At 43.2% G+C, this 144,179-nt stretch overlaps 2 protein-coding genes and 1 pseudogene across 4 annotated transcripts; 2 read left to right on the top strand and 1 right to left on the bottom strand.

The window, feature by feature from the left end:
• Nucleotides 1-23,559: 23,559 nt before the first annotated feature.
• Nucleotides 23,560-46,637, top strand: TERF1 (telomeric repeat binding factor 1; the record flags this gene model as incomplete). The annotated part of the gene is made up of 11 exons (XM_080938486.1): nucleotides 23,560-23,806; nucleotides 25,719-25,814; nucleotides 28,650-28,771; nucleotides 29,369-29,455; nucleotides 32,230-32,379; nucleotides 32,944-33,056; nucleotides 36,266-36,328; nucleotides 37,443-37,502; nucleotides 40,009-40,079; nucleotides 43,415-43,521; nucleotides 45,783-46,637. 11 exons carry the CDS (start codon nucleotides 23,560-23,562, stop codon nucleotides 45,942-45,944), a joined length of 1,278 nt encoding a protein of 425 aa, XP_080794612.1. The 3' UTR covers nucleotides 45,945-46,637.
• On the top strand, nucleotides 23,848-25,091 carry LOC308437622 (ubiquitin-like-conjugating enzyme ATG3; annotated as a pseudogene). Its single transcript has 2 exons — nucleotides 23,848-23,961; nucleotides 24,452-25,091. The product of its transcript is annotated as a ubiquitin-like-conjugating enzyme ATG3 (transcript).
• A 5,152-nt stretch (nucleotides 46,638-51,789) lies between the features above and the next one.
• SBSPON (somatomedin B and thrombospondin type 1 domain containing) lies at nucleotides 51,790-82,398 on the bottom strand. Of its 2 annotated transcripts, none has more exons than XM_080938626.1 (5): nucleotides 82,143-82,398; nucleotides 70,543-70,737; nucleotides 58,768-58,858; nucleotides 57,674-57,850; nucleotides 51,790-52,495 (listed from the first exon to the last, which is right to left on the bottom strand). In XM_080938626.1, the coding sequence occupies exons 1-5, from the start codon at nucleotides 82,354-82,356 to the stop codon at nucleotides 52,378-52,380; spliced, it is 795 nt and encodes a 264-aa protein (XP_080794752.1). In that variant the 5' UTR covers nucleotides 82,357-82,398; the 3' UTR covers nucleotides 51,790-52,377. The 2 variants fall into 2 exon arrangements, with proteins under 2 accessions (XP_080794752.1, XP_080794753.1); XM_080938627.1 differs by having other exon boundaries at nucleotides 70,690-70,737.
• Between the last annotated feature and the right edge of the window lie 61,781 nt (nucleotides 82,399-144,179).

Below are 144,179 nucleotides of genomic sequence, written 5' to 3'. Positions count from 1 at the left end.
CTCCAGCTCCATCTTGACTCCCCCAGCTCCATCTTGACTCCCCCAATCGCCTTTCCGCCTCCTCCTCCACTTCCGCTCCCCGGAGTGAAACCGCAGGGCCCTGGATTCAGACCCAAGCACCACAGAACAAGCATCTGAGTTAAATAAACACATAATAGAAAGCTCTGGAAGCAACAGGGTTCCATGTGAAACGTATAAATAACGCTGGCACAGAATGAGGTTTTATCTTTCTCCAAAGTAATCTGGGGAATGCCTACGATGCCTTAGTTATGGCTAAGGGACAGCGTCTCCATCTATTTTGGTGGCCCTGCCGCTTTTTCTCCTTAATTAGAGTCTCCATATTGCCTGGCCATCTGTTTCTGGGTCCTTCCAGAGCTTTGGTGATGGAAGGGGTATTTTATGATCTCATCCCTTTAGTGGGAGGAAGATCATACATTTATCTGATCATTTGGACTGGAGGACCCTCATGATGTTTGCTGTGTAACTGCTGAACACTCTCTTCACTGCAGAGGTTCCCAATATTTCTGATTGACCTTTCACAGCTGTCGAGAACGAAGATGCCATTTGCAGGACATATTCTTCCTACTTCTCAGCACTGACCTTAGGGTGTCTTCTGCTGCTTGATTTATTATTTGAAAGAAATATTTGGGTTTTCTCGTATGCATTGATTCTCCCTACACAGAATCATTTGGCTGTTAGTTGCAGTTCTGTTTGCGTGGCCACTAGTCCTGACCAATTCTTTGACACCACCTTCTCAGTTTTTCACCTTTTCTCAAACACTCGGGTACACTGTCTGCAACAATGGCTTTCTATAGTCCTTATGATCTCCGTACATGCACGTTCCTTCTCTTAGCAAGAAACAAAATGTACACTTTCAGCAATATACTCTGAGGTGGCCTCATGTCTTGCTTTGACCCAAGGAGAAGGAAGGAAGTGCTGTTCTGGGCCTAAAGTGAGATCTAAGGAAGACTTCTGCTGTTTATTTGGAACTTGCCTGCCTTGGAAAGAAATCTGGGCTAAATCAAGAGAGGTCATGAAGACAGGTTCTTGGGGAGAAGAACTAAGAAGGAAAGGCCACATGAAAGCAAATCAAGGAGTCTGGCATACACATGAACCTCACCATTCCCACAAGAAAAGAATCCAGAAAGCTGAGAGCCCTTGGAACTGTCTTTTTTAATGTGCCAGAGATGACCATGCGGCTGAGACCATCTTATTTTCTGCTGTGAGCCTGCTGCCCCGATCTGCACCACGTAGAGGAGAGAAGAGCCATTTACATGCTTGAGTCCCTGACCTACAGATATGGAAGTGAATGCACGTTCTATGGCAGTTGTGTAGCTGGCAGAAATAGTTCGATATACCGTCGTAGCAACTGCCTCGAAGATTAATGCTACCCTGCCTATACCTCCTTGTAATGTGACACTGCCATGTGTCCCATCAAAAGGTAGGAAACTGTGGCCACAGGTCAACAGAATACAACAAAAGAAAAGCTGTAGAAGTCCCACAAAAAGCCTGTTAGCAGAAACCTAAACTAAACTATGCAAAAAGAAACTAGGATGCCCTGGCTGACAGCCAACAGAAACTTGAATGAGGCCATCTTGAAGCTCTTCCAGAAAATTCCACAAAATACACAAATCAGCCCAGACAAGTTCATCAACTCTGCTGTCTCTGAAAAACAATTATTGTTTTAAGCCACTAAGCCTAAAGACAGTGTCTGTGCATCAGATTATAATGGATAAAAAATGTTCACCTACATGGCCGAATCCTACTGCAACCCATAAGTCCAAAATGGCTGTACAATTTAGACAGTCATCTATGGGTTGATGTTAAGGTGATATGAATGCTTAGACAGTGGAGAGGTAGGTGAGGAAAAGGCTAAGAAACCGGAAGAGGAGGAGAGAAAGGGAGATTCGAGGAGGAATCAATTTGGAGCTGGAGAAGGAGAATCTAGATCCACTTGGTCTTAATTGGCAATAGGTAGATATGAATATTTTTAGGGGTTTCTACTGGCCTTTTTATCTCATATAGAAGGGTAGTTTGTATTTTTGTCCATTGCATGTAAACTTATTGTGTAGAGGGTTTGTGGATTGAGAATTTAATATATAAACCTGTTTGATAAGCTACCGGGCTTTGAAGTCATGTTTGCACTGGACAGTGGAGGAAAGGAACACACAGGGGTTGGTTGTATCCACCCGGGACAGAAGCAGCAGGGCGGGCAGAGTGAACCACCTGGGAAGGAAACCACGTGAACAGGGTGGCTTGCAGACCATGTGACAGAGTCCCTGTGATCAGCTCCACACTAGAGCGGAGTCCACGGAGTGCCATTCACTTAACATTTTCGGCAACAGTCATCACTGTTAGAGGGCCAGCACAGTGGTCAGATCCGCAGCTCTAGTATTAAACTTCTTGGGTTTATTAGAACTGTACCACTAACAAAGAAAGTGAATACGAGTTTCTTTGTTGGCAAAATAGGGATTGTAATAGTAAATACATCAATGGGGTCTCAACAGGCAATTAGTGAAACATCTACATAATATATATTTAGTAAATGTTAGGCAGACTCACTTTTCAAAGGCACAAGGTAGATTTTTATGGAAAGTCTTTTACAAATCTTCAAGTCACATCCTTTTGGGATCTTTTTATAAAATTGAACTGAGAATGAAAAGCCCACATTCCATAGCCCTCCAAACCTTCTTCAGGGTTGTCATGGCATTTCTGAAAGGATTATAGAGGAAATGATATAGGGCATTTTTATGGGATGGCTCTGTAAGAGGGAATACTTCTACATGATAATTTAAAACAGTTTTGAGCAAAGCCTTAAGCCCTGTTGTTTTTTTTTTTTTAATTGCTACTTTCCATTACTTCTTAAACTAGGATTCTGAAAACTTCAGGTTTCCTGTCACTATGAAGATAAACATCAAAATACTTGTTTATGTTGATGTTATCAGACAGAAACATTCACGAGCTCTTGTATTGTGCTGTTTCATAGATCAGTGAGACTATCCATTCTGTGATATAGCAGAAAAATGTAGAGAAAGGGCTGGCAAGATGGCATAGCCAAGACTGGGGACTCAAGTTCAAGCCCTGGGATTCACACAGTAGAGGAAAAGACTGATTCTCTCAAGTGACCCTTCGGTCAACACATGCACACTTTGGCACAAGGCACCTACATGTACACATAGCAAATATATTCATAAATGTAATTTCAAAGTTTAAACAACAAAACAAATAAATTCAGTCCTTAATCACTGAAAGCAAGATTAAACAGTTGAAAATTGAAAACTTAATTAAATGAAATGGTATTATTATCAATATATCATGAATTTATACACTGGGAATAAGGAACCGGTAAACTGTGGAATCTATTTGATTACAATGCAAATTATTTGTTTGTATTAATTAGATATACTTCAAGAACCTCCTCATGACTGAGACATCAAAGTTGTTAAGGCAACAGAATGAGAATGAACTACGTTCTTAAATTGATAAGTGAGATGAAAATACTCAATAGCCAGAGGCAATGCTATAATTAGGGTACATTTTAAATAACTGTACCCAGAAAATGTACATAGAAAATGCTACCAAAATTTATGTATATTCTTCTTATACCCTTTAGAGTTTTCCTTAACTGAGGTTACTACAACAAAATAGTAATTGCAAAAAAAAAAAAAAAAGACAGAAATATATTTGTTCAGTTTTCCTGGGGGGCTGAGAAGTCTATGGCCAACACACCAAAAGTTTCTGAGGACCCACTTCCCGGCGAGTAGAAAAGTTGTGTTCTTACATGGAAGAGAGACAGAGGCCAAGAAATAGAAACAAGAGATGGAAATCCACAGGCAGTGTGAGCAAGTTCTCTGGTGTGTCTTCTCCTGCCTAACCTTCTATACCTAGTCGCCTTTCAAAGGCTCATCTTCGAATGCCATCATTCTGAGAATTGCTGTTCCACAGGCAAACCTTTAGGACAAACTCCATCCATAATGGTAGTGGAAGGGTTACTGTGACATGCGTATCCCACAGTAATAATTATATTTCTTGTCATGCATGTGTTCTTAGTGGGTTTCTGTAATAGGTTTTCTCCACCAATGAAATAAGCCAATTCAACAAATTAAGTCTAAAAGCAGGATTATTCTGGGACAGCTCTCAGGTGGGTTCGCTGGTCTCAGAGAATGAGGTCAAGGAAGTAATAAGAGACAGGGAGACAAAGAAAGAAAGGGCATTCTGCAGAGAGGAGAATGCAGAGGTGGGGAAGGAGGAGGGACAGAGGGAAGGGGAGGGAGATCGGTTGGCTGGGGAGTTCTTTATCGGTTGGCTGGGGAGTTATAGGCACACACCTGGCCTACCTGACAACGGTAGATGATAATGGAACACATGTCTGTGGCTCCTCGTTCTGCCTTTGACATCCATGTTCTCCTAGTACACAGAGCTCAATAACTTTGTCTACGCATTGCTGCTCACAAAGTCTTGGACTCTGTAGTGACCTCAAGAAAAACCTGCAACACACCTTCTTGCAACTGGAAAAACACAGGGAAAAAAAAATCTTTGAAAGGAGATTTCAGGAACAGTACAGCACAGACTAATTTTTAAGTTAGCTTAATTGGCACGTTTAAGTTATTTTATAATGGTGCTCAGTCTGTGGTGAAGCGCCTGTTTCTTATTTTATCTACAGTTTCTGCAGCTCATGACTAATTTGCAGGTCTGGCCATGTGCCCATATGAGATTCACTACATACAGTTCAATAATACCTGAACTTGTCTAGACCTTTATTTAACAAGACAAATCAACCAGTCCACAATTATATGTCTCAGCAATAATTCATTGCTATAGTCTCTTTAGCTGAGCACAGTGGCACGTATACATATCCCACCACTTAGGGGCGGAGGCAGGAGACTCAGTTTAAAACCCAGTCTCCGCTGTATAATAAGTTAGAGGCCACTTGGGCTCTATGAGTCTCTGTCTTACAAAGTTCCTAGGTATTTCATATTAGCTTCGTTCTTTATTATCCCAAAGCAGTGTTCACAGCCCCAATTGCAGGCTGTACTCTGTGTAGCCCAGCACTGGAAATTCCAATTAGCTAGGCTAGGAGTATAGTTTAGGTGGCAAAGTGCTCACCTAGCACGCCCGAGTTGAATGTCCAGCACCACACAAAACCAGAATGATGGTAGGATAATCAAAAGCTGAAGGTCTTTCTCAACTACATACCAAGTGCACAGTAAGTCTGAACAATATGAGATACAGTCTCAAAAAAATAAAATCAATTGGAGCTGAAAAAATGGCTCAGTGGTTAAGCACACTGCACAGGACCCTGGATCAACTCCCATACACCATCTTCTGAGTGATGTGTAACTACCACCACACACACACACACACACACAACCACCACCACATACACACACAACTACCACACACATACACACACACACACACACACACACACACGCAACCACCTACACACACAAAAATAATATAATAAATCATTTTTTAATCAATTATCCTGAGTGATTCAGAGGATATCAATTAAGAATGTACTAAATGTAGAAAATTTAGAGTCCTCTCTCTGGAAATTTTTATTTGCATAAATTTCATATTCCGAATTGTCATTTTTTGCTAACATTTATAATTTGTGTGTGTGTGTGTGTGTGTGTGTGTGCTCACCACTTGAATGCAGATGGCCTTGAAAGTTAGAGGAGGACACCAAGTTCCCTGTACTAGAGTCACAGGCTATAGTGAACATTATGTGCTCTTCCAAAAGAAGAGCAACTACTCATAACTGAGCCACCTCCCCAGACCCCCAACGAGCTGCTCAAAAAGTAATGAGAATAAGGGTCTGATGTCAGTGCGCACAAGCTCCGGTCTTGGCTGCACAGTTAGTGAATGTGTGGTTTGAGGCAAGTTACTCAGTTTCTTACCCCCAGCTCCCCTCATTTGGAATGTGTGGGTAACACATTACAAAGACTATGGGATTCAGATTAATGATGCTGTGAGGTGTTTACCGAATATCCTACAGGGCAGCTATGAGAACGGCTGCTTGCATCTTGTATGTGTTGGTCAGCGAGGGCTGAGATTTGAACTCAGAAACTACTGCATTCTAAGTAAGTACATGTTGTACATATAGCTTGTGCCCCAGAGCCTATGTTTTAAATTGGGAAAATTGCTGTCAACAATTAAATTTGAAATCCTTAATTTCATTTTACTCAGGCACAACTTTCTTTGGAGAAAAAATGCTCCTCACAGGTCGGGTAAGATAGTTCACATATCTAATGCCCCTGCCCTGTTGGAAGCTGTAAGGAAGACAGACAGTTGGTGGGCGGAAGCACACACTGGTTCCGAAAGCAGATGGCTTGTGGCTGTTAACCTAGCGTAGCATGCAGATTTGAGACTGAGTCCAGGATGAGGTAATTGTACTTCAGGGATCCAGAAAACATAGTAAACAAACAAGCAAACACGTGCTAGGTGACCACTGAAGGCAGACATGTGGAATAAGAAAGCCAACAGTTCTTTTCTTCTAAGGTCTAAGAGCTGAGAGTATTTGTTCCTCCTTCCATGGAAGATAACTGTTCTCATTTCTGTTGCTGTGTAAAATATGTTGTTAAAATAAAATATGAAGACTGGGTAATAGAAAGGCACTTGACTGTATCTCTACCGCTACCCACCCCCTTTTTTCCCCAAATAGTTTTGTTCAATCTAGGCTGCATTTCGACTCACTGTGTAGCTGAGGATAACCTTTGAACTTCTAATCCTCCTGCCTCTGCCTTCCAAGTGCTGGGATTATAGGTGTATCCATGATGACCAGTTTATATAGTTGTAGGGTTAGAACCTTGGGGTTTCAGTCATGGTAGGGAAGTACTTTACCAACTGACCTACATCCCCTGTACACCTACACCACAGACCACCACCACCACCCCACACTATCCCACCAAAGCCACTAATGACATCTAATGCACTCTTGAGTGTGTGTGTGTGTGCGTGTGTCTGTCTGTCTGTCTGTATGGCTTCTATGAAGGAATGGACCTAAAGCCAAAGAGCCCTAAAGGCAGGCAACTTCCACCCTCCATCCCTATAAAAACCCTGAGAGTTTTTTTTCTGTTTTGCAAATGGGGGATCTGAGAGATCAGAATATCTCTACCCCCATTTTCCTCCTTCCTCAAGTCAGACTCAAATTTAAACTGTCCTCTGTGCTAGTCTGTCCCCTTGTTTTCCGGAAAGTGTGCAGTAGCAGGACCTTCAAATTCTGGCAACAAATCAGGCAAAAACTTAAATATAAAATATATCATCAGAAAGATAAAGCATCTAGGAAATACAAGAGCAAGCAGTTTCTACCATGAACAACTCAGAAGAAAAGACTAACTAGGGACTGGCAAAGATGCTCAGTGGTTAGAGCACTTGCTGTTCTTACAGGGGACCTGAGTTAGGTTCTCAGCACCTACAGGGTGATCACAAACATCTCTAACTTCAGTTCCAGGGACCTTACACCCTCTGACCTCAGAAGGTCTCCATACGCCATGCCATGGTACACATAAACTCAGGCAGGTATACATGCAGACATGTAAATAAAAAATACATCTTTTTTAAAAAGCAAGATTTAAGTTAGAAGAACTAAGTATTCTTGTCAAAATATTTAGTTCCGTTTCCGAGAAAAAAAATGATTTTTTTTCCTAACAAACAATTAACCAGAGAACTTTTTATTGACCATTAGAAGCTTCAGAAACAGAGAAGACAGGAAGCCAGGAAATTACTAGAAATAATGCAATTCATTAGGCTCATGAGACAGGACTAAAGACTTTCTAAATTAAAAATAATCACCAAGAAAAGCCATGTTAAACAACATCATGAAGTTTCAGAAAATGGCATAGGGGGGAAATTGTTAAAAAGCTTCCAGACGGGATGAAAATAAAGGGTTTCTAAAAGAAGAATTTAAAACTGTAATCTCATCTCTCAGTGTTTTACTGGAACAGAAAGGACAATGAGGTAAAATCTCTCAGCAATTTTCGTTGTCCATCCAGTCCTCACTCGGGCATTTCAATATGGAAAGTTACTGCATTTCTAGGCAAGAAGAGTCACCCCCCATACGAAGAGGAACAACAGCACCCAGATAGGAATGGGAGGAGGGCAGGGCCTCCTTCACCTCCTTCACCTCAGTTCTCTGTAGAGAAACAAAGGCCCTGCCTTCCCCTTGATTCTCAGTAGCATGTGGTGCAGGATTTTGCAGACCTTTAGGGTTGAAAGGTATCAGTCAGTGCATTGAGTGTTTTGTTTGGTTGGCTAGTTGTTTGTGCTTTGTGTTTTTTGAAACAAGGTGACACTATGCAAACCAAACTATCCTGAAACCGGATATGTAGACCAAGCTAGCCTCAGACTCAGAGATCTACCTGCCTCTGCCTCCTAGACTTGCCAGGCCTGTAGTTCATTTAACTAAGGATATTAATAGGATTGGACTTTTTTTTTAATGTGTAGCTCACTGATACAGCACTTACTTTGGAAGCCCTAGATCTGATCACCAACTGGTGAAGAAAAGGGGAAGGAAAGGGGAAAAAGGAAGGGGGAAGGAAGGAAAGGGGGAAAATTAAGAAAGAAGGTATGTGTCTGAAGTGGGATTTAGTTCCCAGATGGGAATTCATGTGCTAATGAATTGAGACTCCACCAGGAACCCCTCAGACTCTGACACTACCTACAGCAGACAATTCCTCACACCTCAATTAACACAATCAAGATAATCCCGAAAAGCCAAACTGATCTAGACAACTCCTAAGACTCTCTTCCCCACTGATTCTAGATTGTGTCAAACTGGCAGTTAAAAATAACCATCACAGCATAAGCAACAATAAGAGGATGATGTACACAGAAAATGAACAACCCGGGGATCACTGCATTAAGCAAGATAAGCCAGACTTGTAAAGACAAATTTTACATTTCTCTCATGTGCAGTGTATCTTTAAAAGTATACATATACATTATGTATACTCCATTAAAAATGGAGGCAACTCTTATACATAAAACGTTTAATTGGTGCTGGCTGACAGTTTCTGAGATTCAGCTCATCATTGTCATGGTGGGAAGCATGGCAGCATGAAGGCAGACTTGATGCTGACCCAAGAGTTCTGCATCTTGAGCTGGAGGCAACCAGGAGACTATCTTCTCGGCAGACAACCAAAAGGAGACTATCCTGAGCACTGGGCAGGGCCTGAGCATAGGAGTCCTCAAAGCCCACCTACACAACGACACACTTCCTCCAACAAGGCCACACCTCCTCCAATAAGGCCACACCTCCTAATAGTGTCACTCCCTATGGCCAAGCATTGAAACACATGAATCTGGGGGCAAACCTATTCAAACCACAATGAATCTAAGTGGTGAACTCTAGATTCGGTCCCTGTCTCAAAATAAATAGGATAGAGAGAGGAATAGAGGAAAACATTCAATGACCTCCATACCCACAAACTCACATGAACATGTACATAACACACACACACACACACACACACACACACACACAGAAATATGACTATAAGCAGGCATGGCAGTGTGTACCCACAATCCTTGTACTCAGGAAATAGAGGGATGAGGATCTTCTGAAGATCAAGGAAAGCCTGGTGTACATAGCAAATTCAGGGCCCTTCAAGGCTGTATGGTGAGAGAGCTGTGTAGCTGTCAGGGTAGGAATGGCTGCTGGCAGGATGACTCAGCAGGTAAAGGCATTGTTGCCAAGCCTGACAATCAGCTCTGATCCCAAAAGCCTCATGGTGGAAGAAGAAAGCCATTCCCATGAATTTCTCTGATCTCTACATATGTGCCATGGCATGCATGTACCCATATTCACACACATACAAATACACGCATGTAATTTTTAAAAATTTAACAAAGACTGGGAGGGAAGGAGGGAGGAAAGAAAGGAGGGAAGATCGAGGAAGAAACCAGTCTCTGAGACAATAGGAAGAATTCCAAAAGGAGGGGAAGGGAGAGTTTGAAAAATACACACATATCCATTATATACTTTAATGTGTGTGGTAGAAGGAGGAAGGGAGGCAGGAAGGAAGAGAAAACAAAAAACAAGAGGGATTCAGGAAAGAGGATGGTGTAAGAGCAGAGTGTCATATGTGTCATATATGTGTCATATGTGTGTCATATGTGTGTCATGTGTGTGTCATATGTGTGTCATATGTGTGTCATGTGTCATATGTGTCATAGTGTTTGGCAAATTCATAGCAAAACTCATTTACTCAAATGCAAACAAAACTTAATTTTAGAAAAGAGAGAAAGTAGATCCATCGAACGGCACAGAGTGAAGTGGCTGGAACTGCACTGGGGTCCGGAAGCTCAGCTGGAAAGATGCTTACCCAGCATGCACCAAGCCCTGAGCTTGGTCCCTAGTACCACCTAAGCCCAACGTGTGGTGCAGGCCTGTCATTCCTGCACTCGGGCACTGGAGGCAAGAACATCAGAAGCTCAAAGCCATCCTAAGCTGCTGTGCTGGCTAGTTTCACAACACTAGGTCACAAGCTAAAGTCTTCTGAGAGGAGAGGACCTCAGTTAAAAAAATGCTTCCATGAAATTGGGCTATTGGTGATTGATGGAAGGGTGCCATTCTATTGTGTATGGTACTACCTGTGGGCCGATGGTCCTGGTTTCTATAAGAAAGGCTCAGTCAGCCATTGGGGAGTAAGCCTTAGCCTCACTCCTCCATGACTTCTGCTTCACCTCCTGCCTCCAGGTTCCTGCCCTATTTGAATTCCTATCTTGACCACCTGCGGTGGTTTGAGAGAAAATGGCCCCCATGGGCACATAGAGAGTGGTACTATTAGGAGGTGTGGCCTTGTTGGAGTAAGTGGTCACCAGGGCTGGGCTTTGAGGCTTTAGAAGCTCAACACCTGGGCCCGGTGGCTCAATCTTCCTTCCTGCCACCTGAGGATGAAGATATCAAACTCTCTGTCCCTCTCTAGTAAAGTGTCTGCCTACAGTCTTCCATGCTTCACACCATGACGGTAATGTACTAAACCTCTGAATTATGAGCCAGCCCCAATTAAGTGTTTCCCTTTATAACAATCGCCACGGTCATAGTGTCTCTTTACAGCAACAGAAACCCTAAGACACGTGCTTTGATGATAAACTATAACGTAACATGGAAGCCAAATAAACCTTTTCTTTCCCAAGTTGCTTTGGTCATGGTGTTTCATCACAGTAACAATAACCCTGACTAAGACAGCTAGCAAATACATTTCAAGATAGCTTGGGCTACATGAGGTGGTGTGTGTGTGTGTGCATGTATATGTGTGTGTGTATCTCTGTGTGTGTGTGTATAGTGTGTGTCTGTGTGTGTAGTGTGTGTGAATAAGTGTTTTTGTCTGTGTCTGTGTTTGTGACTGTGTGTGTGTGTGTGTGTAGTGTGTGTGTAAATGAAAGATAAATGAAAAAAGAGAACCTGAGGTCATTAATCCTGGTTAAAAGTATGGCTGGGGAAATCATACGCCCTTGGGAGAGCCCACTACATCTTCTAAACAGGTATGTTATTAAGATACCTTCTAAGTATTTTGTTTATACCTATAGGTCTGTGGTACTTTCAGCTTAGGTCAGAGAAGTTTCTTTGTGTGGTACAGGATAGTCGATAGAGACTCATACATGGGCAAAGCACAGAGAATAAGTAATCCCATGCTCAGCAAACCCTACCCACCAGGGCTCAGGACATATCTAAGAGAACAGAAAACAAAACAAAAGCAAATGTAGGAGCCAGGGAAGGGGAGGGAATGCTCTGAAACGACATCTTCTGGACATGACGAGGCCATTACCATAGTCACTTCACAACAGCTCTGGTTACCGGCACGTGATCAATCCAAGTGACATTCTGGTACTGTCTTAGTCAGGGTTTCTATTCCTGCACAAACATCATGACCAAGAAGCAAGTTGGAGAGGAAAGGGTTTACTCAGCTTACACTTCCACATTGCTGTTCATCACCAGAGGAAGTCAGGACTGGAACTCAAGCAGGTCCGGAAGCAGGAGCTGATGCAGAGGCCATGGAGGGATGTTACTTACTGGCTTGCTTCCCCTGGCTTGCTCAGCCTGCTTTCTTATAGAACCCAGGTCTACCAGCCCAGGGATGGCTCCACCCACAATGGGCGGGGCCCTCCCCACTTGATCACTAGTTGAGAAAATGCCTTACAGCTGGATCTCATGGAGGCTTTTCTTCAACTGAGGCTCCTTTCTCTGTGATTAACTCCAGCTTGTGTCAAGTTGACACAAAAACAGCCAGTACAGGTACCAATGAGGAAGGGGCCCATGAGGCTCAACTGGGCTGAGGAGCTTCTGGCAACTGACTGATGGAGTAAAGGGAGTCTTTTTCCCCTGGATATGGCCATTGAGAGGTTAGCCATGCTCATGGAGGAAGCAATAGGAAGCAGAAAGAGGGGAGGGAGGGTGCAGGAGGGAGGGTGCAGGAGGGAGGGTGCAGAAGGGAGGGTGGAGGAGGGAGGGTGGAGAAGGACCGTTTAGGGGTCCTGGGAGTCAGAAAGGAGAGCCGGGGATAGATATGACTGAGATGTGTACAAACAGTCTTAAAGGAATCTGGGTCTTGGGTGATGTTGTCCAGCCGATGACTGTCCCCTGTCCCTCCATACTGACTCACACCCACATTCTTGTCATAGATACGTCATTATCCAAGGAGAGGCAAACCATCTGTGACGGGAAAAGACTTAGGGGGAGGAGAAAGGCAGCCTTAGTGCAAGCGAGCACTCCAAAGATATGTCTAACATAGCAATCCAATCACGGAAGTGCAGGCCGTGCTCACAGGAGCCACCTCTTCTCTGACAAAGCAAAGACACATTCACTAAGTTACTTCTGTTCACAGTAACTTGCAAACCGGCCCTTAAGGTCCCCACATTTACCCTGGCTTCGTTCTTTCCATCTTTGGCTTATAGAAAAACTTTCAAGAAGAAATTTCGCAGATCATGAGGGAAACTGAAAAAAAAATCTTTACGTGGAGGAAATTATAACACACAGTAGTTTAACTGAATATTGCACTGTATGGCGACCTCTACTGGCCAAATAAATGAACCACTAAAACTGAGGGAAAGAAAAAAAAAAACAGATTTGGTTTTGTCAGTGGAGAACTTGAGAAGATAATTTGAGAGAAATGCTACTTAGAATTGTTACGTTCCATGGCATTCTGAGTACTTTTAGTTTTAAAAGAAATCTCTCTATGTTTCAAACTTATGAAGTAGAAAAAAATAATATAATAAACACACACCTGCTACCTTATTATACCTTAACATTTTGGCAGATTTACCAGTCTGTCTGTATATGTATGAGTATATATGTGTGTATGTATGTATGTATGTATGTGTTTGTATGTGTTTATGCATGTGTGTATGTATATTTGTGTGTATGCATGCATGTTTATATGTGTGTGTGTATGTATGTATGTATGTATGTATGTGTTTGTATGTGTTTATGCATGTGTGTATGTATGTTTGTGTGTATGCATGCATGTTTATATGTATGTGTGTATGTATGTGTGTATGCATGTATGTTTGTATGTATGTGGGTATATATGTGTGTATTTATATGTATATGTGTGTATGTATGTATGTATGTACGTATGTATGTACATATGTTTGTATGCATTGGAGGATAGAGAAGCAATGAAGACAGAGCCTCACTTTGCAGTCCAGATGGGCCTGGAACCCCCAGCTGTCATCCTGTGTTAGCCTAAACTTGTGGGATCAAAGGCTTGACCTAAAGGCTTGTTTTGTTTTGGGTTAGAAGCAGTTGGCTAAAGACCTAACCAGAGCACCAGCTCCGGGTCTCCCTGCATACTAGGCTAAGAAGGAGGAAAGAATACAGAGCAAAGAAGGCAGAAGTAATGGGGTAACATCAAGGTGTTTGATCAGCATAACTGTGCAGGAACACTGGAAGTAAGGATTTCTAAGTGCTGACAGAGCTTCAGACTTAAACACAGGGAAGCAAGGGGTGCACTCAGCTAAGCCATCGATGCTGTAAAGCCAAGCAGTCTGGTTGATCTTTATCAGCTGCTGAAGATGGCCCTTACTGCCCTAAGGGATGTGGGAGTGCACAGCCACACAGGCCATGCCTCATCCTTCAACACAGACTCATCACCACCGCACTCCACAATCCCATCTTATGTAGTAACCCTTCCCAGAGACCTCGGAAAGAAGAGCAGAGACACCACTTATGGTTGTAGTCTCTGCCAAAATGTTTCTTCCAGACCTTGCTACATCCCTTCAATAGCTCTCTGCCTCTCCACATCTGGGACATCTTCAGACTCCCACCTCAGATTTTAAAAACAACCAAGGAAATTATAAATTACCGTGAACAAAAATGTTGAGGTTTGGTCTGTTGCTATGTTTTGCAGTGTTTAATACTGGCTCCCAAGGTCTGGTTGCCCCCAGGGACTGGGGGTCCTCACATTCACCAAGCGATGCTGGATAACCTCCCCCCAAGTTATCCCTGATTGGTTAATAATGATGCAGAAGAGAGGCAGGCAGGGCGTCAATCTTTTGAAGGAGGTTTGAGAAGGAGTAAGTCAGAGTAAGAGGCCCAGACAGAACATGGCAAGTTCTATCTCTGGGTTATTGCCAGGAAAGTAGACAAATTAGCATACAGGGTTGATACCCACCCAGCTGTAGTGCTGTTAAGACTTGTTATAAATATAAAGGTTCTGTGTCACTTATCTCGGAACTAAATGACCAAAGGGTAGGGTGAAACTCTCTAATTGTTAACCACAACACAAGAAAGCAAAAAGCAAGTGAAAAACCTGTTTCACAGAACTTGGGGTTAAATTTCCACTTCAGGGACAACCTGTTCCCATCGCAGAGTCCCTCCAGCTTGGAGCCGGTCACATGGGGACCTGTCTATGAGGCTCTGCTAGAGTCCACGATGATGCAGATTTACAACAGACTGGAGGCTTCTGTGCAACTTTTTCTAAGTCTTCAAGAACACGTGATATTTGGTGGCTGGAGTAGAGATGGATCTCAATTGGTAGGATGTTTGCTTAGCATCCCTTCACTCCTAAACTGACCATTAGAGGCCAGCGATCCTTGGAGAACAGAGATAAGAATGTCCTTCTTAATGTGGAGAGCTTTGGGGCCGCTTTCAACACCGGGCCAGGACGAGGAAGTAAAGCTCAGGCAGGAATCTGACTTTAGGCTAGAACAAAGAAGTAGTCTTCAGGCATGAATATGACGTTGGCCTAGGGAAGTGGCCCAGAGATCTTAATCATCCCGATAAGCCCTTATGGCCCTGCTTGTTCCCTGACTATTTGTGTTTACTGTCTTCCTTGTTCCCTTAACCCAGAACTGACCTTATTACTTGCATGTAATTAAAATGGAATAAAAGCAGATTGGGGGAAAATAATAATAAACCCACCTCAGCCTCAGAACTGGCTGGGGTCATGCTACAATTTTGTCTGCTTGTCTTTTTTTTTTTTTTTTTTTTTTTTTTAAATCCTCCTCCTGCCCTGCAGAACCTGTTGACTGACTGAGCTGGCTTTGTCACCTTAACTACACAGAAAGCTTGAGACCAGCCTAGGCTACATAGGATGCTGTGTTAACAAAGGAAACAGAAACACTGACAGCAAGATACCGAAGTTATTCTTAGGTTTGGGCCTTCAGCCCGAGGAGGGGAATGAGATAAATTAGGCATTATCCAGATTTGGGCATGATTAGCATGAAGGAGATAGATGCAAATTAAAGGTCAGGTTTCTAGGCTTCCCAGCTTTTGCTTGCCTGGGGGATCCACATGATGTCAGTGATTATTAGAAAAGTCACTAAACATTGCTATAATAGTTTTATATATTTAAGACTTCCATGTTGCAGTTCCAAAAACAGTGGTCCCTCTCATGAAGGGCTTGTTTTATGTTTTCCCCCCATTAACATTTTCAACTTCCACTTCATAAGAATACGGGGTTTTCATGACAGGCTTTTAGGAGCATAAAATATATGTAATATATATGAAATATATATGTATATATAAATATATGTGAAATGCATACTTTTCTGCCATACGAATTTGAAAGGGGGTTGGTGGATAAGGACGCTTTTATGTTCTATATTTATAAGTCACGTGCTTTATCATGTGCACTTTGTATTGTAGGAAGGGATCAGCACATGATACCCTGTAAGTTGCTCAGCACATAGACTCCATCATTGCTTTGTGTATAGTTAACCTCTAGCCCAGGAAAGAAGCCTCAGCAGCCGAGAGGAGCTACAAGCCCAAATGCACAGACAATAATAAGAGGAAGGAGAAAGGGGTAAGGAGAGACGCTGACCAGCTCACTACAGAGAGCCAAGGCTGAACTGTGGAATAATTAACCTGCCCTGTACAGTGTGTTAGCTGGAGATGCTGAGCTCCTGTCTTCTCACTGATAGCAATCCGAGTTATCATGGAGATTCCATTCCTTTCTCTGCTCACTGGCATTTACGGTTCGAAGCAGCACAGCCTATAGTTACACATTGATTCATTATTGAAATCATGGCCTTTCTCACCCGAGGTGAAGGTGAGAATCCTAGGTTTGTTTTTACGGTTGATGATGTTAGAGATGGAGCCCAAGTCCTTGAGCACCACCATCAAAACCCCGAAGTTTCTATGGATGAGGTAAGCATAGCTCATGATAGCAAAGGTAAGACAATGCTCCCAAAAAAATTCTGTGCAAAATTATATGAAAGCTATAAAAAGGGGGGGTCAGCAGTAGCTACACTGCCGAGTATTTATAACATATCAGGGACTGACCTAAGTGCTTTTTTTGTCCTAAATGTCAATCCTCACAACACTCCTATAAAGGAACTTCTACACTAATCTCATTTTCCAGGTTTCCTTGGACTAGACAGTTAATGAAACACAGAACCTATAGGCAAATGGAACCAGTGCTCCCTTCCTCCAATGCTGGTGCTTCCTTATTCTGATGCCAGTGCTCCCTTTAATGCCAGTGCTCCCTTACTCCAATGCCAGTGCTCCCTTACTCCAATGCCAGTGCTCCCTTACTCCAATGCCAGTGCTCCCTTACTCCAATGCCAGTGCTCCCTTACTCCAATGCCAGTGCTCCCTTACTCCAATGCCAGTGTTCCCTTACTCCAATGCCAGTGCTTCCTTACTCCAATGCTGATGTCATGCCAAGAGTCCTGGGAAGTGCATGGAAATCCTGCTGATCTGGCTTCACCAAGCTCCTCCTACTGTGGTTCTAGGGCTGCTAACCACATTCAAAATGTGCTGACAGTAGCCCTCTTCTGAAACCTAACTGCACAGAACTGAATGTCCCCTTCACAGAAAAATCTCTGCATCCCTTAGCATAAGGAAATTAACATTTGTTACCGACTCTGGTGACTGTGACCTAAGTTGAAGATGAGTTCAGCTAACATGCTGTTGAGACAAAATATTATTCTTTTCTAGCTAAAATAATCTTGTGTTAAGAAAGATTATTAACACCGTTAGTTATTAAATGGGAGGCTCTGGCAGCCCTGCCTCATGATCTCATGACTTATTTGCAAAGGATGCTGCAACATGAATTCTAAGTCAGAGAAAAATAGAATGTGGAGATTGACTGTGTGTGTGTGTGCATTTTAAGATTTGTATATTTATTTCATGTGAGTACACTGTTGCTGTCTTCAGACACACCAAAAGAAGGCATCAGATCCCATTACAGATGGTTGTGAGCCACCATGTGGTTGCTGGGATTTGAACTCAGGACCTCTGGAAGAGCAATTAGTGCTCTTAACCGCTGAGCCATCTTCCCAGACTGGAGATCAACTCTTAAAGAATGGAGCAAGTCAATTCTGGCTTGTAATCACTCTCTGTATCCCCCAGTAATTCATAGAAGAAAAAAAAAAAAAAAAAAAAGAAGTGTGGACTCAGGGTTCTGGGCTCTCATTTTACTAAGGAGAAAACTCACTAGCCTCAGGAGAATAATAATACCTGCTATACAACGGACTTATCCTCAGTGAAACCACAGTTAACGAACGTATCTCCTTATAACACAAGCCTTGAAGAGTAAGTAAGCTAATATGTATAACACACTTAGGAAAGTATCTGACATCTATCAGTCAAACAACTCATGTTGGAAATGTGCTGTGTAGTCAGAATTCTGCTCTTCCCTACCCCCAGTTCATATAAGGGAACCTGATGCTCAATGGAGTATTGCAATGTGAGAACTTTGTGGTACATGGTGGTCCACATGAATAATCCAATTACTCAGAAAGCTGAGGTGGGGAATCTGGATTTCAACCAATGCTGGAATATATATTGGCACAGTCTTATGAACAAAATAAATTGTAAAAGATAGATATGGCCTTCTGGGAAATTATCAAGTGATAAGAGGTTTACAGTCATGGAACTCCTGTCCTTATAAAAGTCACGTTACAAGGAGCTGGTGGCCCACCCACCATGTGAGGACACAGGAAGAGAGTGAGGTCATACCAGACACACACTTGGAGCTTTTCTACCCTTCATAACTATGAGGGACAAATTTATATTGTTCATACTTGATCCAGCCTCTGGTATTTTGTTATAGTTGTTCAAAATGGACTAAAAGGTGCTAGATATGACCATGATAATTACTAATATCTGGCCCAAGGGACTCAGTCTAACCTCCCATAGAGAACGTAGCAAAAACTGCAGTGGGAGAGGGGGCACCTTTGGGATGAGCTAGAAACCTAGGGGAATAGAATCTGTGAGAGTAACCCTAGCTAAGACTCTTAGCAATGGGGAATATGGAGCCTGAACTGGCCACCTCTGGAGGGACTGGGATACCAGCCATAAAAGCTTCAACCTAGGGCTGGAGAGATGGCTCAGTGGTTAGAGCACTGGCTGCTCTTCCAGAGGTCCTGAGTTCAATTCCCAGCAACCACATGGTGGCTCACAGCCATCTGTAATGAGATCTGATGCCCTCTTCTGGTGTGTCTAAAGACAGCTACAGTGTACTTATATATAATAAATAAGTCTTAAAAAAAAAAAAAAAGCTTCAACCTACATTTTGTCCTTTTTTGAAGAGAAAGGGAAGCAGGGTGAGTAGAGAAGGGGGGAGGGGAAACTGAGGTCAGGATATAAAGTATATAAATTAATTAATGAAAAAAAGGGCGGAGTTTGCATTGAAGGTCCTGTTCTCTGTGGGTAAGCACAGAAAAGTCTTGCAGTTGACTTTATTTTTTTGTGGTCCTAGGTCTTGAACTTGCCGTGTACTAACTAGCACTCTGACACTGAGCTATACTCAAGTTTGATTATAGGCAGGCATGCACAGCTATATCAGACCTAGTTACTTCTTAAAGGTGAAGTTTTCCAATTCGGTGAAGGTTTTAACTAATAGGAATGATTTGGGGCTGGGAGATGGCTCACTTGGTAAAATGCTTGCAGCACAAGCCTGGAACCTGAGCAAAATTCCCAACACCCATGTAGAAAAGCCAGGAATGACAGGGAGGCAGAGCCAGGCAGTTCCCTGAGGCTCCCTGCCCAGCCATCACAGGTGAATCAATGAGGCAAAAAACAAAACAAAACAAAACAATAAGGTAAAAGTGGAAAAAAAAAAAAAAAAAAAAAAAAAAAAAGGTCATGGGAAACTAAAGAAGATGAAGTTGACTTCTGGCCCAAGACAGCAACCTCAGAACTTTAAAAACAGAAACAGGAAGACTGCTGCCCAAACATGCTCAAAGAATGGAGTCATGTGAGTAGCTGCCTCAGTATCTGTGAGAAAACCCCAAGAAAACAAGACAAGAGCCTCGTGACCTCAGTTCTTCAAATACATGAAACGGTTCTTGAAATGTTTTTACGACACTGCCAGGTATAGCAGACGGGAGTGAATATACCACAGATTATTCATCACAACTGGCTATGGTCATTTGCTTCTATGTCTGTATGAGAAAACATGTTTTTACCACAACAGCTTGTCTTTGTGATTGTCCACTTTACCCAAGTGACTCTTTCCAAGCCCCGGAGTATAAAGTGTCTGATGCTTGGAATAAAGCTGGTTATTGGTTGGCCTCATTTATTGGCTCATTCTCCAGATCCCACAGTAGCTGCTCAGTCCTCATGGATCAATGTACCAGGTGGCCTTCAATATACACTGGAATCTTGCAGTAGGCTCTAACGTCAGTGAAGGAATGGACTTACTAGCAACATGAAGGGAAGCAGGCAAAGAGTAAACACTTTCTTCTTCAGAGACCTTACATAGGATTCCAACACAACATGTGGCCCAGATTAATGTGTGCCTTCCCCCATCAAGATCAGGAATAAAGGCTTGTATACTCCTTAATACTTAATACTCTTGATACTTAAAGATCTTGCTTAGAAACAGATCTACCTAATTCAATTTAAGCAGAAATCCCCAACAAATGTATCCTCCAGATGTAGTTAGCTGACAACCAAAAATAGCAATCATGTGTGCATAATGTGCCTTCTTTCGTGGATCTTACTTTTTAATGAAAGACTGGCAAAGAAAATATTAATACGTCAGTTTTGATCCCAGTACCTAAATAAACATGTCTATGTTATCCCTCGGTGATAAAAGCAATATAACTAATTCAGTTGGGATCCAAATGGAGTTTTCAAGGGAAGCATCTCTGATCGAAGATGACATCTGAATAAAATAAGTTTGGATAGAAATCCATGATTGAAGAACCATCAAGTTGGAGCAAGTGACAATCATAAAGTTTCTGTCTCAGGAACAATCTTAGACCATGTGAGGAACAGCCAGAAGGCCAGGCGACTCCACTCCTGGACTATAAGGGCTATAGACACCTTTATTAACCAATTAGGGGTGAGGGGCAACGGGTCTTAGTTAGGGTTTTACTGATATGAACAGACACCATGACCAAGGCAACTTTTATAAGGACAACATTTAATTATGACTCGCTTACAGGTTCAGAGGTTCAGTCCATTATCAAGATGGGAACATGGCAGCATCCAGACAGGCATGGTGCAGGAGTTACCAAAAATTCTACATGTTCATTTGAAGGCCACTAGAATCTGACTCCCACATGGTTAGGAGGAGGGTCTCATTGCCTACGCCACAGTGATACACTTCTTCCAATAAGGCCACACTTCCTAATAGTTCCACTCCCTGAGCCAAGCATAAACAAGCCAGCACATAAGGTTTGCACAACAAAAGCTGGTATATGTGAGAAACTGTAGTGGGGCAGAAGAAGAGGTGGTGGGGCTAGAGGTCCTGGACTTGTGGTGTCTAGAGAGGCCAAGAGGAGAGGAGGGAAAGAAGGAAGAAGTCGCCATGCCGTAAGTGGATCTCGAGTGCATGGCCATGAGGGCCAGACTGATGAAGTAGGAACCGCCCCGGCAGAACGTGGGGCTATCGACAGGGCGGCAGACAAAATTACAGAGTTGGTATCTGCACAGCTCTAGTGCTTAAAGGCTTATTATAAAGGTTTTTGTGTTTTTTACTTGGGAACTAAATGATCAAAGGTAGGGTAGAACCCCCAAATAATATTACTGCAACACCAGCCACCAGGTTTGATAACTGAACACGGCATGAAATAATAACAGTAATAATATGTGTTACAAAAAAGATGAAGAAACTTGGGGGGTGGGGGTTGTATGGTCTATGGAGGTGCATCAAGGCATGGAGGCAAGGGGGACTGCCTCTGGAGAACCCATTCCCCCTGAGAGACCAGCCACAGGATGGTATAGTACAGAACAGAGTTTATTCAGGGCATGAGGGTAGTAGGTGTCAGGATTCTGTAAACCCCACCCCTCAGTTAACTGGCAATAGCCAGGTATGCTCCGCCCCAGTGACCTGACACTATAAAAGGGGCTGCTTGCCCCCTCCTCTCTCTGGAGCCTTTTGCTCTCCGCCCTATCCCTCCTCTTTCCCTTCCCCCCTCTCCCTCCACGTGCTCATGGCAGGCCTCTTCTCCTCTACTCTACTTCTCTATTCCTCTCTCTCTCTCTCTCTCTCTCTCTCTCTCTCTCTCTCTCTCTCTCTCTCTCCCTCTCTCTCCCTCTCTCTCTCTCTCCTCTCCCTCTCTCTCTCCTCTCCCTCTCTCTCTCTCTGCCTCTACCACCCTCTTAACTCTCCCATCACCTGAATAAATTCTATTCTGTACTATACTGTGTGGCTGGTCCCTCAGGGGGAAGGGATTCCCAACATGGTCCCCTCAGAGGCATCTCCCTTGCCCCCAGGCCTCGCCACACCTCCATGGGCCAGATGCCCCCCTTCACCGTTCTCTTAACAGTAGGGGCAGAGAGAGGGAGAAAAGGTGAAGAGAAGTAGAGGCCAGCCACAAGCAAGTGGAGAGAGAAGGGGGAAGGGACTGGGGAGGGGAGGGGAGGGGCAAAGAGAGACCCAGAGAGAGAGAGAGAGAGAGAGAGGAGAGAGAGAGAGAGGAGAGAGAGAGAGAGAGAGAGAGAGAGAGAGAGAGAGAGAGAGAGAGAGGAGGGGTCAAGCAGCCCCCTTTACAGTGTCAGGTAACTGGGGCAGAGCGTACACACCTGGCTGTTGCCAGGTAACTGAGGTGTGGTTTACAGAATCCCAACAATATGAAGGACATTCACTTACTATCTAATAAGATGCATGTTAGCTCTAGGGCCTGGTGGAAATACACCCTCGTAGCCAACGTGACGGCGCCTGCACCTCCAGCAGCTATTCCGAATCGGGCGAAGGTCTGAGGGTTTGAAAAAGAAAGACACAACTCGATTATTCGCATTACCAGAAAATGCTGCTTTACTCTCTGAATCCAGCTCCCAAGATATACAACGGAAAGCCGTACGCAAATTCCATAGCTGCTCTGAGGAAGCGACACCCAGTGGGTGTGAATCACTTTGTGACGGCCCACCTAAACTTGAATGGAGGGCGTGTCCTATTCCCAAGGTCTAGGCACACCGGCGGGCAGTTCAGCTAACCCTTGGGGGGGAGATAAACGTCGAAGCAAACGTTGTACAGTAGTAGTGGTCCTGGGACTAACAGTCTCCGCGTCCGTGGAGAACTGACTAGGCTTGCAAATTCCAGGCTCAGCCCCGTCCCACCCCCTCACTCCAGTCAGAACTCTAAAGAAAAAGCAGAGCCTAGCAACTTCCGTTTCAGTAAACCCCAGATTTCAATAAAATGAAAATTCAGGGCAGAAAGACAGTGTGGTTACACTGTAAAAGGGTTAAGTACAAATGTTTATGGCGACAAGTTTTAACTTCATTTGTTGTTGCGGCTGCTGCTAGGCTCAAGTGCCCCAAGCTGAGGATGGTCCTAATTCCTAAACTTCCTGTTTCCACCTCCCGAGCGCTGCTGGAAATACAGACGCGCAGTGCCTTGCAGTCAAAATCTTCAGGCAAAAGCTTCTCAGTCTTAACTACCCTGGTTGTTTCCAGCGCAGATTGCTTTATTTAAAAAAAAAAAAAAAAAAAAAAAAAAAAAAAAAAAAAAAAAAAAAAAAAAAGTATCCTAACCAGAGCTACTCTATTCAAAACCCGCGGGCCTCAGACTGAAGGGGATTGAGCAGGCTCCAGCCAATCAGAAGCCAGGCTCGAGCCACTAGCCCACCCTAGAGACGCGATTGGCTAATTCCCACGCCCATCGCGAGCCAATCGGCGCGCGGCGCCAGCAGAGGCCCGGGACGCGCTTTTGGTTCAACATGGCGGAGCCTTTCTCCTTAGCGGCCCCGACCATTGCGAATTCTCCAGAGAAGGAGGCAACGGGAAACGACACGCTCGAGTGCCAGGGACAGCCGGGGACCCCGAGAGAGGAGAACGCGGAGCTTGTGGCCGAGGCGGAGGCCGTGGCGGCGGGCTGGATACTCGACTTCCTCTGCCTGTCTCTGTGCCGAGCCTTCCTCGATGGCCGCTCCGAAGACTTCTGCCGGATTCGTGACGGCGCCGAAGGTGAGTGCGGGCCGCCGGGGCGGAGACCTGCTCCTCCGCACATGGCCGGGCCGGATCACCGGCGAGAGGCCGCAGCTTTGCCCAGGCCGCGCGAAACCCGGGAGTCCTCGCTCCCGTCCCCACCCCTTCGGTGTCGGGCATCACAGAAGGACGGCGTGGGTTAAAGTGTGTGTGTGTGTGTGTGTGTGTGTGTGTGTGTGTGTGTGTGTGTGTGTGTGTTGTTGTTGTTGTTGTTGTTGTTGTTTTTAAAGGTAGCCAGCCTAGAGGCTACCGCCTCCTTCTAGACCCAAACTAAGTGGATAAATGTCGAAAATTTTAAGAAGGGGCGGGATACGGGTGACAAGGGAGGTGGTACAGCCTGTCAAATGCTTGTAAGCTAGGGAACCTGCATCTGGTCCCCAGAACCTATATATATATATATATATATATATATATATAAAAGCTTAACGCACGTAATACTTACAGTACTGGGTAGAGAGATGGATGGATGGATGGATGGATGGATAGGGTTTGCTGACCCCCTCGCCTGACCTAATTTGGCAAGCTGAAGGCCAAAAATGCTTAGGGAGGAATGTACGCAGAAGAAATGATGATGGCTCAAGAAGTTAAGAGCCAGGTGACATCTGGGCCGGGCCTGTTTATGAGGAAACGGTTGTAATCACCCCAAAAGAATCTGTGGCACCTGGAGATCACTTAGTTCGCCGCTGTCCCACATGGCAGTGGGCTACAAGAATTGAAAGGGAAGTCATGTCTGCCAACAGGGACCAAAATATTCCATGCTACAAACAGCGTAGACAGATGGAGTAGTCGGATGAATTGGAGGCTGTTGAAGAAGATGGGGTGTGGGTAGATGCATACCACAACACAGGTATTACAGGAATTACTGATGCAGTTCAAATTACACTGGAAAGCTAGGACAGTGTAGAACTCCAAGATTGCTCAGTACTGTGTGATAAAGGGGAAAAAAGGGGAAGCTGCAGACATGGAAGAATATGAAGAGAGCAGATTGTTGGAAACAGAGGAGGCTACCTTAGACAGAAGGAAAATATCGGAAGCTGGCAAAGCTGACGCTGGAGGTGAAGATGCTGTTTTGCAAATGAGAACTTAAGACAAATGTTACTGGACACCTACGGCAAGGTTGCTTGGCTATGATGAGCAACGGCAGCCTTTATGGGTTCAGCACATGTATGAGGACATCAGTCAAGATCGTGTGAAGGAAACAGTGACCATTGAAAACCATCTTCATCTCCCACTACCTCCTGTGTGTTCAGTTCACTCATGCTGAAGTAAGTTGCAGAAGGGAGAGCTCGGTGTTCATATGCATCCTTTAATTTTTTTTGGAATTTGTCCAACAATAGAATATGACAACACAAGACACTTCACAGTGTAGTGGAGAGGATTTAGAGTCTATCCTAACTACTACTTCTGATTTTTAAAGAATTAATACATAGATGAGACCATTGGACTTACGTTTATGCACTAAATAAAAACTGTTCTACTACCAGCCTTATTTGTTTAATTAAAAAAAAAAAAAAAGCGCTAGCTGGTCTTCCAGAGAACCGGGGCTTGGTTCTTAGCGATCACATGGCAAAGTCTTACCTCCAGTTGCAGGGATCTAATGCTTTCTTTTGGCCTCAGCAGGCACCGTATACACATGCTACACAGACTGGCATGCAAGCAAAATACCCATATTCATAAAATAAAAGTAAATCAGTCTTTTGTTTGGATGTTTACAAAGTTTGAAGACAAAAGTTTGACAGTGCCTGAAAAATGAGGTTTTAATTAATTCCAGATGTAGTCGAGAACCAAGAATAGCCATCACTAAGTGTTTATAATCTAATATTTAACAGTATATTGTGTCCACACAGGTGTAACAGTTTGTGGTAATATTTTAATTATTTTTTTTTTTTAGCTATCATTCATGGACTACCCTGTCTTACAGCTTACCAACTGAAAACTGTATATATATGTCAGTTTTTGACAAGAATCGCAGCAGGAAAGTCCCTTGGTAAGTATAAATTTTTATCTTATATTTAGAAATCTTTAACTTATTTCTAAATATAACACACATGGGCTGATAATCATATTTTCCTACTTTGGGGGTTGAAAGGAAGTTTGCCTACCTGCATCTGTCATACACATAAGCATATATAAAGCAAGCAAATATAACTTTATCTTTCTGGAACAATGACTCTCAAGCTTTAGCCTGCTTCAGATTATGTTTTAAAGTGCATCTTGAAACGGTAGAATCATTTTGCCTCACTATGAACATTTTATAGACTCCTGGAAATGTCAGTTGAAGTTTTCTCACACCACTTAGTGATGACAGCTGTCATATATACACTGTTTCCTGGCAGCTGTTTAAACTTGATGCAGGTCCTTGTACTAAACATGTGGTTTGCAGCTGTAATCTGCCTCCCTCATTGCCACGGTTCATTTTAGATTGTAATGAGCAACTTTGCTCATTTTATCGTCATGACTCATTTACAACATGGTCATTTAATGGGACATTTTGTAAAAATAATTCCATTGATTTTTATAATTTACAAAATACTTTCCTACTGACATGAAACTGCTTACTTATAAAAATGTGTTATTTAAAGTCCCAGAATATTAGTGTCATACTAAACTATACCCGGGCCATGTAGCCTGCTTTCTTTGGAGACTGAAATTAGGAGCTTGTCTAACATTCCTGGAGAGATTAACACTCTCCCCACAATATGAAACCCATGACAAACCACAGTAACACTAGTCATCCAGGTTTGAGACTTTCTGAATAACTGAAGTAGAATCAGCAGAGAGCCATTGGCATAATAACTTTCCAGGAAAGTGCCAGTTACAGTGTGTGCACTGCATCGTTTATAGGTATTCCAATTGCGCATGGATGGGAATTGTCTTGTGTTTGTTTGTTTGGACACAAGATCTCACCCATGCTAGGCTTGAACTGTTGATGATGCTCCCGCCCCGGACTCTAAGATTCTGGGATTACAGACTTGAGTCACCATGTACAGTGGTTTCTCTTTGTGTTTGTATCCTAAGTACTTAGCAGAACTCAGATTATAAATGAGTAATTGTTTTTTAATTTGAAAGATTGGAAATGCTCAAAGAGGCCAACAGAAAATAAAACTTTAAAGTCACTGTATAGATGTGCTGTGCTACTTAGTGTATGAAATTATACCCAGCTTGAAATTTCTCTTGAATATATTTATTTACTGTGTACTTGCATTGAAATGAACCAAAACATCTCTGAAACTAGAGCTTTAAAGGAATATAAGTAGTTAGAGTTCCTGCCCTCAAAGTGTAAAATACAATGTGTGATCAAATAAGAGTGTTTCTGCTTTCAGGATACTAAATGATAGCTAGACGTGGCGGTGCGTACCTGTGTCCCAGAGGAGCTTGACTCCAGCCTGGGGTGCATGGCAAGACCTTTTCTTAGAGATACATAAATAAGCACAATGAAGTGCTTTGTTTTCTTTGTTGCCAGGCAGTAGCAGCACTCAGGGCTGAGGCAGGTGAATCTCTGCATTCTATATATCTCTATAGCATAGACTATAGAGTGTGTTCTATATGTCTCTATAGCATAGACTATAGAGCGTGTTCTATATGTCTCTATAGCATAGACTATAGAGCGTGTTCTATATATCTCTATAGCATAGACCAGAGAGCGCATTCTATATATCTCTATAGCATAGACTATAGAGTGTGTTCTATATGTTTCTATAGCATAGACTATAGAGTGTGTTCTATATGTCTCTATAGCATAGACTATAGAGCATGTTCTATATATCTCTATAGCATAGACCAGAGAGCGCGTTCTATATGTCTCTATAGCATAGACTATAGAGTGTGTTCTATATGTCTCTATAGCATAGACTATAGAGCGTGTTCTATATATCTCTATAGCATAGACCAGAGAGCGCATTCTATATATCTCTATAGCATAGACTATAGAGTGTGTTCTATATGTCTCTATAGCATAGACTATAGAGTGTGTTCTATATGTCTCTATAGCATAGACTATAGAGCGTGTTCTATATATCTCTATAGCATAGACCAGAGAGCGCGTTCTATATGTCTCTATAGCATAGACTATAGAGTGTGTTCTATATGTCTCTATAGCATAGACTATAGAGCGTGTTCTATATATCTCTATAGCATAGACCAGAGAGCGCATTCTATATATCTCTATAGCATAGACTATAGAGTGTGTTCTATATATCTCTATAGCATAGACTATAGAGCGTGTTCTATATATCTCTATAGCATAGACCAGAGAGCGCGTTCTATATGTCTCTATAGCATAGACTATAGAGTGTGTTCTATATGTCTCTATAGCATAGACTATAGAGCGTGTTCTATATGTCTCTATAGCATAGACTATAGATCGTGTTCTATATGTCTCTATAGCATAGACTATAGATCGTGTTCTATATGTCTCTATAGCATAGACTATAGAGTGTGTTCTATATGTCTCTATAGCATAGACTATAGGGCACATTCTATATGTCTCTATAGCATAGACTATAGAGTGTGTTCTATATGTCTCTATAGCATAGACTATAGAACGTGTTCTATATGTCTCTATAGCATAGACCAGAGAGCGAGTTCCAGGACAGCTAGGGCTAGTAAGAGAAGCCCTGTCTCCAAAGAAAAAGAAGTTTCTGACTTTTATAATTTCCGTGTTTTTGTTTATTTTAGTGAACAAAGTAACTTGGATCGCTTCCCTAAACTGTTCCATATGGAAACTGCCTGGAATGTAGCATATGCTGGATAAAATTGAGACGGAATGAGCTTTTTAAGGTTCTACTTAACTTTCACTTAACTTACTTTTTTGTTTTAAAAGATGAACAGTTTGAAGCTGATGAGCAGATCACACCCTTGGAATCAGCCCTGATGATTTGGGACTCAATTGAAAAGGAACATGACAAACTTCATGAGGAAATACAGAATTTAATTAAAATACAGGTGTGACTTTATATTGTGCTTATTGCTTTGCTAGAATACTATATCAATTGCTTTTCTCATTGATGAGACAAAATACCTAACAAGGAACTTGAGAGGTTATAGGGATGGATGGCTTGGTGCTTAAGAGCATTTCTGCTCTTTCGGAGGACCTGATTCAGTTCCCAGCAGCCACCTGTAACTCCAGCTCCCTGTCCTGGTCTCTGCAGGAGCTGCACACAGGTACACACATGTCCATAACCTATGCACGTGAAGAACAAATGAAAAAATTACTGGGAAGATGCAGTCCGCGGTGGTGGGCAAGGTATAGCTGCAGGAGTGTGACGCGGGTGGTCACTGTCTATACCAGTTAGAGAAGTAGGAGAATGGACAGCAGGATAATGAATTCCTGCTTTGGGATACTGAACATGTTGTAAATGTGCACAGAACTAGTGAGAAATTTTTACATCTTTTTAAGACCTAATTATTTCGTTGAAAAATGACCATATCTTTATCTAATAAAATGTATATAAGTGTTTTAAAAGAAGTCTTTTAAACTTTATGCACTTAGTCAAGTAATGGTTAAATGTTTTAAAAAGGTTTGTGTGTGTTGTCTTTAAGGCTGTGGCTGTTTGTATGGAAATCAGCAGCTTTAAGGAAGCAGAAGAAGTGTTTGAAAGAGTATTTGGTGATCCAGAATTTCACACGGTAATTATTTATATTAAAACAATAGAATTACTTTTATAACTTTATATGGGGTGAGGAAGACTGAAAATTGAAGGAGGAAAGGAAAGCTTGACCTAATTCAGTATATTTAAAAGATAATTTTAACATTAATCAATAAAAAATTAGTATTTTAGCTATCCTTTTTAATATCGAGTCTTTATATTTACAGTATGTCCAACTTGACAGGCAACACATTTTGTGGGCTCAGAGGCTACATAGAGGGCTGGTGGCTGCCACATTAGAGCCCTAACTTGCTAATTATTTGTTTCTTTGTTCATATTGCTGTATGTTGAGATAAAATCTGGTTCGGTATCCAAGGCTAACCTCAAAACTCAGGATCATTTAGCCTGCACCTCTATAGGACTAGAACTGTAGACGTGTCCTATTAGGCCTTTGTCCTATTAGGCCTTGCCCCATTTTCTCTACCTTCTTTCCCCCTTTTTCTTCCCCTTTCCTTTTCTTTGCGATAGGATCTCAGGACTGTGTCACCACACGCCTGGAGTTTGTTATATGATCATTTGCAGTTTGAGTCTGTGTATGTTCATACAGTCAATAGGCCTCAAGTTGTTAAAGTAGTTAAATTTTTTATTGAGTGTCTGTACCTCTAGAAGAAAATCACATGGCCTAAGTGTGTAAGTAGTAAGTTTGCACCAGGGAACACAGTTGTGTGAGGAGCCCCTGCATCAGGAAACAACCTAGCTCAGAATGTAGCTCTCTGCTTACACTATAGGATTTATTTGCCTAACATACAAGCTCGAGATTTGGTCCTTGGCATCATCAAAAAGAAACATCAGCCATGCATGGTATAGTAAGTGCCTATCATCCAGCGCTCAAGCCTGGGGATCAGGGGCCCTCGGGGCTAATATCCTTAATTGGAGACTTGTTTGACTATAGTAAGATCTTTTCTCAAAACCTAGAACTTCATCAAATATTCCAGTCATTTGAGAAAATGATTGTCTTCCCCAGGGTAACTACTAATCAGTTCTACCACTTGTCCTGTTGTGGTATCGTGCCAGGTGTATGTTGGAGAATTCCTGGGTGATTGTCTAGGTGTATCATTTGTAGTACTTACTTGCTGTTTACTTTTCAAATAACTCATTTTGTTTCAGTTGCCACTGCCAGTACTTTTCCGAGAGGTGACAGCACTTGCTCTGTAGAGCTTCCTTGTGGTTTCCATGTCAGCTTTCCTGACAAATACATAGTTCTGTCTTATTTAGTTTAATTTACCTGAAAACTATTGAGGGTGGAATGGTATTTGACATGATAGAGATGAGGGGTATTCGGTTTAACTAATAACTGACTGAGCCTAATTGAGTAGGATATGGTTTGGGTAAGACATCATCTGATTTGACCCTTCTCTAAGGTCTAACCTCGAAACGTCAGCTGAGAGCCTGATGACTTTGTTGAATTTCCTACCCATGTATTTTCTTCTTAGTATTAGTAGATTAATGAAAACTCTACTCCACCTCTGTCTCATGGGAGGAAAATGTGTGGCCAATAAGCATTAGGCACTGAGGAAAAAGTATCTAAACTCCCAAATGTTGGCATAGTCAGTGGGGCTTTACCAACTCACTCATTGAACTGTTTGCCATATTCTGAGATTGGCATCAATCTCCATTGATTTGGACATCAACAATCAAAAAGCTGGCAGAGTGTTCAGACACCTGCATAGCCTCCTCTCTGGAGTAGAAATTGATGGATTAGAGAGTCTTGGCAAAATACACATGCACAAATCCTAGTGAGTCTTATTTCTAGGTAAATGTCTTAGAATATAGCTTTTTATGTTTGCTCTACATTTCTAAAGGCTGTGAAGCTTTAAAGCCAGACAAGAGAAAACCCAGATCTTATTGAGACATTTAAGATCAAGTTTATAAGTTCTTTTCAAGTTCTGTGATATTTATTGCTTATCCAGCATTCAGACAACTACTACTGAAGAAAAATTTACATTGAGCACAAAAGATATTAAGAGAAAATATTTGAGCATTGCAGTAATAGCAAATAACCTAAGTTCTTCAAGCAGCTAAAGGGACAAATAGTAGGGGGCAGTACTTCTTCCACAAGTTAGCAGGTAGTTGCCAAGAATGCACACTAGGAAAATAGAGCAAGTTTCAGAGGAAAAACCACTCTGACACTAAAGATGCCATTTGTACAAAAACAAAGCCCTGAAGTAACGCACTGACTGTGCAGAAGCATGAGGACCTGAGTTCAGCTTCCCAGCACCCACCTAAGCATCCAGACATGGTGGCAGAAGCCTGTAGTCCCAGTGTTGCGCATGCAGAGATCACACACACATACTCACTGTCTATTGCTTATAGATATGTAAATAGACAAGTATAAAGAAACTTGCTTTTGGGGAGGCGGCAGACCTGGAAGTGGAGCCCAAGGCGTTGCTTGGACTAGACAGGCACTGTTTCTGACAAACTGTGTACACCCCTTTGTCTCTAAAGAGTTATGCAGATAGTAAACTCTGAATTTTGAGTAGTAATAGGTGAGGACAAAGAGTGGGATCAAATTACAGGCGTAAACAGGCTTCAGCCATATTGATAATGTTATTGTGGACTGTTTCTTCCTATGTGACTGAAACAAAATGTAGGGGCATTAAAAAAGAAAACAATATGTGGGTCTTTTAAAGCAGAAATATAAGTCGTAAATGTATCTCTTTTAGTTTATTATTACAAAATAATTGTTTTTCAATCAAATATACATTTATGGGAAATGAAAATTGTGCTTTATATCAATACATTTTTGTTCTTTAGCCTTTAGAAAGAAAATTACTTAAGATAATCTCTCATAAAGACGTCTTCCACTCCCTTTTTCAACGCTTCAGCTATAAGTACATGATGGAGAAAATTCAGAGTTATGTGGAATGTGTGTTAAATGAAAAATCGTCAGCCTTTCTAATGAAGGTACATGTTATCTCAAGGACAAAGAAGTTGCTATAGCAAAGAGTACTTAAAAGAAAAAGTCTTAAAATCTAATCCAAATTTTAAGCTAATAGGTTATTAACGTGGCTTTCTTCATTAATTTGAGGTGGTTTTACTTCAAAATACTTAGGTGTACACGGGTAAGTACACATGTGGGTGTCAGCAGAGTCCGGAAGAGGGCATCACATTCTTGTACCGGTTGTGAGCCACCTCATAACAGGGCCTGGGAACTGAACTCTGATCTTCCACAAGCAAAGCTCTTCACCACTAAGCCTTGTCTCCAGCCACTAAACTTTTATTTAAAAGTTGCCTAGAGAACTTTGTATCTATCAAATAGATTTGCAAGAGAAAAAAAACTTCCAGAATGCCTATAAACCAAGCAGTAGCTATGGAGTTGCAAGCATCGTAGTCAAAATCATGAAAATCATTTGGTACCTTCTGTTGACCTGTGAACAGATAATTCTACTGCAACAGTCAAAAACTGCCACTTGTTTAAAACAGCTAATTCTTTCTTTCTTTTCCCTTTCATAATCAACCTTTTTTAAGGCAGCAACAAAAGTAGTGAAAAATGAGAAAGCCAGGACACAAGCTTATGAGGATAAGCCAGATGCTACCAACACTGGAACAGAAGCTGAAGTTGATTTGAATAAAGGGAAAAGGTTTGTATACTCTTGATTTTGTTTGTTTTAGGAACATTATGTCTTTAACATAAGTGATGCTAGCAAGCCATTATTAAATTAATAATTGAGTAATTGATGTGATCTCTAATTGATAGTTTGAATATTTGAAATACTATAGAGTTATTTCATGACTTACATAAATTATATATTAAACAATGTAGGGAGTGAGAAAATGCCAGTTTAATGTGTATAAATTTATTTACTAATCTTAGTAAAGTGCTTAGGAAATGAGGTTGAATCTGGAAACCTGGTTCATTTGCCTCTTATTTGAGCTCAGATCTCACTGTTATTTTGGGATTTTAAGATATTGTTCTTCATATTTTCAAGCATATGATGCACTACTCAAAAAAATAAAAAACCATAAAACAGTGATTGATTGGCCCAGTGCTGCAGGAAGTGCACTAGTTAATCCTGTCTGTTGCCGCTGGCTTCAATCAGATATTCACTGTCTCGGCAGCCGACTTTAAACAGATCCTGGTCCCACAACCCCCACCACCCTAGTGCTACACTTAGAAGTATGTGCCATCACATCCAGCTGGGGAGAGGAGAGGTTAGCATTTGGGAAAGGGGGTGTCAGAGAAGAACCTGTGGAGCTGGCTGTCCTGTCAGAAATGGAATTTCAGTAGTCAAGCTTGGCAGCAAACAGTAACCTTTACCTACTCACTTAGCCGACTCATCTCTCAGGACACCAAGGGAACATTTTTAACTTCTAATAAGCTAACCCTACTGCAGATTCTTTATTGTTTTAAATTTTATTTATTTAATTGTTGAGTATGTGAGTGCATGCAAAGTGTATATGTGAAGGTTAGAGGATGTTAGGTCTTCGGTTGCTTTTTTGAGGATGGGTTCTAGGAATTGAAATTAAATCATCAGACTTCAGAATAAGTGTGCCTTTACCCACTGAGTCATCTTGTCAACCCAAGATTTCTTCTAACCCATGATAGATTCTTTCTGTTATTATATACTTAACCGAAGGCTGGTGGTTAGAACCTTGAGATATATAGATGGATGGATTTGGTAACCCACATGATACTTAAAGTTCCAAGGATGCTATCTTAACTATATTCAAACGTAGGGGTTGAACCCCAAGTGAGATAGACACACTTCATTTTAAGGACTAAGGCTCGATTGATTTAGAATCTTCTCTTCTTTTGTTCCTTTGTATCCAGGGATGGCTTGTTCCTCATTCATCTCAAAGGAAATATTGAAGTCCTGTTTTGTCATTTACAAACCCATTTTGAGAATTAAGTTTCTCGTCTTAGCTTTATTATTTCTTGTTTGAAGCCATCTTGCCCAATGTAATAGTGCTATATAATAGAATTAAAACCTAGATCCTGGTTCTTGGAGATAATCAAACCATTTCCTGTGTTCTCTCCTTCTAGAGCACTCACAGAGTATAGCGTAGAGCCCTCAAGTTCTTATCTGCTTCTTATGCTAAGGCTGTCTTTCCATCTCTGAAATACTTCTGATGATTTATATCTAAGGTTATGATATGCTTTGTACCACAAAAACACATCCTTAAAGTAAGTTCTAGGATTGACTTTTGCAAAGGTAAATGTTTAGATCTCTTCCCAACTTAAAACTTGTAGTTCATAGTACTAGAGATTGAACTCAGGACAGGACATGAATCATACTTTTTTTTCCCTGTTATTGAAAATAGATTTAAAAAAAATACAATATATTCTAATTATGGTTTCCTTTAGACCTGCTCCTTCTAGTTCTTCCCTACCTCCCCTCCCATCCAGATCCACATCTTTTGCATCTCATATTAGAAAACAAACTGGCATTTAAGGAATAATAATGAGATGAATCAAAAACAAACAAAACATACAGGAAACATGTAAGTGCAGAGACATATGTTCCCACACTAAACCCAAAACCGTCCCCCAGAAGTCATGATATATACTCAAAGGACCTGTAAGAAAAGGAAAAAACACCTCTATTTAACATTATGAGATAAAGAACCTTTAAAGATGTTGAATTTATTTTGTGTTAGGCTATCTACTACTAGATATAGGACCTACCCTTCCAAGTGGTTTCTTTCCTTAGTGAGACCCCCCTCGGAAGAAAACTAATGTTTCATTTGCAAGTATCTATAAATTGAAAACAGTTTCTTAGTGATGGGCCATGTGCCTACTTCCTCTCCTTAACTCAAAGCAATTGATTAGTTATTCCCACAAGTTTTGAGCCACTTATGAACCAATGTTTCTTGCAGGAAGGTTACTCTTAAAGACTAGAGGGTTTGTAGCTGGGTTGATCTTTACCTTTCTTCTTTGGTAGCATGCAGGATACATTCCACTTCTGTGAATGCTAATCAATAGAGGTGAAGGCTTTAGGAAGGCATCAGCATGATTTCTCCATGTTCAGTGAGGTGTATAGATGTCTTCAGCATTAGGACCTTATTGTCAGTTTACTTTGGCAACAACTCAATTAGACATAACCCACTCCCAATACTGGAAGTTTCATTTGGTAACGAGATGTTCACTTGGGGCTCTGACTACCCTGTTATTTGACTATTGCATTTAGATGTCTTCATGAATGGATGTACTAATAGGAAGCTAGTACTGCAGAAGGTTTTCATAGCACTCAAAATGGCTTGGCTAAAGCTTTCCCTCTCCATATTTCTTTCCTACCTCCTTCCCTCCCTCATCCCATTCTAGTCCCCCTGCCTTGTCCATTCACAACTGTCTATTCTATTTTCATTTCTTAGGGAGAAATTCCTTCACTACTCCCTACTATCTACCTAACTTTGGTCGTAATATAGATTGTAGCTTGCTTATCAACAGCTTAACAGTCATCCACATATAAGTGAGAACATAGGATATTGGTCTTTTTGGGTCTGAATTACTTCTCTTGGGGTGTTTTGTTTTGTTTTTCCTCCTAGTTCCATCTATTTACCTGAGAATTTCAGGACTCTGTATTTTGGTGGGGGTTTTTGTTTGTTTGTTTGTTTGTTTGTTTGTTTTTGTTTTTTGGGTTTTTGTTTTTTTTTTTTAAGATGAGTGATATAAAGAATACTTTTGACTCAGCTATCTGCTGTGTTTGCAGCCTCCCCAGCCCTCATTTCCAAGCTGACATTTGCAGTATTACAGTGCAGGGATTCATGTAGTTCTTAGTAGTTCTTAGTCTACCTGATGACCACAAGCACAAAAGTGGTAATGTGTCAGAGAGGTCCTCTCTCGTTCCAGAACCACAGGGCCCATCAAAACAAGTCTGTGTGTGAAGTTGTATGGGAAGAAAGACTTTCCAAGGTAAGTATGACAGTCTACACCTGTAATCCCAGCCTTTGGGAGACAAAAGCAAGAGAATCTTAGTGCTAACCTAGCTACATATGATACAAACTACAGCACAAACCATAATTCATTGCTATAGATAAGATGTCAGTATTGGAGTTATGATAGGCAGAGGTTTTAGCAGTTTTGTTCTAAGTCAAAGTTTCACTAGGTAGCCCTGGTTGGCTTGGAACTTGCTATATAGACCAGCCTGGTCTGAAACTCACAGAGATCCTGAGTGTTGGGATTAAAGGATGTGTGTGCCCAGCTGATCTTTATATATGGGGTGTGGCTCAGTTGGTAAAGTACTAGACTATCTTGAATAATGTCCTGGATTTGATTCCCAACGCAGCATAAAACCTGAAATGGTAATGCACACCTGAAACCCTGGCACTTGGAGGTGGAAGGTCTTTTTGGCTCTAGCAAGCCTGAAGACAGCATGGCCTCAAGAGTAAAAGAGAAAAATATCAGCCATTGCAAGAGCAAATGTGATCTTTGAAAAGCGAATATGGCCATGCTGTGTTTATGGATGTTATATTAGTGCCAGCAAAGGAGCCTGTATTTGTTTGTGTAAGTTCAGGTGGAAATGTACTGGTTCATAGCTTTTATATGAACCTAGGACCTGGGAGACTAAAGCAAGAGGAGCATGGGTTTGATTTTTGCCTGGATTACATAAGACCTCCTCTCACTTCCGACCCACCACCACAATGTTGAAAGGTTGACACTGCTGGGAAACAGAGGAAAATAAAATCGAACCCATTACATTAGATGCATGAGGCACGTGTGTTTTTCATGTAGCAGTTGTGCTCTAGTGAAGCTGGCAGAAGACACTTTGTAGAGCAGGAGTTTTCTAAAGAAAAACACGATAAATGCTTGACTGTAGCATTAACTGTGTGTTTGGGGAAGTTTGATCTGTACCTCATAAACACATCTGAACAAAAATTGGCTACCTTTTAATGTACTATATAGCTCTTAATCCAACCATGCTTCCTTTCCAGATGGTGTCTGGTGGTTTGAAAGATATGTTGACTGTACTGCCCTTATATAAAGTTCCATCTGTATATATTCTTAGATATTCTTTTTTCTTTTAAAGTGTTAATGGCCAACAGTCTACAGAAACTGAATTCTTAGTGGATACAGTATCCTCAATAAGGTAAAGTATGATGTTTGTCTTTGTCCTTAAAATCACTGATAAAAGCAATTTAAATATAGTTGGCTTGTAAATACTATGATTTAGAGGAGTCTCAGAGTCCTATTTAGCTCAGCAGGTATTCTAGACCCTGAAATGTCCTGAAATTTTTGTCTATAAAGACTTAGATAGGGGATCTAGGATCGTTTTACATTGTGTCTAATAGGCTATTAGACTAACAAATAAGACGCACATGAGTTTGTTCTGGTATTCTATCAAGAAAAAAACAACAAAGATTCACTGCTAGAACAGGAAAGGACTAGAAGCTACAATATTTGATGAGTATCCTATATTCCAATTATATAGTTATTAGGAAATTTTCTGAATCTACTATGAATGCTGTGAAAAACAACCTTATCATGTCCAAAAGCCAGAAAGTCTTTGTAAATGACTGCAGAAATAGATCTGTTGGGTTGCAGGTGTGTGAAAGGGGTTGGCTAAGGTAGTATGAAAGAGATTACTGAATAGGACTTAAGAATCCAACGTGTTATATGATTTGTCCATAAAAATAATCACTGTGTTACGCTTTCTATACCTGGGAACGAGTGGGAACAGGGTCTCAATATGTAGGTAGCCCTTGCTATCTGGAACTTACTGTGTAGGCCACGCTGGCTTCAAACGTGCATTGATCATCCTGCCTTGACCTCTCAGTGCTAAGATTATAGTCATGTACCACCATGTCTGACTTGAAGTAATTCTTAGTCATCCCTCTTAGGTATAAGAAATACATATGAAACATGGGAAGTTCTTAGAGAATAGTTGGCAACGAAGAATGGTAGATGGTGGTGTGGCTGAGATTTCTGGAAGTAGGCGTGGAATTCATTGGGAAGTAAAAACTATTGGAGTTGGTGCTAGAGCTCAGTGATAGAGCCCTTGCTTGTGTAAGGAGGACCTGGGTTCAGTCTCCAGCACTGTAAAAACAGACCATATGAAGACCCATCATTGGAACCCTGACTTAGAGGGCTGGAAAAGTAAGCTTTCTTTTTGCAAAGGTCAGGAGGAGAGGAATGTTGTCCTCAGATAGAACTGGCATAGGGTCAGGGGATAGACTTAGGGAGAAGAGTTTGAGAATAGCATTCTAGACAATACAATAGGATATTTTAGAAGAGAGGAAAGGTAAGAAAGAATTTGGTAGTTATAGAGTATTTTTGTGGATAAAATATAGCTAAAATGCATATATATTAGGTGGGGGTAGCATACCTAAGTTCAGGCACATTGGTTTTAGGTTGAGAGAGGGAGCACTGGCTGCTTTTTCAGAGGACTTGGATGCAACTCCTAGCAACACACGGTAGCTCACACCTGTCTAACTCTAGTTCCAGGGGATCTGACATCCTCACATAGACAGATAAAAATAAATTATAGAAGATTCAAATGTTGGCTTTGCAGGACTGTGAAAACCATGCCACACTCATTATTTCCATCATACAGCTTTATCTTTTTTTTTTCTCTTACAATTTTATTGTAAAAAAGAGAGAGAGAATATATTCATATAGTTTGGCACAGCACTATATGAATGTATTTTTGACAGAACTTAATTCTTTCAGAAGTTTGATAGTATGCGTTGAAATTTTACTAGTTACCATAAACATAAAGTAAATGTAGAACAGAATGTAACATGGAAATGTTCAGAGTTTTCTTGGTGTGTTTAGATTAAACATAATGATTTTTGAATACCAAAAAATGCCACAAGGCTATATTCTTAGCTCTTGGATTATTAATGATTTAAGGTCCAGGTGTACCACACTCTGAGAGGGTGCTATCCAATTATTTTTTTTCCTCAGGACTGAGGCTTTCACTATTTGGCCTTTTGATATTCTTGAGCTTCATATGAATTGTGAGTTGTCTCTGGGGTATTCAGAGCTCTCTGGGGTTAGTATCCTATTATCAGTGACTGCATATTGTGTCTGTTCTTTTGGACTGGGTTATCTCACTCAGGATGATATTCTCTAGATGCATCCATTTTCCTAGGAATCTCATAAAGTCTTGTTTCTAATAGCTGAGTAGTATTCCACTGTGTAAATGTACCACAATTTTTGTATCCATTCATCTACTGAAGGACAGCTTTACCTTTACAAAACGTCTTTGAATGGATAGAGTAAGGGATCTAATATCAGGTAAAGAAATTTGAAAATTCTCCTGTAGAAAATTAGTTATAAGCCACAGGAAAGAAGAAAAATAAATGTATGTGGTTTGAGGGGTGTTTGGGAGTTCTTTTGGTTTGCTTTATTTTTGTTTCTCCCTCATTCTATTTGGAAAACTGGTACAATCTTCACTTTTGAGTAGATAAGCTGTAGAAAGATAAAAACAAATGGAAGTTTGACAATAGAATTACTAAAAATTAACATGGACCACTGAGAACAAGAGAGACAGGACAGTGTAGAAGATTCTGTAGCAAAGATGACGACAGGCCACTCCCACTGTCACTTCACTAGTCTCTGGAGTCAGTCACAAGCTCTCGTGTTTTATTTAGGTCCTACAAGGAACACAGAAGTACTCAACCAGATTGCAATAGGAGTAAAGCAAGAACGGGAACTCTTCAACGTGAGTACTCTTACTGTAGTTGAGAGAGACGCTCTAGCTGTCCACTGTAGTGTTACTGAATAAGAACAGTCACTGGCATCGTAGAGCCATGTGGCACCTGCTGGGTATTTTCATCTCAGTGGTGGCCGCCCTCCTGCAACTCTGCTCACATTTCCAGCAACCGTCCCCTGTGGTTATTGTCACAATTCCCAGTAACCCAACAAAATCAAACCTCTATAAACTTGTAATTTAATAATCAGATTTATACCAATAAATTCTCCACAAAACGTCTGCACAATAAACTCAGAACTTGATGTGATAAAATCTGCCCACCTAGACAAGACAAATCGCCCCATAATAATCCATACCTATTAAGACATTTATAGCTACCTGTGGCTATCCAAAGCCACATGGACATGGGCCATCCTCCTGCTCCTCCATCTTGGCTTTCCCTTCTCTTGGCTTCTCCCTGGACTCTCAGAAACTCTGTCCCCACCTTACTGCCCAATGATAGGCCTTTCCTTATCTTGTGCCTGCCCTCATCTGCATATCAACCACTACAATCCACCTTACCACTGCAGTGCCTCAGAAGACCAGAAGCCTGCTTTAGAAACCTAGCTGGTTTTCATAGTCTAGTCTGATTTGTTGGCATGTGTTCCACACAGTTTTTCTGCTTAGCTATATTCAGCAACTTTAGACTTTGGATTGATAAATACAATCAAAGTTCATTATTCATATTGCTAAATGAATTCTGACTCAGTACTTGCAGGGAAAATACAAAAGGTTAGGTTTCCTTAATTTTCAGTAACTTTTTACCAACTAGTCAATACACAGTCTGATTTTATGTTTGTTACTGTTTAGACACTGGTGTTGGTTCACTAATATTGACTTATTGCTAGCAGCAATATAATGTGTGTCTTAATAAAAGAATATGTAACTCTTTAATACACATGCATATGCCCACACATAAATAAATGAATATAATTTTTAAAATTTGAATAAAGAATATGAAATGCTTTGAAAATTGGCTATACTTGGATCTGCAAATATACATTTAAGCTTTAGAGTATTAGATGATTTAAGCAAAAATCTGTACCCAAAAGCCAATTTTCTCTTTCTCCTTGTTACCTGTTACTGGTTGGCTTACCAACATAAATTAGAATAATTTGTTCAGTTCAAAGTCTGGATGTGTAGTCTTGTCTTATCTCAGACTTGTGATTCTCTTACTCAGCCTCCTGGATCCTGGAGTTACTTGTGTGTGGCTCCATGCCTAGTTCTTATGTTTTATGTACTCAGTGCTCAGACGTGGTTTTCTTGGTATAAAGTTCTACCTTGTGAGTTAAATGTGTTCTCTGTGAACCCTTCCATTTCCTGTTTCCTTGTATCTTCATTTTCTTTCCTATTTTGTCTGGATTTATTTAAGTCTCTAATTTCTAAATTTCTTAAACACTGAAGACTACTATCTTCTATTTTCTGTAAAACTTTTTGTCTAAGTGTATAATACTCTTTAAAAAGTACTTTTTGGTTACAGCTTCACGGATTTTCAGTTGCTGCAGGGAAGAAGTCTGACATTAACACAGCTTTCCCCCTCTTTATGGATGAGTTACTTTTCTCCCTTTTATGAACGGGTTTTCCTAGGATCCTGGAAATTCCTCCTAATTACTGCCTTGGTTTTGGATTTCCATTTAATTAAAGTGATTTTCCACTTTTCAGACTTTCTTGAACTTGTGGACTATTTGTACTTGCTTATTTAATTTCCAGATAATTGAAGGATATTCCAAATATCTTTCTGTTACTGATTTCTACCTTAATTCTCTTGTGGTCTGAGAATAGTTTGCAGACAAAAAGAGACCTATATCCTAAGCTGGCCATAAACTTGCAACAATCTACTCTCCTGCAGTCGCCTCCCAAGTGCCAGGAGTCTGTCTCCTTCCAGCAGGAATTGAACTTGGAAAACCAGGCTGCCCACTAAGAACTTTTACCTGCTGAACCATCTTTCCGGTCCCTTACAGGATTTTTTTTTAACGGTTTGTCCTACTGTTAGTCTGTCGTGGTGACTGTTGCTGATGCATACCTGAGAAGGATATGTATTCTTTTATTAAATGTTTTTTTTTTAAGTTGTCACAGAAGTTGTTAATAGTGCCTTTCTGATGTTCTAGTTCTTATTTCCTACCTATATGTTCTAAAAGTTGCTGAGAAAAAAGCATTGACATCTCAAGCTATAATTATGAGTTTGTCTATGGCAGCTTCCCTCCCAGCTCTAGCCCTATTTAAACACTTTATTCCACACTACGTTGTTTTGTTTGTGGGAAGTGTTTCCATTTTCCTGGTTGGAGTCCAACCAGAATAATTACAGATTTCCAGTATGTTTGGGTCTTACTGCATCCCTGCAGCATTGCTTTTAATGTCAGTCACTAGATCTTTGTGTGGTCTAAGTGTGGTTGCACTGGTTTCAAATGCCATGGCCAGTGCAGTGGACCCAGGTAAATGCTTTCAAGGCAGCAAGCTTTATTCCGGCTCTTGGCCTAGTGGTCAATATTTTCTGAAAAAGCTATAAAACATTATAGTAGCAAATAAGTCAGTACACTCCTAGGAGCAGGTTGATGGAGTCTTGCTGTGACTTCCTTTATCTATTTAATTGCCTTCTATGAAAAGCTTTGCAACAACAGTGAGGAGATGAAGGAGCTTTGTAAGAATCAGAGGAACCATGTAAACTGTTGGAATTTTGTCAAGTCACACAAAAAGTTTGATTGAAAATTTTACTGTAAATTATAACTATAGATCATGAAGATGAAAGGGGGCAATTATGTCTTCCTATGAATAAAAACACTTACCTGTTTAGCTTATAACATTTGCTTATAGATCCATGTTTTTAATTTACATTTTATGATGATGAGTTCAGTGTTGGAGTTACACACTAGGCATGGTGGTGCACACCTTTAATCCAGTACTTTGAAGGCAGAAACACGGAGACCTCTATGGGTTTGAGGTCAGCCTGGTCTACAAAATGAGTTCCAGGCCATCCCAAACCACATAGGGAGTGCTGTCTCAAACAAAAGCAAAGTAAAGGAATAAGGCAAGGGTTATTACTGGATCAGGTACCCCCAACACTACCATAAAAAGACTTCAGTGATCCTGTACCAAAAGTGCTTTTGCTTTTTTATGCAGGTGGGATGAGGCTTCTCTGGTAGTCAGATAAACTCCTACAGTTCTGTTGCTATCAGATTTGAAGGACAGAATTAAATCAAAGAGTTTTCTTAGAATAGCTAAAGTAAACAATTTTATGGCAACTTTTGAAAAGTCCACCCTTTTCACTAATATGAAACAGTACCTAATGTCAGTGTCTTTATCCACAGGTAAAATGACAGCAGAAGGAGACCAAAGAGCCAGTGGAAGGACTGAGTTATGTACTTCAGTGACTCAGCCACACACCAGTAAAGATCATGGGCGCAAGAAAAGAAAGGTACTTTTTCATTATATTTGGATGACATTCATGGACATTAAACATTTATACTCAGATTTTCCTAGTAGGTCTAACTTAAATCAGATTTCTAAGTACTTGAAAACCACACACAAAATGGAAAATAATACCTTGATCATTTTTGTTGATGTTTTGGCTTTTTGTTGTTGTTGATTTGAGACAGGAATTAATGATGCCATTGTTTCCTTACCAAAAAAGTTAATATGGACACTTTCAACATTTGGTTTTATATTTTCAGCTGCCCACTATTGACTTTGGGAAGAGAATTTGTTTCAGAAGGTGGCTAACACAGTTAATTTTATGTTGTATTGGGGCTTTCAGTTTAATTTTTTTTTTTTAATTTAAATTACTCAGTGCCTACTTGGATGGCTTTTTTTTTTTTTTTTTTTTTTTTTTTTTTTTTGTATGTATTAAACAAAAGAACTTGGGCCTACCTCATTATAATTTGTAGAGCCTTTTATAAATTTACTCTGTCAATGAAGGAAAAAGTAAATGTCTTTCAGAAGTAAACCCCTCACACAAAGATTCCATAGTGTGAATTATTATACCAAGTTTTTCTTACTCTAAATAATGTCAAGTTGAAGGTACAGAACAGAAGAGATGCTAATGATATAAACCTCCAGGGATGGTGGCTACACTCGGTGCTGGCCTCTGGCATTTTGTCATCTGTTGAACAGCTTTACTATCTATTTATCTTCAGGCTGCTCTGAGCTCTTCTTTAACACCAGGATTTTCTAATATGATTCTTACTTTTTAAAAATTGTATTAAAATATAGATACTGTAAAATGTATATGACTTATTATTTTTATATGTATTTCTGGAGTAAGACTATGTGAATAAGGTGCTCAGAGTGTCGGGTTCCTGGAGCTGGAGTGGTGAGCAGTTGTGGGCCACCCATCACAGTTCTGCAAACCAGACTTAGATCCTTTCCTTTGAAAGAGCAGAAGTGCTCTTAACTGGTAAACTTTCCCTCACTGTACCGTAATCATTTTTAAGTGTATATTCATATTTTCATATCATCACCATGATCGACCATAACTTTCAAAACAAATTCTAGACCCATTAAAATAGTCTTCCTTTCCCTTTCTATTCCATGCTTGATTAACTGCCATTTTAACTGCCTGGCTCAGAAGTTGACAGTTCTAGGAACCTCATAGCAGTGATATTATACATTGCTTACGTTATTTTTTATCTAAGAGTTATTTACCCGTGTGAGTGTTTACTACAATCATACCTGGTGTCAGAAAGGTCAAAAGAGGGTTTTGGATCCCCTAGAATTCGATTTACAGATAGTTGTAAACAACCATGAGAGTGCTGGGAACTAAACCAGGTCTTCTAGAAGGGCAACAAGTGCTTTTAGCCACTGGGTTGTCACTCTGGCCCCAGTGCCTGTCCTTTCAAACCTGTCATTTCACTCCGCATGATATTCTTAAGGCTTAAGTATTCTGTCAGAACATCCCTCTATGGATAAATAATATTCCCTATACACTGTATGCTGCAAATCCATTCATTGATTTATGGATAGCGGACTTGCTTTCTCATTTTAGTGTTGTGGATACCACTGTGACTGCTCGTGTACAAATGGTGTGCGACACTCGGACCCCTCTGTTATCCAAAAACAAAAGAATTAGTTGGTCACCTATACCACATATTAAAGTTAGTGCTTTCTCTACGCAGAGTATTAGATTTCACTTTAGGTTAGATTGTGTGTGTGTGTGTGTGTGTGTGTGTGTGTGTGTGTGTGTGTGTGTGTGTGTTTTCAGCATTTTCTCCCAACTTAATTGTACATTTTAACTAATAATACTTATGGTTTGAAAGTCTGTCTTACAGAAGACATGTACCTTCTGTGCATGTGTATACCTCCCCCATCGCAGGCACATATATAATTTTCACTGAGTTCATTAGTGAGAAACTATACAGTTATGAGTTCTATTTAGAAATGTAATCTATTAAGAGTTAGATGAAAATTTCCCAAGATACTGTAATGAGCCTAAAGTCAGACTGTCACTTTATAGACATCCCATTGTAGATGGCTGAGATTCTGCAAAACTACCCTAATATGTTTACATGGTAATGGTAAGTAAGGTTTTGAAAAACTGCATATGTGTGTATGTGTTCATTTATATAAAAGTATATTTTTTAAAAATCACTTTATTTTTAAGAAGCTAATCATTGCTTTGATTTTCAGAGATTTACTTTCTTTAAAGAATGTTTCTTTGAATGGCTTATGTTCTTTCAACAGACATGGCTTTGGGAAGAAGACAGAAGTTTAAAATGTGGTGTAATGAAATACGGAGAGGGAAATTGGGCTAAAATACTATCCCATTATAAGTTCAACAACCGAACAAGTGTCATGTTAAAAGATAGGTGGAGAACAATGAAGAGACTGAGACTGATCAGCTGAGAGAGATACTGAAGGCTGGGTGGGTTTGTTTCAGCTTAATACAAGGACAGCTGAAGATTACTACATTTTTTTAAAAACTTCTTGTTCAGTAATGATAAGGCATTAGTGTGTGCATGCGTGTGTTAGAGAGAGAGTTTTGTTACAGGAGATTTGTGCTGTAAAAGTAAACTTACATGCCATCATTATTTTCTATAAGAATCTTTATTTTCATAAAATATAGATGTTGAACCCTACCATCCCATCATCCCAGGCTGTTACTACAGAAGCAAGAGCCTGACACATAAAGAATGTGTGACTATTTGCTGCCTGCTCTAGTCCATGTCTGTAAACTGACCTTACAGAATGTCACCTAGAGATAGGCTTTTCTAAAGAGCTGAGTTGGAATAATCCTTTGATGTGACTTTGCTGCTGGATTTATGGCTAATGTACCACTTACTAGAGAGATGTTCAAAATGACCCCTGAGTTCTAACAAGCCTGGTTTGGCTTCTCTCAAAAGTTTCATTTAAAGAAAGCCGAGTTTTTACCAAAAATTTATTTATTGCAATAGTTAATCAAAAACTAATAATTAGTATTTGAGTTTTGTGTGCCATACTTAAGTAAAAAATGAGTTTCAACCTATTGAAATATTTACGAGAAATTCAGCATTGCGTATTTTCTTCAAAGTGTCATGCATTGCTTTTCTGTTCTCCTGAATATGCTCTTGTATGTATATATAATACAGAAGTATTGATAATCTGTCTGCTTATATGTATATATAATAAACAAGTATTAATAATTGCTATCTGCTTTCTGATTCACTCTCTACCTCATATGCTATAGTCACTGTGCTTACCCACTCTGCTGATGGTTACTTCCAAAGCTGGCATCTTGAGTCAGAATATGCCAACCTCACTGTCCCCAAATGCCCACCTCCATCTGCAGTTGCTGTGATAGATAACAGGTCGTGCTCTGGGACTTAGTGTCAAACAGTGCAGTTCTTCACAAACATGTGACTGGATGTTTCCAGTGTGTTTGTTTATTGAGTTTCAACTGAGATGTTTCCTTGTTTCACCTCATCCAGACTGGTACAACTACAAATGGGCAATTTCGGGTTTCTTCAAGGGGATAGAGCTGGAGATGAAGCTAAGCAAAACAAGCAAGACTCAGACAAGTATCAGTACGTAAGCAGAATCTAGAGTAAGGTTTGCATTTATCTACGTGCATATATATGCCTAAGTATAGGACAGAAAAGAATCCTGTGAGGTGAAGTTTGGGACTTCCATGAGGATGGGGACTCTGCTGGGGGTTGGAACAGGGACTGAGAGAACAAAGTTAGCACAGCTTGTAGAGAAGCCACGTGACGTGCACATGGAAATAGAATTTTATTTTTATAAAGCACTGAAACAAGCAGCAAGCAGAGCAAACGGTTTGGGAAGGAAAGTTAGAAGATGGAATTGAACGAGGGTTAGGGCTCCCTTTATACCATGCCTGGTATTAGACATGTTTTCTGAAGACTCAGGAGGATTCAGCCTGCACCTCTGGCTGGTCTGTGGCAGAATTGGGGCTTAGACATCAGTAGCTTGGACAGATGATGAAAAGCCCCAACTCTGACTCAGCATCAGAACATAGGAGAGTGTTTGGTTTGATTGCCCTGGATTTGTAGTGAGGGTGATGATTAAGGAAATTAAATACTCCCAAGTATTTTTTTGCTTGTTTCTCTGTTACTTGGGATATCTGCAGGATCCAAATTGTAGCTATATCTAATTTGCTTTTTTTTTACATTATAATTTATTATATGCTTGTCACATTCATTATGTTCTTAATGTGTATTTGAGCTGTGAAAATAAAAACATCCAAAAATGAGAACCAATAGAATATTTGGAGCTTGCTGTAAGGCAGTCAAGTGTGATCACTGTTCGGCGGGAACTGGCATATTATTGGGTTAGCTTTCAATTAGAAAAGGAAGAAGCTTAAATAAGAAACTGGAAGGTGAACAGGCGGCACTTGGATATAGCCTTGGCTTTTTGTGTGTTTGTTTGTGTGTTTGTTTGTTTGTTTTGTTTAGATTCAAGTAAGAAATGGAAGCAAGGTATTAGGACATCAGCAGACCCTGGCCATTCTAAGATGGCTGCAGAGGTTTGGCTTCTAGGATTGGTTGCCACACAAGTGTGGTCAGACTTGTCATAAAGATTCTGCCCACCGTCTGTTCAAATATTCGGTCGGGTGGAGTTGCTTCCAGTCTCACTAAAAATCTGTTAGCATCAGTGTGTCTGTGTATGCATCTGCCCTCAGGTATGCTGAGGAGATGAAACCAGGGTTTGGTGCCAAGTGTCTTCCTCAGTCATTGGGTTTTTATTTCGGTTTTGCTTGTTTTTTAAAACCAAGTGTCTAACTGAACCTTGGCCTATCCAACTTAGTCCTCTTGGCCACTGAGTCCCCGGGATCCTCCTATTCTTTATCTCCTTGGCACTAGGATTACAAGTGAGTGCTACCTCACCTGGTTTTCTTTGGTTTTGTTTTTGGTGCCTGATGAGGATCCAACTGGAGTCCTCAAGCTGCCGAGCAAGAATACTATCAACCGAGCCATCTCCCCAACCTTAGTCATAATAACTCTCCATGAAAGCTTAGAGCTAAATATAATTTCTAGAGTAGCCATTAAAAGAGTGCAATTGTAATTGCAGGCACTAAAATGGCATACTCAAACTATTTTAAATAATCTTTAAACAAAAAGCTAAAAGAAAAAGAAACAAAATAAAATTGTCACTAATAACATTTTGAAGGCTTTCAGCACCAGAAGACCAGGGTCTCAAAGTTCCAGACACCAGTATTTTAGGCATTCACAAGTTATTTCTGAATCTGAAAACTACATCCAAAAGCAGCCACCTGGTGAGAATTTGAGCCTCTAATCTACAGGATGCTAACTAGTTACAGCCTATTGGGCCCACTAAGCTAGAACTGGGCTTTGACCTCTGACTCTTGCTGAAGAAGAGAAGGCAGTGGAAAGGGGCTATCTTTTCCTCCAATACTAAGCAGACCCTAAGATGAGCTATCCAAGGCTAGGAAAGCAGCCTGCAAATGGGGATAAAACTGCCTGCAGGGTGTAGGTGGCACGGTGTGGGATGGCTGTCTATCTTTGTGAGCTATGTGGAATAAACAGAAAACATCCCTGTAGATTGTCCTGAAACTGTATTTTAATGTTAATTCCACTTCCCCAAGAAGGGCTTGCTAGTCAGCTGACTCCAACTGAACCTTCCCATTTTAATTAGTAAAATAAAGGAAAGTCAGTGACTGGGCGGGGCGAGGGAAGTAGAGATCTGAAGAGGTCACAGGTCGGAGGGTGGAGGTCTTGGCATCATGGAGGTTCCCAAGGACCAGCTGGACCCAGGTGGGATTGATTGGCTTTAAATGGCTATGAACACTAAGAATTTTATAGGTCTAATATCACATATAGAAAGGCAGTTTGTGTCTTTGTCTATTTGATGCAGTCTTGTTGTGTAGAGGATTTGTGGATTGAGAGTTGAATATATAAACCTGTATGAAAAGCTATCAGGCTGTAGAGTTGTGTTTGTGTGGGATTTGGTGGTACAGAAATACCCCGGGACAGAGGCAGTGAACAGGTGGTAGAAAACCGCCAGGGAAGGGAGTTGAGCGGACAAGTTAGGCCGAGAGGGCGACTCGGACTGGGCGCCAGAGGTGTGCGCAGCTCCCTTTCAGGGTCGGGTCTGGGGAGTGAGACCTTAGGGACGATAAATAGATAAACCAATTTTTAATATTTACTGCAACACATCATCTCATCATGGGGCACCCATGCTAGATCAAAATACCTGAGGATAATCACAATTTTAGCTTAACAGTTATGGAGTCAAGAGACGATTACAGACTCTAGAGTCTAATCCCAGGCACTAGAGATCACAATGTCTGGCAAAGAAAGGTAAAGTGGGAGCTGAAAGCCAATAGATGATAACTGGTACATACAACGCAGTCTGCACCTTGTACACATGCATTCCCACCATGGTACTTCACTGCTGAGATGTCTTTCAGTGCGTTGTCCTGCGTTGAAAGACCAACAATTATAGATGACGTCGTGACACAATAAATGTTACGGCTCAAGTGACCTATAGTTTTCAAATGGTAAGAATGTTATAGTGTTTTTTCCCCTAGCTATTTACATTTAGCTTTTTAAAAAGTTTTATTTATGTATGAGCACACTGTCATCATCTTCAGACACACCAGAAGAGGGCACCAGATCCCATTACAGATGGTTGTCAGCCACCATGTGGTTGCTGGAATTGAACTCAGGACCTCTGGAAGAGCAGTCAGTGCTCTAACCTCTGAGCCATCTCTCCAGCCCTTTTAAAGGTAATTGTTTTTCCTTTCCTCTGGAGTCTTTGAGGCACTCAAAAATGTGTACTATACACAATATCTGCATGAAATACCTCATTTCTTACAAATCTCTGATGAGTATTAACTGTTGCACCCCGGAGAGGTGAACACAAACTAGTTATTTTAACTCCCCCGAAATTGTATAGGCACATCACAGAGTGATGTTCCACTATACAAAATTCATTCTTCATGTGAGATCTCTCGCCTTTATTCTAACATGTCAGAGTCACTAGCATAGGTGGGGGTCTCACTGCCAGTGGAAGTCTGGTTGCAGTAGATAGAGAGGCATGTGTTCTTTGCAAATGTCCATTTCACAGTGTGGAGCACCTCTTCCCCTCTCCAAACCCTGTGAGCCTTGACATCAAGTGGCTGTTCCACACCTTTCTCCCGCCACCAGGTAGGGACAAGCCAGGCATTTTGAAAGCCTGTTATAAACTTGGAATTCTGAATAGGAAGGAGGTTTCAGGAGTGTTTAATACTTTTTAATCCCATGGGGACTGAACTATGAGACTGATAGATCACATCCTGTATTTGTGCAAGTACAGCAGGTGCTCAAAAGGAGGTTGTAGGTCAGCTTCCCAGCCTCTTAAATCTCCCATTGTTTCAGGCCTATAATCCCAGCTCTTGGGAAGCTGAGGTAGAAGGACCACCATGAATCCATGGCAAGCCTGGCTCTGGAACATGAACTAACCCCTTCCTATCTTCCCAGAGCATTCTTCACATGAATCCTTTATTATTTTTAAGAATCCTGAATGGCATGTAATGAAAGGCTCATTCTGTATTCCCCAACCCTCCTCTGTAGAGACTTACTCAGCGTTTATTATGTACCTGTTTGGGGGGGTGGGTGATGACACATCCAACTCCTACATGAGTCCTCACTCCCTCTGCTCCTTGGCTTTATTCCATTTAATTCTTCCTGTATTTGATTATTCTGTAGGCCAGGTTAGCCTCAAACTTCAGCCTCTGTCGTACCAGTGTTACAGATGTAAGAATCACACTAGGCAGGCCCCCATTCCCTCAATCGGTTCTTTGACACTGCCAAAGTTTATTGCTTGACTGCTTTGGTTTTTAGCTTGCCATTCAGTCTGACAACCTATTGAGTATCTTTGATGTTTTACATATAGGTTGATGCTAAAACAAGCAGCCAGCAACCAAAATGGTGGCTCCTCCTTATAACCTGATCTGAAGCAAGAGAGCCAGCATGTGCTGCAGTGTAAGGCCTGTCTCAAAATAAACAATGGCTAGAGAGATGGCTCAGCAGTTAAAAGCACTAGCTTCATTCCCCCAGAGGACCCGTATTCGGTTCCTAGGACCCACATGCTGGCTAACCATCTGTAGTGTAACTCCAGTCCCGGGTCATCTGACCATCTGACTTTTGTGGCCACTGCACACACATGGTAAAGACAAACATGCAGGCAAAATCACTACATATAAATATTTTTAATTTAAAACTAGGACTGGAGTTTTAGGTGTACTGGTAGTTGGTTACACCATTGTTGGAACAGACACAGAATAGCAGTGAATGGTGACCTGTGGCTTCAGTCCCAGCATTCAGGAAGCAGAGGCAAGCAGAGGTCTACATAGTGAGCTCCAATATAGATAGATAGATAGAGAGAGAGAGAGAGAGAGATGATTGATAGATAGATAGATAGATAGATAGATAGATAGATGGATGGATGGATGGAGGGAGGGAGGGAGAGAGAGAGAGAGAGACAGAGAGAGAGAGAGAGGACCTGTCTTTGATTTTTAAAGGAGGGGGTGAGGGAGGGAGGGAGAGACAGGAGCACAGGGCAGTGGTTCTAATACAAACACGTGTGCTGTGACCAAATGTAAGGTCACAGTCTGTAGGCCACAGGAGCTTTTAGTGTGGGTTCTTAGCTCATTACAAATAAAAACAAAGAAACTGTGATCTACCTTGAGAACTGTCCCTAAGTTTTCTTTCTCAGCGGCAAAGCATAGTAACAGCAAGTGCCGGGTCCTTGGTACAGCTTCCAGAGGCTTCTGAAGCTTTGAAGGCAGCTTGTCGACGCTCCATTTCACAAGCATGCTATGAAGTAGCCCCCAGGTGCTCTATATAAAAATGAAGCGGTGCACATCTGGGCATGAGCACTGTTCCACGCGACGCACTTTTTTCCAGGTCCCCTGACATCGGGGGTTGCCGACGGCTTGCCAGCGAAGAGTCTGGTTTCTGAAACGATATTGGAAAAATGTAGGTTCTACCAAAATCAAGCCAGAGGAGACTCTATTCTACGTGGTTAGGACTCAATCAGAGCTAGTGTTTTTTAATGTGTGCATATGATTGTTTTGTCTGTACATAAGTAAATACACTGTATGAATATCTCATAAAGAAGGTGCTTGATCCCCTGAAGCTGTGTTGTTAGTACCTATGGGGATGTTGGCCACTGAATCTAGGCCCTCTGCAAGAGCAGCAAGCGGTCTTAATTGCTGAGCCATCTCCCTCACCATTGTTGTTTTTTAAAAGTAATGTGTTGTGTTATGTCAACATGATACAGGCCAAGGCCATCCAGGAAGAGGAAACTTCAACTAAGAAAACGATCCCACCAGACTGGTCAGTGGGCAAGCCTGTGGAGCATTTTTTTTTTTTTTTAAATTGATGCTTGATAAGAAAAGTGTCAGCTCCCTGTGGACGGTGCCATCCCTAGGTTGATGGTCCTGGGTGCTGTAAGAAAGGCTAAGCAAGCTGCAAGGAACCAAACAAGTAAGCTATGTTTCTCCGTGGTCTCTGCTCCAGTCCCTGCCTTCAGGTTCCTGCCCTGGCTTCCTTCAGTGATTGACTTAATAAGGTTAAATAGGCCCTTTACTTCCCAAATTGCTTTTGATCATGGTATTTTACCACAGCAATAGAGCCATAACTAATATAGTGATCACACAGTTTCAAAGTTTACAAAAAGTTCGTTTTTAAATTAGTTATTCATTTTTTAATTCTACATGTGTGAGTATTTTGCCCAAATGTATGTCTGTGGGGGCCAGAAGAAAGCATTGGATGCCCCCCAGAACTGGGGTGAGCTGCCCTGTGGTTGCTGGGAACCAAACCCAGGTTCTCTGGAAGAGTATCTAGTGCTCTTAACCAAAGAGCCATCTCTAGCTCACCACACCTTCCTCATAATCAGGAAGAAGACTTATATTTCCTGGGTTCTGTCCATGTGAGTTAGGAATTGACTCCTATGCAAGAAGACTTGTTCAGAGGGTTGTTGCCGACTTTCGTGTCCAGTTCTCTCGGATGGATGTAGGAACTACAATGGTGGTTTGTGCAGGATTAGGTCAGGAGGGTCTAACCAGAAGGCTACTTTCATCTTACTCCAACTCTCTGATTTCATAATGAAAAATGGAAGGACTGCAAGGGAGCAAAGCCAGAGAATTAATGTTATTCATTAAGTCACTCATATAGCAACCAGGGTTTAAGTACTTGCTTTATTGGGTACAAATTGAATTATAAATTCATTTAAAGTCAAAACAGAGATGAGGTATTCAGAAAAAAACATTAAATTCAAATATTAGGTTTCATTTGATATGAATTCCTTACCCACTTTATTGCTCATATGGTGAGCTCAGTAGAGACAGCTAGGCACAAGTGACTAATAAACATGAACCAAATTATTAAATATTAAAACACGGTGGGGATAATGATTAACCGGAAAGGTCAGTCCTTCACTTGTGATCTCTTTTTAACCTGGTGCACCTGACATGATGAAAACCCTTCTGTGTGTGGCTGTGTCCAGAGCTGTTCCAGGGATTCCCTCAAGCACTCGTAGGTCTAACCAGGAGTGAGTGCAGGGCTGGGAGAGGCTTGCAGGGAGACGTAATGGCAGCACCTCTCCTCTCAGAAGACCCACCTCACACATTACTGGGGTGTGACTGCTTATTTTCCCGCACCCCTCTTTGTGAGTGGGCTTGGGAGTTAAAGATGAATGGTAGGGTTTTTTTCTTTTTTCTTTTAAGATTGTATTGATTTTAATTATGTAATATGTGTGTGGGTCTGTCTACTCAGGAACCCAAGAAGCCAGAGCAAGATAGCAGCAGTTGGGAGCCACCCAACCTGGGTGCTGAGAAGTGAACTTGGGTCCTCTGCAAAAGCAGCATATACTCTTAATTGCTGAGCCAGCTCTCCGGCCCAAATTTCTATGTTCTTAGAATCGGAAGAAGGCATGTTTAAAATTCCAATATTTATAAAGCTGACTCTGGAGCTTTGTATTGAGTTCCAAGGTACCCTGACCTACATAGTAAGTTCCAGGCTGTCCTTAGATAGAGTAGGATGCTGTGTCAAACAGCAACAAAGAGTTAAAGAAATATCAAAAGAACAATGTTTCTTGACACATGAAAGCCATCTGTCTTAGTTAGGGTTTGTTTGCTGTGAAAAGACACCATAACCAAGGCAACTCTTACAAAGGACAACATTTAACAGAGGTTCAGTCCATTATCACCAAGGCAGGAGTATGGCAACATCCAGGCAGACGTAGTGCAGGAGGAGCTGAGAGTTCTACATCTTCATCTGAAGGCCACTAGAAGAAGACTGGCTCCAGGTAGCTAGGATGAGGGTCTAAAAGCCCACACACACAGTGACACACCTATTCAAACAAGGCCATACCTATTCCAAAAGGCCATACCTTCTAATAGTGCCACTCCCTGGCTGAGCATATACAAATTGTCACATTCCACTCCCTGGCCCCCATAGGCTTATTCAAACATATGGGTATATGGGACTATACCTAAACAAAACACAATGAAAAACATATTTAGTCCAAATAATTCCCATAGTCTATAGCAATCCCAACAGTGTTATAAGTTCTAAATTTAAAGTTTCTTCTGAGATTCATCTAATCACTTAACTATAATCCCCAAAGCAAGCAAGGAAGCCATCTGGGAAAATTCCAAACTCTGCATCTTCATGTCTGATTTCAAGGTGGTCTTCAGATCTCCAACTCCTTTTTCATCTTTGTTGACTCTAACAAACTTGTTTCTCCTGGGCTGTTTCTACTCCCTGTTATCAACAGTCCTCAGCAGATAGCCCATGACTCTGGCATCTCAAACATCTTGGGGTCTCCAAGGCAACTTCAATGTTGCAGCTTCTTAGTTCAATGTCTGGGATCCACACATGATCTTCTGGGCTCCTCCAAGAAGCTGTTGTCACTTCTCCAGCTCTGCCCTCTGTAGTTCAGATTGATCCACTTCACTGCTGCTGATGTTCTTGGTGATCATCCCATGGTACTGGTATCTCCAATATGCTGGGGTCTTCTGCTACAACTAAGACTTCACCAATAGGCTCTCTTCATGGTGCCAAGCCTCAAATCCTTTTCATGACCCATTCAGTCCTGGGCTGTCAACTGTAACTGAGGCTACACTTTCACCAGTGACCTTCCATGGCCTCTCACAATGCCGAGCCTCAGCTGTTCTTCATGACCTCTCCATTCCATGACCTCTCCATTCCTTCAAAACCAGTACCACCTGAGTCTTACACATTACCAAGTACAGCTACAGCACAAGGCCTTGGCTATCTCTAGAACACAGCCTCTTTGTGCCCTCAGAAAATACTTCCAAAAGATTTCTCCTCAGTGATGCTGATCTTTTCTTAATCACTAATTTCTTAGCTCCAGCTAACCAGCATCAATTGTCCCAGTAGTCCCAGTAGTAGCCCATTCTGGACTCTAAAGCCAGAGCCATGTGGCCAAAGCTGCTGAGTTCTGCTGCTTTCTAGGACTGAAACATGGTCCCCTTGTTCTATTACTTTATCACCAGCTTTCTATTTTCCAAGTCCTTCACTGCCTAAACTTGGCTGTCCTGGAACTTGCTCTGTAGACTGACTTTGAACTCAGAGATCTGCATACCTGTCTCTTAAGCATTGTGATTAAAGATATGGTCTACCAAGCCTGGATTTAAGCTTTTCTTCACCTAAAACTTGCTGTATTCTTGGCTGGCCTTGAACTCAGAGATCTGCTTGTCTTTGCCTCCTAGATGAAAGTCTTGTACTACCATGCCTGGACCTAAACTTGGCTGGGTCCAGGCATGGTAGTACAAGGTCAATACCCCCTTAATTCAATTTAATATCCGTGAATACAGAATTCAGCTCCATTTCACTTCCTGGTGTCCCTTTAATACTTGAACCATATATTTTGTATTTTTCCTTTCTAAACTTGCTATGCTTGTTCAAAATGCTATTTGTGATTCTTAACCAGAGAACTAAGTTTTCTGAGTTTTTTTTTTTTTTGGTCAATGTAATTAATACAAATCTCTTAACCTTAGCCTCAGCTAGACTCTTCATACAAGGGCAAGCATTCTTCACCAAAATCCCACAAAAACAGTCTCTAGGCCACATACTGAAATTCTCCACTGAAACCTCTTAGGCCAGGTCTTCATAGTTCAAATCTCTCTCAGCAACAAAATCTTCCCTATTCCTACTAGGATGGTCCATTAAGCCCCATTGCTTTCTGAACTCAGAGTCCCCAAATCTACATTCTTCCAAACAAAAGCATGGTCAGGTCTATCATAGCAATGCCCCAGTCCCTGGTGCTAACTTCTGTCTTAAGGTTTTAGGGCTGTGAAGAGGCACTATGACCAAGGCAACTCTTTTAAGGGAAAATTTTAATTGGGGCTGGCTTATAGGTTCAAAGGTTCAGTCTATTACTGTCAAGGTGGAAACATGGAAGCATCCAGGCAAGCATGGTGCAGGAAGAGCTGAATCTTTATCTGAAGGCCACTAGAAGAAGACTGGCTTCCAGGCAGCTAGGATGAGGGTCTTAAAGCCACAGTGACACACCTACTCCAACAAAGCCATATCTCCTAATAGTGTCACACCTCACTCGCTGGGTTCGCATATGCAAACCATCACACCATCTAAAATCTTTTATTTTGGTGCTCACACAAAAGTTTTGTTAGAACAAATCCAAGGGTTAAATACTATCAATAGCTGCTTTAATGGCCAATGTCAGAGTTAGTAGTTCTGACAAAGAGTGTAGTGCATGAAAAGCCAAAAATAATTGCTTTCTGACATTTTATAGAAAAGGTTTTTAGGTTCTAACCTAAGAGTTTACTAAAACTCTTGTTCTCTAGGGCCAAAAACCATGGCAAAGTCTTAAGTCTCCAACCCAAGAGATTCAGAATCAAGTGTTCTATGTATTTTTGGAGTGATCTGGTTTTTGATAGTCTTTGAAGAACTTCATCTGAAATGAACCCCAATAACCAAACTGTATTTCTGGTTGAGAGAGCCACTGAGTCCCAGAGTGAGAGCCAAGACCCTGAATTTGAGTGTCTGGACAGGTTCCCCTTGCTGCCCACACCCTGCGTTGCTACCTACTGCTCAGCTCTTTACAACTTCAAAGGACATACTCCCAGGGCCACTGTCCTTCCTTACCCATCCGAGTCCAGCCCATCTCCAGAACAGCGCAGGCTCACAGCGTTCATAGCCGGAGGCTGACAGTCCACACACACCGTGTATCCTTCACGGAGATACTGCATCCATCGGCTCAGGGGGCGGTTGTCCAGAGCACAGTGAGGAGTCAGGGACTCTGTCTTGAACTCCATACAGTATCTGGAGCAAAAGAAGGCAGTCATTTACTAAGAAGGTGGCCCAACACTAGGAAGTCTTAAGGAGCCATGTCAACCTCGTGGTAAATATCACTCATTCTTTACTTTTGAGGCAAGGCTTCACCGTGTGGCTGAAGCTTACCCAGTACTCTAAGGTTAGTCTGAGGTAGTTGCCTCAGTCTAAGTGCTGACATTACAAATGTGTCACAGTGCTCAGCATATGTACATGTATGTGCACATGGATACAAACATATATGCACAAATACATACATACATGAAATTGAGGTCAGGGCTCACATAACTCAGACTGGCCTCAAACTTAGCAGTGTAGCTGGCCCTGAACTCCTCCTGATCCTCTTAACTCTATCCCACCTGGAATTCGGGAATTACAAGTGTGCCACCACCTTGCTCAACTGAATATGATTTTTTTTTAGAATAAAAGTAACTATTAATAAAATCGCTAAGCAGCCTGGGGGTCTGAACGTGTGGTTGTTAGGTCTCCTTATCTGATGGAAGAAGAGTGGGCCCAGGGGAGCATGGAGTTGCCTTCCAGTACTTGTGTTCTTCCCGATTTTATGGTGCTGTGGTTGTATGTCTGGCACATGATGTGTCAATGGGAAGCCCTCAGAATGAACGTGTGTGCAACGTTCCAATTCACAAAGCAGTTTATGAAGACTCGGAAACTGCTGGGTGTGGTGGTGCACTCCTTCAATCCCAGCACTCGGGAGGCAAAGGCAGGTGGATCTCCAAGTCACACACTACAGAGTAAGTTACAGGAGAGTCAGGGAAACACAGGGAAACCCTGTCTCAGGAAACCAGAGGTGGAGAGGGATGGAGAGAGGGAGGGGGGAGAGAGGGAGGAAAGAAGGGATGGAGGGAAGGAGGGGGAAACATAACAGTAATTTTAAAGCAACAGATTACCCAGCATCCTCAGTGTGTGTAGACCACTGTGGAGACACTGCTTGCATTATTCTCTTCTTGTTGAATGCAGAGCTGGTTATGAAAGCAGGAACTAGAAAAGAAAGAGTTACATTGTATTTGCTCAGCCAGAGTACTCAATAATGTTTCCCAAAGTGGGTTCTGTGTCTGACTGAGTCAATCCAGAGCCAAAGACCTTTGGTACAGTGTCAAGTGAGGCTGCACCTGTATCTTCTGACAAGCTCACTCAGTCGGTGGCTAGACTGCTACGGAGGGGAGGGCCTTGGAATGAGAAAGTGAAGGAAGGAGAAGGAATAGAGATGAAAAGGCACTGTAAACGAAGCTCAAGAACAGACCCAAGAGAAAAACCGAAGAAAGTAAAAAGGGAAGAAGAGAGAAACAGCCGAGGAAATAAGGAAGACCAGAAGTAAGGGGAGAAAACATGGCTGGAGTTCCCAAACCTCTTGGGGAACCAGAACCTGAAAGCTTTGCTCCACCCCCTCCTCCCTGCCGGGGCGCAGTGCCTTAGTGTGGCTGCTCAACAACACAGCCCTGGGGAAAGAAAGATTCCTGTGGGCCTTTCCCCATCCAAAGGGAAGGAAACCGCCTGGGACAGATTCTTCCTCCTCTGATCCCTTCCTTTATCCGTGGGGTCTTTGTACAGTCCCTAGGCCTGGTGAAATATCTATTGATAAGCCACTTGACTTTGGCTGCTGTCAACAAAAGCCTGGTCTGGCACTGCACGCCTAGGACTCCGGTGCACTTAACACGTGGTTGTACAGTGAGTGATGGGCCAGTGAAAAACGGAGTGAAGACGGGGGATCGCCACCAAAACACACAGGTCCTACATCCTCTGGTCTGCTTTATGCAGTACTCTCTTGGTGTCCGAAGCTGTTGGTTTCAGGACCTCTAAAATATACTTATGTGTACTAAGTCCTTAAATAAAATGCACTTAAACATCTCCCCTGTTACACTTTTTAAGTGCCGGGATCATATTTAGGACATCGCACACACTGAGCACACACTTTACCACTGGGTTACTCCCCTGTTACACTTTTTAAGTGCCAGGATCATATTTAGGACATCGCACACACTAAGCACACACTTTACCACTGGGTTACACCCCCAGCTCCACCCATAGACTTAAATCCATAATACCCCAGGCAGCAAAAGCGGGTGTTGCTGTGTAACTCCCTAAACTGTGGATTGTCCCAGGTAGGATCCCTTTAGAACTGAATGTGAAGGCTGTGAAAGGTGTTTGGATATGCGATGACCAAAAATTAATTCAAACTCAGACTTAAAATGAATGCACATTTCTGGCAACATGAACCCACACATGTCACATGACCTCTCCACAGCCTTGGTTCGGAAAACATGCTTTGCGCCGGGAACGCCAACACACCGAGAAGCACTTGCTGAGGCACTGGCTCAGCCACTGTTTGAGGCTTGAAGGTTAAGGTTTGGAGTGTTTTTACTGTTTTCTCCTCTCATTGAAATATAGTAGCTCAGTTACGGTAAACAAAGATTTGATGCTGTCATAGAAGTATTACTGCGGCATATTTTCATATAGTGTGTTAGAAGGCTTGAATTTAAAATTGCTTTTTGTCCAGTGAAGGCTGGTTTTCCCAGTGTAGGGGAACGCCAATGAGCTGAGGTGAGAGAGGGTGGTTAGAGGAAAGAGAGCACCTTCATGGAGGCAATGGAAGGGGGAGGGGAGATGGGATTGGGAGAAAGGGATAACGTCCGAAATTAAATGCAGAGAATATTTTTAAAAGTTGAAAAAAAATTCTCAAAAAAAAAAAGAAAGAAAGAAAGAATGGTTTCTCAAGAAAATCTGGAAGCTATTGTTAGTCTAGGGGAATTTTCTAAGAGACAGAGGTAAAAGGATAGAAACACATTCCCCCATCTCTGTCTCTGTCCCTGCCTTCTTCCATCCCTCCTTCCCTCCTTCCCCTTTCCTCCCTCCTCCCCCTCTCTCACACACACATACACACACACACACACACACACACAAGAAACCTGAGGGGTTACATAAAGTAGGAGGTATCTATCAAGGTACAAGAACCATATAGAATATCAAAGAAACTGGATCAGAAAGGAAATTTCTCCCAACATGTAATAATCAAAACACGAAATGTACAGGACAAAGAGACATATTAAAAGCTATAAAGGGATAAGATCAAGTAATATATAAAGGCAGCCTTATTAGGATTACACACGACTTCTCAGAAAAGACTGTAAAAGCCATAGGGCCTGGAAGATGTTATCTAGCTCTAAGAAAAGCTTTCAGCCACTATAGATGGATAAGATATTACATGAAAAATCCAAACTTAAGCAATACCTGTCTATAAATCCAATCTTACAAAAGGGGTTAGAAGAAAAACTCCAACCTAAAGAGGCAAAGTGCACCCAAGAAAACACAACAAATAATAATTTCAGACTGAAAACTTAAATGAGAACAGAACGCATACACACCACCAATAAATAAAAATAAAATCAAATTGTCTTTTGAGTAGCTGACTTGAATTATCTTTCTTTCTTCTTCTTCTTCTTCTTTTGAATTTTCTTTTTTTAAAAAAAAAAATCATTCAGTGATTTTGACTTGGGATTAGAACAAATTTTCCAACAATTTCTGAAACGGCCCTAAACATTCTTCTGCTGTCTGGTACTGTATTTTTTATGTGAAGCAGTGTGCTCAACATTAATGATCAAAATATCAAAATCAAAACATCAATCAACTCTGAAAAATACCAAACGTGTTTTATATTCTGTATATCAGATATTCAGCCAGGACTTGATTCATATGTGAAAATTAGTAACTACATCCACTTCCTTAGTGTGTGTATCTGCTTTTATCTTTAATAAGTGGTAAAGTTGCATATAAAAAGAATTGTTTTAAAGTAAGTTTCATTATGGTTTATTACCAGTAAACATTTTATTTATTTACCTATCATATATACTAATTCACTTGGGATGAAATAAAAAATGTGGAGGGTGAGAGGGGGTCACAAGTAGAAAAGTTAAGAAGTCCTGGTTTAGGGAGAGTCTGGGCAGGGAGGTGGCTCAGATGGTGACGTGCTTGCTGCTCAGTGTGCAGACCCGAGTTCCATGCCTACCAGACACATTAAAACAGAAAACTCAGGCATGACAGCACTTCCTATAGAATCCTAGCGTTGGAGAGAGTCCAGCTAAACCAGTGAGATCGATCCAGGCTCAGTCAGACAAGCCTGAGTCAAAAGATAAGGTGGAGACTGAGGAGACACCCAACACCAATTTCTAACCTGTATGTGCACTTGCGAGTGTGCGTGCACACACCTACACACACACACATCTGCACACACACCTACACACACACACATCTGCACACACACCTACACACACATCTACACACACACCTACACACACACACATCAACACACACCTACACACACACACCTACACACATCTACACACACACCTACACACATCTACACACACACATACACACACATACACACACACCTACACACATCTACACACACACATACACACACACCTACACACATCTACACACACACCTACACACATCTACACATACCTACACACACACATCTACACACACACCTACACACATTTACACACACCTACACACACACATCTACACACACACCTTACAGTACAGACAATTTTCCCTCAGATATTTCCAGTTGTACTTGGGTCAATGTACAGATTGTATGGACAGAGTCTGTGAGTAACTCAACAGCCTCTCCTGCCTTTTGCTTCAGAAATTGGACAATGTAGATCAGAGCAGATGGAGGCTAAGGCTGGGTTTGAAATGCTAAAATTATTAACAGGAGCAAACTGCGATGAGGGCGATAGTTTAAAAAGGAAAGGGCTTCAAACTACACGGTTGATTTTCCTGGCACCCGACTACCACAAGATGGCAGGCCTTAATTCTCTTTCAGATTTTCTTTTCTTTATTTCTCTCTTCTTTCTCTTCCTCTCTTCTTCCTTCCTTCCTTTCTCTCTCTCTTCCTTCCTTTGTTTGTTTCTTTCTTTCTTTTTTCTTTTTCTTTCTTTCTGTTTTCCAGAGGAGTAACCCTTTATTTACATGTTTCTCAGACAAACCCAGCATAGTTGAGTTTGGAGACGATTAGTCAGAGACCAAATCCTTATCTGACTCCTCAGACCTTCTCTTGGCTTCATTTCTGGCTATGGTGGCAGCACCAGTGCTGGGGGCAGTGGCTGGAGAAAATGGAAAGGTACAGTCAGTTCTCCCACAGCCAGGACCAGATGTGTATGTGCTCAGACACAAGGAGGTCAGAACCCCCGCGGGAGATGTCAATCCTCTGCCCATCTTGTTTTATGAGACGGGGTCTCTAATGAGGCTGGCTGGTCACTGTGGCCTCTGGTCTCTAGAGATCATGTGACACTGACATTATATGAGCATGCACCGTGTCTGGCCTTCACCTTCTGGTCTTTAGACTTTATTGTCCAGGGATGTGAATGTAGCTCAGGGCATTCTCTTAGCATGAAGCCCTGAGTCTATCCCTAGCACTGGAAAACAACAACAACATGCATATATAATCGTATATACATATATGTATACACACATGCGATTCTATATATATGATCCTACCACTCAAGAGATAGATGTATGAGTATCAGAGGTTCAAGACCAGCCTGGACTGAAGGAGTTCCCCATATTCTTGTTTAGTTTCTGTGCTAATTAGTCTGTGCTACAGCGTTTATTGTTGTTAGTTTCCTTCTTTGTTTGGAGACAGAATCTTTATATGTGACCCAGGCTGGTTTTCAATTCAAAGTCCTCTTTCCTGAGCCTTAAGAGCAAGATATTCTTGAGGAACCTGTCTGTTCCCACTCCAGTGGCTGCAGGGTTTGGATCTCGGATCTCCCTCTCCCACGTGTAAATTCAGCACACAGACTCGGAGCCAGATAGCCTACGGCACTTTGAACCAAAGCCACTCTTTAATAATAATCTGCCAGTTTAATTTTCATATCTTGAGGGTTGTAAAATAATTTAAAAGTTATTTTTGCACTCAGTCCCACCTCTGCTTCTGTGTGGAAGAGCATAGCTGGTGCCCCAGGACACAGTCTCTCCATAAACGACTGCCCCTTTCCTTTTCCCTGTTGGCAGCCCTATTCAAATGTAATATCGTCTCTGCTCAGAGGCCATTTGCCAACTTTTTGGCAACCTATGAACCTACCATTGTTCACTTTTACAAGTTTTCACTTTAAAAAAAAAAAGCACAGCACATATTTCCTTTGAACATGAAAGTAAATGAAGTTTGCTTTGAGAATTTCATAAGCCCTCTGACACAGGGAATGCTACAAAAGCAGGCTTAGAACCTCTGTTCTGTGCATACAATACAGAGGAGGATGGGGAGAAATTTGGCAAATAACACCTACCTGGAAACATAGTTTATTGTTCGTGCACATTGGCCTTTTGTGGGGAGGAAAATGCACATAAACCTTAGTAATGTGCAACAGTTCATTTTTTAATGTTTCTTTTTCAGATAAAGCATAATTATATGCCTTATGTTTAATGATGAAAAGCTCATTAGAAGAGGGTAGTTGTGTTCACGGGCTTCATGGGGCTTTTATATTTTGACTTAGTCACCAATCTGTAATCCTAAAATTAACGGTGACAATATGGAGAGGAAGCGGCTCATAATTTGTAGTCCCAGGGTGTGAGTTTTAGTCCTGACAGCCATGAACAATCAGTCACCTTCTGAAACTCTAGCGTCTCCATGTGTAAGCCAGGCATCATGACTGAGGTGCTCCCAAACCCTCCAAAGGTCCAAGTCCCAACCTCCAGAATGAATGCGACGTTACAGGACAAAAGACTAAATAGGCAGATGGAATTCGAGTTGCTCCTCAGCTGAATTTGAAATAGGAAGGTTGCCCATCTTCTAGATAGATCCCAGGTAATCACTTGGGACTCTTAAAATATCTCCGGGGGGGGGGGGGTGTGATTTCAGAAGAAAGATGCAATGTTGTTAGCTATGCCAATGGATGGGACCATGAGACAAAGAATATAGTTAGTCTCCACAAGATAAAAAAAAAAAAATACATAAATAAAGAGCTGGAGAGATGGTTTAGCCATTAAAGGCTAGGCCCCATGAATGTCAAAGAGGAAAAATGTCGAAAAGAGACTGGCCCCTCATGTCCAGGGAAGGAATGCAGGCCTGCTGATGCCTCAACCCTAGTAAAACCTATGTCCGGTCACTGAATCAGTGACAAGCTTTCGGTGACATTAAGTGACCTTACAGCCACACCACTGTGCATTTTCTAGAACCAGCTTTCCTAAGAGCAAATGTCATCCCCATCGTTCTGCCGTCTTTCATAAACCGAGAACTAACCACTTCATCATCCTGATCCATTAAGATTAAATATCTTCTTCTCCTCTGTCTCTTTTTACTCCGGTTTTACTAAAGGCAGCAAGAAGTACCCATGCCGTATGCTCAGCACCATGCTCAGGGCTCTCCCTGGTTAAATACACACGCTCTACCCATCTCTGACGACTTTTACTCCCATAGAACTGGACATACACCTGCTGTGCTTTCTGCCCCTGTGTATCATCCACGAACAGGCTTGAATGGTTTTCCCAAAGAGCCTTCAGGAAGGAATGCACCCTTTCTGAACCACTAGCTCTAGTCCAGGTAGACCCACTGGAAATAAGAAAACAGAGGTGCCACATTAAGCCACTAAGTTTCTGGCGATTTGTTACAGCAGCCATAGGAATGGTTTCTTTGAAAACCGACTCAAGAATGCTTATTGAGAGCTCTGGGAATGAGGCACGTGCTTATGTGCTGGTGGTGAAAGCCTGTAATCCCAGCGTTTGAGGTCAGAGGTCAAGGTCATCAACAGATACACAGAGAGTTTGAGGCCAGCCTGGGCTACATGATCATAATCTTGTATTAAAAACAAAGGAGCAAGCAAATAAAAAAAAAATATCTGTGCCATTCAAAAGGGAGGTCGTGCTCCACAAACAGGAACTGTGGTAGAGGTACACATGCCACCGCAGGGCAGAACAAATGCACTTCCATGGAAGTGGCTTTCTTCCCACACACGCACTTTTAAAATTGGAGGTAGTGTTTGGTGCATGCCAGAGGGATTGTGTAGAGGTTAGAGGAGAACTTGCAGGAGTTGTCCCTTTCTACCATGTGGGTTCCAGCAATTGACCTCCAGCCCACGGTGCTCTGAGCCTGAACTGCAGCATGCTGTGATTCACTAAAACCTACCACAGTCATGGCAGGACGCAAGCACCCGGTGTTTCATGAGTGAGTATGTGATTGGGCTGTAATGCGTGCCTCCCCTCTGATCACCAGGTGTGATTGCATTGATCTGGCTGGCTGGGCAGATGTCCCCTTCCTCCCTGACACTTTTCCATTTTCATCCTTTCTGAGGGCTGTGTGTTTAGCTGAAGAGGAGGACCCGTCTTCGAGTCTGTGAGAGCAGTGTGCTCCTTAGCTAGTACTGCTACCTAAGCTCACAGTCTGATGAGCAGAACCTGGTGTGAAACGCGCTGAAGAATTCACTAAACCGGATGTTCTGCCTCTCACTTGCCTCTTCCTCTGACTGTTCATTGTCCGCACATATTGGTGAGCAGCAGTGATTTTACTGAATTGCTTCTGGGCTGGGGGAGTTTTGTTTAATTAAGCATAGTGGGGAAACCCTGCATATTTTACATCTTCCTCTGCAGAGCAGACTTAAGATTCAATCCTCATTAGTTCTGAAAAGTTCTTTGGTAGACAAAGCATATTCCCTTTGGTTTACACTCTTGTTATAAAAGAAGATGCATTATTATTACAAAAGTTTCCAAAGTGGAAACTTTTGCCAGTGTGACGCAGGCAACAGTGTGTGGCTGTGTTTGGGGTATCCTGAAACGCTAGTGATCATTGGTCAATCCAGACAGAATTCTGAACCCACTCCAGGTATTCAGATACCATGGGTCTGGGCTAGCCCCCTGAACCTTATATTTCCAATGAGTTCCTAAGTGGTCCACACACTCCTGGTCCAGGATCTCATGTTAGGAACCACTGCAGTGCAATAGTCAATAGGTTTCTGCTCCCCAGTCAGCCTGTGACTGGAATCAACAATGCAATTCATCCCCTGCAGGGGGAAGGGGAGGGAGATTAGCCTTGGGGACTAAAGTCAGGACTAAAACTGAAGATATCCCTCTTCTTTGAAAACTAGGAGGTTGTTACTTATGCGTTTAGGAAAGGAGTGTAAACACAAAGCCTATACCTGTGTAAACTAAAGCCACTAGCAGCTTCAAGAAGAAAGAGAAAAAGACCATCACATCAAATCCTCAGTGGGGTGTGTTGGCAGGAGCTATGAGATAGAGATATGGGACCACGTGGAAGAGGAGTTAGGAGGTAGACCTGGAGCAGATGGACAAGAAGTAAGCACCAGGCTGGAGAGATGGCTCAGGGGTTAAGAGCACTGGCTGCCCTTCCAGAGGTTCTGAGTTCAATTCCCAGCAACCACATGGTGGTTCACAACCATCTGTAGTGAGATCTGATGCCCTCTTCTGGTGTGTCTGAAGACAGCTACAGTGCACACATACTAAATAAAATAAGTAAGTTTAAAAACCAAAAACAAACAAAAGTTTAACAAAACAAAAGAAGTAAGCCCCACTAGTCAGAAGAGAGATGTCCAAGGCTCTGAGCATGAACCAGGTTTTCGGGGCACACTGGGTGATGAGGAAACTCTTCCAGCACCCAAACACTATGAATGAGTAAATAGATTCTCTTCTTGCTAGGTACACTCTAGGGCTAGAGCCACACAACAACCATCCTGCTGGGCCTGCTGTGTTGTGTTTGTGCCGAGGGCCTGGACCGCTTTTGTGGACGTCTCCTTTGGAACTGCATAATGATGTGACCACCCCAACAATGACAGGCCTCCACCGAAGCCCTCCACTGTGATCCTTTACAATCCCAGGTCTGATTACAGTGATCCCTGCAGAAAACACCTCTGTGTCTTTCCAGGGCTCTTCGGAAAAAGACAAGAATCCAAAAATAGAGTTCTCACCAGTTCAAAAGCTTGCTGGCACCAACCCCCAAATTTTCCACATTCAGTTTTTTTTAAAATAGCCAAACAAGGGCTTGAGGAGCAATTCAGTCAGTCAAGTGCTTGAGGACTTAAGTTTGATCCCCAGAAACCACATAGAAACAGCCAGACATGGGGGCGGAGTGAGGGGGGGGCTCTGCGCCTCGATTCCCAGCTCTAGGGAAGCATAGAGAGGCAGACGCCTGGGGCTCAGTGACCAGTCAACCTAGTTTAAGAGAGCGCTTATGAAAAGAACAAGGGAAACAGCACCCGAAGAATGACATTGGAGGCTGTCCTTTCACCGCCACATGCATGTACACATGTATAAACATGCATGTGTCCCTGAACACATGAATACACACACCCCAAACAACCAAAAAAGCGGATTTTTAGCATTTAGGGTTCGCTTGCCCACCTGTGGGGCACCACACTCAGTACCCATCGCTGAGATGGGGCCTTCTACCATAGACCCCAGACTGCCATGCTGTGAGGGGTTTCCGTCCATGCAGCTCGCTCAGAACTGTCTGTTCAGGTTTGTCTCTTATGGTCCTGTGTTGGCTTTAATCAGCCCTTCTAACTGTGTACAACTGACTAACAGGTTTAAGCAAGCTGGCCTTTCTTCTGGGCAGCTCAGGATTTCTTGGCCTCATCTCCTTAAAAAAAGAAGTAACTCCTGTCCCTCAAGACAAAAAGGAATCAGTCTTACTCCTGCTTACGGCTCCTTGGATGACTGGTTTGTTTGCCTCAGTTGGACAAATTAACACAGACATAAATTTCTAGAGTTAATTTCCCGGGGTCATCGGATCTTTATGTCCCTTCCCACTAAACTGCAATATCCAAGACTTTGGGCCTCACATTAAGCACACACACACACACACACACACACACACACACACACACGATAACACACACACATACGATAACACACTGTACAGCCCATGTCTGACATCAAACTGACATTCAGCAAATAAATAAGTGTATGTGGGGAAAAAAAGAAAGGATGAAATTGTTTGATAAGGATCACATTGATGTAAAAAGTTCCAGGTTTATACAAAACACATGGTGTTTTCTATCCAGGAAAGACAAGGTTTTGCTGCACTGGATTCAGTCCGGAGCGACACACTGGTGCTGGCCTCTGTGTGTCTTCTTGTAAGACACAGTTTCTGGTGTATTAGTGAACCAGCTTCTTAGACCCCATTAGCTACTCCACACCATATCCATCTCTCTTCTCCTTTCTTTGTGTGTGTGTGTGAGTGTGTGTGTGAGTGTATGTGTGTGAGTGTGTGTGTGTGTGAGTGTGTGAGTGTGTGTGAGTGTGTGTGTGTGAGTGTGAGTGTGTGTCTGAGTGTGTCTGAGTGTGTGTGTGTGAGTGTGAGTGTGTGTCTGAGTGTGTGTGTGAGTGTGAGTGTGTGAGTGTGTGTGTGAGTGTATGTGTGTGAGTGTGTGTGTGTGAGTGTGTGTGAGTGTGTGTGTGTGTGTTGAAGTGGCCCTGAACTCTGTGATGTAATGATTTCTCTTTCCCCGGGAGAAGCTTGCAGCACACAGCACACGTGCGTGCCACTGAACTCAGACATAACCTTCTCAGCTGACTCACAGACCGACCAGGTCAGCCCCAGTGCAGTCAGCCCGAGAGGAGGGGCGAGTGTTTCCAAAGCCCATCTTATCACCGTTTCGTATTAGTATCAGCTTTCTTCCATTTTTTCATACGTGTGAATGCATAAACCAAAAGTCCTTCTTAATTACTGTGCTGGAGAGATCTATAAAACACAAACACCTCTACCCTGTAAACCTCACTTGCCCAAGGACAGATGTCTTCCTGGAATGCTGGGGCTGTTCGTGTAAAATAACAAGTTGTATGTTTTCATTTTGGTAAACAAGACCGGTTGCCCCAACTGCACGGGTGTATTTGATCACACGGAAATGGCAGATACACAGACAGGAAGCGTGTAACCTTGTGGGATTTGCCTTTATAAGTTCCTGACTAATGTAATTCGGGGCTATTCTTTGGGAACCCGTCCAGTGTCCACCATGCTGGATAATATTTAATAAGACTTGCTTCAAAATTGGCTCAAGATCGAGGGAGTAGTTTTATTCTTACCCGGTGGGATAAACAAAATCACGGTGGAAGTGAGAAGGTTGCCCTGGCCAGATGACTGTTCTCCTGTGTGAAATGTGTAACTTCCTCTGTCTGCCACTAGCTCAGTGATTGCCAAGAACCAAGTGCCAGAGGGAACCCCGAATGCATGCTCGTAAGCGCTGGGGTGTTGCTCAGCGGCAGAGCACTTAACTAGTATATATTTCAGTGCCCGGTAAGAGGAGAAAGGATTGGGGACTGGAGAGATGGCTCAGTGGTTAGAGCACCGACTGCTCTTCCAGAGGTCCTGAGTTCAATTCCCAGCAACCATATGGTGGCTCACAACCATCTGTAATGGGATCTGATGCCCTCTTCTGGTGTGTCTGAAGACAGCTACAGTGTACTCATATAAATAAAATAAATAAATCTTTTTTTAAAAAGGGGGGAGGGGGAGAAAGGGTCAGTCAGCTGGCAGTATCCTGGTGTGTTTTTAACTGAGTCTATGCAAAACTGAAGCCACCATTGCCTGGGCAAACTGGTACATCCCACTCCCTGCACTTCATGGAACTTTCCCTGAGCACCACAGGACCTTTCAGGAAATGGCAAAAAGTCATGAAAAGCAACAAAGACAGCAGCCATGAGAACACCAGTACCAAAGGCGTGCCCGCAGTCCTGGCCCTGTGATGACGAGTACTCCAGGCAGCCAGCTCTCTCTTCCAGGGGTGGGCAAGGCGCCCCTCCGTTCAGGGGCTCCTGATGCACTGAACGCCTGCGCACGCGCGTGGTGGGCTGGCACTGACCTGCGCAGCCGCTCCAGGGACTCCACTCTCCCACAAAACAAGGGCGAGCTGAAAAACAGAACGACAACATGCTAGCACTCGAGTAAACCCAACCAACCTGCTATGCTGTTCCCGCTCGCACCAAAGGTGGAATCGATCGAGCTGTGTAAACTTCGTAAACTTAGCCTTGACCTGAATCTGGGAGCACAGCAGGTCTCAGAGATATGACCTCCACCCACCCCGATGGTTAACTGATAATCAGGTGCTTTTGCGGAGGTCTGGGATGCTGAGGGCTGGCCAGGGACACACAGGTAAATTTCTTCAGGATACTTCCTTATACTGCTGGTTTTACAGACTTTTTTTTCTTTTGTCCTTAATAGTAACTCATTCTAGCCACTAATTTTTTACATAATTTTCTTTCCAAATTGCATTTTCATGTGTGCATATTTATAGAAGATGGCAGGCTATTTCAATGCATGTGTACATGTGTATAGTGATTAAATTAGTCACTAATAAACCGATTTTCTTAAACACTGAGCATTTCCTATAGGTGGAATTAATAGCCATTTTGGAATAAACTGGGAGGCAGCCTTTCTCTGGCCCTCTTCCTCCCTTCCCAGAACACTATCTACAGTAATATACATTAACTGTAGAAATCGGAGAAAACAATTATTCTAAAAACTGCACTGTATTCATCAGTAACCTCAGCACTTCCTGGTCAAGCCTTGTAGAAAATGCAGTGATAAGACATGTGACTCAGTAGTAACACACACACACACACACACACACACACACACACACACACACACACGGACACATGGGCCTGTGAATAGATTAAGGTCCCTGATAGAACTCCACGGAACTACAGCCTCCTGGGTTTTGACAAAGAAAACAGAAACACACACTGGAGAATGGAGAGGTATTGAGGTCTCAAAGTCCCCATGTCCCTAAGCAGGCAGTGCTGGTGACTGTCCCCTAAACAGGAGGACTCTGGCTGGGTAAACAGAGGGATCGTTGTTGTGTAAAGAAGCCTAACCCTTTCTCTTCACCAGGACCCACCCATAACCTTCCCCCCAAAGTCAACTAGCTCTGGCCAAGGCAGCTAGTACTGGATGAAACCAGACAGCCTGCGTGGGCTCAGACCCCCACTCTGCCAGCCATCATATGACATCTGGATGCTTTCCCACTGTTTTGCTCTCCAAATGATCCTGAGAAATTTGGATATCTACAAGTAGAAAAATGAAATTGGATCCTTAATCTCTCACTCTGCATAAAAATCAATTCCAGTGGCTCAGAGATCTGTGTTAGTTCTCAAACTCCAAAACCACTACAAGATAAAGCAGTGAGTATGCCCACAAACTATGAGCTCACACAAGGACTTTCTGAATAGGACTCTAAAAAGAAGAAGAAGAAGAAGAAGAAGAAGAAGAAGGAAGAAGAAGAAGGAAGAAGAAGAAGAAGAAGAAGAAGAAGAAGAAGAAGAAGAAGAAGAAGAAGAAGAAGAAGAAGAAGAAGATAGTGGGATCTTACAAAATATAAAAGCTTCTGTTAATGGAGCGAGGAGACAGTCTGCAACGTAGGAGACAATCTTTGCCAATGGTTCATCTGACAGAATTAGTGTCTAGAATATGCAAAGATCATGGAAATCAAACATCAAGAAAACAGAGCTAATAAATGGTCTACTCACTGTCTGCCCCCCAGCCCCCTAGCACAGCTGTTGCCATGTTGTTCCAGGTTCACCAGCCATTCTGTTGCTGTAATATGCCTGGCAGTCACTGAGAGAGAAAACTATCTGACTCGGAGCAGGGTCACACTGACCACATACCCTGTAATGTCGTCTGTGTTAATCTTAAGGAATCCCACAACTATAAGCTTTATGTAGGACTCAGAACATCAAAGGTCAGTATGAACTGTACATTTTAAAATGGCTTGAGTCTGGGCGGCCCTTCCAGCATCTGAGCTCATCGTGGTTTTTGCCACTTTCGCCTTTCTAAGTTGACCCCAAGAAATGTCCAGGTCACAGCTTTGGGGTGGGAATTCAATAATTGGTTCCATTTACATCTAAAATCCCATTGGTATCACGGGCCAACCACCTTCATGCGGGAGATGAGCCAGGCTGGTCTTTGTTGCCATCTCCACCATAGAAACACCCCTTGGAAATGGCTCATTGCCTGATGCACTCTCTCCTTTTGAATGTATCTAAAGGAAGAACCTTAGCAGATCGAATATTAATAGCCTCATCTCTGTGACTAAGATAATAAGGACATTGTGGACTACTTAGAATTGTCTATTCAAGTCCTTGGCCCATCCATTGTCATGGAATTGTACGGTGTGCTGGCTGGTTTTGTGTCAAATTGACACAGGCTGGAGTTATCACAGAGAAAGGAGCCTCAGCTGAGGAAATGCCTCCATGAGATCCAGCTGGAAGGCATTTATTTTCTCAACTAGTGATCAAGGGGGGAGGGCCCCACCCATTGTGGGTGGAGCCATCCCTGGCCCAGCTCATTGTGGGTGGAGCCATCCCTGGCCCAGCCCATTGTGGGTGGAGCCATCCCTGGGCTGGTGGACCTGGGTTCTATAAGAAAGCAGGCTGAGCAAGCCAGGGGAAGCAAGCCAGTAAGTAACATCTCTCCATGGCCTCTGCATCAGCTCCTGCTTCCTGACCTGCCTGGGTTCCAGTCCTGACTTCCTTTGGTGATAAACAGCAGTGTGGAAGTGTAAGCTGAATAAACCCCTTCCTCCCCAACTTGCTTCTTGGTCATGATGTTTGTGCAGAAATAGAAACCCTGACTAAGATATAAGGTAAACAGTAACTCCTCATCAGATTGATAATTTTCACATATTTTTCTCCATTCTTATGGTCTGTCTTTTTTTCTTTCTTGACAGTGTCTTTTCATGTAAAAATATTTTTTTTAATCCAATGAAGACTGACTCACCTATTTTGTTGCTGGTGTTGCACATGCTTTGGGCTCTGTAAAGGGCTGTTCATTGACTCAAAAGTCCAACATCATGACAAGTTGTGCCAGTAATTTATGTGCCCATAATCATATGGTTTGTTAGGTCTTTTATTTGCTTTAATATTTGTCTGTGGAATTAAGTTTCCATCTCTATTCATTTGCATCTGGACATCCAATTTTCTTGGCACTACTTGAAGAGACCAAGAACCTTAATACCCTGGTCAAAAGTTAACTGACCAGTGGCCAGGTGTGGCTGAGCACACCTGTCATTTCAGTACTTGAAGGCTGAGGCAGGGGGTTGACAATTCCTTCCTGTTCTTGTTTGGAGAGTGAAAGTTGTTTTAGAAGTATCTCCCTATATAGTGGGGGAGGTATGGTCAAACAGAAATGTCCATATCATGTCATCAAGAAACCAAAGAAACTGACTCTCCAGAAGACTCCCAGGCTGGTAACAGGCTCTGAAGGGCTCCTCCAAGCTTTATGTTTCCTTTGCCTCACTTCCTCCCCAGATTTCTTCATTCCAGAGTATAGTTCATCCTTCCATGTGTCAAACCTGAGCAGCACATAATACTTGATTTTTAAAATGCATTTGTTTCAAATTTTAAAATTTGGACAACACTATTAACATGAAACTGACCATACCAGTAACTTATACTTCTATGTGATGTGGTCTTGAGTTTGACTTTATCTATATATTAAGAGCTGACACCAAGGATCACTTGAGCCCAGGAGTTCATCAACAGCCTGAGCAAAGTTCATTGCAGCCCATCTCTAAACAAATAAACAACTCATAAAGATAAACTCAAGTTCTAGGTTCCAAGACAATGTCTCTGTTTTTTCTAACACAAAAGGAAAGAGGAATTGAAATATAATTATATGTGGGGAGCGGAAAGGTGCTCTGTAAGATTTATGCTAAAAGATTAGCTGTGGGGGGCATTTATTGGTCTTCCACTGGAAGGTTCTATTATTGATTCTCTTGTGAACTTTTGATTGTGTGAGTTGGAATCCACCGTAGCTGGAATTTACCACAAGAGATTTTTTGGTCCCAGGGGTTAGAAGTACAGGAACTTCTGACAGATTTATTGCCAGTCATATATTCAGCTGCATGACACGTTTCCTTTTGAACTATTTCATTAACAGCCCTGCCCTGTTTCCCTCTGAAGCTTGTCTTTATAGACGACATGATAGAATATTCTTTCCTCAGACTCAGTCTTCTCCGTCTTCACGTGTGTTTCTACCAGCTGCCGATGGGGTCTGCCCCTGTGCCACCCACTTAGCTGGTGCTCAGTGGCCTTGGACCCTACTCTGCCCAACTGCTTAACAAAATTCCATGACATCATCCCACACCCCTTTCAGGGAAGGAAGCCTAGATTTATTGGGTTCTGGAAATTCGGTGACATTTTTCTCTTCTTTGTTTAAACACAACTCAGTATTGAGGTTGGGTTTCTCCAGAAGCAGCCTATGGGATGTGGCCTTAAATGTAAGACCTTGATTTGGAAAGCAATTTGACCAAACACCATAGGGAGTGGAGGAGAACAGACACAGAATGCTTAGCTACGCTCCTACTCTTGGCCTGGTACGCCTCTGACTCTAAACTACGGGGCAGCGAGGGTGATGGATCAACCAGAGGGTGAGAAATGATGGCGTTCTTATTGGTCAACTGGCCTCAGATATCTGTACCTCCAGGCTCAAAATGGCTGAGAACAGAAAAGTAGTTATACTGTATGCAAGAATACAGAATAGGGACAGCGGTCATATCCAAGTTCAATAACTTTAAGGAGTGTACCCCTGTTTGTTTGTTATTGTTATGTTTTCAGACAGGGTCTCACCATGTAGCCCAAGTGGCCGAGATTTGTTATGGAGACCATGCTGTTCTTAAACTCTCAAGAGATCAGGGCAAGGGCTGAGATTGAAAGGGGGCTTGTCTTTAGTTTTTGTCTTTGGTTTGGTTTGAAAGGGTGTTGGTTCTTTCCATCGCTGTGAAAGAATACCATGACCAAAAACAAGTGCAGGAAGAACAAGTTTATTTGGCTTATGGTTTCCCAGAACTAGAGAATAGGTAAGTCGGGAGGCACAGCAAGGTGGACAACGCAGGAAGCTGAGAGAGAGACTGGAAGCTCGTATCTCCACTGCTCAGGAAATGAAAATGGAGCAAGAAGTCGTCTGGGGCTGTAAACCCTCAGTGCCTGAGCTCAGTGACAGTTTCTCCAGCAAAGCTCCACAACCTCTTCCAAACAGTGTCACCAGCTGGGACCAAGGGTACAAATACACTTCTAGCCACCCTCACTTCATATGGGATGAAATCCAGACTCCTCACTATACTCTCTCATGCACACACACACTCACATTCACACACATTCTTACACACACGTGCACAAACACACACCACATCAGCACCACACTAGCACCACGCTTCAACTATACCACCTCTTTCCTCCCAGGACACAGCAAGTTTGTGTGTGCTCTAAACATATTTTCACGTTCCTTCGGGTTTCTTTCTCTTCAGAGTGTAACTGAGAACTGCTCATCGTAAAGTCTCAGACAAACTGCTTTCTCGGCCTAGTCCTTTCTCTCTGTGTGGTAGCTTGGGGAGATGTGGCCTCTGACGGCAGGCCTAGACTGTCAACCCTTTTTAGCCTGTTTACATATCTTGCCAGTACCTCATCTTAAGTAATGAGCTCCTTAGTTTATCATCTGAGGCTTGGAATTGTATTTCCTTTTATTTGATCCCAATTTTTCCTTGTCCAAAGGTTTCAGCATATAGTGAAAGAATTTCTTTCTTTTCAGTGCCCTTCACAGGCTTTGTTTCCATAGGTCTGTCTCCCGCCTGCTCTGTGTGGATTTTTCTGTGGAGAAGACACCTCCCATCCAGGGTTACCATGGTCTTTCTCTAGGCAGACCACAACTAAGTTATGCCAAATGACTACCCTTGGTCTCCAGTTTCCCAAGAGCAATGTTTTAAATTTGTTATTTCATTGGTTGTGTTTTGAGACAAGGCATCAATGTAAAACCAGGATGGCTTCAAACTCACCATCTAGCTAAAACTGACCTAAAATGACAATCCTCTCTTTTCAGCCTCCTGGTTGGTAGGATTACAGGTATGAACCATTACGATGCCTTCAAAAGATCAGGAATTGTGTTTGTTTGTTCATTTTGTTTTTCCCAGCCAGGTATTGTGGTACCTGTCTGCAATCCCAGCACTTGGGAGTTGGAGGTAGGAAGGTCAGAAGTTCATGGACACCCTCAGCTACATAGTGAATCCAAAAGCATCATGGGCCACATGACATTCTATCTCAAAAAAAAAAAAATCTTTTTGTTCTTGATGGTACTTCCTCTCAAAGTGAGCATGACCACCATCACAGCACAAATTAAACCACTAGCAAGGGAAGCGTCCCTCATTCGATCAGTACCATTGAGTTCCTTCTCCTCTGGTGTAGCATCTTGATCTGGTCCTCATATAGCAATCTCTCCTGGGTTCATCACACAGACACAACCACTCTTGTTTGTTGCCCTGCCCTGCCTGCTTGCCCCATCTAAAAGTCAGAGGCTACGTGCTTTCTCACTTCCATCAGGAACAGACATCCCACTATCCCCACAGAACATTCTGTGCAGCAGCAGCTGTGGTAGTGCTCACTGGTTAACAACTATTGCTTCTTGATAGTCTGTAGAAAAAGGACAAAATGGACCTTAACCAGCACACAAAAGGCAGGCATCTCTTGTAGAGAAGTTGTGTTCCATCTCTGCTGTCTTCCTTTTCCTTTAGGCATATACATCCTTTCTGTACTACCTTGTCAAAGCCTTTCTGAGACTCAGATAAAACCACATTTCCCAAGGGACTCTTTTCTACCTCAATAAAAATAAGATAAATAAATCAGTTTTTGTCATTGTTATATTGTTTTGTTTTGCTTTTCCTCTTGTAAAAATGATGTCATCTGGTCCTCAGTAGGTTTTTACAAAATCTTTTAAGACATTGGGTGGACTAGTTTATAAAATTGAAGCAAAAGAATAAAATAAGCTTTTCAGAGATAAGCAAGGTTCTAGACATTATGGAAATCTGGGGTGGGGGTGAGGGATAAAAGGTGATAATAGTGTTTTCTTTTGTGTAGTATTTGCAGTAGAACTGTGTCCTTGTGTGCACTTCTGGGCCCCTCATCCTTTTGGCAATGCTGAGGAATAAGATGAGAACAAAATCGAGTATAACTTCAGCAGGTCATGATGCCACAGTGAGCTGATAGCAGTAAGTGACTGTGCTGTGACCAGGAGAGTATGGGTGGGGGTAGGGAGCGGGTGCTGGCTCTGGGTCAATGCCACCTGAGTGTCATGTCTTCCCTCGGCTGTAGGCCAGCACTGCTAAGTCAGCTGTTTGGTTGGAAAAGCTTCAGCTTTCTCTTCTCAGCGTCTGAGCCATCCCTCCTCTTGTTCAGTTGGGAGCCCGTGTTCAAAAGCGTGGTGTTCCTTTCCCCATTGGATTTCAGGAGGTTTGTTTCCTGGACTCTGCAGAGATCCGGGAGAAGACACAGGGCTACTCGGATTTTACCCTCAAGCATAAATGTGAATTAATACTTGCTATGAATATTTCTACCTCTTCCCTAAGTTTCTGTGAAGGATCCAATACAGCCCATGGTCGATGATCATTACGGTTATAGGAACCCAGTCCTGAGTTAGCAACTTGGGAGAGGCCCTGGGCATGCAAGACTTCCTTCTACTAAGTTCTTCCAGAGTCACTTGAATCCTGCTATTTTACACATACCCAATGGAAGGTTTTTGTTTTGTTGGTTGCTTGGTTGGTGGTTGTTTGGCTGGTTTTTGGGTTTTAGAGATAGACTTTCTCTGTGTGACACTGTCTATCGCCAGCCAAAGGTCTTTGGAAAGCAAGGGCAAGATGCACAACCTTGGGCAAGAGCGGTCTGAACAGTGAGACGGCTGTGAGTACTGAGAAACCGGGGACTCTAGACTTCGCCGCATCTAGGAAAATATATGCAGTTACCAGAAATTCCACTCAAAGAGGTGGCTAGCAGCAACCTGAGATCAAGTTTCCAGCCTTGGTCCTGTCCTCCTCCGTGTAAACTTGGGTGATAGGAGCTATTGCATATCTCAGCTTTGGCATTTGCAGAAGGACAACACAGGTCAACTGCCCGTTTCCCGGTGTCCTTGAGTCAGACGAGTTTCTGAGTTCAGGCCTTCCCCTGAAGTACATGCTTAGGCACATGCACTTACATACACACCAATATACATACTTTATTTGGGTATCTTTTCTCCTCAGGATCTGGAGTAGAGTTTTGTAAAAAAAGAAAAATAAATTGTGGTGCTGGTGGCCAAACTCAAGACATGCCCATACCAGGCAAATGCTTTACCATTAAATGACATCCTGAGGATGTAAAAATTTTAACTAAATTTATTCATAGTGGTTCAAATATTGCATGGAGCAAATATTGCATTGTGCTGAGTTCCTGCCACATACCAAGTTTCGGGTTACTTAGGTAATATCTTCTAGGAACCAGTTGGCAGCCCCCTGTGGTATTCCTCTCATTTCCTTTTACACAGGGGACACTTTGAGCCCCAAGAGACCAGCACACACTCTCCAAAGCCATAAGGCCAATGGTTGGCAGAATAAAGGTTAAACACAGGAGTCTTCGACATTAGGGACAAAAATCATGACATTACGGCTGTTTCAGAGAGAGTAGGGATCACAAATAATAAATATTTGGGGAGGGGAATTCCAGATTAGAGGCATTCTGCCGAATTTTATGGCAGCTTCGAGCTGCACGTTTGGCTCTGGCCAGTGGAGGCAGGCCCACAGCAATCCTGATCCACAGGGCTTACCAGGGCTGAGGAGGCTCCTTATTCTTCTCTGCAATGCAATATGCGAGCAAGGGTCCATATTGCTCTGCTATCCTTTAGCCTCCAAAGCCCTCTGTTGACCCCCAGGAAGGTACATGTAGGACTCCTGAATATGCTTTTAAATTCCACCACACACGATCCTTTCTCTGGCTTTAGTTCCTCCATCTGTCTGTCACCCACAACCTTCTTGGCAGGAGTGCAGTTTCTATGGTTTGCTTTCAAGTTCTTCACAAGACCGTAAGCTTACTTAATCTCCTTAATCTATCCAACAAATTCCCGATCCAAAATAATTGATTTTACTGTTTCTACAGCCCAGGCTAAAAAGAGGGTATTTCATTTCTTTGTGTCCAGATAAAGACTGGGGGCGGGGAGGGGGGAGGTAATTCAGCCTGGATCTGTCTTAGAAATGAAGTACTACCAGGTGCGGTAGTGTACATCTTTAGTCCCAGCACTCCGAAGGCAGAGGCAGGCAGATCTCTGTGAATCTGAGGCCAGCCTGGTCTACATAGAAAGTTCTGGGAAAACCAGAGCTACACACAGAGAGACCCTATCTCAAAAACCAGTAATAGTAATAGTAATAATAACAATAACAATAATAATAAATTCCTCTCTTGGCACTCCCCTCCTCCCCATCCCTCCGGAGAGCCCGAATCTCTATCTTGTTTCATACACTCTGTAAGCTGCAGGACCTGGCAGAAACATCCTGTCCCCCATGGGCAACTGGACAGGGATGTTATGAAACTTCCCACAGATCTTCAAAGTGTCACCTTCCAAAATGTCTTCCTGATGACCTATTTTGGTAAAAGTCTCTCCCTACCCATAGTCCCACTTCCCCCAGTTATCTGTAGCCAGCCGTTCAAAAATATTAAATGGAAAATTCCAGAACTAATAAAGGTTCACTCTTACCAATTTCCAAGTAAATGGGGAAAGTCTCACAATGCCCTGCTACTGTGTATCTTTCCAAAGAGAAAGTCTCACAGTGCCCTGCTACTATGTTTCTTTCCAGGGAGAAAGTCTCACAATGCCCTGCTAATGTGTTTCTTTCCAAAGAGAAAGTCTCACAGTGCTCTGCTACTGTGTTTCTTTCCGAGCACTGCTCATCCCTTTGTCTGCCTGTTAGCTGTGTAGAAGCCTTCTCCAATCCACTGTGGTGATATTATGGGACTTTACTTCGCTCACATAGAGCCGTGGAGTGCAACAGTAAAGATACAGGAGAAGAGCCACAGCATCAAGTGTAAAAGGACAGATGAACCCCAGCACTGTGTGAAAGGACACGCGGGAACAAATCAAAGCCAATCCTGGTGTTGGGCATTCCCTGGTCATCATGGATCTCTGCAGGAAGAGGAAGCTTTCTGCACAGTGTGTGTGTGGTTTCTCCTGTTCTCTGGTACACAGAGACTTCCTAAGGAGTAGAGACTGCATCCTCAGCATCACCCCAGCCTTGTGCATTCTACAAATCAGGGCCACAGGACTGCATGATTAATACATAGGCAAGCCCCTCAAGAATGAGTGATTTGACAAGACCTAGGCAGATGTAGGTGAGACACCAGTTTAGGGTGCTGTCAGGGGTGGGGACACACGGCTCAGACTCACTACATTTTCTCATTAACTGACTTTTCCAGCTTCCTTTAGTCTGAGGCTAAATGTCCTGGAGGGCGGGGTAGGGATGGGGACAGAACGTATCAAAAAGGGCAACCCCATCACTGGTAAATAATTAATTCCAGTCAGTAAATCCTTGAGTTTTGCGACTGTGCCTTTCCACGGTATGAGGCCTGGGTGACCGACCTGCCTGGGTGACCGACCTGCCTGGGGGTTGCCTCTTAGTAAAGAGACAAGAGAAGCCTTGTGACTCCTGGACCTCTGGTTTCTGGGGTGTGGCACACGGCCCTTGGGTCCTCTCCACAGAGGTTGCCTAGGACTTGTGTGGGAGCCGATGAGTTCAAACCCTGTCATATGCACGGCTTCGGGACTGGTCTGATTAACAAGAAGCAGAGCTGCTTTGGTTTCCGGAGCTGGCTTCTTGGGCACGGCTTGTGTTTCAGGACTGTTTCTCACTCCTTCCTTTACCTTTAAATTCAATTAAACCAGCACTGACTGGACCCTACGAAGGGGTAGAGAACTGTGAGGTGCTGTGAGAATATTAAATAAGAAAAGGCCTCACTCACTCTAAAGGAAAGCTGGTAGGATTCAACACTACAGAGACTGGAGGAAGGAAAACATCCCAAAGATAGTTCCAGGGGCACAGAAAACCTCCTCACAGGAAGCAGCTGTGGGCCGTGTTGGAGCCCACCACAGAACACCTCAGACCTCTGAGAACATGCAGGCCCCTCCCAGGGCAAGCTTGATACAAAGTGGGACAGTCCTTCCTGGCCTTGTCACCTTTCTCTATCCCTAAACTTTATCTATGACAGAAGGAGCGTGGTGAAGCTGGGTCTAGGGACACACCCCTGACAAATGTCAGAGCCATCCTTCCAAGCCCCAGACTCTATGCAGCTGGAGTTCTTGAGTCACAGTTTTTAAACTAGAGGTTTGTTGGGGGCGTTAGGTGAAAAGGACTAGGAAGCCTGGGATTGAGCGGGAACACTGGGATTGGGAAGGCTGATACTGGCCTAACCTGGAAGCGACTAGAAGATTCCTGGCTTCCTAGTGGTCCCTCCCGGGAGCCCAGCCACCCACCTGGGCACGCCCTGTCGTAGTCGAAGCAGCAGTCCCCGGTGAGACGGCAGGCTTGGTCGCAGAAGCACGTTCCATAGACCCTGTCCAGCCTCCAGCCATGGGCGAAGCAGGCTGGGTCCCGGCCAGGACAGCAGCGGCCGGCCTCTGCGCAGCCAGCCAGAGCTCCTGGCCACAGCCGCGCCAGGGCGCACAGTACCATCCACAGGGTCCTCATGGCCAGATCTGTCGCGACACCTGCGAGTGGACCCAGCCAGAGCCTCGGGCAAGCGCTCAGCTCCTCCGACAGCCGCAGCCCCCGCCCTAGGCCCTCCGCCCTTCCGCACCGCCCCTCGGCTGCCCTGGCTGTGCGCCCGCCCGGCGGGCTCTGGGCGGGTGGCGCTGGGGCCCAGGTGGGACGCGCCTCTCCTCCGGGCCACCAGCCCGCCCTGAACCGCCCAGGACTGCCACAAAGCAGGTGCTCGCACATCCCGCCCCCGCGGCCACTTTTCTCAGGCTCCAAACTCTGCCTCCTTAGGTCTGGGGACGCGGTAGCCCGTGCCTGTTTGCACCGGAAAGCCGTCAGAAAAAAACGGAACCCCAGTGCACTCGGGCGACCCCCAGGCGCCCCAGCTCTCTCTAGAAAATCCTCGGAGGCTTTTTCCAACTGCTTCACCAACTCTCCTAGGCCCTGTTGGGCACAAAGGAGCCAAAAGTATCTTTCCGCAGCATTTTAAAGTTTTTTTTTTTTTTCTCACCCAGAAAAATGCTAATTTGCTTCACTCAAGGGACATATTAGTGAATGGGAAGGAAAAGATAAAGTGAAAACTGCGCCCTGTTTTTTGTTAAAGCCGATTTCCAAACTGTCACTCTGAAGTGCTCCCTAACTTTGGGGGTTTTATTTGCTTGCATGTCTTTCGTTCATTGTCATGTTCCTGTAAAGATGGAAACTAGATCCTGACCAACACAAGCCTTCCTACAGAGCTATACCACGCGCAACTTGTTTGTTTGCTTGCTGGCTTGTTGAGACAGGGGACTTACTACTTATCTCTGACTGACCTCATTATGTAGACCAGGATGGTCTCGAACTCCTAGAGAGCTTCTTGCAAGTGTCTCTCTCCCAAGTGCTGGATGAAAGACATTGACCGCTATGCCCGGCTTCATGCCCAGCTTTTTATATGTGTCCCTCTTCCCTAAATACATTACGTTTTCTACACTTTACTCACCGAAATTTATTCTAGAAGTTTTTAATTTATGATCTTAAATTATTTAATTACCATGGTTGTTGAAAAGAAACATTTTCTATATCTGAGAACCTAAGAAATCAAATTAAATTCAAAGTCTAGTTTCTTCCTTCTTCATGCAAGGTCTTCTCGAAGTGGAATTTTCTCTCATTGGAGAGAAAGTGATGTAAATAGAAATTTTAAACTTTACTACAAAGGCGGTAAAGCAACTTAGCAACCAAATATAAAAATTAAGCATGTTATGTAATGGAAAAACCTACATTGTAAGGGTTGTAGCTGATAAGCCCCGGTCTTGGATTGTTTTGACCAATGTAGAACGTAATGCTATTTGATTGTCCAAAGAAAATATACTCTAAAAAAAAAAATTTCTTTGTGAGTTTATACAAATACGTTCTCAGCATTGGAAAACTTTGTTTGTTTTCCTTTCTGGCAATTATCTCTTCCGTTTGCAGTTTAAAGAAATGATATGTACTTCTTTGTGGTTTTAGTTTTGGTGGTTGGGACTAAATACTCTCAACAACAGATTGTATACACCCTCAGCTTTTCCCATTAGAAGTTTTATTGGCTGTTTTGTAGCAACACAGCCATGTAATTTATCTCCACGCCTTCTCCAGTCTGTCTCCTCCACGGTACGCCTCTGGGCAGAACTTCTGTAATGTCATAAGAATCTGGAATAGCGCCAGAAAGGTGTAAAGGCAAACAATCCACTGACTAGCTCGTTTTCCAGACCAAAACCTGAAATGAAATGCTGATAGAGAAGAGGAGATGATCTCTGTCTTAACAGAAGTGAAGGATGGGCTGGGGAGATGGGACGGTTAGAAGAGCTGTTCTTCCAGCTCACCAAGGGGGATGAATTCCCCCAGTGCCATAGGATCGGGCCACAGAGGAAACACACAGACACACATGCATATGCACACGTACACAGGCACATGCACACACACATACAAACTCCAGTGTGCACACACATCAAAGTAGAGAAGGAAAAAAGCATAATGTCAAATGCTTGCTCAAACACCACATCTTCACTTTCTTTTTCTTTATGCACTGACAAAAGCAACAGTTGACAGGAAAAGGGTTAGAAACTGGGACTGCAGGGTTAGCGCCCTTGTTTGTCTGGGAGGAAGCTCTCCAAACCCTCTACGCTGCTCCAACCCCACCAGCTTCAACTTCACAATTTGGGGATCCGGGCTTTGCATTTAGAAAGGACGTGGATTCAGCTTAGGGACTGCCATCCTTGTCAATCACCTCAGCATCTTCATCCCACACGGAATGCTACTCTGGTCTCCATGAGAAGAATCCGGTGACAGGTGTAAACCGAGCACAGATATCTCATGCCGACTTGAGGTCCACTCCCTGCCTCACTTTCAGGCTCACAGCAAGTGAAAGACAAGCACAGCTTTATTGGTGTGCAACACACAAGAAAGCACAAAGTTTAAGATTTTTTTAAAAAAGAAGACCACGAGGAAATGATCACCCCTTAAAGCAAACAAAGGGGTGCTTGTCTCTGGTAGTGCTTCAAGAAGCTCACAGTATCAAGTTCAAGAAGAAGCCTTTCCCAGCAAGCCACAGCAAACCCGGTGAATGCAGAGCAAGGGGACAGTGACACACAAGGCAGCCATGCGCACATCCTTGCTGGACACTGGATGCTGCCACCTATAAAGCGACTGGCCTTGTTTGCCATGCTGTGCGGACATTGGAAGGACAGAACTCGCCGAGACAAACAAGTAAACAAATGTACCTTAAAAAGAAAACCTTCCTGCCTGTTGTCCTTGGGCGTTATCCGAGATTGGGAAAAGTATGAAGAGAGGCTGAGGCCCACTGTTCCATCAGATTCCAGAACACAGTAGCTGTAGGGACCTCCACCATGGTATCGCTTGATCCTGTGTGACTGTGAAGCAGACACTTCTCCTGTCTTACAGCTGACAGACACGTAAGGTTTGCAGCCAAGTAGTAAGTAATCAAGCCCAGAACCAAAATTACCCTTTACTAAAGATTCTTCCGTAACTTCCAGCGTGGGATGGGGTAGTGAGAACAATATGACAATGGGGAAGAAAGATGGATGACATTAGAAAGTGCTGGGCTGAGTACTGTGATTAAGTACACAGAAATCAAAATGCCAACCATTTCCTGAGAGGCCGGAATGCATTTAAAACATAAGCTGAGGAGATGGGTCAGCAGATAAGAGATACACTCACTGTCAACTTCACACTTGCATGCACACATGCACATACGTGCACCCTTGTACAGATGTGTGTGTCCATGTGTGCCCATGCACACACACATACACATGTGCACACACATGCACACACATGCACATGTACCCACACACACATGCACACACACATACACCCACAAAACATGGACAAATTTAAAAAATAAGTTTTGCATTTTTACCTACAAAAAGTTGAATAAAGAATGTTATTAAAACCAGCCAGGGTGCTCTGAAAGGTATAAGGAAATCTCTTGAGATTAAGTGACAAAGAGTATAGTTGACACAGTTCGGAGCCACTTGTCAGAGCCACAGTACCTCGTGGATTTCTGTAACATATTTTCTTGAACAGGAGATATCTTTGTTTTTGTCCTAAAACAGAATAATGCAGAGATTACAGGAGGGACTTTAGCTTCAGAGACGAATATACTTCATCTAGGTATTGATGACAGCCGCACGGCTAGTGGAGGCTTCCTGTCCTTCCGCAGGCAGCCACTCGCTGGGTTGCTTCCTTTACTGAGAAGAGGTTTCTGCCTGATTGTTAGCTTCCTCGCTTGCTTACTTGCTTACCTTGTGTGCCTGGGCGAACCTGGAGCTTACTGCGTAGCCCAGACTGGGCTCACATGCTCTTAGCTCTCTTGCCTAAGCCTCCCGACTGCAGGGGCAACAGACATGAGTCATCGAACCTGGTCTGGAAACTTTCTAAGCTCATGGAATCTCCCCCCAAACACTTGTTCTGCTTCAGAATTTTACCATATAGCCATGACAAATGTACACTTCATTATGTAGGTCAGGCTAGCCCCAAACTCATGTTGGTTCTCAGGCCTTTGCCCACCTAATGCTGGTAATACATTTGGGCATCCTGCCAGACATAAGCCTTGCTATTGTTCCCCAAGCTATTGAAGTCTTTTCTTTCTTTTTTTTCTTAAGATTTATTTATTTATTATATATGAGCACACTGTAGCTGTCTTCAGACACACCAAAAGAGGGCATCAGATCTCATTACAGATGGTTGTGAGCCACCATGTGTTTGCTGGGATTTGAACTCAGGACCTCTGGAAGAGCAGTCGGTGCTCTAACCACTGATCCATCTCTCCAGCCCATATTGAAGTCTTTTCAAGGGCCCTTTGTTACATCTATATCTGGACATGCTCTTCATCTTTCTCCAGCAGTTCAGAGGATGCACACCTCACAGAAGGGTCTTTACCCCATTTTGTATTGAATTATCTTTTTATTTTTCTTTTCCGGGTTCAGAGATCCGAATCTGTTTTCATTCTTCTGCCCACGGGTACCAACTTTCTTCAGCACCATGAAAGCACAAACGCTTCGTGGACCCGCCCTTCACCCTTGCACAGAGTTTGATGTTAGAATGTGTGCTGCTGAAGTCCGAGTCTCATGGCATGGAGGCAGCAAGATGAGCCTCACTGGAGGATCCGGAGGAACACACTGAAGTGCCAGGCTTGATGACAGTACCCTTACCCGGTGAGCCATCTAGCTGGCTCTTACCTCTGTAGGGTTTTGTGGGAAGGGGCTTGTTTGTTTGCTTCCTTTTGTTTCTTATTGACAAAGCATATCACCATGTAGCATAGGTTGGCCTGGGACTTGCCATCCCCCTGCCTCTGACTCCTGGGTCCTGGAATTATAGGCATATGCTACCATATCAGGTTCGTTTCTCTTTTCCTGTTCTATTGAAGTCTCTGTTGGTTGCTCCATCTGTCCCTGTTTCGTTCTACAAATCCCAGAGGGCAGTCCCTTTAGAAGTGGTTATTCATATAATTCTGTTAGGAAAAAGAAAAAGAGAGTGTGTGGGGGGTATGGTCTATGGAAGTGCGGCGAGGCATGTGGGCAAGGGGGATGCCTCTGGGGGACCCATGTTGGGCATCCCTTCCCCCTGAGGGACCAGCCACAGGATGGTATAGTGAGAGTAGAGTTTATTTAGGGAATGGGCGGAGAGGGAAGGGAAGGGAAGAGGAGGGACAAAAGGGCAAGAGAGGAACAAAAGAGCAAGAGACCAAGAGGGAGAGGAGGGGGCAAGCAGCCCCTTTTATAGTGCCAGGTAACTGTGGGGTGGGGTTTACAGAATCCCAACAAATTCAGTTGAAAGCAAGTTTTTGAGGATTTTGGGTATCTACAGTGAGTCAGAAGGCTACCGCAGTAGCTAGAGCTTACTAGGGAAGTGTGACCGTAGGCTCTGTGCCCCAGAACGGCATCAATGAAGTCACAGAGCCCTTGCTTAGTGCTTTCTCTGAATAGCAGTAGTAACACCTTTAGAACATCCTAGGTTTCATTCTAATGACCACAAATAGATTCATATACCAATGTCCATGCAACTTCAGAAAAACAAGACAAATGCACACAAACTGACCATTGTGTCCCCAATTAAGTCAACCCCAAGGGCTTGGCTCAGTCATAAAGTGCTTGCCATGTAGGCCTAAGGACCTGAATTTGGTTCCCAGGCACCCACCAAAAGGCCAAGCATAGTGGTGCACATACATAACCCCAGTCCTGGGGATGGAGAGGAGATAAGGCAGATCCGCAGATCTTGCTGGCGGCTCCATCTAGTCTAACTGGTAAGACCCAGATTCGGTGAGAGACCCGGTCTTAAAAATAAGGCGGAGATGGGTGGAGGAAATGGCCGATGCTAACCCCTTCCTCCATGCGCATGTTCCCACAGAAACTACCACATTCCTCCCCATTGACACCCAAATCATCCCTGAGCCTGAGACTCCTGGAGAGTTTTTCTCGGGGACTATGGGCTGACAAGAAGTAGGGACAGTGCCCTAGTGTTACTGTCCAGGCCACACAGAGGCTCACACAGTATTTCCGGAGAGCAGTAAAGAAATGTTTCTAGTTGCAACTGGATAATTTGTTGTCCTTGTAGCCTTCTTAGCACACCATGCCACATGTCATTAGTAGTTCATCCTGATCCACAAATCAAAGCAGGTCCAGTGCCAAAGAGCAACAGCGTGTACCAGTCTGGAAAATAAACTGGTTCAGCTCCAAGCCAACACCCATGCCCAGTAGACACAGCAGCCAGGTTCCAGTGGGCTTGTCTGCCCATGACATGCTCAGTAAGTATGGCTTCACTGTGGTTGACAAGTCTGCGCAGAGGGACCTCTGTCTGTGGTATTTCTGGCAGCCACAGGAACCAGGACCTGTGTTCAGGTTCCCCACGAGCCCAGAATCCTCGGAGTTTTATATAACACACTATGCCATCTTAGCTGGACCTCTGTTACTGTCACCACATCTGAAGTAACAAAGCTGGGTGGTTTGTTCAGACTACGTGTTTCTTCAGCTCACAGGACTAGGGAGTCCAAGGAAAAGGCACCTTTCTTCTGCTCAGCTGTACTGTAACCTGGAGGAGAGGGGGCAAGATGGTTCATGTTATAATGAAGTCATTCATTGATTCATTAACCTGTGAAGAGTCTTCATGATGGCAGTCCTCCCCAAGGTCAAACTTGTTAACATGCTTCATTGGTATTCTTGAGGCACACATACCACAACGCGTGCCAGGACCATCTACCGCCCTCTCACACTGCAAGGGCAGATCTGGGTCACTTCAGCAAACAAAAACTCTTGAGACCCACAGAACTAACTTACATTACCTCGTCCTTTCAGAAAATGTCTGCTGGCCCCTAGTCTATGCAGCCAACTATAAAACTCTGTGAACTAATATGCTATGTTGCTACACCACAGTGCCTTCATCCATGTGTATGAAAAGGAATTGTATAAAATGGAATTCTGAAGTTTAGAAAGGTACAGCCAGAATACCCGTGCCAGCAAACACTGTTGGTGATGGCAAAATGCAGACAGTGCCAAGATTTCTCCTGTGCTTCTTGGAAACTCTGCAATTATAAGCAAAAGCTGAAAAAAATGCAAAAAAAAAAACTCATCTGGTTGACATTAAAGAAGATGTGTAATTCTGTTCCTTTTACGGTAAAATAGCCTCTGATCCACACCAGGAATCTTTATAGCAAATTTTTCTTTCTTCCTACACGCAAACTCTGTGTCAGCAAAGGGCACAAAGCCCTAAGAGGGGAGCCGCATTAACCAGAGAGAAATGTGCCCCTTCGGGGAGAGGAATGTTCCTACTCCATTTATTTCAAACATGCAAGTGGGGAGCGAGGACACTCCCTGACCAGGCGGGCAGCCCTGCGTGGGTGTGGAAGCAGTCCATAGCTATGACCTTGAACTTAGACATTTAATTGAGGGAAAACGAGTTTTTTGCATGCTAAGCCCCCGAAGACTCTCATGGACCAGGAATAACGGAGCTAAAATCTGTAAAGGCCTACTTGGCCCCAGGGTTCTTCACCAGCTCTTAATGTATCATGAAGCTATAGTGTGAAGCTATGTATGAAAAGCACACAGTACTACTATAAAATAGCACTTCATATATGTTAAGAACACATATGTATTCTTCATAGCTGAAGGCTTATGATCTGATAAGAAGCTTGTCCAAATTAGAGACACTCAAATCAGTTCTGTGTCATCTTAAGAGCTTTTCTGCTCACGAGGTTAATTGTATAATTAATGACTTCTTATGTACTAAAGTTGAAAAGGCCAGCAGGGCATGATGTGTGCCTTTATTCTCAGCACAGGTGAAGAGAGGCAGGAGGAGCTCAGAGTTCCAGGACAGCCTAGTCTATCTACCGAGGCATAGCTAGCTGGAGCTGTGCAGGGAAACCTTATCTCAGTCAATCAGTCAGTCGATCAATGAGACTGGAGAAATGGCTCAGATCCCTTCCCATCACCCACTCTGTGATTCACAACCATCCATAGCTCCAGTTCCAGGAGATCTGATTCTCTCTTTTCTGACTCCCATAGGCACCAGGCAAGTTCACAGTGCACATACATGGTAAAACATTCATACACATAAAATAAATACATCTACAAGACAGAATCTCACAGGCATTGTGTGATTTCATGAGGAACAGGGCAGAAACCATTGAAGGCCAAGGGTAGGGAGCCTTCTATTCCACAGACTGTCTCTTCCTCTCTTTCCTTCCTTTCTTCCTTTCAGAATTATTTATTTAAGTATATGAGTACACTGTCGCTATCCTCAGACACTACAGAAGAGTTCATCCGTTCCCTTTATAGATGGCTGTGAGCCACCATGTGGTTGCTGGGATTTGAACTCAGGACCTCTGAAAGAGCAGTCAGTGCTCTTAACCACTGAGCCATCTCTCCAGCCCTACAGACTGTTTCTTAAGTTCTGAAATGCTTAATAATAAGGATTAAGCTGGAGGGTGGAAGAGGTGAAGTTGATCCTGTTGTGACCTCTGGTTGTGAGCTGGGGCATTTAGCAAATGCTACAAGTCTCAGTTTTTTTGCATTGTCAAGTAGGGACAACAAAATATATTTCAAAACAAGAAACAAAAACAGATCTTGTGAGAATTAAGTAAAACTGTATCTGTGAGATTGCTTTACAAGCATTATTTGTCTTGTCACTGTTAGAGTGTCATTGTTTGGAAATCTGTTCACATTTGCATGTTTATAACCTACAACAAATAGGAGCACAGCTAGGAGGTGGATAGATTGAACGATATATTGAACGATTGAGGTAGGATCTTGCTGTATAGCTCAGACTGGCCTCCAATGTACAAAATTTCCTGTTAAGGTGTGTGTTGCCTTAACTAGATAATTTCAAAAACGTGTGTGTGTGTGTGTGTGTGTGTGTGTGTGCACATGCATTCACATGGAGGTCACAAATGTTACAACATATTTATAGAAGTCAGTCTTTGCTTTCTACCTTGTCCAAGATGGGCTTCGATTGTTCTGAGCTGAGTATGCTAGGCTTACTATCCCTCAAGACTCCAAGTTCTTCTGTCTCCATCTCTCTTCTTGCTGTGGGAACACTGGGGCTATGGCTGTGTGCAGCCATGCCCAGCATTATGTGGGTTCTGAGGATCCCAGCTCATTTGTCACACTTGAGCTGTAAATTCTTTATCCACGAAGTCATTTCTCCAGCCCTCAGGGATTTAAATCCAAACGTTGTGCATGCCTTGGCTTAGAAGATGTAGTGTATCTCCTTTTAGTAAGCTTAAAGGGATAAAGGTATCAATCACCCTTTCAAAGAAAGACAAATGTTTGTGCAGAGATTTACTCCTTAGCCCAAGCAGGCCTCAGGCATGTTTTCCCCTGCCCTTCCAAGTGCTGATATCACAGGCATGTGCCACCATGCCAAGGCAGAAAGACCATTTCCCAACATTATCTAAGATGCTATGTAAACAGAACAGCACATCTGGCCACAAACCTTTATTGTTTTACATTTTAGCTGGAGATGGCCGAGGTTTAAATTCTGTGCCAGCATACCATTGAACCCTGTGGGCCTGCATGGTGTAGAGTCTCAGGAAACAGTACCCTTGCTTTTCCAGCCTTCCAAACATCACAGAGGGGTGCTAAACCACCGAATGGACAGTCCGAATGCTAGGCTGTTAGCTATCCTGGCTACTTGGTTCTCTCACCTGAGAACAGGTTTGGAAAGGTCCATTCAGACTCTTTTGCCCTCCTACCACAGAAACTGTTCCAACCAACAGCCCCACCTGCTGGCTGGTGCTGGGAACTAAATCGGGGCCTTCCCACCTTTGCCAGATTCATCCACACAACTCAACGATCTCCATCTCAGGAAGTCTTTCTTGCTCTTTGAATTTTCTGGGGCTCCCGAGACAAAGTGCCCCAAACCAGAGGACTCAGATGGCATTGTCTCTGATCCGGAGGCTGCAAGTGTGACGGGAAGAGATGGGTGGGTTGGATCCTTCCCACAGCAGTCAGGGAAGGGTCCGGGCCTGGCCTTCCTACTCCGTTATAGATGACCCCTATCATAGTCAAGTGGGTTTTTCATTTGTTTGCTTTGATTTATTTGTGTGTTTGTTTGCTTTTTCCTTTTTTTTTTTTTTTTAAATTGGTGTGATCATCCTCTTGGATTATGGCCCTTCCAATGACCTCATTTTTCCATTTAAAGCCACCTGAGGAGATTCAAGGGATTAAATGTCAATACATGAATTAGGGGGAAATGCAATTATGCCTATAGAATTTCATTTCCCCCTTCTTCCAGACTGCACACAGGATTGCACACGTGATTGCACACGTTTACTTCCACCACCTTGGCTTCTACCTTCCGGTGTCAGGGTAGGACACAGGGCAGAACATCTAGGGAACACAGAAGAGGCAAGATGGCCACGTGCTTTGAAATCCAACCACACCTGCAGAGAGGTGTGGGCAAACCCTAAACTCACTTCGGAGATGGGGTTTTCATTCTTAAATTCCGTCCCATTAACTGTATTTAAGTGTTTGTTCCTGTGTGTGCACACGCGTGTGCTCATGTGGAAAAGCAATGGAACCTATGGTGTGTGGAGGTCAGAGGACAACTTGTGAGACTCAGTTCTCTCTTTCTATCACGTCAAAATCTTGAGGACCAAACTTGGTTGCCAGGACTGGTGGTAAGTCTCCTTACCACAGTAGTCCCTCCTCATTCTCTCCTGTTTAAACCAGTTCTCCCCCTGCCTCTGTGTACACCACCTTCCCCGACAGCCACTTCTGCACTCATTTCTTAGTCCTTAGTAACTCAGATGTAGTCAGCATCGAGGTAGAGGTTGGAAATAAAGACATAAGAAAACCATGACATCTGCAATGCAGACACAAGATCTGACAGCTGAGCCGGATGTAACAAATACGACCTGGAAACAGGGTGATGCGGTTACACACCAGTCAGAAGTCAGTGATCCTGCGAATAAGGAACAGCCTTTGTTAGGGAGGTACACCTTCCTAGTGGGCTGAATGGGAAGAGAGAAAGGGCTACCCTGTAGAGGAGAAGGGCTTCCTGGCATGCTTGAAGTGAGCCAAGGGAAAATGGGGCAAGCGGTGTGATATCAGATGAAAAGACTTTTGAGTGATGTCTTGGGTTTCCATGGTGATGAAACTCCATGACAACAACAATTGGAGAGGAAAGGGTTTATTTCAGCTTACAAATCTCACATCATAATCACTGATAGAAGTCAGGACAGGAAGTCAAACGGGAGGAGCCTAGAAGCAAGAGCTGCTTATTCCCCACCTTTGCTCAGCCTACTTTCCCATAATACCCAGGACCACCAGCTGAAGGATACCACACACAATGGGCCGGGCCCTCCCACAACAATTACCAATTAAGAAAATGCCCTGCAAGCTTGGCTACCGCTGGGTCTTATGGGGCATTTTCTCAATCAAGGTTCCTCTCTCAGAAGACTCTTGGCTTCTGTCAAGTTGACAGAAAACTAGCGAGCACAAACAGCCCTCCATCTACACACAAGCTTCAGACAGCTTCTGTGGGTGAGTTTGTGTTTGTTAAAGATCCTGGTGTGTTAAAATAATAGATGGCACCTTTGACCTCAGGGGCAGACACATTGTTCGGGGCAAATGAGCAAAATCTGTCTAGGCCTGCAACTGAGCCTCTTCACCTACTTAGAGGATCCGTTGTAATTGCTGAGGCAGTGAATTGTTGACACCCTGTTTCATCTACACTCCCCATGACTGTTGTGAGCCACAGGTTGGCCATTTCTACTTGTACCAGTTCCTGAAGTTTGAGGCTGAATTATTTTGGCCCTTGTGCTGGCTGGTTTTGTGTCAATTTGACACAAGCTGGAGTTATCACAGAGAAAGGAGCCTCAGTTGAGGAAATGCCTCCATGAGATCCAGCTGTAAGGCATTTTCTCAACTAGTGATCAAGGAGGGAGGGCCCCGCCCATTGTGGGTGGAGCCATCCCTGGCCCAGCCCATTGTGGGTGGTGCCATCCCTGGGCTGGTAGACCTGGGTTCTATAAGAAAGCAAGCTGAGCAAGCCAGGGGAAGCAAGCCAGTAAGTAACATTCCTCCATGGCCTCTGCATCAGCTCCTGCTTCCTGACCTGCTTGAGTTCCAGTCCTGACTTCCTTTGGTGATGAACAGCAATGTGGAAGTGTAAGCTGAATAAACCCTTTCCTCCCTTTGCTTCTTGGTCATGATGTTTGTGCAGGAATAGAAACCCTGACTAGGACAGCCCTTGACATTCACTCATAAGGCTAAAAATAAAACATTCAAAAGGAGGCTTTGAAATTATTTGTGAGCAGGGACGGGAGTTGTCTCAGAATCTCAAGTGCTATTTACACCATTTGATTATTATGAAAAGCCAGAAGGGCATCTCAGTGTGATGTTGTTTGCAGGGTCAGAATTTGGTCATGACTTGATACATAGAGGCGGTTTCTCAATTTTACTTCTTAACAGTTACTAGCAGGTAAGTTTACTTAGTTCCTGGGGGAAGGTGCATGTGTGTATGTATATGTCCCACATGTGTACAAGACTCTTTTATGTGGACACAGGTATCAAACCTTGGCACTATGATTACAGACAGTTAGGAGGAGCTGTGTGACTACTAGGAATGGAACATGGGTTCTCTGTTAGAGTAGTTCATTCTCTTAATGGCCGAGCCTTCTCTCCAGCCCCTATTTCTTACAGTTTTGAATGTCTCCTAAAGGCACCCAGGGTGCCACTACCCAGTGGTGGCTAGATCTAGATGTGGGGCCTTATGTGCCCTTATGTGCAGTCCTAGGTCATTGAGGACATTCGTCTGAAGGAGATGGGGGAACCCTGATCTCTTCATTTGTTTCCTGTTCATAGAGGAGTGGTTTTCTCCATCACATGCTCACAGCCAGCATCCCCATCTACAAAGGGCCTAAAAACAGCCTTCCCATGGTTTCCCAAATCATTGATTGGAACCACTAAGAATCAAGAGGTAACGAAAACCTTTCCTATTTGTAACTTCAGCTATTTTGCTATAGAAAGCTAGATCACATAAAAGTGTCCGACTCACATTGCCCTAACTGAATCCCTCACTTGGAATGGTTTTTTTGTCCCAAGTATTACAGTGAAGAGCTGAGAAATCCGAGAACGATAAAGCAGAATAAAATAGAGCGCCTCTCTATCAAATACCGTTAAGAGTACAGAAGCTGAGGCCACCAGCGAGACATAACAGACAAGGCAGAATCCAGTGTCCCCAGGACGCAGCGGCACTTTTGGTGTTTCCTATTCTGGCTCCTCTGTCATCCCCTGCCCGTCCCTCTGTGAAGGATTTGATCTTAAGGAACAAACTGAAGGGCTTTAAGATGGATTGAACAATCTGGTTAAAAACTCTGTGGTGACAAAGAACGGATTGAAGAGGGGCACTGTAATGAACATGTCTTCAGGGTAAGCCCCGATCACAGCCCTGAAGTGATCCCAGGTGACTGTTAAAACCAACCCTCCCAGACCAATGCTCAGTGTCCTAGGGCAGACTCTTGACCCAAGGGCAATCAGTCAGCTGTGTCAGCCAATCGACAGAGGTATAGAGATACACTGAATAGTCTTACCTGCCCTCTCCCTTCCTCTCCCTTTCTCCCTCCCCCTCCCCCTCTCTCCCCCTCTCTCCCTCTTTCTCTTTCTCCCTTCTTTGCCCCCTTCCTCCATCTTTCCCTCCAGTTATTATGGCTGAATTGTCAAGGGTGAAACTCTTTTTTAAAGGGGTCTTCATTTTTTTTTCATGTCCAAGCTAGCTCATTAGGAGCCATTGTGCAAATCTTGAAATAAGCTAGAAACAATTCTGGGCTGTGGTGGAGACAGGAACAGGGCTGTTGTGACATTAGAGAGAGCTTCTAATATGTGGCTTGGGGAACAGAGGCACTGAAGAGACAACAAGGCAGAGAAAGAAGAGTCTCTGTTCTCACCGGCCCCAAATTACTTCCAATAACATTTGATTTGTTACTTTGTTGTTGTTGTTGTTGTTGTTGTTGTTGTTGTTTTGATGGTCTTGTCTTCCCCCTCCCTCTGTGTGGGCTTACTTAATCTGTGCCCTGAGTTGAGACCATCTGTCAGCCTTGCTACCTGGATTCATAACGTTAGACTGAGTGCACAGCTCAGAATCTTTCCTCATCTTCCTCATCCTACCCCATCCCATCCGTCCATCCACACTTCTCTGTCACACAGAATGGCAGAATGGCAGATGCAGTCCCACGGCAGTCCTCCACAACAGTCCTCCACGGCAGCCCTCCCACTGTGAGCATGAGAGCAGAGCAAAGGGAGTGGGGACGCCCACTGTCCCACTTTGTCACTAGAGAAAAAGGCCAGCCTGCTCAGACAGCAAATGATAGCAGCTCCTACTGAGGACTCAGAGATTTTTAGTCCCATGTCACCCTCTGAGACGCAAGCTGGCCAAAAACTGCATTGTATTGCACAGCTTGAGTTAGCTGCTTGTAAACAAAACCAAAGTAAGGCCACAGATGGAAGATTCTGTTTAGTCTTAGAATTGAATCAAGTTAGGGGAAGTGAGAGTCATTGAACACCCTCTCTCTCTCTCTCTCTCTCTCTCTCTCTCTCTCTCTCTCTCTCTCTCTCTCTCTCATACACACACACACACACACACACACATACACACTCACACATACACTCACACACATACAAACACACTCATACGCACACACATACTCATATACACACACTCACACACACATTCACACACATACTCACACACACTCACATGCACACACTCACATACACACACACTCACACACACAGTGAGATGACAGACAGACAAATATGTGGGAATTCTGAATCACCAAAAATGTTACCTGAAGTTACTTAGGATGAAATGACTGGTGCATTTTTGTTTGATTTGCTGAGTTTTTTATTATGTTTTTTCTTACCCTTTTATAATGAATGTTACATTTATGACCCTATTGTACTGGTGCTGTAAGCAGAGAGGAGGACCAACCATGGGGCACCATTGGCAACATGCTTCTGCAGTGTGCACAAAGCCCTCGTTCCAGCCTCTTGTCACAGGCATGCCTGTCAGTCCAGCGCTTCAGAGGATCAAGTCATACGTGGATCAATAGCAAGTTCGAGTTTATCCTTGGAGGAAAAGGAAAAAGAGGAAGAAAAGGAGGAGGAGGAGAAAAAGGAAGTGATTGTTTTTCTAAAAAAGAAGGAAAAAGAAGCAAGGAAAGGGAAAAATAAGAAGGAGGGGAAGAGGTAGAATTATTATTTTTTAGCTGCCCTGTCTTTGTGAGGCCCCTACAGTGAACCCTGGAGTCATAACTGTTTCTGCCGACCTGCTCTGCATAGAGATGGTCTCAAAGCTGGTGTGTGTGTGTGTGTGTGTGTGTGTGTGTGTGTGTGTGTACAAGTGCACATGCACAAGTGCATACATGTGTCTGTATGCATGTCTGTACCATCAAGAGGAAGCGGTATATATACAGAAAGCCTGCTCTCACAGAGGATTTAGTCGATAGTAAAAGACTTTGTTCCTGATTCAAGTTTAAATTACAGCTACTGCAGCACTGAACACTCAGTGAGACAATTGTTCAGGTCAGCTTCAAAGCCGGGCCGAGGTGCGGCTGTGGGGGAGAGCTGCCACACCTCCACAGCTGGCAGAGAGCCACTCAACCTCACTGCAAACAAACTTGCTCAGTATGCTGGTCCTCCCGGGGATTGGACTGATGGAGTCAAGATGCGGAGACTTCAAACACACTGCATCGTCCTGTTTTCTTTCCCTCCTGCTGCCCTTGCTGCTTCCTAGTATCTGTTTATACTCTAGAGACGCACACACAAACACACACCTCAGTGCACACCCTCCAAAGCTGCAGGATGAGAGGCTTCTAAGACCAGGAGCTGCCTGGCAGATGTAAATGGGCTGTGATTCTGTGGTTCACAGACTCATTCCTAAGTAACTAGTTGGTGGATGGTTTTCCCTGGGTTGTAGGCCCTAGCTGGGGGCCTACCTAGAATTACCTTTCCACTGAAGTCATGGTTAGGCCTTTAAGTTTATTAACTTTATTAAGTTAGGTCTTTTTCTTAAGATTTATTTATTTTATGTATGTGAGGACACTGTGGCTGTCTTCAGACACACCAGAAGAGGGCATCGGATCCCATTACAGATGGTTGTGAGCCACCATGTGGTTGCTGGGATTTGAACTCAAGACCTCTAGAAGAACAGTCAATGCTCTTAACCGCTGAGCCATCTCTCCAGCCCCCAAGAATCTTTTTTGTTTCATCTTAAAGATTACTTCAAAGATCTCTAAGGACCTCGATTTTTTTTAAATGAATTTTAGTTTTGCTTTAACACTTGGGGTACATATTAAGTGTGCAGATGATAGGTACTACACAGAACATGTCTCAGAAAGGGCATCTTCTCCTGTCAGGACAGTAATTAGCAACTGCGTTTCTTTTCAGTGCTCACCAATCATTGTTATTGCTGTTATATTGAACCCAGGGTCTTGCCCAGGCTCAGCAAGCACTTGACCACTGAGCTAACCTCACCTGCCTCGCTTCACATTACTGTGGGTAAAACATACAACCCACAACCCTCCGTAGGAAACAGGACACAGATATGTTAACTCCAGTACATAAGACAAGAGACAGAGCTAAAAGAAGCTAAGGACCCTTGACCTTTGGGGAAACTGGGAGACAACCGAAATGCAGCTGTTTGGCAGTGCCTGGGTCTCTTTCCTGATAGGTTCCTCTCCTGGGCTCTGCCTTCCTAGTGTCAGCCCAACCATGGTGAGGTTGGTTCTATGGGGAGGCTGTGTTCCCAAAGCAGAATTCCCATAAAATTTCATACCCCATCTCTGACAATTATTTGTTGGAAGTTAAACTACGAGCATCTCTTTGATCGAATGACTTACATCACAATGCATCGGTGAAAAAAAAATTAAGTGTGAAGAGTACAAACGTTTTCATAGTGTTTGAAATAAGTACTTTGCTGGTTCTTGAATGAAAGAGCCCCTGTCACCATCTGATGGTGGAGACAAGTCAGGTGGGGAAGGTACTTTTCTAAATGAAGTCTACTCTACTATGGGGAGAAAGAAACTTCGAGAAGAATAGCATAGGCCCGGGGACTAGCCTATACTCGACATCTGAAAAGTCTTGAGGAACCCAAAAGCTTGGGACAAGCAACTTGATCGTGTGCCTGTGGGTCGATAATAGAATAATTCCATTCTATTATTTCCACTAATAGAATGGAAAACTGAACTGTTTTGTTTGTAATTAATCAAGTGCTGACTTCAATGAACTGCTTGTGTATTTTCCCACGAAAACGGCAGTCCTTTTCCTCTAATTATCCCAGTTTAGCAGTGTGAAGGAAATGGGGGGACATGTGTCTTAAGTGAGCCCAAGGGAAAGAGTGGCTCCGGCACTGGTTCTCAACCTGTGGGCCGAGACCCCTCTGACGAGTGGCGTGGTCTTTTTGCAGGGGTCGCCTAAAATCATCAATGTAAGACACAGGGATTGACATTACAACTCAGGACAGTAGAAAAAAACTACAGGTACAAAGTAGCAACAAAAATAATCTTAAGGTCGGGGGTCACCACAACATGAGGAACTAATTAAAGGGTCACAGCACCAGGAAGGTTGAGAACCACTGCTCTAGAGTAACCTCCATGCAAGAGAGAGGGGTATTGCAAAATAACCCTCGTGATATTATCTGGAACTTAAAAAAAGAACAAGTTCTGTACTCACAGATACATACATTGTTATGAGATACTTATTATAAATTAATTTCTTTTTTATGTAAGCACTGAGAACATTTGTTTTTCTTTTCGTTTAGAGACTGGTTCTTGCTTTGTACCCTGGGCTACCCTCACGCTTTCAGTCCCTCCGCCTCCACTTCCTGATGGTATTAAAGAATATACAACCATGTGGAGCCTGAAGACCCTGCCTGGGTCACCGTTCACTCTTGAGTTCTCTCGCAGCATGTGTATCCACTTCCGGGTCACTGCCCCCCCCTTCCCCCACCTAAATCTCGGGTACCTGCTTTCTGCCCAGCTCTTGGTGTGCTTGGTTGGCTGTCCAGCTACATTTGCAGGTTAATCTTGTCCCATTATCCTTTCCGGCCACACATCTCAGAACTCTGCCTGAATTTTGTAAAGTGGAGAAGAGAAAGGGAAGGCAGATGTGTATGAATTGTGATAGCAAATGTGATTTGCAGTTAATTTTCAATTCAAGAGGAAACTTAGTATGCAGTGGCTATGCAGCCTGCCTAAAGACAATCGGTGCAAAGGTAGAGCTTGGGCTGAAGCCTCCCTAACCATGGTGCCTCTTGGAGGCAAACAAAGGAAAGATGACCACATATGACCCCATATTTATACTACAAATGGTTAGCGGTGTGCTCTAAGCATTGCTGCTTTCTTACTGCCTGTCTTAGGGTTTTACTGCTGTGAGCAGACACCATGACCAATGCAAGTCTTATGAAGGACAACATTTAATTGGGACTGGCTCACAGGCTCAGAGGTTCAGTTCATTATCATCAAGGCAGGAAACATGGCAGCATCCAGGCAGGGAAGGTGCAGGAGGAGCTGACAGTTCTACCTCTTCATCTGAAAGCTGCTACCTTCTAGGCAGCTAAGATGGATGAAGGTCTTAAAGCCCACACCCACAGTACCATGCCTACTCCAAAAAGGCCACACCTACTTAAGCAGGACCACACCTTCTAAAAGTGCCACTCCTTGGGCCAAGCATATACAAAAACCATCACATTACCCTTGCCTTTCTGTGTCTTGTGTGTTCCATCTTCCATTCATGCCTTCCTGGCATTCTCTGGGTGTACCCACGAAAGTACTGCGGCACCATTCCTCCTGGCACCAATGAGCTTTCTCTCTCTCTCTCTCTCTCTCTCTCTCTCTCTCTCTCTCTCTCTCTCTTTCTGGAAGGGTGCTCAGGATCTGGATCTGTTTCTATGGTACATTTCATTGTGGGACCATTTTTCCCCCACTGAGGGCTACACAGAGTAATTAAAATTGAATAATAAGACAAATTCTTTGATAATTAACCTGAAAAAAAAAAGCCAGCCAGCCAGCATCAAAGCAAGGCACAATACAATGGGGCTTCATTATCTGGACATATGATGAAGAAAAAGAATAGTAAGTCACCACTGGAGTATCTAGATGATACAGGAGATAAAAACTGGACATGTGAACAGGATAGGAGACAGAATGATGTGGTCGCACGGGCAGCTAAACAGAAACAGGTGGATGAAGACGGAATCCGACAAGGGACAGGAGAAAGCTTTGTATGGTTGGGGCCACAGGGCTGGCCGTGAAAAGAGGACACTTAAAATTATAATTGCTCTGAATTAAGTTCCATTTCATTGGACTGTTTGTGCCCAGGAACATGGTAAGTATGGTATATTAAATTCAAAAAGGAACAGAACAAATGCTAGGTGTTTACCATCTAGCCCGTTAGGGTGTTCCTCTTCTCCACACTGACTGTATTTCCAGATCAGATCTCAGAGAACATGCTGGAAGACTTCAGTAGACTGTCAGCCTTCCTTCCCCTCCTCCCCTGCCTGGTTAGATCTTCTCTTCTGCTAGGTGTGCTGTGTCTTACCTGTGCCCGCCTCCCTACCTGACCATCACAGTTAGGACAGTTCCCACAGCAGGGGCACCCCCACTGCGTTGTTCCGGGACAGACTATGCTGCCAGTTTCATTCGGGACTTTTGATTTTCAAATAAACCATTTCCTTGATTTTTCTTAAACTGTTGAAACAATCAAGTGCCAAATTATGACACTTGGGTCTAGGAGGGGCCACACAGAGGACAGCAACCCCACGAGAGCACATCCCATAGAACACCGTGGCATCCATAGTGTGTGTGAGCACACTCTACAGTGCCTGTGCAAAGTCTCTTAACAGTTTCTAGACTGTATGCCTGTTGTTAAGCAGCCCATGGCTACACCTAGGAAAATGCCTGTAACAAGCTGCCTATTTCACTGGAGTAGCATTTGCCCTGAAAAAAAAAAAAATCCTCATTGGCAAGTATGCATGATTCAGCTCATATTTTTTCTTTAATTGAGATGGAATTAGTGTAACATGAAATATTCCATTTTAATATGAATGATTCATCTGACTAACATCAAAGACAGAGCCAATGCAATTTGGTCCCGCTGAGCTGGACAGATAATGAGAATGAGGAGCATTTAACCACTGCCAGAACACTCCAGGCCACCGTAGAATAATTAAAGCCGGGCAGTGATGGTATTTTGTACATTCATAATATTGTGCAACCATTACTCTTGTCTAGTTTTGAAGCACTTTTCACCCCCCAACACCCCCTATAGAAAGAAACCTGTAGCTTTTGAGTCACGACTCCTGACTCCAGCCTCTGTAAGAATTGGCTACTTCTGGCTATTACATGGAAAAAGAATCACATGACTGTGATGTTCAGTTGCTGACTTACGTCACTATAGCAATTTTCTTTAGCATTTATCCACATTGTCATGTGTACCCATAGTTTATTTTCTTTTCTTTTTCTTGCCTGAGTGATATTCTATTGCATAGATATACCACATTTTTAACCTTCTGTGAATCTTGCTAAGTTTCTTTCCACATTAGCAGCATCATGTTCTGTTCTTGGCCGCAATTTGCCATTATTGAATTATTATAGAAGCTCTAGTGAGCATGACCAGGAATCTTATTGTGATTTTGATTTGTCTTTACTAAGGACTAGTCATGCTTAGTACCTTGTGTCATATTTGTTGGCCATTTGTTGGCTACTTTCTTTTAAAGAATATCTACCCAAGTCCTTAGCCCACTTGTCTTAGTCAGGGTTTCTATTCCTGCACAAACATCACAACCAAGAAGCAAGTTGGGGTGGAAAGGGTTTATTCAGCTTACACTTCCACATTGCTGTTCATCACCAAAGGAAGTCAGGACTAGAACTCAAGCAGGTCAGAAAGCAGGAGCTGATGCAGAGGCCATGGAGGGAATGTCACTTACTGGCTTGCTTCCCCTGGCATGCTCAGCCTGCTTTCTTATAGAATCCAGGTCTACCAGCCCAGGGATGGTACCACCCACAATGGGCGGGGCCAGGGATGGCCCCACCCACGATGGACCCTATCCCCTTGATCACTAGTTGAGAAAATGCCTTCCAGCTGGATCTCATGGAGGTGTTTCCTCAGCTGAAGTTTCTTTGTGATAACTCCAGCTTATGTCAAGTTGACACAACACCAGTCTGTACAACACTTTTTAGTTAAACTGTTTACAAATTACTCTAAAAAGTGATATTTATTTACCAAACCATTCATAGCTTTGTGTGTGTGTGTGTGTGTGTGTGTGTGATGGAGAGGGAGGTGTACGTGTGCTGTGGATAAAGGTGTCTTTCCCAATCCCTTCCTGGGGTATTAATTGGTTTATGGATTTGGAAAATGCTGAATTTAACCCATGCATGTCCGGCAGTGATCTCTACCACTTAGCTGCAACCCCAACCCCAACCTCATTCCTTCTTCTTTTTCTACCTTCTGTCAGAACTCTAATACACCTCACTGTTGGACACAGAGCGTCACTGGGATAGCAGTCATACGTATCCCGCCAGCTTCCTTTCAGGTGGAGGCTGGGACTCGAACTCAAGTCTTCATGCTCTTAAGCAACTGAAGCACCTCCTTTGCCCCTCTGGTGGTCTTTTCTCACGCAGGTTCTAGTCAGGACTTTCTTCCGACACAAGGGTCAGGCTCTTTCTAGAACACTTTGGATAGTAATCCAAGTGTTACCAAGTCCTCACTATGTTTTCTGTGTCTTTACAGCTTTAAGTATTTTATCTCTATTAAATTATCGAATCTTGATGATAATGCAATGAGATGCATTTCATACAGAAGGAAAACTACCACTACCTGGTTCCTCCAAGTCACACATCAAGGAAATGGGAGAGCTGCCATTTCCCTATACCTAGCTTGGATAGACACTGGGAAATGTAGAATAGAATTGGCTTGAAGTCGTGCTGAGTTCAGGTTTGGTTTGGTTTGTTTGGGCTTGGGTTATAAGCTCTAACCGGTGATTAACAGGTCAGTGTATGGGGGCTCTGCAGAGCTTAAGGGGCAGGAAGATGAGCTGTTTTAGGCAGAACTGAAATGTGTTCCAGACAGCTTGTCAACGGGGAGCGTTGAAAGATTACCCACAAACATGGAAGAGGGCTTGACAGCAATGTAACTCTGTCAGGGAGAAATGGACAAGTTTCAGCAAAACGCTGTATGAGTTTCCACTAATGAACAGGAGTTGATGATGGAAGGAGGGGTGGGCAGCCCTTGGCCAAGACCAAGGTCTCCATAAAACAATCGCTGGGACTCATCTCCTCACGCTGATGGTTCGTAGAAGCATAACCAGATGCAAACTTAATGAAAAACAGGGTACCAAAATGCACATGAGAAATTTTTTTTCAACAGATAAAAGCTCAGTGGTCTAGTCTATATTTTAAAACAGAAGAAAAAAGAAATTCCAAATGCACTGGGTAAGGTTCTTTAAAAAAAAAAAAGACTCATTAAGTACAGGGTGTGTCCAAATTGTTGCCTAAACCTCGCAAAGAAGCCTTCCTTTATGTTATTGTCTCAAGAATAAATGTAACAGTAAAGTAAAGCCATGAACAAACAGGCTTGAGTGTAGATGGATCTTGGACGTGAGATATTCCATCTTCCCCAAAGCCTCCACGTCCTCTTTCCTCTTGAACCCCTTTGTTTAATGCTTAAAAAGAAAACGAAAAAAACCCTTTCCCTTCTAAGTTCTTTGTAATTTTATAGCTAGAATTTAGTACAGGAGCTAGAAAGCTAAATGGCAGAAGAGAAACAAACGGTGGGGGGGGGGGGATTTAGAAAACAAGACTGATTCAGAGCAGGGAGCAAAATTAGCAACCCATAGGGAGAATGCCACCTGCCCTGTACGAGGGTGGCTCTGAGGCTCCTGTCTGATATGAAGGAGTCCTTGCAAACAACCACCTATGCACAGACTCTTTAAAAGATTCGGTAAACATAGAGGGCACTGTGTTTAGCCAACAAGTATGAGACACAGCCTTGAAAATCAACTCTGTGGGGCAGAAATCAGATGTTCCATGCCTGCTTTTGCAGATCTATTTTTTTTTCAGAAAAATTTAAGGATTATATTGAAAATTAAACAAAATTTTCTAGCTTTATTAGACCTAAACACCTTTTTATTGGTCCACTTTTTTTTTTTTTTTTTTTTTTTTTTTTTTTTTTGAGAGAGGCCAACAAGACATTTTGATTGTTTTGTCTGACACAGGGTCTTACATCAAATTCACCATATGGGATTTGTTCTCGTCTCAAAGGGTAAGCACACGTGTGTGCATACAAGGGTAAGCACACTCGTGTGCACACCTGACCTCAAGTCTCCCAATTCTCATGTAAGAAGCTAGGTTCCACCATGTGCCCGTGTAATCCTAACACCAGGAAGATATCAGTAAGGCTCACAGCTGTCAATCCAGCTCCTGTTCTCAAGATGGAGACTGTTTTTAAGATGGAGAGCAACTGGACACTCACAGTTCTCCTGACCTTCATGCTGAACACACATGAATACACACCACCTCTTCCCCACAGACACTAGCTCATACACCATTATGTTGAGGACGCTCTGCCTTCGTCTCCATGTATGGGGATATAGGCATGTGACACCAGGCTCAAGTTTATGAGGTACTAGAGATGGACCAACCCAGACCTTTATACAAACAATTCAACTACTTTATTGACTGAGCTACAAGAAATTATTTTATGTTATTTTCCCCTATGAATGAGTCTTTAATACTGTGGCTGTTTCTAGGTAGCATTTTGTTTTTTAAACAGGGTTTCTCTCTGTAGACCAGGCTAAACTCAAACTTGGAGATCCATCTGCCTCTGCCTACCAAGTGCTGGGATTAAAAGTATGTACCACCAATACCCAGATAATAACATTTTATTTATTTTCTTTCTTTTTTTATTGGATATGTTTTATTTACATTTCATTTATTATCCCCTTTCCCAGTTTCCCCTCCATAAACTCCCTATCCCATCTCCTGTCTCCCTGCTTTTATGAGGTTATTCCCCCACTCACCCACCAACCCCTTTCCACCTCCCCACCCTGACATTCCCCTACATTGGGGCATTGAGCCTTGGCAGAAACAAGAACTTCTCCTCCCATTGATGCCCGACAAGACCATCCTCTGCTTCATATGCAGTTAAAGCCATGGGTCCATCCATGTGTATTCTTTGGATAGTTGCTTAGTCCCTGGGAGGTCTGGTTGGTTGGTATTGTTGTTCTTATGGGGTTGCAAATCCTTTCAGCTTCTTCAATCCTTTCTCCAACTCCTCAGTTGGGGGACCCTTTCTTAGTTCAATGGTTGGCTGAGAGCATCTGCCTCTGTATTTGTCATGCTCTGACAGAGCTTTTCAGGAGACAGCTATATCAGGCTCCTGTCAGCATGTACTTCTTGGCATCAGCAATATTGTCTGGGTTTGTTGGCTGTATATGGGATGGATCCCTAGGTGGGGCAGTCTCTGGATGGCCTTTTCTTCATTCTCTGTTCCACACTTTGTCTCTGTATATCTTCCTGTATTTTTTGTTCCCCCTTAAAAAAGGGACTGAAGCATCTGGACTTTGGTTGTCCTCCTTCTTGAGCTTCATGTGGTCTGTGAATTGTATCTTGAGTAATCTGAGCTTTGGGGCTAATATCTATTTATCAGTGAGTACATACCATGTGTGGTTTTTGTGACTAGGTTACCTCACTCAAAATGATATTTTCTAGTTCCATTCATTTGCCTAAGAATTTCATGAAGTCATTGTTTTTAATAGCTGAACAGTACTCCATTGTGTACAAGTACCACATTTTCTGTATCCATTCCTCTGTTGAGGGACATCTGGATTCTTTCCAGCTTCTGGCTATTATAAATAAGGCTGTCATGGTGTAGCATGTATCCTTGTTATATGTTGGAGCATCTTTTGGGTATATGCCCAGGAGTGGTATAGCTTTATCCTCAGATAGTATTAGGTCCAATTTTCTGAGGAACCTACAGACTGACTTCCAGAGTGGTTGTGCCAGCTTGCAATCCCACCAACAACGGAGAAATGTTCCTCTTTCCCCACATCTTTGCCAGCATCTACCATTACCAGAGTTTTTGATCTTAGCCATTCTGACTAGTGTGAGGTGGAATCTCAGAGTTGTTTTGATTTGCATTTCCCTGATGACTAAGGATGTTGAACATTTCTTTAGGTTCTTCTCAGCCATTCGATATTCCTCAGTTGAGAATTCTTTGTTTAGCTCTGTACCCCATTTTTAATACGGTTATTTGATTCTCTAGATTCTAACTTCTTGAGTTCTTTGTATATATTGAATATTAACCCCCTATTGGATGTAGGATTGGTAAAGATTCTTTCCTAATCTGTTGGTTGCCATTTTGTCATAATGACAGTGTTCTTTGCCTTATAGAAGCTTTGCAATTTTATGAGGTCCCATTTGTTGATTCTTGATATTAGAGCATAAGCCATTGGTGTTGTGTTCAGGAAATTTTCCCTTGTACCCATGTGTTCGAGCTCTTTCCCACTTTTTCTTTTATCTGTTTCAGTTTATCTGGTTTTATATGGAGGTCCTTGATCCACTTGGACTTGAGCTTTGTGCAGGGTGATAAGAATGGACCTATTTGCATTCTTCTACATGCTGACCACTAGTTAGATAAGCACCTGTTGAAAATGCTGCCTTTTCCCTCCACTGGATGGTTTTAGCTCCTTTGTCAAAGATCCAGTGATCTTAGGTGTGTGGGTTCATTTCTGGGTCTTCAATTCTATTCCACTGATCTACCTACCTTCCTGTCTCTGTACAAATGCCATACAGTTTTTATCATGATTGCTCTGTAATACAGCTTGAGGTCAGGGATGGTGATTCCCCCAGAAGTTCTTTTATTGTTGAGAATAGTAAAATCACAACTCACTATGATGTTATAGGACTTTAAGAAAAGGCAGCAGAAATCATCAAAGTCTTTTCTTAAGCTTAACCAAATTACTTGTTGTTTCATTAAGAAAGATTGAATGATACTCATATCAAAGGTGAGTAGGAATAATTATGGTAAGCTGCAAGAGGGAAGAGATGTTGTGAGGCAATTAGAAGAGGGGTCCTCACAGAGCTGGGTTTGAACCCATGCTTCGGAAAAGTGACAGGGTCACTGTTTTAAGGCTTGGCTGCTGTGAACAGACACCATGACCAAGGCAACTCTTATAAAAGCAACATTTAACTGCGGCTGGCCTACAGGTTCAGAGGCTCAAAGCCCACCCCCACAGTGACACACTTCCTCCAACAAGGTCACACCTACTCCAACAAGGCCACAACACCTGGGTCAAGCATCTACAAACCACTACAATCATAGATAGGGGTTGATGGGCAGAAAGCATGTGAGAGCTCTCAGCTAGCATGGGATCAGGAAACAGACACTCTGAGGACAAGAAGGAAGTCAAGAACATGCCTTTATGAACAGAGTGAAAAAGAGGGGCCATTCAAAGTGAGTGGGGCAGAAAGCAGAGGAGAGACCTGTCTTGTGAGAAAGCAAAAGAACTTGTGGGTCAGAAAGTCTAAAGGTGAAAATATTCTAGAGGAGAATTTGGACCTCAAAAAACAAACAAACAAACAACAAAACAAGAAGTCTTAGTGAGCAAAAGCCTTGCTGCCAAGCCTGACCTTGAGTTCAGTCTTTAGAGCTCACAGGTAGAAGAGAACTGATCATCCACGTTGCCTTCTGATCTCCACACATGCACCTGGGCACGAAAGCTTCAATATATACCACACAAAAAGACGAACATGCTAAATCTGTGCACTTAAACATACACAGACAAAACCTGAAAGCTGTGTTGGTAAAAGCCTGGATGGACGCCCACAGGTGGCTTTAGCCCGGCATGTCTTCAGAAGCAAGCTTCAACCTTGGTATTTGCTTATGACGGTGGGGAACAGGAGAGGGGTGCCATCTGCATGTTAGAAATCTTCCATACAGTGTGCGTTCACACTGGTCAGTTAAGGATCATACCCATGTCCACCATATGATTGGCAGCAAGAGGTCAAGCACACCATTCTGCCTCTGTCTTTCTCTCCCCCCACCTCTTCCTATTCCCTCCCTCCCCCCACTCTCACTCCACTCCTTCTCTCTCTCTCTCTCTCTCTCTCTCTCTCTCTCTCTCTCTCTCTCTCTCTCTTCTCTCTCTCTCTTTCTCTCTCTGTCTGTCTCTCTCTCTCTGTCTCTCTCTCTGTCTCTCTCTCTGTGTCTCTCTCTCTCTGTCTCTCTCTCTATCTGAATTCCCTTTCTCTTTCTCTCTCTGCACTCTCTTTCTCTGTGTCTCCCTCTCTCTCTCTCCCCACCCTCATCCCCTCTCTCAAACACACACACACACACACACACATACACACACACACACACACTGCATTTTAAATCTGTTTCTAAGTCTTGGGTGCCTGTCTCTGTGTTGGGCTGCCACCGCAAGTGTGTCTGAACAGTGACAATAGCTATTTGTGGCATCACATGCTAAGGTACTGCACTTCACACTTCACTAATGTCTTTTTTACTCCTAAGCGGGCACTGCAAGTCCGGCATTCCCAGTCTGTGTTCTAAGAGGAAAAACCCAAACTCGGTTGCAGGACACTGCCCCCGTGCCACCTCTGCCTCTCCAGGCCTTTGGAGGGATAAACCGGAACCCAGAGCTCAACTCTGTGGCTACAAGACCATGGCCCTGTGAAGTCAAGTACAGAGTGTTTTGCTGTGAAGGACCGGAGAGCATTAGATGTTCTTCATTATTTAATGATGGCATTCCGGCCTGTCAACCTCACATCTCTGCCTAAGCGAGTATGAAAATGGGAAACTCTGGGGTGAGCTGAGGAAGAGAGGCATGGAAATATCTGTCCTTCCGGGCCTTATGAGGCAGTAAAACAAAGCAGCATTCAGCCAGCCTAGCTTTGGCCCCCTGTCTGCACCACACTACATTTCTTCCATGATGTGTCAGGCACTGTGGGGGAAGCACTAAGTTTTCGTACATAATAAAACGCTCTGTTTTCCTCACAGCTTCAGCCTGGGCACAATACCACTTGCACAGCATGCCCTCAGCAACCATTCCATAAATACGGGCAATTATGGGACGTTGTTTCTTCTTCCTGCCCATGCTATATGCGTCTGTACTGTACATTCATCTGTCACTTTTGGAACTGGGACGTCTTCCAAAGCAGGGACTGCCTTGTTCTTGAGGTTTTGCCCCTGAGCTATGCCGGGCACTCCTTAAGCGTTTGTTGAGTGACTGCATTATAAGCCTCCAGTGCAAGGTGTGATGGATTGGATGTTCTGCTTGGAGCTGTCACTGAATAGGCAATCTACTTAGGTAGGCTGGTCCTTTGAAGCTATAACATTAAAGATTTGGGTTTTGGTTACTCTGTGTGTGGTATTTGGACATAGGAAGACAACTGTGGTATCCTTTGGAGGTAACTTGTGGCGATAAACTTTTCCTTGAATTTATCCTTGAGGTGGCTGTTGGCAGGATGTTTGGCTTTATGTGAAACTTGGAATTGGACATAAGGCCTAGATAGGAAAAGGCTTTATCATTGAGCTACACGCTCAGCCTCCTGATTTTCTTGTCCTTAAAATCAAAGTATGATAAATAATAAACATCTGAAATGTACGGTGCATGTTTACAATACTAACTTTTCAATAAAAGTAATTTAAATACAATAAAGATGAGGGTGAAGAGAAAGAAACAAGGAAATATGTGCCTGATTATTTTATTATGGTTCCTATAATGTAAATGTGGTTGGACAGTTGATCTTAGAACTGAAAATAACAACACACTCCAACCCATAATACAGTTTTGTGTTAGAGTAGAAGTCTCCTGTTTTGCATTTATTTGCATAATACAAATGAAATATAACTCATTTTTTAGTTCTTGGCTTAGTGGTCTCCCTGAAAACAGTTCTGAAATGTTTATTATTGGGAGGTACCGTTTATCTCATTGCTTTCTCTCTGACTAAGCCCCCAGGTTTCTGTGGAATATGTCTTATTTTTAGAATTTCTAAATCAGGGCTGGAGAAATGGCCCAGTGGTTAAGAGCACTGGCTGCTCTTCCAGAGGTCCTGAGTTCAAGTCCCAGCCACCACATGGTGGCTCACAACCATCTGTAATGGGATCCGATACCCTCTTCTGGTCTGTCTGAAGACAGCTACAGTGGACTTACATGTAATAAATAAATAAATAATTTTTAAAAGAATTTATAAATCAAACCCATCATAAGGGTCACATGCAGCACAAAATGGCCACCAGCAAATATTCAGCTTTATTCAGATGCCCCTCTACAGCATGAGAAAAAGTCTGGCCACTGGGACTTGTTCCCCAGGCAGACCTCTCCTGAACTAGTTTAAATGTGCTCTTTTCTTTTAAAAATTGCAAGTCTAGGGCCAGAGATGGCTTAGCTGTTAAGAGCACTGGCTGCTCCTCCAGAGGACCTTAGTTCAGTTCCCAGCACCCACATGGCAGCTCACACCTGTCTGTAACTCTTGTTCTAGGGTTTTCAACACACACAGACACACATGCAGTCAGAACACCAGTGTACATGAAATAAAAATAAATAAATTAATCTAAACACAATCTGACCATCTATCTCACTTAAATTCAAATAATTTTATTCTTATTGATCCTTAAGAGCACTCAATTTCATGTTCATGGGCATTTACTACGGGCATACCATGAGAAGGAGCTGGAGAAAGAGCTCTGCACTTAGAAACACTTGCTGATCTTGCAAAGGACCTGAGTTTGGTTTTCAGGACCAGTCATATCAGGTGACTCAAAACCACCTGCGACTCCAGCACTAGGGAATATCTGTCTCTCTCTGTCTCTCTGTCTCTCTGTCTATCTCTGTCTCTCTCTGTCTCTCTCTCTCTCTCTCTCTCTCTCACACACACACACACACTTACTTTAAAATATTTCTTAAAAGACAAAGATAAGTAGAGAACACTAAGTCATTAGCAGGAAATAGCCTTGATGTCTGAGAGACAAGGGCATGCCCTTGGTGAGAGGCTTCTCTGAACACAGAATATGTTTCAGAAATGTTTACCTGAGATAAACAGATGGAGCCACTTACCACGACCCCATCAGCAACTCCTTCTCTCTCTCAGACCTACTAACAACTTCATAAGTGACCCAAAATTGCAGTAATGTTAAATCCCCACCCATCTGATAGGGTCTGTTCCAGATACGAGTGCACCAGAGGTTAGGGGTTGGTTGGTTGGTTGGTTGGTTGGTTGGTTGGTTGGTTGGTTGGGTAGTTGGTTTTCTTCTGTCTGATAATGGAAGATGCTTCTTGCAGGGAGAAGAACAGGTATGCTGTGGGTTTCTCAAAATGATTATTGGTGAATTGATATCAGACCAATGGTAGGAAACCATTCTCACGCCCATGATGGTGGCATCCTCTGCTCCCTACCTCTCAGTCCTTTAGGGCTAGAAAGTGCTTGTGGCTAGTCCCACATTCAAATTATGCTCCATAAGCTTATCACTGCAGATTTATACTCCTGTTACAGCTCAGGTACAAGTCCCTTAAAGCACCTCATATCGTTCATCTGTGTCCTTAGAACTCTAAACTTTGGAAACATTTTATGCCTAGTAGTAACTCACTGGGTGTTTGAAAATGTCATTGACCAAAAAGGATTTTAAAACAACTGATTTCTAAAAAATATCCCTACTACTTAAAGCACACGTGCATAAATTTATGTTTGCCCTGTGCCTTCATTTATACATCTTAAAAAGAGAAAAAAATGGTTGCAAAAAAATATCCAGAAATACCACTTGCATACAAATAAGAAAATTGTTAGCTATGGTCACATGTATGTGTATATATAAGACTGTGTGTGTGTTAGCAAATTTGCCATGTGTATTCATGGGTGTAGACTATATTTAGTCATATATATGTATAGGTACATCAGGTATATGAAAGCCAGAGGGACCCTCCAGTGTAATTAACCACATGCTATCAACATTTTAATTCATTGATTTTGTTTTTGACACAGGGTCTCAAGGAGACAAGCTATCTCCCCAGCCCTGTTAGCAAATTTTGTAGGCAACTATTGATTGGTATGGTTCTGAGCTCTTGAACTAAGACCAACTAAGTAGAATCACTTATGCTGAGTCCAGCACCACAAAGCCAAACTGGGCTACTTATTTTATCTGCCCTTTCAAGAATTCTTAAGGTGTTTATCTGAACTTATAAGAATTTGAGAGAGGGATAGACAAGATTTCAGAGGAGCCATTTGTGGGGGCATTGGGGATGATAAGAAAGGAGCAAGCCTCTGCTTATACAAGAAAGCAGTTCACACACTTTCCATCTCTGTCTCTGCCATCCCTGGCCTCTTCTGTTTGTAAAAGCAACCTTTGCTGAGCTCATGGGAACACTCTTTCTAGTCTTTAGGGTAAGGTGTTGCCACAGTTCAGGGTCACAAATGAAAGGCAACTATAGACCTGTGAATGCACTGGAATTCTTTTCTTCTGGCAACATGTAAGAGGTCTGAAAAGTTATCATTATATATGATAAAAATGTAAACTAATATTCTACAATAAAGTCCGAGGTAGAACTAGTCTCCGAGTCATATTTTAGATGTGTGAGATGCCGGCTTGTATTGGGTGCCTGATAAATTACAGCTTTCAGATCCAAGGTAATGGAGCGGTGGGAAGGAAGAAACCTCTTCTCTCCCCATACCTCCCACCCTCTCTTCTCTCCCTTGCCTTAAACATCTGGCGGTCCTTTGTAGTTCTGGATGATTTGATTTGGAATTCATTAGTAATAATTGATGTGCTTTCTGGAATTCGTTTAAACAGTTAATCATGCGGCGGGTTACTAAACCAAAGGAATTGTTCAAAAGAAGCCAGCCAATCTGGTAGGGCAGAGGTGGGCAATTGCAGAGCTCTGAGACCAGAGAATTTAGGAGGCTACCGCAGCCCTGCACCTCATCTACTTCGGGTAAAGGAGCTCAGATGGCACGAAGCAAGAGAAACCACAGAGGTGCAAACACCAAAGTGTAAAAGTCTCTTTTGTCAGAAGAAGAAAAAGAAGAGGAGAAGCTAGCCAAGCATGTGTGTTATCGTGACTAAAGGGGGTACGCAGCTGTGCAAAGAGCGGTTCGCCATGTTTATGTCTGGGGTAAGGAGGACCCATGAAGGTGTTCCCATGCGCTTCTGGGTTTTTGGATTATAGTCTGATGAAAGATACTAACACAGCAGCCTCTTCACCCTGCTTAGGGATAGCTGCACGGATCCTCTGTACCCAGATTCAAACTTCTCATATACCAGCTTCTCACATAGTTCCCAGAGGGAAAGACAGGGAGACCCGTAGTTCAAGGCCAGCTTTTGCTACATAGCAAGTGAGAAGCAAATCTGAGCTACCTAAGACTCTGCTGGAAAAACTCATCCACAAACGACATAAATAAATACAAATGTACATTAAAAGTGAAACCTTAGAAAGAATTTTGGGGTGTTCTTTACTAGGGAAAAGCTCTCACTATTTAGTCCAAGCTAGCCTCACCTTCTTGACTCTCCTGCCTAGCCTCCTACCTCCTGTCACTGCATTTGGTGAAAGGCAGATTTTTATCTTTCTTTGCTTAAAGTGTTCAGTAAATGTAATATTCCAGTCAGATACAATAAAAGTTTCTCAGGGATAAGCCTTAACTTCTGTCCTTTTCCTTATTAAGAACCAATACTTTACAGGCCATGATAGGTCTGTGGGTAGGCCTGTATCAGATCACAACTCCTGCTGCCTACCGAAGAACACATTTCCAGAAAGTCTCCCCTTTATGCCTGGAGTTCAGGTTTTCTCTGTTTACTAAGTAGGCACTACCAATAATCCAATATACTGTTAGGAAAAGCTCAGAGTGCTTTAATGATGCATGGAATTTATTGATACTTATATCCACAGGAAGTGTTGTCTTAGGGTTTTATTGCTGTGAAGAGGCACCATGACCATGGCAACTCTTGAAAAAAAAAAACTTTTAGTTGGCGCTGGCTTATGGGTTCCGAGGTTTAGTCTGTTATTGTCATGGCGTGTAAGCAAACATGCTGCCGGAGAAGGAGCCAAGAGCTCTACATCTTGATCTGAAGAAAGCAGAAAGAGATTGTGCATCACACTGGATGTAGCTTGCGCATATATAATCTCAAAGCACACCTCCACAGAGACATCATTTTCTCAGCAATTATTAGACACACCTACTAATAATGACACCCCCTATTGGCCAAGCATTCAAACACATGATTCTTTGGGGCCCACCATATGTGTCAATGGTCTTGAAGATCATGCTATCCCTAGTATGACTCACCATTCTAAAACTCAAGGACGGTTTCTTAAAGTCACTATACTCACATCACAACTAACACAACGTAACAATAACAATACCAACTACCATCCTAATTCCCCCAATCATTCTCCCAATGTTTATTTACAGTTCTTTTTAGTCACAACCCAGCTGAATCCATACCTAGTGTATGTTTGTTCTGTGCCATCCCTTAGACTGCAGCATCCCCCCTGCTGTGCGGAGCGCCTGTGAGGCCAGGGCCTGTTACCTGGAGGAACATCACATGGTGAAACAGAAAAGAAACGAAAATGAAGTGAAGTGGTCCTGATAGTGAACCACCAGCACCAGTTCTGTGCTGGTGAAATGAGCCAATTCAAACCATTTTAAAATGCATATAAATATGGATTTATTGGGAAACTGCTCTCAGGTGGGCAGGTTCACTGGCCCTGTGGGAGGGAGACAGAGGGGAGCAGGAAAGAGAAAGAGAGAAAAAGCACTGTGGAGAAAGGAGATTGGGAGACCAAAATGTCTGGATTATATCGGGAAGAGCCTGTGGCTAAAGGGCAGCCCAGTCCCTAGGCTGGAGAGGGCAAGAAAGGTAGGAGGCTGGGGGTACCAGGAGGACTGAGGGATGCTGGGAGAACCTGGAGGCCAGGTCTGCTTTGGTGTGTAAAATATGCACCTGGCCCCTTGCCTTGGGTCTGAAACCCAACAGTTCCGGATGCAGAGAGCCCAGACTTGTGATTCTTGTTTCCTGTATGGGGTCCTGTGTCCCCTCACCTGCCACGCAGTTGGACTGTTGTTCACACTTCCGTGAATGGCTGCTTGATAACGTCTTAACCATATTACATTTCGTTTTGACCTGAACACAGTGGCCCTGTGTTCTTGTCAATACCTCTCATGGTGTAAATCTAGCTGGCATCAAGAGGACACTTGGGAACTGCAAGACTGTCTGCTGTCACCTAGAACTCGGTGCCCTGTGCTCGGACAGATGAACATTCTGGACATTGCTATGGAGGTGTGATCAAAGCATTGCAGAAACTCAGGGCTGGCAGAACCTGAGACTTAGGCTCAGAAAAAGCTGGATTCTCTTCCTGAATTTGTCATTAATATCTGTGGCAGGCAGCATGAGATGAAAGATGCGAATGTGCTTTGAAAAATGAAACAGTACAATAAACTGATCCTCCCAAGCTCTGACTGCCAGAGTTTCTGACAGTCAGATTGAGTTTGCCTGACAACAGCAGGAACTCAGCATTCGGCTGTGCCCAGACCCTCTTGGCCTGAAGACCCCCCCCTTTTTCTGGCTTAAAAGAGCCCATTTATAGCAAGAAACCCTGAGGAGTGTGTGTGATATCAGGCATGCCATGAAACCTGAGAACCCAGAGGCCCCTGAGTTCATGTAGAAATCAAGATCAATGTTGTCATTCCAAAACCATTGTTCCATTTAGCTCCCTGCCAAGGATTTCGACCATGGTGAGTGACTTGTGCCACTGGGTGCAGTCTGAAGCCAAGAAAACAGAACCACAGGTAGACACTCTTATCTCTAACTACATTCCTGAATGGGCTGGAGCTGATGTCTCCGATAAGGGCCCATCCCAATAAAACCAACTGTAGGGAAGAAAGGGGGACTTTTACAAACCGGCTCATTGCTTCAGAGCACCCATGCATTTAAGCCCTCTCTTCCTTTTGGGTGTTTCCAGCCAAGACATACAAAGTGCAGTCAAATAAACAAAATAGACCCTGTTAGCAGTGACAAGTGAGGGCTTAGGTAAGGCAGAGAGTGTCACAGTGTGGTCACCAATCTGCTTGCATCAGCATCTCAAGTCTCAGAACATACCCAAGATCCAGAGCCAAGTTCCTTGGAGGGCAAGTGGAGAAGAAGTAGAGAAAAGACAACAACACCAACAATAATAATAAAAATAAATTTCTTAAAAAATATTTTTAAAAGGGGTGTTTTGCTTTTGTCTAGTGATCAAAACCAGGCTCACATACACATCAGGCAAGCACATCAGGCATTTCATATTTTTAATTTTCCCCAGTTGTCCTAGTTACCGTGACGAAACTCCATGACCAAAGCAACTTGGGGGAGAAAAGGGTTTATTTGGCTTATGCTTCTATAACATTGTCCATCCTTGAAGGAAGTCAGGTCAGGAACTCAAACAGGATAGGAAACCTCATGCAGAGGTCATAGAGGAGTGTTCCTTCATGGTTTGCTCATCCTGATTTGCATTAGAACCCAGGTCTACCAGGCATGGCCCCTGCTCACAATAAACTGGGCCCTCCCACATTAGTCACCAATAAAAAAATGCACCCTATAACCCCATCTCATGGAGGCATTTTCTCAATAGAGGTTCCAAGCTCTCAGATGGCTTTAGCTTGTATCAAGTTGACATAAAACTAGCCAACACAATTGACTCCTTAATTTGACACACAAGCACATCACTGTAAAGCCATAACCTTTAATTTCTTGTTCATTCCCAGGATTTCTCATTAATATGAACAGCATATTATAAAATATTTTACAAACCTAAAAAGTCCCATGGTCTTGAATATTCAAACACTTAAAAAAAATCCAGTGTCTTTTAAAATCAAAAGTCTCTCAACTGTAGAGTTTTATAAAATAAAAACTAAGTTAGATACTTTCCTTTTTCAAGAGAGGAGAACCAGGGAACTGTCACAATCAGATTACAGCAAAACTAAAGTCCAGTAGTGTAAATCTCTCGATGGCCTACATCTGGAATTCACTCGCAATCTTCTGGGCTCCTCCAAAGGGTAAGGGTCACTTCTCTGGCTCCACCCTCTGCAGCGCACACAGCTTGCCTTCTAGACTGAGGGTGGCTTCATTCCATACCTGTTGCTCCCCTTGGTGTCCTATGATACTGTCATCTACAAATTGCTGGTGTCCTCTGCTGCAACTGGACTACACTTTCACCAGTAGTCTCTCCTGGGCTCTCTTCATAAGCTTCAACTTCTCTACGTGACTGCTTCAAACTAGGCCTTCAAACCCTGTATCTGGGAGACTCTTACACATGACCACGTTTGATTGATAGCACACAGTACAACTTGAGCCACCTCTAAACATAGCTTGCATGTTCTGGCTCTGAGGAAACACTTTCCAGAACATTTCACCTCAAAGATGTTGGTTTCTTCTTAAGCTGTTTCTAAGCTCCAGCCGACCAGCATCAAGTATTCCAGCAACAAAAATTTTATTTCAGTAGTTGTGGTATCCTGTTAAGAATAGTTGATTCTTCAGTCCCCAGCTAACCAGAGTCACAGATTTTTACACACACACACACACACACACACACACACACACAGTTTGAGAAAGAGGAAAAGAAAGAGAAACCGAGGGACTCTAAAACTTCCCTCTGAAATTTCACAAACCATGCCTCTACCATCTGCATTGATCTCAACATGTTTATCTTCCAGGCCCCCACAGAACAGCTCTTCAAGCTGTGAACATTCAATGGCTTTCAGCTCCCAAAGTTTTAAAGTTCTTCCACAATCCTCCCCAAAACAACACGGCCATGTCTGTCACAGCAATACCCCACTATCCTGACACCAATTTCTGACCTAGTTAAGGTTACTATTGCTATGAGAGAATAGCATGACCTAAGCAACTTGAGTTTACTAGGCTTATACTTCCACATCACTGTTCTCCATCAAAGGAAGTCAGGACAGTGACTCAAGCAGGGCAGGAACCTCAAGACAGGAGTTGATGCAGAGGCCACAGAGGAGTGTGCTTATATACTCTCCTTGGTTCGCTCATCCTAATTTGTTATAGAACCCATGACCATCAGCCTAGGAGTGGTACCCCCCACAATGGACTGGGCCTTCCCCCATCAATCACCTACAATGCTTATAGCTCCATATTATGGAGGCCTTTTCTCAAAAGAGGTTCCCTCTTCTCATATGACTTTAGCTTGTGTCAAGTTGACATAAAACTAGCCAGCATATCAAATCTATTCCTTCCGGTCATTTATGATATCTGTTAAGTACATTTGTCTTCTATCACCACTGTGAGGAATCACCATATCTTTATAGACTTAGCACACATTAATGTATTAGCTTGCAGCTCTGTAGATCAGTGGTGTTCTGAGGGTCTCACAGAATTAAAGTCTGGATGCTGGCCATGCTATATTCTTGTCAGGAAGTTCTAGGAGAATCTGTTTTCTTGGCTCTACCAGATCTCCCAGGTGCATTCATTGCTTTGAACTGCTTTCCCCCATCTTCTGAGCCCCAACAGTGGACCTTATGCTTTCTAAGAAGCCATGTCTGATTCTCTTGTTATATGGTAACTGAAGAGAGAAACTCCTTAGAAGCCAGAATATACCACACAGAGTCTTTATTCACTGTTGCCAGGGCTGTCCCAAGAAGAGTAATGGGAAAGTCTCAGCCTCTCATTTGTCTGGGTTTTTAAAGACGAAGCCTCACAATTGTGGTGTGTATGTGTAAAGGCAGCTGTGGAGTTCTGCAGCAGGTGAGCGTTGTTTATAGAAGCAGAGAGTTAGCAATTAAATGGTCAGAGAGATACCCTTTAGCTCAGGGTCACATTGTATAGGAAATTATGGCTGGTCCAAATACCAATTTACCTTAGGAATTTATTGCAGGTCTGAGTAACTGGAGACCACTTATACCCAAAATCATTCTAGCACTTAAAGTTGTATTTAAAACCATCTGTAACCTCGTGTTTTTGCACCTGTCCACTTTCTTCCCAGAAATAATGACTCTAAGACTTCTTATATATGAGTAAATGCTTTGACCAGCTCATGTCTTAATGACCTGTTTATTTTATTGTAAGTCATGCTACATGACTGGTTACCTGGTCCTCAGTTTCATGACTGTCTTCTTCTGTGTCTGAGGCAAATCTTCCATGCCTGACTATTTTCCCAGAATTCCTCTTTCCCTAGATGTCCCATCTTCTAATCTTACCTCAGCTCATTGGCCAATCAGACTTTTTATTAGCAGATGATGATTTCAGGTGGTACAAGAGATTATCTCTACATAGGAATACTTTCTTTTTTTAAGATTTATTTATTTATTTATTTATTTATTTATTTATTTATTTATTATAAGTACACTGTATCTGTCTTCAGACATATCAGAAGAGGGCAGCATATCTCATTAAAGATGGTCTTGAGCCACCGTCTGGTTGCTGGGAATTGAACTCAGGACCTCTGGAAAAGTAGTCGGTGCTTTTAACTGTTGAGCCATCTCTCCAGCCCAGAATACTTTCTTGAGCTGGAATAAAAATAGTTCAGCAGCTCATTACACTCTGGTGCATTTTCTCCCACTTCTAAAGATTCATATGATTAGACTGGACCCACTAACATAACCAAAACTAATCTCCCATCTCAAAGTCAGCTAATTAGCCATCTCGTCTGCGTTTGCAGCCTTCATTCATTTTGCTAAGTGGTTTAACTCATTCACAGGTCCTGAGTATCGGAATATAAGTACTGGGTATATGATGTCTTCGCACTCTTCACTTACTACAGTTCACATTATGGCCCTCAACATTTCCTGTCTGCCCCATGGGTATAATAATCAGCCCTAACTTAGTTCCCCCAAAGTCCCAACTCATCACAACATCAGCTCCATGTCCCAAATCTCAACCCCCAAACCCCTAATGTCATCTGACCTGTCTAAATAAGAGATGAGCATATTTCTAGGTGTAGTTCAACATGAAAAACAATTGCTTTCCACCTATATGAACTTGCGTACTAAAGAAACATGGCTTAGCAGAGCTTATGCCCCTTCACATCAATGGCAAGATGATAGTTTCCACTGAAGACAAGAGAAAATGAGGCCTGAGGAGATGACTCAGAAGAGAAAGTGTTTTTCTGTGTCAGCATGAGGACCTGAGCTGAGATTTCCCAGCATCCACATGCAATCCGGACACCATAGGATGCATCTATAATCTCAGTGTGGGGGCGGGGAGACTGAGACAAGGCTAGGGGTCTTGATTGGATCCATTTTCTCTGCCAGTTAAAGATATCAAAGGCAGGAAAAAATACCTACCATAACAGGTGTCAGCAGAGAAATCTCAAACAAACATCAGTGAACAGAACCAAAAGCTAGAGAAAGAGGAAACCCATATGCAAACCCACAGACACAGAGAGGAAAAGACTTTCTGCAAAAGCTAGCACTCCAGTCTCTTCTCGAGGGCTGGAGTTTTTAAGTCTGAGGAGTTTTCCTCCCCTAATATAGGATTGGTCAGTGTGACGATTCCCCCCAATGCTTAAGCTTTTCTTCAATTCCTTCCACCAGCTGGAAGCTTAGCTGGGCGGGGTACTGCCCTGAGGTCACCACTCCCTTTATTCCATTTAGCATCAGGCTTCTCTTGAATCTTTTTCTCTCCTTGAAAAACCATTATACTTCCTGGTGTTCCTTTCTCCTCAAACTGAACCTTTCATAATCCTCCTTGCCCCCTGTGTTCCTCTTTGTCCCCTGTGCTCCTTTTCATTGTAGAACTGCATAAGAGGGACCATTAGTAACCACATGACACAGTCAATCCTAGGTTGTCTTGAAATTTCCTCTGCCAACACCATCAATCTAAAACTTCAGTTTAGCCTCAGAAAGATTCTTAGGACAAGGGCAAGGACTTCCTTGAGCGCCTACAATTTAAATTTAAATCATTGTCTTTTATACTCCTACCAGGATGACCCACAAAAACCTGCTCAATGCATACAACTGCTTTCTCAGATAAAGTCTGCAAGGGGCATGGTCAGGCAGGCCTGTTAGAGCAATTCCCAACTTTCTGTTACCAACTTCTGTCTTAATCGATATTCTATTGCTGTGAAGACACGTCATGACAAAGACAACTCTTATAGGAGAAATAGTTGATTGGGTGCTTGCTTGCAGTTGCATATAGGCAGGCACTAGAGCGGTAGCTGACAGCTACATCCTGACCCAGAGACAGAGACAGACAGAGACAGACACACATACATACATACACACACAGAAAAAGAGAGAGAGAGAGAGAGAGAGAGAGAGAGAGAGAGATGCTGGGCCTAATGTGGGCTTTTGAAGCCTCAAAGCCCAGCCCCAGTGGCACACTTCCTACAACAAGTCCACACACCTGATCTTTTCAAATAGTCCTAATGACTAAGCATGAAAATATACAAGACCACGGAAGCCATTTTTACTCAAACTATCACATTCTGCTCCCAGGCCCTCATAGACTTATAGCCATATCCTAATACAAAAATGCCTGAAGTCGGTGTTTTCAGCTGCCAGGCTTCTGCCTCATGTCAGGAAGGTGCAGAAGAAGCTAGCCATCTTGGAAATTTTTCACCTTTATTCTCTAGTCATGGTCCCTCTTCCTATCTGTCTAACTCCTGGCCTCTTCGGACAAATCCAGGTAGATCCCAAGGACTCTGATCAGCCTCTAGCTGAAATGCTGAATTCCAGGTTCAGTAACTCTCTCCCTCTCCCTCTCCCTTTCTCACTCTCTCCCTCTCTCACTCTCTCCCTCTCTCTCTCTCTCTCCCTCTCTCTCTCTCCCTCTCTCCCTCCCTCCTTCCCCCCTTCTTAAAAAATAAGCTATACAGTAATGGAGGAAGATACCTGACATCAACCTTTGGCCTCTATGCATGTACAAGTACATATACCTTCCTCACCACACATAAAGCCAGCAGAAATTAGAAAGAAAAAAAGAAGAGTAATTACCAATCAATGTAAAAATCCAGCTGAACAAAACCCACCTAGGCTTAGGACCTGGGAGTCAGCCTCTGTGGCTCTGCTCTGGTTTCTGGATCATCTTTCTCCTCTCATTGAAGGAAACTGAGCACCTTTATCGGCCTATTTGCTGAAGTTTGAAGGAACCTTTCAGTTTGTGATCACTCTGTGCTTTTCAGTCTAGACGGGAAGCGCTTCTGCTGATAAATTATCTTCTGGAATCTCATCCTTCTTCCTTGAAAGTGGGGATTCTTTCTCTCCACTAGATGACTGAGTCATTCAAGGATTCTACAGATAATTCCATATCTAGTTTTTGCTTCTGCTGACATGGCAGAATCAGGTTTATGGGCCACATTTTTGTTACTGTTGTTGTTGCCCTAAAATATTCACATGTGTACAATTTATCTTGATCATCTCTACCTCCCATTCCCTCCCTCCCCAGACTCCCCCATGACCAGGCTGGGACCTCAGGACTTCCTCCTCCATCCACCCTGGAGTTTTTAACTGGCTTGATCTTAAACAGGTAACCATAGCTCACGTGTGTAACAATCATGTCTTATTCAGAAGACAGCATGTCGTGCGCCTTTTCCCATACTCTAGATGGGTTACATTCTTAATATCTACAATGAGACTCATGTGTGTATGACAGAAGACTCATTTAAAAAGTACTATTGTTACAATTAGATAAACAACATGTAAAACGTACAATAACATGACATTTTAAAGATCTCTGCTTTAGGAAAACCTATATGATAAAATCCAGGTACCTAAAAGACTGGTCACCATGAACACAAAAGAAGATGTCATAATCAAAAACTTTATTTCATTAAGGATAGAGAAGAGAAACATTTAATGACATAAAGTAAGGTCTTGAAAAATCCGATCACATAGTTGACAATATTACAAGATGTGCTACTCTGATGTCTCTGAAGGATGCTCTCTGAGGAAATAAATAGGACAAATAGGGTTACAAGTTTTGAGGTCTCAAATATCGCTTGCCTAAAGGAATAATCCTCCAACTCCCACATCTAAGGTGGAATTTACTCAGAGTTTGAAATTAGCTACAAGGTTGTAAACCAGTGTCACAGAGTAGTGTGGGCAGGAAGCAGGATTCTCATAAAGTTGGAGGCACAGCCGGGAAGCACATAAGCAAGGAGCCAGCTCTCCTTTGGAGAGCATGTATTGTTGCTTCTACAAAGAGAGGAACAAAGCTTTCCACAAGCAATTGTAAGATGTTCAGTACAAAAGGTTATGAACCGTCTCCCTGCTGCCCACCCAGAGAATACTGTAACTGATACAGAAGAATTAGGAGTTTCCCAAATCTAAAACAAGGCACAAAAACTCAGTGAGGTGAAGTGTAATACATAGCAAACCGTGGAATGACAATTATCTTTGAAAATGTGAATCCAGCTCAGAAATATGGCAAGACCCAATTTTACAACAGACTTTAGAGATCAGTAAGGTGGGAGAAGACTTGGCAAAAGAAAATAATGTGGATTTTTTTTATTTTGACTTTGAATCAAAACTGCATTCTTTACTAGGGAGCAGATGTTCAGAGGGAGCTGGGTGTGGGGTGTTCAACAAAGAGGGTCATTTGTTTGAATTCCATACACAAAACCCAAACAACTAAAGGCCTCCTGAGTCTTCCCTTGGTGGCTACTCTCTCCCGGCGGTGTGAAGCAAACAGGCAGCTACCCACACCAAAGGAGAGCCATGCCTGCCAGAGGACACAGCCCCAGATGGTTCTATAGTGTGTGGGTGGGAGCATTCCAGACTACTGTACTCCAGAAGATGAACATTTCCGGAAAAGGGGGTGGGAGGATCTGGGTATTGCACTGTGTGCTAAGTTGCTGATCTCAGAGAATGTGAAGGCTTCTTTTCATAAAATCCTTCACCAACATATTCAGTATAAATGGGAAATTCAGCTTCTTTTCAAAGAGTCCCAGAAGAGTCTATCCATTTGCCCCAAGATGTATAGTTCAACTTTTTTACTTTCTCTGTTTTTTTTTTTTTTTTTTTTTTTCCTACTGTGCTGGTTCATGACTTCTGTGTGTGCATGTGTGCATGGGTGTGTTTGTGTGGAGAACAAACTCTTCATGATAGGCAAGTGCTGCCACTGAGTTTCAGTCCTACCCCTCTCCCCTTGTTCTTCCTTTTAATTTTGAAACAGGATCTGACTAGGTCACTCAGATCGGACTTGAGCTCACTCTATAGTCTGAACAGAGCTTAAACCCAGGGTCTTCCTGGTTCAGCCTGATGAACATCAGCACTGTCAAAGCCCCAGAGTGTCACTTCTTCCTCCCTACTTGTTCACAGTACTTTCAACAATGTGCTGACCATCAGTCCTGTGACCATATTGTCCTGTGAAGCTCCCCCATTTGGATGCTCTTGTCTCACTGCCCTTGAGATGTCTAAACTTCATTAGAACCTGTGATGGGCCATCCTCATTATCAACTTGACTAGATTTAGAAACACCTTGATACCTCTGAGTGTGTCTGTGAGGGTGCATCCAGTTTAACTTGGGAGGGAAGGCCCATCGTAAATGTGGAAGGCACCAGCCCATGGGCTGGGGAACGCCAAAATTTACCTCTCTCAGCTTCCTAACTCTGGATGCAAAGCAGCCAGCTTCCCACCAGGATGGGCTGTAGGACCCAAGGGAGCCCCTTTGTCTTGAGTGGCTCCTGTCAGGCATCTTGTCACAGTAATCCGAGAAGCATCTATGACCACTTTCTCCAGGCAGTTCCTCCTAACCTTCCCACCATTGTTTACCTGTCTTTCTCAGGAGCCTCCTTTTATTCTGACCATAATCTAGAGGTGCCTTCCTGAACTCGCTGCTTCTCCGCACACTTTCTCAGAGCACTAGTGGCTGGTACCTTGTTCATCTTTATTGTTGTAAGCACTACTCACACGCCCTCCGATGTGCACCTATTGATTGACCTCCTTGAGCTTCAGATCTGTACACCCCCCACTGCCTCTGCATGGCTCCTTCCCACAATTCACCTGCATTTCAATATCTTAGTCTTCAAAGTACAGCTTGGCTATTTTCTTTCTAAATCAGTTCATTTGTCTGCTTTTAATCTTTCCATGGGCAGTAGGTATTCTCTTTTCCTCAGCCACACAAATAGAAACCTGGCAACTCCCCAGCACCTCCCTGCCTTCCTCGCCAACCATGTCCCCACAATCATTTGCACTTGCTGGGTTTACCTTCCAACTATTTCTGGCCTTTGTTTCCTTCTCACACACTAGACTGTGCCCCCCTTTTCTCTTGCTCCTCTTGAACCTCTAGGAGTCCTGGGTTGTGACTCCTGATTATTTTCTTGCATCAGCTTTGGAGCACACAGGTTTACTCTCTTTTCTTACTGCCTAGAATCTAACATCTTTAACACAACCCTGAATTTCCACCTGGTAAATCCCTGCCACCATTATTTACCCTCCTCGGTGTCAGACTTCACCCTCCAGTGGCTTTGTTCTTTCTCTCCCCGACCTAGAAAGCCTTGAGCATCCCTCTTGCCCACACCCACACTCACCAGTTCAAATCAAAGCTTTACTTCCACAGAAGACTGTAAGGTTCGAATTGGACCTCTACCGGGATCCCCAGAATGAGACTCATGGAGGTAATGATCAATGCAAAAGCAAGAGGAGCTTTATTGTTTCAATGCATTGGGGCCACCCCACTTCAGGAGGGAGATGACCCTTAGCAGACTCTAACAGGGAATCATATTCATTTGATAGGGGCAGAATTCAAACAATTGGGACAGAATTCTAACACTGGTAACTGGGCAGTAACATACTATTGGTGGGGCAAAGCACCCTTCAAACTGACGCTGGTCAGTGGACCACTCACTTGGGAGTCACAGGTGGCTTTGTTTGACAGTTTGGGTTGTAGCTGTTCCAGGAACTAAACTGACTCTATCCTTCCTAGAAGGGAGGTTTGTGGTGGAATTTTCCCATGGGCCTTAGATTGACCCCAACTCTGGCTCTTTCAAACCACCCTTGAATTCTGTCTTTGCTCCCACTGGGGTTCTCAATCCCTGCACTTACACTGTTAGAATTTTCTGGTTGCCCATTGGCCTTACCCTGTCTACCATCATCATTTGCAGGATCGTGTCTGGATTATCTTTTAATCCCGAGCATCCACTCCTTTATATGACAAAATAGGTGCACAAGTAATGTTGCTTGTTATAAGAAATGAAAAAGAAAAGAAAGAAAGAAAGGGGGAGAGAACAGGAAAATGAGGGAGAACGGAAGAATCACTTGTGGAAAATACAATTTTCAAGTATTGTAGTCTGACTAAATGAAGTGTAAAGAAAACATAAATACTTTGGGTTAAAATGAAATAAAATTACAGGTCAGAATTCACTGGCTATCTTTTTTATAGTTTTATTTCTACTTTTATGCTTTTTCAAAACAGGGTTTCTCACAGAGATCCACCTGCTTCTGCCTCTCAGTGTTGGGATTAAAGGCATGTGTCACCTCTGCCCAACTTTGATTTGCTCTCTTAAGAGAAAATCTTATAGCAGGTACTAATCATCTGAGAGATGGACAGAAGATGTAGTTAGTGTGTGTGTGTGTGTGTGTGTGTGTGTGTGTGTGTGTGTGTGTGGTATGTTTGCAATAGTCTATGCAACACACACACATACACACAAACCACAGACTTGTCTAGAGAGGAAAGTGCCCAGTGTATGCTTGAATCCTCTGGGACATGCCCCTGCTGTAATTTCTACAGGGATTGGAAGACAGCTACTCATTCCTGGAGAGACTCAATGTAGGATGGCCTTAAAAGACAGAGACATGTTTCCTGCATGTAACTCTCTTCTCACAGCATGCAGTACAGTGCACACTTAATCTGTAGACTATAGTTTCTTTTAGGCACAAGAATTTGCTCGCCTTAATTATAAATTGCCTGTTAATCTGACCCATTAATCTATAATTGTGGGGAGGTATTCATTAGAGAAAATTATTAAAGCTCCTGGGTCTAGTTTTTCTCTATATCAATTGCACAATACATAATAAAAATGCGGTCCTGTGGCTGACTCACACCCAAGCATGGTGGAAAACCCTCGCTGCCCTGAAAATATCTTTTTACAGCCACATCAACAGGTGTCTAAGAAGCTCTGCTGAGGACAAGCCCCCACAGAACTGCTGAGGATGAGCCCCTATAGAACTACATAGAATAAACCCTAGAGTGCTTTGAGTATGAACTCTTACAGTCTGCATAGAGAAAGATGTTTCTTTTAAAATCTGAGGCACCTCATTTTTAAAAAAATTCTTCTAAGAGAAAAATTAATGTCTTTTATTTTAGGCTTTCCTGGAGGTGGGTCATACAAAGGTAAATAGCGATTTAATATTTTTTGACCAAGGAGGAGAGACAAGTGAAGGCAAGTAACAGTTCAGTACCCGGTGAGGGCTTTGAAGCAGAGGTTTTTCAGGGTGATGGGCAGATAGCAGATCAGTAAGAACCACTCTGCCATACCAAGAACCTTTCAGGTGTTCAAAGACAGGGAGCCCTGGGGGGAGGCATTTCACTTTCAAACCACGACCACTAGACCCTTTGAGACCCTTTAAGATTATCATTATCAATATATCTTTATATCTATATATCATATCTTTACCTTTATATATCTACACATACATACACATATATGTGTGTGTGTGTGTGTTTGAATCTATAGCCTTGAGCCCCATCTTAGATTGATCCCACCTCTTAAGAGTTCTATTGCTTTCCAGTGATACCACAGAGGATAAATTGTTAACACAGAAACAATTGGAAGACAACTACTATAGCGTGTTGTAGCCCACGCCATAGAAAAATCCCCGAAATGAAACAAGTCTGTGTTAAAGAAGATATCCGTAGAATAATATAGAAGACAGACTGAAGGCAATGTATGATGGTAGCAGGAAGGAGGCAGAATCGACGGGACCTGGTGGCTGTAGAGTCTTCTGAGGGGGGATGGAATAGCAAGTGTAACCCCAGGGATGAGCAGACAGTGGTACCAGGCAGGGGACTAGGAACAGAGGAAGAGAAGGTTCCTCATCTTCCTTCTCATCATCATCATCATCATCATTATCATGGGCTCAGCTTTGGACCTATAGGATTTTCAATGCCTGTCGAGTATCCAGATGAACTGAAGATAACTAACGCCCACACCCAGATGGTCTTCCACCACTGAGCCATCCCAAACTGACCTGGTACCTGCTCTTAAAACTCTCTAGGAGGATGGAACAGAGAGATGGTAGACACCTCAAGAGGGAGTCCCTAGTCTGTGATTACATGAGTCCAGAGGATAGGGAGCCCTGAGAAAGTAAGCTTCGTGTAAACAATGCTATTGCTGCTGATAGCAGCTATTCACAAGTTGTATCATCCCTGTTTCTATCATAAACCGGAGGTGTGAGAAGCTGCGAATAAAGCATTTTGAAGCCCAGAGGATTCCTGTGCCTTATGGTTTTGGATGAATGCCATCCGGAGTGTTTCCTTGTGAGGGTGTCATTATAGTGGTGAGTGTTTCACACTTGGAGAAAAGGTATAATATTAGGAATGTTCGTCCAAATGGAAGAAGATTAGTAGCTGAACCTCATGACTTCTGAGGAACAAGAGAGTTTTAGCTTTACTCGTTGTCTTAGTCAGGGTTTCTATTCCTACATAAACATCATGACCAAGAAGCAAGCTGGGGAGGAAAGGGTTTATTCAGCTTACACTTCCACATTGCTGTTCATCACCAAAGGAAGTCAGGACTGGAACCCAAGCAGGTCAGGAAGCAGGAACTGATGCAGAGGCCATGGAGGGATGTCGCTTACTGGCTTGCTTCCCCTGGCTTGCTCAGCCTGCTTTCTTATAGAACCCAGGTCTACCAGCCCAGTGATGGCACCACCCACAATGGGCTGGGCCAGGGATGGCTCCACCCACAGTGGGCTGGGCCCTCCCCCCTTGATCACTAGTTGAGAAAATGCCTTCCAGCTGGATCTCATGGAGGCATTTTCTCAACTGAGGCTTCTTTCTTTGTGATAAATCCAGCTTGTGTCATGTTGACACAAAACCAGCCAGTGCACTCACCTTTTTACCTTTTCCACCATTCCCAAGTCAAAGCAAAGGAATAAGGAAATATTAGAAACAAAAACTGGTGTGTTGGCCAGATTGTTCTGTTTTAAAAGTACATGTCGCATATAGCAAGCTTTTCATAAAGTGTTTTGGCAAAATGTATTAGTTAGTTTCTCGGTGATATGACAAAACACATGAGGACAAAAGCAACTTAATGGAGAAAGGTTTGTGGTGGATCACAGGAGGTGCATGGTAGGGAAGGCACAACAATGAGATGGGGATTGGCTGTAGCACCAGGAATGTAAGATTATGTCTGCAATCAGGAAGTAGAAAACCATGAATACTGGTCCTCAACTCATTTCCTTCTTTCTCCTTTAGTCTGGGACCCCCACCCCAGGGCCCAGAGCCTTTTGTGCACAGGATAAAATTCCCCTCCTCAGGTGAAGAAATTCTCATAGGCAAGCCCAGAGATGGCATCTCCTAAGTGATTTCAAATTCCGGAAACTTTATACCGAATATTAACCATCACATATACATTGGTGTTAATTTGTAAATAAATGATCTGTCCTAAAGGCACACTGGTGTGATAGTCCTTATGAAGGCATAACACTAAAGACAACATCTTTTGAAAGAAGACCCGGATCCTTTGCCTAGCACACAATGCTCCCCCCTCCCCCATGCCTTCCCCTAACACTTTCCTCAAAACAGTATGCACCTTTACACCAGCTAATAAATAAGTCATTTCAACCTGTGTTTACAAACCGCCTTCTCTTTGAACAGACCCTTCCAGGATGAGACAGTGGCTCAAAGCGTGGATCTGCAACCACTACCAACCCCTACACCCCACTCCCCCCACCCCTGCCAAGCTCCTTGATATACCTCAGGTAAGTCACCCTGAGGGTTGTTAGGAATATTAAATGAATTCCTATTCATAAAACCTTTGCCTGGCAATCTACTCCAAACACTTGCATGAACACACGAACAGGATCTGTTGCAGATCCCTACGTGCAGAAGAATGAAGCATTATCCCCACCACACTGTAACCTGTGCATAGAATCAGAGCTGATCTGCAAATGCAGGGTGATGGGTCCTTTCATTGCTTCTCTTCTTTGCACCACCTACAAGTTCCATAGGTGAATGGACTTATAAAGAACCAAATACTTCTTAGCAAGCGGTTTGCAGAAGGGCTGGATCCAATGCCTACTTAAGGAAGAAGCACTGGCTTCCTGCTTAGGGCAATGCTGTCACCCCTCCTCCGGGGTCTTCCATATTTGAAATGTTGCCCCACCCACACCCGGTTTTTGGGGACAACTTTGTAAGCCCTTTGAGCTGATTTCAACTGTTCTTCCACTTGTGGGTGGGTGGGTGGGAAGCTTTTCCAGACTGCTTCCAATTCTTTCTAACTGCCAATAACTAGGGGATGTTCACACACAGTCACTTCTGCTGAGGTCACGAGGTCACCCCATGATTATTTTTCTTTTTTCCTTATAAGGAAATCTCTAAAACTTTCTTCTGTCACGGAACCAAAAATAGTGACAAGGAGAAAGGGCTGCCAAGCATGCCCCTAACACTCACACAACTCTACTTCATTTATAGTAAAACGTTACATCTCAGAGAACAGTTCTGCGCCCCTCTCACTAGACACTGTTTATTTCGAGTGGTGATTCATGCTACATTTACCGCGTGGCTCTGGGGATCTCTTTCTAAATATGCCAATGACCAGCAGTCTTTTCTCCTCATTCTCTCTCCTACTCACCTCTCTGTGACTCCGCCAAGTTTCATGGATGTTCACCATCTCTGAGAAAAGCAGCAGAGGCAGACACCGAGGGTCCCGAGTGTAGAAAGCAAGAGTTCAAGTGCTGAACCCATGCTGACTTGGAGCCTCCCTGCCCATCTATGTCCCCATCTCAGGCGCTGGGACCTGTGTTTTCCCTTCCTGCTCACTGAGCTGCTGAGGCCAAATTGAATAACAATGTAGATAATGTAAAAAACTCTAGCTAAAAGTTAGTTACAAGTAGGTGTGGTAGTTCTGACTCCTAACCCCATGTCCCTAGACTAGAGGTGGGAGGATTGTGAGTTCAAGACCAGGCTAGGCTACATAGCAAGACATATCTTGCATCAAACTGCCCTTCTCCATCCAAAAAAAATAAGCTGTTCTTATTCTTTATGCACTTTCCCATTTGCATGTGGGAGCCCTCAATAAGAAAGCTTTAAAAATCGATCATGAGAAAATACAATTACGTGGTATTTATAAATATTTGATCATGCCCTATTTAAATGTTACTACCTGAGTTAATTAAAAAAATATTACTACCTGATTTAAAATGTAAAATACTTTTTAATATTTTATAAATGCACATACATACACATATATAGTGTATAACACACTTATTTGATTTGAATACTAGATACAACCATGCCTTAACTACTTTTATTTTGTTTTGATCTATTGTTTTTTGACACAAGCTCTCTCTGTTTTGTGGCTATGATTGTCCTGGAACTTACTCTGTAGAACAGTCTGTCCTCAAACTCAAGTCCAATTACCTCTGCCTCCCGAGTACTAAGAATAAAGGTGTGCTCCTAGGCCTTGCTTCCTGCTCCAACTACCTGTGATCCAGCGTCTGACATTTCAGGAGACAGCCTTCTTCTACGGGTGACATTTTTGCATCTTTCACTCACATTGTTTCTTTGATTTCTAAAGTTTATTGAAGATAACTAGCGGGTCCAGTCAAAGTTAGGGCAGAGACTGTTCGTGTTGCAAGAAATGGATCTGCTACTCTTTTCTGTGAATTGACTTGCACACTGCACACCAATTTTCAGCTACAGGGCACTCCCTGCCTTCCCTTGGAGTTCATTGTAATTATCCTAATTCTAGGCATATAGAACTAAGCCATCATCCCTAGTGATGATGAAGTTAAAATACAAATGTTGGACTACCTGGCTGTGGATGCTACATGTGTGAGAAAGAATTAAACTGATGTATTATTTACCTCTATTAGATACAATATGAGGAGAATCTTCACTATTTGTAATTAAGCTAATTTTCCTTGAAAATTAAACAACTATGGTCTATGGATTTTAAAGGCAAGTCTGAATCTTCAACCTAAGAAAAGACCGTAACATACCTTGTGGTTTGAATCTGGTGTGTCCGTTGGAGACTAGTGTTGAAAGCTATGTCTCAGTGGTGTTACTGAGATATCAGTCCACAGTGAGTATGGCTTAGGGATACAGCATATGGCTGCCCTGTCAGCTTCTCCCTGGGGTAGCCACCCCTCCCCTGTGTCAGCTTCTCCCTGGGGTAACCAGGCCTCCCCTGTGTCAGCTTCTCCCTGGGGTAGCCAGCCCTCCCCTGTGTCAGCTTCTCCCTGGGGTAGCCAGCCCTCCCCTGTGTCAGCCTCTCCCTGGGGTAACCAGGCCTCCCCTGTGTCAGCTTCTCCCTGAGGTAACCAGGCCTCCCCTGTGTCAGCTTCTCCCTGGGGTAGCCACCCCTCCCCTGTGTCAGCCTCTCCCTGGGGTAGCCACCCCTCCCCTGTGTCAGCCTCTCCCTGGGGTAGCCACCCCTCCCCTGTGTCAGCTTCTCCCTGGGGTAGCCACCCCTCCCCTGTGTCAGCCTCTCCCTGGGGTAGCCACCCCTCCCCTGTGTCAGCCTCTCCCTGGGGTAGCCACCCCTCCCCTGTGTCAGCCTCTCCCTGGGGTAGCCAGGCCTGTTGCAGCTTGAGGCTGGACTGGAGGGAGGAAAGCTTAGCTGGGCATGGGTGAGTGCAGTGCAGGATTTTAGCTGGCATTGAGTGCCCAGGCAAAGAACATACCACACACTGGAGAATAGCTTTAGAGAACTGGTTCTGTTTAGGGGGTGGGCATTTATGCTTCTGGGAAGGTAGCCAGGGTCTCTGGGGCAAAGGTTTCTGTCATGCATCAGTGGCTAGGGTAGAGGTATTAAAAGATGCTTCATCTGAATACCAGGGGTTGTAGGATGGAGGTGGAGGTTGGGGGGTTATAAGATCAAACAAGGAGTGAAACTTGATAACTGTCAGGGTAATAAGTTCTTACTAGGGTTGTCATGGGGGAGGGGAAGCAAGCCAACTCCTGAGTCTTCATATTTAAGGTATCTGGGGTTGACACTCTCTTAACTCTCCCTCTGTAACCCTGGGTCATTACAGTCACTAGACCTGTGTCCTTGGGCATATCTGCACAGTGCCTTCCTCTTGCTTCTTCCTGACTGCCAATAAGAGCTCTCCTTGGGCATACCCTTGCACCAGTCTTCTGGCTTTGTCACAAACTTAAAAAGCAATTGAAACAGCTCAAAATAAAGCCTGCCTCCTTCTAAGTTCTTTCCTCTGACCTGCCATTAGAATAACAGAAAGCAGACTGACACATTGTCTTACATGCCAAAGCAACAGAAAGCCTACTGACACATTGTCTCACATACAAGCAAGTGACCTAAGATTTTGAGATAGCCCTGAAGTCAAGTGGAGCACCTCAGTGTCAGGTCACTTGCAAAGGCTGTTCTGATGCAGTAACCCAGTCCTCATATGTCCTCTGAGGATCCAGGAGGAAGCAGAGTAATGGTGAAGGAGCAGGTAGAGTTCCACTGGCCTATAATTTTTTGTACAGCCAGGAGGAAATTTAAATCAAGTCTGTTCGTACCTGCATTTGGATACTACTGAGATAATTTAGATACTCAAGCTGTGTGAACTAGACAGTGCTTTTTGCATAGATACAGGAAAGTTAAAAGTGCCTCGTCTTTTAAAAAAGATGAGGCTGGATCATCTGCTTCCCAAGATCATGGGATGCCGCGCTGTGCTCTTCAGTGCCTCACTAGCCAGGCTTTATGAAGACGCTGCTATCCATCAGACTGCACAGAAAGCCACGTGGGCGTTCCTTTAGGTTCTCCTTTCATCTAAGATCAGTGATTCAGAGGCTGGTCTAGAAAGGTCATGTTCATGACCATGACCCCAGGGAAGGTTTTCTGAGCTCCTACATACCATGCTCCTGCCCAATGGATCAAGCACTTAGCAAATTCTGTTTTCTGTTGTGGTGTGACCAACCGACCTCAGAGATATACAGTTGGTGCTTAGTAAAGGTTCTGAGAGTGTCACGTTCATTTAGCAGTTAATTTCTAAGTCACTTCATTAGACATTACTTGCATGCTTTCTACTGTACTAAGGTAAGCACCGTAAGACATACAAGTCAGCTCCAGGAAATGCAGAGCCATTATGATTCCACATTTTTTCTGCTAGAAAAGAGCTTGGAGAAAGTGCTGGAGAAGAGGCTAATGATGTATTCTTGGAAAGTTAAGCCAGACTTCTTTCTGGGAAGCAGCTGGGTTGTATCTGAATGTGAACATAATGGCTTATGAATATGCTTTCTCATCCTTGTAAATATAAAAACTTCCAGTGCAAACCATTTTAAGTCAAGGACTGTGGCCGTAGAAAAGACTCACCTAGCGATAGGCAGAGAAGCCTGGGTCAGAAGATAACTGATCACATCAAACCCCTGCCAAAAGCCAGTGGGTGAGTGAACCAGCCATCCTCCCAGGAAGGAGTGGGCCTGGTAAGTAAGCCTGTCCCTTTCTAAACAGCAGAAGGTGAGGATCCATTGAAGCTTTGGACAGCCAATGAGAAGCCTGGTAGCAAGTAGGCCCAAAAGAATCAACAGCCAGAAAAACAGTGCCATTAGCACTGTCTGATGGGCCGCTAACAGCCTGTGTTTATGACACACTTACTGTGTGCCAAGCGCTACTCCAAGACTTTCACATAAATAAACTCATTCAATCCTCATAGTGTCCCCATGAATTAACTACAGAAATTATCCCTATTTTATTACTGAGGAATCTGAGGCAGGGGGTGGGGGGGTCATGAATTGACTAGCCCAGATCTTACAATCTGAAGTATTAATAAACATCAAAAACACATTTATCCTCATAGGCAAGCGGGGTGCCGAGTCAGGTAGTTTTCTTTTCGAAAAGGCATCAAAACCCTCTTTCCTTTCCTGGTCCTAATCTGAAGCAATACGTTGTTCCTTTTCCATCTTTACCAAATCATCCCAGTCATGCCCTGGTTCACCAACTTCTTCTGAATGGTCCCTGCTGTGAGAGTTGCAGGTTCAGATGTCACTTACAGAGTACTTATTAAATGGCATCTCTGGGACGCCTGCTTCTTATTGATGGGGCCTCAGGAAGGGAAGCAGACAAGCCCTGAACCAGGACCCAGGAACTCTACCACCAACCAACAAGGGAGGTTCCTGGGCAGAGATCAATCTCTAACTGCCAGCTGTGGACTCCATGCCATTAACACGTGTGTTGCAATGGCCTCCCGTGAGTGTGAAATGAACTGCCCTCCCAGTCATGATTTCCCATCACGCGTGTCGGGCACACGTTCTCAGGAAGCATAACTACAGCTCATCCTGCAAGGCGTGGTGAACAGTTCGTAGGGGGAGCCACAGAGAGCCATCACAATGAAGAGTGGCAACTCTGTCACCCTGGGACCCCTTGAAAACAGCGCACGGAGAGTATATTTAATACACCTCTGAGAACTTCGGTGCTGTCTGCATAAAAAGAATGCCCTTCACGCTAACAAAAACTCCTGTGCTGAAAAAAAAAAAACTTAATTAACACTTGAGACCTTAGTTGATTGACGAATAGGGTCATGAATTGAGAAAGACCTGAGGAGTATTAGCAGCTCAGCTCCCTAGGCAGACAGTACTTACAGACTGAATAGGGAAGTGACATTCATGAGTAACCTGATCTGTTACAAACAGGATATTTGCCTTATATGGACATGGCCTGATCTGAAATCTGCTGTGATTGGCTAGGTCACAGCCACTGTTAAAAACAAAATGACTTACATTCCAAGAGGGGATTCGAGGTACAGATATAACTTCTGATCAAAAATCAGCTCATTCTTGGAAAATGGGTTTTCCTCCTGGGTTGACAACGAGAATGAGACTCATGCATACACCATGAAAACAATGAGAATAGTCATCACATCTGTCAGCCCCAGCCTGCTGATACCAGGCACCTTGTTGCTAGCACACCTAGAAGTGAATGGGAAGGCCTTGGAAGAGACCAGGAGTTTACAAAGACTATGGAGCTTCTGTGGAAGCTGAAGAAACAGGAAGGAAAGCAATCCTTCCAGATGTCTCCTGTACATGAGGTCTCATGAAAACACATTCTTCCCCCCCCATGTCTAACAAAGGAGCAGTACCCATGGTGACCTCAGACCCCCAGCTGTAGAGGTAGCAGCATCTGAGTATACAGGCCTGGGGTATATAAGCACAGCACCAGGAACGGTAGCTTCAGGGAAACAGGAAGAAGAACCAGCCTATCATAGCAGGCATCTGCATAGTGACTTCCCACAACTGACACAAGTCCCTAAGCCCATGTCCTCATCCTTAGACAATCATTTAGCAAGTCACCAAGTCTGTCTCCAGAGGAATAAATGCGTGTATACGAACAGAGACCACTGGTGTACAGCCATTATTAGATCTGACAGCACTGAAGCTTGGTGAGACTGTAGATTACCCTTCTCCCTTGGCAGCTTCAGGCCCTCGGGAAGTTAGACAGCATCTGTGAGGCTCACAGGTCAGGATGAGCTTGATCCCTTCATATGCTATCTTAAGGCGATAGAATCTGGCCACCTGAAAACAATGATGTTAGCCTATGACAACCTACTGCACCGAAGTGGCATTACTTTTAATTGATATGACGAGCAACTCGGGAAGGTGGTTCAGAGCAAGAGTGAAATCAAGACATCTCTAAACCTCAAAAATCTCATCCTGAGACCTGCAGGAGTAGGGCTGCTTCCTCCCTGCTCTGGGCCTGCATGTCCCAGCGTCCACATAAGCCTTCTGACCCCACCTCTGCCTCCCTGAAGGTGGCCACATCTCAGGATGGCCAGGTTACAGGTTAAACTTCCTGTCTCCCTGTAAGGACTTATCTCGCAAGCATCTGGGATTCCTCTTCATGCAAACAAAGCCTTCCAAGCACCTCTGCCCCAGCCAATGATGAACACTTACCCTTGAAAACCCTAACCCAATCCCCAAGGTTTACATTGCCCTCTTCCCCCACCTCCACCCCAATAAAGAGAACTGTTTCACTGAAAACTGTCTCCAGAGAAAGCTGATTCTCCCGCATTCCCTAACCCACCTGCTAAACCTCACACCATCCCGTAGCAGACAGAAGTGTCAGTAAAACTGAAAGCGAATCACCCCAAACACTGTCATAATTCTTAACGTTCAGAAGGAATTTTCTGTGAATGTCACTGACACCCACTTGTCCACAGGGTATTTCCTGGCCTGACAACATGGGCGTACATTTCTGGCTGGTTTTCCCCATCTAGTGTTTGCTTGTTTGTTTGTTTTGATGGTTCTTGTTTATCTGTTCGGGTTTTTTGTTTTGTTTTGTTTTGTTTCTCTTTTTTACTACCACCCACCCCTCTCCTAGTGCTGTGAGTTAAATTTCCAGCTCTGTGATTGCTAATAAAATCAACTAAATCTCTAGCCTATGACTTTTATTAGACACAAACTTTAGTATTTCTGGGATTAATGATTCTTACAGATCACATTTCCCAAATCAATTTAATTCTTCATACAAATTGATTTGTGTAAGTTTGAATTTAATTTTCAAACCTATATATAATAGAATTTTAATGCTTTCTTTGACATGCCCTGTAACCTGTTGCCATCACAGAAGAAACTGAAATTGGTTTCACACTTTGCCTATAGCTCAGAACACCAAAGTACATATTCTAATCATTGTAATATGTGCTTTACCCAAAGTTTCATATGGAAGTGGAAGGACTTTTTTTTTTAATCAGATTTGACAATCAGAACTTAATTTCTGTTTTGAACCTTGTAGACATTTTCTTTACAATGTTGCCATTTTCAAAACCAGAAATCCTAAACCATTCAGAGTTCTAACAACTTTCTTTGGTAAGTTTTATTGCAATGTCAGAGTCTGTGTTTCGGTTTATAGTAATTTGCTTGGCTCTCGGGCCAGAGAGTTAATATTGGTGCAGATGTTATAAGAATGCCATGTTTCTGTCTTAACCCACACAGAACCCCCTTTTCTCATCCAAGCCAGATGCTTACTGTGAGGCATATAAGAAGGACTCATTCCCCCCTCCCCAAGGCTTTAGCTATGAGTTAAGCACTCCTAAGTACTGTCAAGAATGTTGATTCTGTGATAGGTCTTTATTGTCCGCACACTTGCTGGTTTTCCCTTTGGAATGAGCTGTCATGGTCAAGTTGCTCAGCTATCTGATTGACAGATCATTCACCCTTTCCCCTAAGCCCCGTCGCCTTGAGTAGAGAATTACCACTCCTTTGGCAAATGGCCAGGCTGTACAAAGATTCCATCTGTGTTATAGTCTCGGTAACTGTGAGGTTTCTGCAATCCATCTAGAAGGATGGGTGCAGTCAGATACTGCTGAAGCCACGCCTCCTACTTCAGACCTACAGGCAACTAGCTAGCACTACCTTTGGAAGACTCTAATCTGGGCAAGACAAGCCTTATTGAAGTCTAGATGAGTCTAAAGCTATTCTCATTCATGGAGAAGGGTGAACACCTAGGGACCTAGTTGTCGGGATTCTGTAAACCCACTCCACAGTCACCTGGCAACAGCCAGGTATGCTCTGCTCAAGTTACCTGACACTATAAAGGGGGCTACTTGCCACCTCCTCTCTCTCTTGTGTTCCTGCTCTTTGCTCTCCCATTCTCGCTCTCCCCCCTTGTCCCTCCTTTCCCCATCCCCCTCCCCCACATGCTCATGGCCAGCCTCTGCTTCTTCTCTATTCCTCTTCTTTCTCTCTGCCTCTACTACCCTCTTAACTCCCCTCCCCATGCTTGAAATAAACTCTGTTCTGTATTATACCATCCTGTGGCTGGTCCCTCAGGGGGGAAGGGATTCCCAGCATGGGTTCCCAGAGGCATCCTCCTTGCCCCATGCCTCGAGGCACCTCCTTGGGCCACATACCCCCCCCCCCAACTCTCTTCATCTTTTTCCTAACATTGGTGCCAAAACCCAGGACATCTCTTTTCTTTCACTAATGATCAAGCAAAAAGCTTGTGATGGACAGAAAGGAGGCCTACCTATGAGCTCTGTTATCAGTGCACATGTGAAGCCTATGATTGGCTCGTATATAAGGCTTGTGATGGATGGATTCATACACTGTGTACATCCAAGGCCATAATTAGTGAAACTACAATGCACGCCTGAACTTGCTGCACCCCTCTTCTGCCTATACAAGTAGGCTAATTTCCCTTATTCTTCAGGTTGGTTATAAGGTTCCTCATAGAGTTTCATATTGCAGTATTAATTTAATATAAATGAATATAATGCAATATTAATGAAAAATTCTCCCAGATGGTCTGATGCTTACCTATGGTCCAGACCCATGGTCTCTATCATGATTAGAGTAGAGTAGGCAGAGCTGGTTATAAAATGAGCAAACAAAATCTGAGTCTTCTGCAGTGCTAGAGGTTGACTGTGTAACCATAATTTACTGGTCAGGAAGTTCTTTTAGATCTTTGCCCACCAGAATTATACAGGAAGGCCCCATTAGATGGTAAGGAGGTTGACGGGACCAATCTTTTTGGGTCTTGTGCAGTAACCCTAACTGATAACTGATACGAATCCAAGCATGGAGGTTGGGTATGATGTCATACACCTTCAATTTCAGCACTCATGTGGCAGAAACAAGCACGTCTCTGTGAGTTCAAAGTCAGCCTGGCTTACACAGTGAGTTCTAGGCCAGTTAGAGCTACAAGTCGAGTCCCTGTTTAAAACTCTAAAAGTTCAATAACTATGCCATTCTCAGAAGCCCCACCCTCACCTTCTCTGACTCTTACATTCTTTCTGACCCCTTTTCTGCAACATCCCCTGAGCCTAGAGTGGGTGATACTGATACTCTGTTTATGACTGAGCCTTCAACAGACATTCTCAGTGCTTTCAAGCAAGGCGTCTCTGAAGATATCAATGGCACTTGTAAACAATAACCTTCTCTGACTAAAATCAAGAGCAGCACTAATCTATGAAGTAAACATCCTATTTAAGGGCAATTTTATAGGCACATAATGTCCTCTCAGCAAAACCATTAGGGCTCACAGCCTTTTCAGCTATGGGCTCAAGAATATTTTAGATGTATTTATTTTATTTTTATGTATATGCCTATGTGAATCTACATGTACCACATGCCCTGTAGAAATCAGAAAAGGGCACTGGATCCCCTGGAATTGGAGTTATGAATGTTTATAAAATACTATGTAGGTGCTGGGAACTGAACCCAGGTCTTCTGCAAGAGCAAGTGCTCATAAGCTGGACCATTCTGCCGTCTCTCCAGCTGCAGCATCAACCAGTTCTTCATACAGCATCAGAGAATTCATTAAACCACGGTTGTCACTGCACTACAGCTGCACTGGATACTCATTTTTACCCATGGTTTCCTCTGGGTAGATGCAATTGACTCCCCAGTGAGCCTGAGATGTGAGTCCAGGCTAGTCAGAGTAGCTCTTCTCCCTAAATACAGTGGCAATCTAGTGGGGGACTTTTGCCTCTGGCAAAGTCTTCCAGAGTCCAGTTTGAAGGACTAATCTGGGAAAGTCTCTTCTTCTGAGACAGTGAGCACTGTTAACTACAGAAAGCGTTAACAGAGGTAAGCAGCAGCACAGAAGGAAAACAGAATTGAGAAGACCACCTATCAGCCCATAGACCTAACCACTCCTGAAGCCTAAAGCGCACCAATAAATTCTTCTTCTTTGCCTATGCTAGTTTGAATTGATTTGTAATAGTTTTTATTATAAAAACACTTCATATAGAGGAGGGCTTCTAGAACTCTCCCTTGATTCTATAACTACACATGAAGACTTCTGATCCAAAACAGCCTGCTCATCCATCCCTCTCCTGGTATTTATTTCCCATTCCTGTTCATCCCAGGGGTACCAGGGGCAGGGATGGCTGCTGCAACCACCCACTCTGTGCATAACTCAGACCTTTTTTGGCATTCACCGACTCTGCTGCCATTTCTCATTCTTTTAGACAGAACCAGGCAGAAAGCTGTCTATATGATGCCTGGCAGGACCGAAAACAGGATGAAAGATTGTAGAGAGTGTGAATTAGTTTAGGTGATGTGACTTGGTCAGGGTTAGTTGTTTGGATTGTCTCTGGAAATATAAACTTACAAGTACTAACAGGTACTGTGGGCATTTCTTCTCTAGCTGATGGCGAATGGCTCTCACTGCTTCCAAAAAAGGGTATTATCGGGGTGCGGGCATGGTATGAAATGACACAGAATTACTACTATGTCATCTTCTCCTGGTCCTAATCAGAATAAAGCATCAGACACAGAGGAATCCAGGCTCCACCTGGAAAAGTAACCAGCCTATAGTATTCAAAACCTGTTAGCAACATAGAGGACAAAGAAGGCTGAGGACTTGTCTTTATTTAAAAAGATTGATGAGACCAGACCATTAAGTGCAAAACATAATCAGGAAAATATACAACAAACAACATTCTTGGGTCTCCTACAAAATAATAATCATAGCAACTGTACTACAGACTGGGGTCAGGTGGGACCAACACTTCACACTACACTTCCCAGGTGTTATGGTTATACTACAACCCTAAAAGCTTTGTTCTTAGGAAATGCATGCTGTGGTGGTGGCAGGTGGTATTGTAACTTACTCAGGGCTTCCAAACCACATTCACTGAGTGTAACTTACTCAGGGCTTCCAAACCACATTCACTGTGTGTAACTTACTCAGGGCTTCCAAACCACATTCACTGTGTGTAACTTACTCAGGGCTTCCAAACCATGTTCACTGTGTGTGTAAAACAAGAAAACAAATGGAGCTTATTTCAAAACTGGTAAATAGCCTATGAATGGAGATACAAACTCACCAGCCATTGTGGAAACCAGTATGGAAGCACGTCAAGTCAACTATAGGATGGCATGAGTCAGCAGCATTACTACTGGATAAATAACCACAGGAAATGAGGTCGGTGTGGTAGAGACACATCCTCACTCCATTGTTCATTGCTACACAGTAGATGAGGCAGGGATCCTTCCAGCTACCATCACATGAACACAGAAAACAAAATGTACACATAACAGAATACCACACAGTCTTTAAAGGGAGGGAGCCTCAGTGTTAGAGCTTTTTCCTGTCTTGTTCAAGTCCTTGGGTTCTATCTTCAATACCCCCCAAAAAAAGAAAAAAGAAACTTTGTTATCTGAAAAAAAAATTAATTAACCTGAGCATTATGTTAAATAAGATAATCCAGGCATAGAAAGAGAAATACTACATGATCTTGCTTGTATGTGTAATATAAAAACATTTAATACAAAGAAGTAGGAAATACAGTGGTGATTACCCAAGAGGTTCATTGTACACTAATGATACCCAAACCAATGAGCGTGATTGTGTTTACAAACTCTGCTGGCAGGGTAGATATGGAGTATTCTCATCATCATCAACAACAAAAGGTCTAAGATTCGAGGTGATGGTATGTGGGTTAATTCAATGTAGGCTCTACAACTACATCACAGGCATGTTTCATCCTGTGTGTGTGGTGCCACTATGGTACATGTGCATGCTGACTAATGAGTCATCCCTGGTTAGCACCTTGTTTACTGAGACAGATATCTAAGTGACACTGGCCGGACAATGAGGCCCTGGGATCCACCTGTCCTTTCCTCCCCAGAAGTAGTTCATACCATCACTCAGCAGAACATCTCCTTAACCACACAGTGTGTGTGTGTGTGTGTGTGTGTGTGTTATTGTTGTTGTTTCAAAACAGAATGCTTTATACAATGAAACCTAGCCCAATA

This window comes from Micromys minutus (genome assembly GCF_963924665.1).
Source record: "Micromys minutus genome assembly, chromosome: 26".
NCBI classification, from domain to species: Eukaryota; Metazoa; Chordata; class Mammalia; order Rodentia; family Muridae; genus Micromys; species Micromys minutus.
The sequence above is the reverse complement of the archived record's forward strand: the minus strand, read 5'-3'. Positions and strand labels throughout refer to the sequence as shown.

What these genes read in the sequence shown, in the direction of transcription:
- SBSPON (XM_080938626.1), bottom strand. Translation starts at nt 82,356, where the DNA reads ATGAGGACCCTGTGGATGGTACTGTGCGCCCTGGCGCGGCTGTGGCCA. An exon ending in ACACACACTGAGGATGCTGG is followed by an intron (nt 57,851 to 58,767) that starts GTAATCTGTTGC and finishes CTTTTGCTCCAG; the next exon opens with ATACTGTATGGAGTTCAAGA. An exon ending in GATGGGCTGGACTCGGATGG is followed by an intron (nt 52,496 to 57,673) that starts GTAAGGAAGGAC and finishes ATATCGTTTCAG; the next exon opens with AAACCAGACTCTTCGCTGGC.